Source organism: Fundulus heteroclitus, chromosome 7, assembly GCF_011125445.2.
Source record: "Fundulus heteroclitus isolate FHET01 chromosome 7, MU-UCD_Fhet_4.1, whole genome shotgun sequence".
Taxonomy (NCBI): Eukaryota; Metazoa; Chordata; class Actinopteri; order Cyprinodontiformes; family Fundulidae; genus Fundulus; species Fundulus heteroclitus.
The window spans coordinates 30,224,167-30,351,338 of record NC_046367.1 but is presented as its reverse complement, the minus strand read 5'-3'; the positions used below and the strand labels follow the sequence as shown (position 1 = coordinate 30,351,338).

General features: G+C 40.8%; 3 protein-coding genes across 7 annotated transcripts in view; all 3 read left to right on the top strand.

Annotated features, from left to right (window-relative positions):
- The first annotated feature begins 6,030 nt into the window (after positions 1-6,030).
- Positions 6,031-69,104, top strand: LOC105937182 (protein FAM126B). 4 transcript variants are annotated; one of them, XM_012878367.3, is made up of 13 exons: positions 6,031-6,217; positions 30,266-30,350; positions 37,709-37,787; positions 43,140-43,241; positions 45,039-45,218; positions 49,155-49,235; positions 51,969-52,084; positions 53,781-53,876; positions 55,215-55,331; positions 59,083-59,170; positions 60,839-60,995; positions 62,141-62,344; positions 67,107-69,104. In XM_012878367.3, the coding sequence occupies exons 3-13, from the start codon at positions 37,737-37,739 to the stop codon at positions 67,802-67,804; spliced, it is 1,890 nt and encodes a 629-aa protein (XP_012733821.2). In that variant the 5' UTR covers positions 6,031-6,217; positions 30,266-30,350; positions 37,709-37,736; the 3' UTR covers positions 67,805-69,104. The 4 variants fall into 4 exon arrangements, with proteins under 4 accessions (XP_012733821.2, XP_012733822.2, XP_035995352.1 ...); XM_036139459.1 differs by lacking the exon at positions 6,031-6,217 and adding an exon at positions 6,290-6,559; XM_036139458.1 differs by lacking the exon at positions 6,031-6,217 and adding an exon at positions 16,360-16,418.
- Positions 69,105-78,326: 9,222 nt separating this feature from the next.
- Positions 78,327-104,321, top strand: trpm2 (transient receptor potential cation channel, subfamily M, member 2). Of its 2 annotated transcripts, XM_021324441.2 has the most exons (34): positions 78,327-78,599; positions 79,103-79,274; positions 81,641-81,821; positions 81,901-82,064; positions 82,144-82,324; positions 82,419-82,480; positions 82,586-82,789; positions 85,375-85,477; positions 87,524-87,645; positions 88,663-88,689; positions 89,081-89,302; positions 89,852-89,998; positions 90,868-91,005; positions 91,091-91,220; positions 91,589-91,734; positions 92,156-92,268; positions 92,379-92,477; positions 92,630-92,843; positions 95,734-95,852; positions 95,958-96,090; positions 96,304-96,475; positions 96,586-96,766; positions 96,843-97,024; positions 98,924-99,056; positions 99,536-99,623; positions 99,749-99,833; positions 99,927-100,072; positions 100,805-100,869; positions 100,955-100,984; positions 101,070-101,156; positions 101,235-101,313; positions 101,409-101,510; positions 103,626-103,742; positions 103,827-104,321. In XM_021324441.2, the coding sequence occupies exons 1-34, from the start codon at positions 78,442-78,444 to the stop codon at positions 103,941-103,943; spliced, it is 4,419 nt and encodes a 1,472-aa protein (XP_021180116.2). In that variant the 5' UTR covers positions 78,327-78,441; the 3' UTR covers positions 103,944-104,321. The 2 variants fall into 2 exon arrangements, with proteins under 2 accessions (XP_021180116.2, XP_012733813.2); XM_012878359.3 differs by lacking the exon at positions 88,663-88,689.
- Positions 104,322-108,214: 3,893 nt separating this feature from the next.
- The window catches only part of LOC105937157 (transient receptor potential cation channel subfamily M member 2), a 111,970-nt gene continuing 93,012 nt past the window's right edge, over positions 108,215-127,172 (top strand). The window contains exons 1-10 of the mRNA XM_036139759.1: positions 108,215-108,368; positions 113,812-113,867; positions 117,537-117,672; positions 118,766-118,946; positions 119,026-119,189; positions 119,269-119,449; positions 119,547-119,608; positions 119,703-119,906; positions 123,322-123,424; positions 126,412-126,533. Coding sequence (XP_035995652.1) covers positions 108,351-108,368; positions 113,812-113,867; positions 117,537-117,672; positions 118,766-118,946; positions 119,026-119,189; positions 119,269-119,449; positions 119,547-119,608; positions 119,703-119,906; positions 123,322-123,424; positions 126,412-126,533 — 1,227 coding nt within the window. The 5' untranslated portion in view covers positions 108,215-108,350. The remainder of the gene's footprint in view (positions 108,369-113,811; positions 113,868-117,536; positions 117,673-118,765; positions 118,947-119,025; positions 119,190-119,268; positions 119,450-119,546; positions 119,609-119,702; positions 119,907-123,321; positions 123,425-126,411; positions 126,534-127,172) is intronic.

Below are 127,172 nucleotides of genomic sequence, written 5' to 3'. Positions count from 1 at the left end.
ATATACAATAAGCTTTTTTTAAGCGCAGCACCATGTTTGGCTTGAATATCGGGTTCTCTGCAGATCTGAGCATAATACAGAGCCAGATTATTGAAAGCCTTAGCAAGAATGTTTCCAGCGTTTCTTCATGTCTGGTTGCCTTGGCTCACAATAACATTTTACAGATTTTCCTACTTTGCCAAGCCCCTGTCGGACACCTACGCTGCCTTTTGTTTTCTGGACTATGAGTCTTGCCAAGCCACTCGATCTGTCTGCCGTTCTCTTTCCTGATTACCCGTGTACGACCCAAGCCTGTCTCCTGGACTTGTCTGACACCTTTGCTGTGGGTAGCCAGCCGTATCTGGCTTGAATATTGAGTTATCTGCCTGTTAGTTCCTGTAGCGACAGGATGGCAGAAACTTGATCCGAGTCCATAAAACAAGCAGAGGGATTCAAAGGGCAAGGCTAGTAGTCGAGGTAACGATCCAAGTTGAGGTCCAGAAATCGGTGCCTGTATTCACAAAGAATCAGAAGACTAAAAGCAGCAATTAGTGACGTCATTTTAGGAAAAATGGTAGAATTTCCATATTTCAAGGATTTTTCTTTGAATTGTACCTTGGTAAGATAAAAGTTATTTACAAAGCATCTTAGGTCTTAAGAGAGCTCCTAAAGTTAAAAAAAGTTAGTAGCCAGGAGAACTTTTTGCTAGCCTAGAAGTGTCTTAAGCAGGGAAGATGGTGAAAACAGAGAGAGCCGTTCGGCTGATCTACCACCTAAACAGTGGAGGAAATAAGCACATAAATTTCTTTAACAATCACACAATTATAATATTTAGATAAGATAAACTATCGTTCCCATAGGGGGAAACTAATTTGTTTCAGCGGCCCAATGGGTTAAATGCACAGCTCCACGTAACTTTATGGAGGATAAATGATAGGAAAGATGTTGGATATTCATGAATAAAAAGTGGAGAAAATTAAAAAGAATATAAATAAAAGAAGCGAGAAAGTATTTTTTTTATTGCATTATAATATCAGTTGGCTAAATGGTCATCTAGAAGTTTACTTATGTGAGGCCATCTCCTCGCTTTGATTGCTGTACGGAGCACTTCTTCTAATTTTTCAGGCTGGTGCATAAAAGCGCCAAGACTTGCAGAGAAAAAAAGCGCATTGATCTGCAGCAATGTGCTTTAAACTCTGTGTGTTGATGCCGTGATCCGGTTACCGATTTACCTAAGAGCTAACCAGACAGATGTGCTGCTGTTCGGTTTTTCATTTTTTCCTTTACAAGCAGGGAATCCTAGTAAAATGCTGACAGGTGAGTGTGCATAATATCACATAGATAAAGTAGTAAAAATGACTGGTGAGGCATAACAATGATGATCTAAATAATGTGGTTTAAAACATTTTGATGCTGTGAGACAAAAAATACATTTAGCTAGTTTTCCTCATCATGATACATCTTTTAATCCAGTCTAATTTCTCCTCACTAGAAGCACATTTGTGTTATTTTTCTTCCTGTACTATGAACCAATCACAGATCACAGCTTCACACCTAGCTAAGGGGTAAACCACACCTCCTCACTGGGATAAAAATGTCTGTCATTTCAGGAATGTAGCTGCAAACCAAAAATACATTTTATATGTGCATAAAAGTTATGTGGACCACAATATGAGTAGTGCACACGTATGTAGCAGCAGGATGTATTTCAAGAATGCACAGACAAGAATGCAGAAAGTTCACAGAAAGCAATAGAGTTCACAGCGGACACCTGCAGGAGTTATTGTTACAGAAACTGTCTCGATCCCCAGGTATTTGACTATTTTTAGATTCCTGGGGATTGTGCAACCTGTCAGTTTTTCACCTTTTTAGCATTGTTGATCATGTTCCTTCCTTCCGTCTTGTTTCCTGTCATTATTTAGTATTCTGCTCATTATGCATTTAGTTTATTCTTGTTTCTCTCAGATCTTTGTTTTACTGCCTGTCTTCAGTTCAGTTAGTGAATTTATTTTGTCTGTTTATTCATTGTGATGTTTATATATTTGTTAGGCTCTGTTTTCCTCCCTGTCTCCTGCCATCTTCTTCAGCTCATTACCGTCGTCACATTCACCTGTGGAAATCACTCATCTACCTTCTCCTCTATTTCCTATATAACCTGTCGGTTTCCTCCCTCTGCTGGTCGGCTCCTCCGTTGTGCTACCCCTTGTGATTATTCTGTGTCCGCTGTAAGTCTAGTTCTTTTCACTAAAATCGTCATTTATGCATTGCATCATGTGGCTACATGGCTCTTGTCTTCACTTTGGTTCATCAACAACAACTAAACAAGTCATGACAGTAACATTTTTAAATAGTAACAAATTAAGATTTAAAACACAGTCATCATTTGAAGAAATCCAGGTGTTGGTTTTAAGAGATACTCCAGCAAAAGGTCATGTTAGTTTGATTTTAAACCTTTATACTTTGTCAATAGTTGTTAAAATTGGAAGCTAATTTACATGAGGTCTTGATGGCAAGGTTTTGTAATACAATGTACAGCCACAGGACACAGGATGAAGACAATTTTATTCTACCTGTTCCTTCTAAAAGTTGCTCCAAATATCCAGGTTCACAGCTTGTAACACAAAATTTAGAATGTAGCAATCCCTGTTTATCATAAAACCTGCAGAATTGTTTCTACTGCACAAAGACTCACAAATCTGACCTTTAAAACTCAGACCATAGGTTAATAACATGACAAACTACACACAAAAAAGTCCTGACTGATTGTACATACAAATATGCAATACAGAACTCCTTTACCTTTGTAACTGATTTAGTAGTATTGTAATGGATGATGCTGGTAAACCCAATATTCAGCCAAACACAGAGTTGCATTTTAAAATCTTTATTGAAAAGGATGAATAGTGGCCAGTGAGGCAGGCAAGCAGAACCAGACTAGACAGATGAATTATGGCTGAAGGAGCAGGGGACCAGAAGATGCAGGTAGTGACGGACCAGAACAGACAATGTGGACCAGGGAACCACCAGAACGGGAAGCGAAAGCAGCTGGAACTCAAGGGAAACTGCAGAACTGCAGCATGCAGACACAGGCAACTTTTATCAGAAGTGTCCAGTTGGTTGAGCACACAGGATGTGATAGAGGCAGATCACACGAGACGAGATAAAATGAGATGAGACTTCTGGCAGAGATGAGTTGGCTGAGCCGGTGTGTGTAGACAGGTAAACAGAGTTTACTAATTAGTGCAGCAGGTGGAACTGATTAAGAGCAAGGTGTTGGCTGGAAGGAGACTGAGCTGATTGGATAGTGGCTGAGAGGTGAAGGCTGATCCAAGAAAAGTCCAGAATAAACAAACAAAAACCTAAATCATGACAAGTATACTTGAAATTAATGTGCATTTTAAAAAACCATTTGCTTTAACTGCATGGCTGATGTCTTGGGGAGTTATTTTATTTGACATTGATGCCATCTGTTTTGTGAAGGGCATCAGCCTCTTCTGCAGCAGAACATCCCTCACAACATGATGCTGCCACCCCCATACTTCCCATGAATGGTATTTGCCGAATTGCAACGCAATGGAATGGCTCCTCCAATACATCAACGACCTCCAGATTTATTCTCCGTCACGTGGTCTGAGGGCCATCTTCAGCTAATAGTGCCTAAGAGACGGCTTAAAACCAGAGAGGACAGAGCCTTTTCTGTAGTTGGCCCCAGACTTTGGAATACTTTGCCCCTCCATATACGAACAGCATCCACAGTGGAGTGTTTTAAGTCTCGTCTTAAGACCCACTTTTATTCTTTAACTTTTAACACCGCGTAGTTGTGTGGTCCTCTGTGTCCTTTTTATTTATTTTTTTGTTATGTACAGGACATTGGAAACTTTTTATGTTGTTAAATGTGCTATATAAATAGAGTGGATTTGATTGGATTGAACATTAGGTTAAAAGATCAGCCATAGTCATTATGGCTGATCTTTTGACCTAACGTAATGACTATTGTTACACAATAACACAGAAATGCACACACAAAAACAGTAAACATGTGGCACTCTTTTGTCTGTACAACTCATAAGAGTTGTTCCACATTTAAGTTTAATAACAAAACAAATGTAGATGAATGGGAACATATAAAAATCAAGACATACCGTAACATTTTGATGAGTTTGAAAAAGGGCTGGCATTGAAAAAAAATAAACCAAAGCTGGTTGTGCCTTGACCAAAAACATTTGACCTAAAACAACACTTATTGTGGTTTCCTTTAAGCAATCACTTTCAACTTGTTGCTCTTTAATAAGGGCTACATCTGTGGAAGCCACAACAAATAGGATTTATCATTTATCAACAGATTCTCCCACCTGAGCTGTGGATCTCTGCAGCTCCTCCCAGAGCTAAAATGGGGGGTTGGCGCAGGGGCAGAAAAATGCGACCCATGTACAGAGGCCTCACTTTACTCACCACGGTTGTGTGGCCCGATCTGGAGACCTTTGCCACATGTCATTACCCTTCTGTCTTCACCCAGTTCCTGTTTAGCCAGTAACTGTTGAATGAAGGCCACTAGAGGCACAAACATGGAAACAAAAACCCTTTGGGACTTTAGCTGAACAGCTGGACTCTGTTTACTAATCAGGTGACTTGCAGAGGCACTTAGTTTCACTGGATTGTATTTTTTTGATAAAGTAGTTTAGGCATAATATTCAGGTTTAATATTTCAGTGTCTAATTCTTCTTGTATTTAACAGCTATGTAGGCTTTTTTGTTGGCTTATTCTAACATTTGCGCCGCTCAGGGTGGCAACACGTTGGACTGAACAGACCGTACTTCTTGAGGAAGCTATAGGTCCTTCAAGGTTTGCAGCAAGATGCTGCATGTCTTCTATAAGTCTTGTTGAGAGTGTCATCTCTTCTGCCGTCATCTGTTGGGGCAGATGGCTCAATAACCTGATAAAGATGGTTCTGTTCTGGGGATGACTGTGGATCCTCTGGAGATGATGATGCAAAGAAAGATTCTTTATAAAACTAATGAGACTGTCTTGGGAAAACAGAATGTCTTCAGTCAGAGGCTTCCTCAAATTTGCTGCAATACAGACCACTACAAGAGATCTTTCATGCCAACAGCCATCACTATCTACAGTAACTCTTTGAAGAATTTGGCTCAGTGGGAGTTACAACAACATTAAATTGCCCTTTGGGATCAATAAAGTATATTTGATTTACCTCACAGCATTGCAGAATCAAAAATCAGCTGTGTCTGCCAGGTATATGTACACATGAGGAATTTGACTCAGGATTGTACAATGCTCACAGTGTGCTCACTTATGCAGTAATAAAAAAATAGTCTGCAGTGTAGAAAACACATAGCACATTATAATAAGCGGACAAACTGAGACGATAATGCAACGGTGCAACGAGCAGTGCCGTTATTATTACGTACTTGTCGAGGCCGGAGGTGGAAGTGGTGCACACATGCAAACATACATGTCCACCATGTGATGAGTGCAGAGAATGCTGTAACATATATGTTGGATTTGATATGGAGTACATGCAATATGACACAATGAACTGTAAAAATGAACAGCACTGAAATGGAGAATAATCGAAAAAATCTGGTAAATAAGTGGTAAATGAAGCAGAGTTACTGGGTCAGTGCACAGAAGTTTTTGTTCTTTTTAAAGGGGAAGTCCGGTCAACAAGGAAAAATCAGGGTATCATTAGCTATAACGAAAACTAATACGTTTGTGGTTATTTAATGAACATATCTTTAATCAATAAGAAAATAAAAACAAAAATTGTCGGTGTCAAGAGTTACAACAAGTAGGTACATTGAATAGAAATTAGGCTACTTTTACCATCCCTCAGCTGGGAAATTTGCGATTCAGGTTTTGTTGTAAAGTGTAAGTAAATCAGTGGCTCCGACTCTTTTGCACAACATTGTAATTCATTAGCGTTTCGCACGCTGCTGTTTTAGTCTTGAAATCCACCGATCGTGGGTTTTCCTACCGCCTTGAATGCATCACGGCTACTCCCCTCCCCTGCAGGTCGCTCGAGTTCCGCTCAGTCCAGCCAATCGCGTTGCAGTGTCTAGCAGCGCCGTTGCAGTGTGGGGAGCTCATTTGAAGCTCCGAGACACAGGGATCATTTGGGAGGAAAAGTACCCGAGCCGAGTGACCGCCCTGGGCAAACACCTCCTCTGCCTCCTTTCCCTGTTATGCGGTCTACGTGTTACGGCTCCTTTCTGCAGTCCAAGTGAGTATCATTCACACTCGAGCTGTGTGGGGGGGAAGAGAGACAGAGACTAGTCCAGGTAGTCAGTCCGTCAGTAAGGAGGTTGCTGGTGACTGGGATCATCATCAGCAGCAGCAGCAGCACTGTTGTGGATGTTAAGCAGCAGCCAGCCAGGAGGCTTCCTCCTCGGCAGGTTGTGTAAGGAGGACGGGTAGCGGGGGACCACACACACACACACACATACACACACAGCAGCAGCAGCAGCAGAGGCTCCCGGGGTTGGAGCAGCGAGCCTCGGCCTGGTCACGACTGATGAGAAGCCAGGATGCCCACCAGCTGCTGACATGAAGAGACATGCTAGCGGTATGCGAAGCCGAGCTGCGGCAGCTAACCCTGGCGTGTGTGAGCTCAGGTTGTCGTGGCACTTAAAAAAAAAAAAAACAGCAGAAGAAGAAGAAGAAGCCAAAACGTTAGCTAACAGTTAACTAACTGGCTAACTGCCTCTCTCTGTACCCTCGTCGGTATAACTGGTTAGTTAGCTTCAGTGTTTTAGGTAAAACACAGTTTGTGTTGATGCTTAATTCTGACCACTACACGTGTCGTTTTCAGTGTTTACTGTGCATATAATGATTATTGTGCTCGGGGTATTTGTTTTTTATTTATTTATTTTTGGGGGGGGGGGGGGGGGGGCGACTTTATAAAACGCACAGCTAGCTGCTGCTTTATTTAGAAAATAAGAAGCTTGAGTGTCCTCTCATTTCGCCTGATAGCTGAGCTGTTTTATGTATTCAGGTGTGGGATTATGCTAGTTGCGTTAACAAAGTTGCTGCTTTAATGCCTCTGTGCACAATGGCCAGTCACAGCAGTGTGACCACAGACCTCTAAAGTTAGTACCCCTCCTCATTTTGTTACAGTGCCGGCTTCCGTAGAGAAGACATGCTTCCCCTGTATGATTATGGATTGGCCTATTGCCACCTAACTAAGACAAAATGTAGAATTTAGTTGTTTTCCAGTGATGTTTATGCATAAAAGGAAAATATGTACCTCCAATTTTTTTTTTTTTACATATCCTAAAAGTTATTTTTATCCACCTATCCATCCCTTCATACCTGTGTTTGTCCGTTAGCCATAATTTCATTCATCTATCTGAGCGTTCATCCTCCCTTTTGAATCATTTATCTGTCCCTTTATCTCTTTATCCATCCCTTTATCCATCTCTTAATCCATCCATTCATCCGACGGTCCATCAATCGATCCGGCTATCTGCCTACCTACCCGGCCAACTTAAAATCCCTCAAAAATCCCTCCACCATCCATCCGCCAGTTTGTTTGTCTCGTCAATTTTTTTTTGATCAGTTTGTCCATCCAGCTTTCATTCATCCATCTGCTTTTCCTTGCATCCATCCCTTTCTCCAACTGGTCATCTGTCCAACCAGCTGTTTCTCTACCCGTAGTCTTTCCAGCTGTGTATCATCCATCCTTCTGTCCTCTGTTTGACATCTACCTGATCACCCCTCTGTCTACCCCATCAATCCATTATTTGTCATTTAATTCATTCATCAATCTATCATCCATCTATAGTATTCATCCTTATTTTTGTCCTTCACTCCTTTCCTCCTTCATACTTCTTCTTAATTTTGTTCCCTTTGCGTCGTCCGCCTTTGAAGCCTGACCAATGTGGACATATCATGAAATAAATTCATGAGGTGAGACTAAAAAAAATATAAAGAGCTCTGGAAAATATGGAAATGTGATATTTTGGAGAATATACAGGAACCCTGGGCTAATCACAGCTCCCCGGTGAATGCGGTTCCCTGTTGCAGAAGCAGCCACATCCCCCATCAGGGTGCCAGTGGGCTGGAAGTCTCTTAAAACCGTTCAAAGAAGCCTTGTTTATGTCACCGAGCGATAGCCAGGGTCAGAATCCATCTGTTGTTGTGATACTTGTTGGATGGGAGATTAAATATTTGAGAAAGCATTGCTTTAAAGAAAAGCGACTAAGCTTAACCCTCGTTGGCCAAGCCTCCAAACCTTTCTACTCACCACCTCAGAATCTACTTTGGATCCAGCACCAGCCTTCCTATACTGGACACTTTAAGCCATAGAAGTATTCGTAACTCTTTTAATTTCACAGTTCAGCGGGGTTTTTTTTGGTTTTTTTTGGTCAAATGGAGTCAAAATTAAAGCGTATTCCTGTGTTACATTGGTCTAGTCAAAGCCTACACCTAAATCTAATTAAAGATCCGACACATGATTTTAAAATTGATGTTCATAGATGCCCTGCGCCTGACCTGACTGAGTTTGAGACATTTTTTGGACGAGGAGTGAGAGAAAATGCCAGCCTCTACCCTCCAGATGCACAGAGCCGGAACAGGCCTGCAACAAAAAAGCCCCGATGCCGAATTTGCAGGTTTGCGAAAGTAGCATGAACAAATGCAAGCTGCACTTTTCAGATTTGTATTTGATTTTAAATAAATAATTGAAATCAATTCATTGACCTTCATATTTATTCACTTGCGTTGGTCTGGCTCCTAAACTCCCACAGGGACCTTATCAAAGCCTGTGGTCTAAACATGGCAAACTGTGGAAAAACATTCAAAGGGTGTGAATACTTTAGCACAACACTAGTTGTTCTGCTGTAAAACGTCTTACTAATGTAAAATGTAGCTAATAAATCGCCTGGGGACGTTGAAAGTTCTCGTTAGCCTCTAGACAGAGGTGGCCTTTGGTGCTCTGTGGACATTAGATCGTCTCCTTTCAGCAGGAATTCATCACGTTTGTTCATATTGGTTGTGTTTGTTGTCTAGAGGTGCCATGCTGCCCTTTTTAAAAATAAATTTATCTCTCTTTTCTCACCATTAAATCAATCAAATGTGACTTGAAGTGACGTCGCTGCGCATCGATAAGCTGCCATTAAAAATAATTATGTAATAGGCAAAAGATGTAGAGCTGAAGATCTAGATAATTCCCGGCCATCTGCTGCTCATCCTCAGCCGCCTTCCTCCTCCTCTTCCTCCTCCTCCTCCTCCTCCTCCCTGGCTGCATCTCTGCTACCATGTGTTTTGGGACTGGGCTATCATCAGAGCCGCGGTCTATTTTAGACAGAAACTCCATATACCCACTTAATCTGTGTCCCCGTCCGCAGGAGTTGAGTTTCGTGCTTGTCGCTGTGATCTATTCGACCCGACGTCTTTTAACGGGGGGGGTACGCCAGGCCTGCGGTGTTCATCGGACCGGAAGCTGCAGCAACAGGAGCTCGCGGCGCACGGGGCAGTCCGTCGGTGAAAGGTGTTTCATGTTTGATCTGACTGATCGGAGCACGTCCAGGCTAAAACATCTCTATTGATCCCTCACAGTTTGTCTGCTCCCTCCCACCACTGGCGACACGCACACACACACACACACACACACACACACACACACACACACACACACACACACACACACACACACACACACACACACACACACACACAGAGAGAGGATCAAAGCTGTAATTAGCCTGCCATGGATTAGCAGTGGGGACTATTTTTCCACTGTACAGTGCTCCCTCCCACAGAGTCACCCAGGCAGACACAGCCCACCCTCCTTTCCTCTCCTTCAAAACGGAAAAATGACGGATCACCGTGTTGCACACCGCGAGGCTGAACGTGTGAGAAACCCCACAGTTGTTCTCTTCAGGTTTGAAGACGAAGCGTTTTGTTTTTCCTCGGCGGACTCCATGCGGGCGTCCATGTTGGTTGCTTAGATTTCCTTCAGAAGTCATCTAAGGCAGAAGGGTTTTGTTGTTGCGTTCCAGTCAGCTGGATATGAGGTTGGCATGCAGGCAGAGCCACGCCGCTGCTGACTCATTGCACTGCCAGATATGAGGCGTGTGCGTGTGTGTGTGTGTGTGTGTGTGTGTGTGTGTGTGTGTGTGTGTGTGTTGGCCGTCTAACGTGATGTGCACGCTTCCCTGTGAGTCGAGCAGCGGCTCACAGGAGGAGGAACGGCATGACGCGTGTCGTCTCCTGCAGCAAGGACTTCCACTACAAGCTGCTGTTTAACCTTCGGGTTCTTTAGGTTGTCTTTGGCGTGCGGGGCCGTCCACGTCAGAACGTCAGCTGCTCACACAGGCCGCGCGGCGAGAGCAGACGTAAAAGTATTTGTTTAATCCTCCAGTTGCGGGCAGGGGCATAACGAGAGCCGACGATTATTAAAAAGCCGCGATATTCCTCTCCAGCGACTTTGGCAAAGTCCTCCCCTGTTGCGGGTTTTGGTTTCGTCTGTCGTTATGAGCTCTGGAAATGAAGGGGTGTGTGTTTGTTTATTGGGATGAAGCAAGGAGGAAAATAAATAAACATTTTTTATTTATTTATTGTAATTAGCTTTATACCATCATTGTTTTGTTTTTGTGTTTTTCACTTGCAAGTCCCATTACAGTTATTTGTTGGTTTAGATTTTTTTTTTTCTTTTAATGGAAATGGTCTTTTTGGTTGTGGTTCAAACAATAATAATGACGATAGTTTTGAATAAAGGCACATACAATAATAAAATAAAAACGTCCTGATTTAGGTGCACATTCCTGCTCTGCAGTCTAGGTGTGGGCTTGTATTGTATTTATTTTCCCACTTTTATTTTGATGTAGAAAAGGAGGTGGTTTTATGGTAGCATTGACCAATCAGGTCTGCTTTTAATTATTTTTTTAAATTCTTTTTAGTACCTAGGCCCCACCTTTAATTGAGACGAGTTTAAAACCCACAAAATGAAGATCAACCAAACCGGGTCTGAAAGGTTGTTCTCACTGATTACAGGTTCTTTAAAACACAATCAATGAAACCTTTTTTATTTATGTCTGCAAAAATGTTTAAAGATTGTTAAAATCTACTTGTTCCCATGAATATAGCAAAAAAAAAGAGAAAAGTTTGTACTGTTCATGCTTCATCTGTTTTTATCTCTACTTTTGGGGACATGAAACGCGTCTTATGCTGAAGACCACGCTTCAGTTTTTACCCACAAGATGGACAGTTCTGATGAATTACAGCAAATTTCATTTTTCTCCTGTAAAGAGATGTAGCTGTGTGACACAGGTGAATAATTATTGGTGAAGCAGGACTTGCTTTGACTTGATTTGGGGACATTTTGTATTGTTCATGGGAATCTGATGATCCAACAGGGATCAGAACCCACAATTTCCATGTTATGTTTGAGCATCTCCGGGCTTATTTCTCTGTATAATTCATCAAAAACAACCTACTGCCAATTAGGGGTGGGCAATATATCGAGATTTAAAGAATATCGAGATTATTTAAAAAATGGCATAAGATGAGACTGTCATCTATATGGTCTATTCTGCGTTAGAATTATACCTTTATGTATTCCAGTGGGTTATTTATCAGCTCATTTCTCATATTCGTCTACAGCTGTTTGTTTAAAAAATTTACCTGTGAGACATTTGGGATAAAGCTTTGATTCAGACATGCCTTTTTATAATTGGATTATGAAAAGAAAAACATACCGAGGTAAATATTGTATATCGGCATTCAGCCTAAAAACATCAAGATATGATTTTTGGCGAAGGGACTGAATTCGGCGAAGAGACTGAATCTGGAAGCCAGGCGCCTATTTACAGGTTCCTGTGGAGGCGGATCAATATCTGTGTTATTGTTCCGCTGTGGTACAAGGGCTTGATCGGGCCACGGGCTTTTTCACCCGCCGCAGTTCATTCCGGTCTGAGCTGCGCTTGATTCTCCATTATTGATGCGGCCCTGTGTTTGTTGGACCAAGTGGTTAAACTTTAATCCGCTTCTCTGCCCGTTCACAGTGGACAGACGACTCTGAACAGGCGATTTTCTGTCATGTGCAAAGTTGTTCGGTAAACTATTGATGGTGAAAGGGGAAATATAAAGGTCTTTATTTGTATTTTGTTTTAACTTTATCTTTATAAAGTTGCAGATACCAAAAAAAAAATACAAAAGGCTTTATCTGTATGTCTTGGTATTAATATTAATCTTGATTTGTCTTTAAACTTTTAAATTTTTAGTCTCTTTGACCCATATCATCAGCAGACATGGAGCACAAACGTTTATGTGCTAATTTAGCTGTTTTTTTTTTTTTTTGGTTGTTTCTTCTCTTTATGCACTCAGCTGACATTTTACATGATAAGTACTCCGTCTCCAAACGTTTTACCGCCACGTCGGTGCATAGAGGCATCTTTGTGGAGCCGCGCGCTGCTCCCCGCCGGTGATAAAGTCAGACCAAAGAGAGGAAACTCTGCGTCACGTCGATGGCTGCTCACTGAAAGCAGACTGGCGTCATGGAATCAGCTGAGGGCCAACGAGCATAACTGGTCAGAGGGGCAGTTTCCACTATTCGTGTCCTCTCCTGCACACACACAGAGTTGCAGTTCAGTCATTTAAACCGTGCATGAGACGCTGTTTTAACATTTAAACGGGGATTATTATAGCAAAGTGTTGATGTTTCTCTTTGAGGCTCACCGGATTGACTTTAGTATTATTAATCGACCGTTCCTGTGTGGTCCTCTTCACAAACTGCTTCCAGGAATTTTTATTGCACTTATTGTTTTAATTTAACTTGTAAAGCAAAGTCTGGATAATAACTTCAGTGTAACTCTGCTGCTGCAGGAATGATAGAAAGGAAGCTTACATAAAAAAACAACAATCTTACTCTGGTTTTCAGCTCAGTTTTAGGAATTCACATTATTTATGCCTAATTCAGCTTGCGGTTTAACTATAGATGTAGTTTTATTGCACTTTTACTTTGGCTTTATTTTGATCTTAATGTAATAATTTGAATTACCTTACAGCTGCTTTCTGTTTTTGATTTCAGTGATTTCCAAATCCATTGTTTACATGAATAACAGAGAACTAAAATCTAAATTCAGTTAATTTCTTTAGTAGTCATATATTTCTTCATTTGCTTATTATTTGTGATTTTTAGTTTTACATTTTTTTTTTTTTGTACGTTTTATTTATTTACCAGTACATCGTTTCCTCCGACCTTCTAACCAGCATCTCTGCGGCACATTTTCGTTTTTTCCTTCCCAACCTTTGTTGGTCTTCTGTTTTGCTTCTCAATGTCTGCCGTTTCCCTACTTTAAAGTTCTGTCGCTGTGCATGAAAAGCAGGTAAAGCTGAAGCTGAGCGATTGTAGCGTAAAATGAGCGAATGATTCAGCTCTAAGTTGTGGAAAAACATCTGAGTGAGATATGAGGCAGCTTTGTGATAAAACCCCGACTTTATCGTTGTTTAAAAAAAAAAAAAAAAGAGCAAATTTTCTACTTAGAAGTAAAAGCAACATTTAAGTCATTATACAACTAGTCTTCCTGTTAAAAAGTTGCATGGAATACTTGCATAGAAACACTTTTTTTAAAGCTGTGATTCATGCGCAAAGGAAAGCTAAGCCTCTTACTGTCGAACCAATCCTACGTTAAAACGATGAAACGGAAAAAATCGCGCGACTGTCGCCTCCCACGCCTCCACCTTTTGTCACCAGATACCCGACACCGCGTGTATGTGGAGGGGGAACAGGGGCTCTGTACGCGTGGCTGTGACAGAAAGCCGAGTCCAATAAGGCCACTATAATGGGATCATCTTCCTCTGAGTCTCTGGGCCGTACCGTCCCGTCGGTCAGCGGTCTGTTTCCCCTGCTCGGCTTGCCGGTCACGACTCGGCCTCCCTCTGAAGTTGAGCCGACGCCAACGCCGGGTTGGTTCCAGAGAGCCTTTGAGTTACTGCCAGCTATTTGTTTTTGTGATATGATTGCAAAGAAGGGGAAGGAAGGTGGAGGCGGTCGCTGGAGAGACGCCCGCAGGAGTTTGTGACCTCGTCGCTCAGATATGCAAGAGAGACCCGGGAAGTTAAAGATGGTTTCTGTAATTCCATAATTTCATAATAACTTTTTTTTTTTTTTTTCGTTTTATTTATTTTTTTTTTTTTTGGTGTCTGGCATTCTGATGCCTGCAGTGATTGAGTGTTTCATTAAGGGAGAAAACGTCGGGCCAAGCCCTGCCGGCTAATGCACATTAGCTTGGCTTACAGTTGCCCCGCAAAACTCTGTCATCGTCCTGCTAATGTGATTTCTGTGCCTTATTCCAGCAGAATGACTGGAGCCAAATGTCGCTCGCTCCCTCGTTCTTTTTCCACATAACTTTAATTGCCGTCGTTTGTATGCGATGCAGAAATTCAGCGAAAAGAAACTTTCTGTTCTCCGGCTGGATCGGAGGCCTCTCAGCATCCAGGGTGTTACAGCTCCCCCCCCTCCCCCGGCTGTGATCCTGGCCCGTGTTAAATGTCTCTGCATGCCTCAGAACCTCAAGGTGGCCCATTGTTAGCCGAGTTGAGCAGCTTATGGAGCAGTTCTCTCCTCATTTCTTCTCCACAGTATAAGACGTCATGCACGCTTAGTCAGCAGCCAGGCTAAACACTGTGGGATTAGCCGTCATGTGCCTGGTATTACTATTTCTATCAGCTATTAAATAAAGATCCTTCACCAGCATTTTTTTTTTAAATATGGAGTGTGGCAGCTTTAATTCAAAACCATTTTTTTTTAATTCAAAGAAAACTAATCTGTAAAAATCCCCCCTCTTGGGCTTTCAGTGCTTGGGCGGTTAGCTCTTGTGCTTTGTATGCGAATACTGTATGTTTTGGCTCCAAAAAGCCTTGTTGGTAACATCATATCCACATGCAAATACTTTCAATGAGGACACTACCCCAAAAGTGGATAATTGGCTCATGACCAGGCCTCTGCGGAGCTGAATGGCGCGCTGACGCCGGGTGTGCCGGAGAAGGGCTGCGTCTGGAAGCGGCAGGATAGCGGCTGTAGTAGATTGGGCTTAGGCGTCCCTGCTTTAGCAGGTTTTTCTTCTAGCTCTGCTTCCCATTTACCTCCATTAATCCTCTCATCAGCTCTGGGCAAGTTTCTTTGTCCCCGGTGGCAAACAAATAAATCAAATCCTTGCAGGATAATGCTTCCACCACCATGTTTAACGACTGAGATGTGATGTGCGGCGTCGGTTTTTGGTGTCATCTGACTAAAGCACCGTCTTCCACACGTGTGCCGTCATCTAGATAATTAGTGGGAAACTGCAAACAGGGCTCCTTATGGATTTATTTAAAAATAATATCTTCTCGCCGCTCCTCCACAAAGGCCAGAACGTATTCTCCCACCTGAGCCGTGGATCTTTGTAACTCCTCCAGAGTTCCCATGAGCCCCTTGGCTGCTTCTCTGACAGCTATTCAATTAAATTCCACACAGCTGTCCTTTTTATTTAACAATCCAGTGTCCTTTGATGGAATTGCTGCACTGAACTTTGTTTAGGTAGCTTTCAGAGAAAAGGGGCAACAGGCACGCCACACCTCTGTTTGCTCTTTTTTGTAGGAAAAACCAGTGGAAACCATAAACAAATTTTCTTTCCACGTCATGATTAAAGCACTGCCGCGTTGAAGTTTGTTGTTTTTGTAATATTGGGGGGGGAAAAAATAGTTGAAAGGGGTTTGAATACTTTTGTAAGGCGCTGCTCTGGGGACTGGGTGTGGATGCACGCAGCATTTGCATTAGAATCATTTGTATGCCCCAGTTTGCAGAGCGGCGGAGGCAAGGGGAACAGGATGTTGTTAGCAGTCACCTGTGCTGTTTCTGACCCAGTCTAGTGTGTGTGTGTGTGTGTGTGTGTGTGTGTGTGTGTGTTTGTGTGTGTGTGTGTGTGTGTGTGTGTGTGAGTGAGACTGTAGCCGGCTGCAACACAGCCCATCCCAACACTTCTGGCCCTCCAGCTGCAGCAGAGCTAATTTTAGCTCTGCATGTGCGTACGCCTCGGTTCCCAGAGCCTGGCCTATGAGGGATGAGGATAGGATGAAGGAGGCACAGCAGCCAACTTCATTCTGTGCATCTACCTCCGTAATCGGCTTTAGAAAAGACCGTAGCCCCGTTTATGATTCTGACATGTATGTTTGCCAGAGAAGTGGTCCTCCATGTGTCCGTTGGATAACAGTATTGATTTGCTCAGGGACGTATTGACTTCAGTCACAGTGGCCTCTCAGTTGTTGACCTTTACTCTCAAAGTCTTTTAACCCAGTTAGTGTTTCACAGAGGCGTTTGAATACCTGTCTGCCCTTCTGTCTTTCTAGCTGTTTGTCGCCGTTTTTCCTTTAGGAAGGTTTTGCTTTTTTGCTATTTATACACGCCGTTCTATTTCAGTGCAGGACGCCTACCTACGCTGCAGGTGAGTGACGGTTGTTGTTACTATCGAGAGTCGCTCAGCCGATTACACCAGACTGAGTCACCGTGGTCGGGGTGTTAGAGTTAATCCCTCTGCCTAGGAAAGGCGTCTGGCTGATGTGTGCCTGACGGGGCGCACCGAAACGGTGACGATAAGTTTCCTTTTGACTTTACAAAGAGATGAAACAAGGAAACGAGACGACTGCATGCTTGGTTTTCATTTAGATTTACTCTTGCTGGTTATCTTTGCTACGAATTTAAACGCAAACCCGATAAAGACACTGCCGTATAACGGCAATTAGTGCAAGACCTGAACGTCGCTTTGTGTCGGTGCTGAAAAAGGAGTCAGGCACGACAGTTAATCAATGTGGCCCGTGTAGTGGTGTCAGTATCCTACAACAGAACCCCAGAGGAAAAGAATGACACAGAAACTATTCTAGTGTAAGAACGTGTAGTGTTGGCATTAAACTAAGCATACCTCTGTGCAATCACCCTAGAGATGCACCGATCCAGCTTTTTCCAATCCGATACCGATACCTGGGCTGAGCGTATCGTATCGGTCAGTACCAGATACCGATCCGATACTACTGTTGAATGAATGAACCGTATAATTTGCCATGTGAGGGAAGGCATCAGGCTAGACATAAACAAAAAAGGTCCGCATGTTCTTTAATATGCCGTTTTTTGGAAGTGCTGATTTAAGTTTGTCGGATTGAATTAACCAACTTCATCACCACCCCTCGCATTTTTCACATTGCACATAATGAATGTTGCAGTCGGACTTCTTGCCGTATCAAGTTTGAAATTTTTCCATGTAGCAGACTTGACTCGGTCCGGCGCTTGCTCATCACTAGCTGCTGTGCGTGACGCTGTAACCGGTGCTGCAAACATAGAATAGAAGTGGTCAAATTGCTGTAACTGCATCATTGGTATGATATTAATTAAAAAAAGAAGTCATTGGATTGGAATGGTGGATCAGCATCATTCATCCGATAGCCGATCCAGCTAATTGGTCAATACCAGAGCCGATATCTGATCCGGGTATCGGATCGGGGCAACTCTAAATCATTCTATCGTAACTTGGATTCCTCTGAGACGTAGTTCAACGTGAATATTACATACAATACTGTACAAAAGTGTCAACGCCCTTTTTAACTTGTTGACTTGAGGACAACAAATTTGAGCTAAATCAACCAGAAAAAAAGTGTATAATAGGTGGATTAAAATAGATTTTTTTTTACTCACTACAACCTGGGAGTGGTGGCTTCCATTCGTATTTAGCCCATTTAAGACAATACTTTGTAGAAGCACCTTTCACCTCAACCTTTTTTGCTATGCCAGTACCAGATTTACACACTTTCTTTGTGCTTTTTCTCATCTTGCCACAGAATAATAACTTTGATGTAAGTCTTGAGTTTATGTGCGCCTTTCTATCACATGGATGTGCTTTGATTTGAACCATTTTATGAAGTGCATGTTTAAGGTCTTCCTCCTGCTGGAAAGTAAAGCTCCACCCTGCTTCAAATCTTTTGTAGATTCTTAAGGATTGATGCATTCAGCACCATCCGTCTCCACATTAACACTGACCAGGTTCTCCACAGCACGATACTGCCACCACCAAGCTTTACGGTGGGCCTATGTAATTTTGTTTTCTGATACATATAGCCTCATCCATATAAGCCGAAATGGGCCATCTGGCCAAATCCCCCTCTTCAGTGTGTCCGCTCCATCCCAGCAAGGTCATAGAAATCGTCTGTGGCTATTAATTTCCAAGGTTCTATTCCCGGTCGACATTTAGTTTTTGATCATGCCTCCAGGAGAATAAACTAAGATGAAGCCAAAGAAATGCAGGACTTGGCTAAAGTCAAATTCTTTGATGGTGCGATGAAGATGAGTCTGATTCTGTGGAGGTGGCCCTAAGAGAGCATCTACAGAGCTCACACACAGGTTTAATAATTTATGGCACTGAGCTAAGATGACCTTGAAAGCTCCCTGGCTGTGTCACTAACCTGGCTCTGCTCATTCCCAAGCCAAGAACAGATGGTGAGGCATACTGATGCAAACTCAAACGTGTAGCGCATTCAAAAACCTTCTTCTTGTTGTGGCATCTCTCTGCTAACAGGTTTCAAAACTGAAAGTGCTTCCTGTATCAGAAATATGTTCCTTTTACAAGTGCTATCCATATACTAAGTAAGAACATTGCCTTTAAAATAAATTCCAGACCATATTAGCTACATAAATGATGAGTTGCAGGTCAATGCACAGCATAGGTTGTTGTTTAGACATATTTTTTACTGGATTTGCCAAATAAAACTTAAAAAGCATGATGCACAGACATATTTTATTTCTCGAACAGCGTCTCGCGATCATATTTTCTTTTCACTGGCACATCATTCTCGTTATTTTGTCATATGTTTTAATCCAACAGCAAAGGATGTGAGTGTCTCATAGTTCACATGCAGTTTAAAATAAGTCGGTACTGAAAGTAGTTTTAGCTGTGGTAATGGTGAAAGGAACAGCAGGTGTGACCACAGCCAGTTTGGACATCTGTCGGTTAAATTTTTTTTTTTTTTTTTTTTGCATCCTCCATCGCAGACTATTGCATCACATTGACAGACGGCTCTCAAATTTTGCTAGCATGTTCGCATCAGTCATTATATTTTACGTGTGTAGTACACGCTGTTGAATTTTGAGATACCTTTTGACCCATTCACATAGATGACTGATTTTTTTTTTTCAGAAATTCTGACTTACACAGCCCTTATTTAAGGTGAAACCTAGCCTGTTTCTTGCTAATCAGCAGTGACTCATTTAACAGCAAAAACATCGAAGCTGCCATTAAAGGATAGGAAAATATGGAGTCCTGAACACGCCACAGACCCGAGAACTGATACAAACTCAGATTGAATTGATTGGTTTATCTTTGTTTGTACAAATCAGACACAGTCTGTTTAGACTGTAGCTCAGGATTACCTCATCGACCCTGCTCTTAGTGCAGCAGAGGTAAAGACTGAAGGTACTTTGCTGGGCTCTAACCTTGTGCTTGTTTACTCTGGCTTAATGAGTCCATTAGCCACGGATGTGATTCATCTCTAATGAATCAGTATTGTGAGGCCTACAAGGAAAGCCTGTGTTCAGCACTTACTTGGGTTCTCTGAATCCTTTCTGTCAATTGTCGCTTATATGCCACCTGCTTTTTATTCTGCATTTACCTCCAAGTTGACCTGTTTTGTCCCTGCTGGCACGAAACCCAAACACCAAGGAGGAGGAGGAGACATCTGTTTCGGCATTGCGCTCACGTCGTTTGTGAAAACTGCGTTTCTATGCTTCGTGTACACCACAACGGCACACGTTTTCTCTGAAAACGGCACGATTTTAAAAGCAGGTTCCGAAGTGAAACGTTTTGAAAACATGCCGGTCTCTGTCGTCGTGCCTGGGGAAGCCCTGGCACTAGGGCTGGGCGATATTGGTTAAAAAATAAATCTCCGATTTTATTATACCAAATCTGATTAATCGATTTTTTTTTTCCTCCATTTTGTTTCATAAAAAGAAATTAAAGAAATTACTTTAAAACCTTGCTTTTTATGTCAAGCATTTCGTCAGGGAGTTGACCTGAATTCAAAGTGCAACTAAAAACAAGCTGTGAAACATGCTTGTAAAACAAGATGGTAGACGTGCCATTATAAACAATGAAAATATAACAAAACATTTGCTGCTAGTGGTATTACACATCGAGCTAAGAACAGGCTTCACTGCACTTGTGAACTTCAAACTAAGTTAAAAAAAAAAAGTAAATAAGTAAATGAAGTACCTCATATTATGGTTAAAAAAAAGTTTCCACTTAACAATATTTTGACAATAATTTTGCCTAAACATATATTCAGCATCACATGCTGTTCTCTTCATGAAACCCAATGTATTGGCAAAATAAAATCCAGATTTTCCAAAGATGAAATCTTAAAGAATTGTAAATTCGAATTAATCAATTAAATCGATTTATCGCCCAGCCCTACCTGGCACTTAGTGGTGTTGTCTTTTTAAGCAGGTAGTGTTTGTACAAATGTGCGCGTTGTTGCGTTTCAAAGAACATGCTGCCTACTAGTGGTGTGGCAGGGAAATGACACGTTTTTAATTTAAACGTCATGGGGATGTGTAAAGAGGAAGTTAAAAATACAATACTGTTTTTGATGGGTCGTTTTCGTGTAAACAGAGCTTTAGTCAAGAGGTTTAACATGATTCTGTCATCCCATTTATTAGTTGTCGGAAAAGTTTGCATGGTGCCGTTATCATGCAGCAGCTGTCGCGGCACTGTTTTTTTTTTTTTTTTTTTTTTTTTACAATGTGTGCAGGTGGCCAGCACACAAGAGGACACTGTGTGGGTGAGCGTGAAAATGTGGCACTCCCACATACAGCAGCCTGCGCACAACATGTTGTCCTTTTGTGTTGAATTTGTCGTGATTTCTTAATCAAGAAAATGCGTTACTTATAAAGTCATGGGGCTGCTAAGGAACGATTCAGTGTAAAGAGGTTATTGAACTGTCTGCTGAATGTTGCGTACCAGTCAACTATTTGTCTTGTTTTTACGATAAGTGGTGTGAATATTTTCTTTCCAGCATGAAGCGTAGCTTATGTAACCTTATTAACACACAATATTTAATATTTTCATGAAAATATGGCAACACAAAGCGCCCTTTACACTTCTAATGCTAGTATAATGTGTCTTTTACTGTAGTTGCATAATCTCTCATTAAAACCTACAGAAACATCCAAGCTTTAACTGTATTAATTACATTTGTTCAGTGGGGGGGACATCCTATTTTAATAAATGGTTTTAAACAAAAGTCTTATGTGCCATCACTGACATAAATGTAATTGAGTTATTTTAATGACATTGTTTTACAATAAATGTAATTTCTACTTTACTTTTAAAGTTCCATGGAGTGTCTGAGCCTCTAAAAGGAAATCCATGCCTTCTTTTTTCACAGTGATATAAATATGACACGACACAGATAGGGCTCCACAATGTTGGAAAATCTTACGATGGCCATATCAGTGGTGATATATGTATATTTCCCCGTGCTCCATTTCTCATATGTGCATCCAAACCTCTGTGACCTTCAGCATCTTGGACAATGTAATCCGTGTCAAATGTGACAATCTACTCCTGTGAGACTTCATCCAACTGGCTAAACATTACACTGGCATGCAAAATGTAAACTCATGTCACTTGACATGTATTGGCTAACAATTACTCCACTCCAAACAGTCCTTTGCACTATTAATATTGCTCACAGATATTGCAGTGACCATATATTTGCAGTATATTATGCATCCGTAGACCTAGAGGCTCAATGCAAGTATCTTGATTCCACGCACCGTCAGCTTTTATCTACCTTCCAACTAGTTGTTTGGGAGGTATGCTAGGAAAATAAGCATTGTCTTTCCTGCCATGTAATCATGTAAGGTTTGTGAATGCTTACTGCCACTGCTGGGACTTTGCTCTTGGTGAGATTAGACTAATGCCGGGTTCACGAGGCGACATAATTAGCCCGATTTTTGCCCCGATCTTCCCCTTTCTTACAATCTTAAGGACACCCTGATTATTGGGATGTCTCTTAAGACAATCTTACGCGATATTCCCGCAGTGTGTGGTGTGTTAAGAATGATCTTGTCTGCTTGGAAGTTATGTCGACTTCTTGTAAATCATAACTTCTATTTATTTATTTTTTCTCTAGACAGACCATATTTAACTTAGTTTGAAACCAAAATCTAGAATTTTATATGTGGAATTGTTTAGATTAATGTGATAATTTAAGAAATTATTTAAGAAGAAGTTAAGAAAACAAGATAGGGCGTGGTTGGGATGTTTTTTTGTTTGTCAAATGTCCGGTGTGACGACGGGAGGTAGTACAATTATTACTATTATTTTTTTACCACTTTTTGGTAATGTTTTAGAAGTTGTAACATCTGATCAAGTTAACTTTTGTTTGTATCTAAGTTGTAAGATATTTTTTTTGTTATTTTGTTCATATTTTTGTTGGACGTTAAACACGCTTTTTTTTTTTTTTTTTTTTCTTCAAACAATCAAGTCAGAAGTGCTTTCAAGAAACCAACCACCTGTTGCCTAGCCTCGTGAGACCATCCTGATCTCGAGAGCTTTCAAGGTTTCACTCGCAGATCAGTCTGGCTACTCTCCGTTAAAGAAAATTTGGAGCCGTTCACCAAACGAACGTCCAATCAGCGTTGGCTTTGAGGCGGGTTGAGGTGTGACGCAACGGGAAGCGCGACAGTTCAGTCTAAACAACATGGCGGCTTCAGCCGATGAAACTAGCGTTAGCGCGGCTATCGAGCAAGTTTTATCGGAATTACAGAGTATTTCTCTGCTGAGCTAACGAGCCTTTACCTGCAGCAGCAAGGGTAGCTTGGCTTGTGGTTGTGTTTTCGTCGTCGCTCGTAACAGAGCGACGAGGAATCTGATTGGTTTATTTGGCCCGTCTATCACCAACATAGGCCAATCAGCTAACCAGTATTTTCGCCCCTTCCCAAAATTACTTCAACGGAAGGTTTCCAGATGGATATGCGGAGCAAATCTATCTGGCGGAGTCAGGTAACCTGTTGCCACCCAAGTCCTTTCTTTGGAAATCTTAGGTTTTTGGAACTTGAAAGGCCGCGACACCTTGTGTTTAGTGTTCCCTGAGGACAAACAAGCACGTGCCTGTTTGATTGTGACGTGCAGCTAATCAGAAAGCGAGGTGCCGGAAACCCAGAGAAAAATAAACCCCATAACTCACTTCCATATCGTAGTGTAGCAAATGTAGAGCCCCAGTTTGTGACGTCTCAGGGGCCTTGTTGCAAGATTCCAAGTAAAAAGTGAAGACAAAGGAGAAACATTGTAAATGTAAGTATTTGTCAGGAATGTAACAGCAAACCAAAAAGGACATTTTATAAAAACAGAAAACATGTTAGACCATATGAATAGTGCAAGTAGCAGGATGTAACGGGCCATATAATGATGCAGATAGTACAGTTACTCACAGTGATCATGTAAAAGTGACTAGATTTGTATGCATGGGGTGTGTGTGTGTGTGGGGGGGGTATTATTAGGAGTTTAGCAGTCTTTAACATGTGGAATGCAGCTGCTGAACCTCTTGCCAGTAGGGCAGCAGGGTAAACCGTCTGTGATGGGGGTCTTTTATGGTTGTCTGAGCCCTGGTCATGCAGTGTCTGCGAGGAGTGTCATGGATGGAGGGAAGCGCTGTCCCGACTATTCTCTCCACTCTCTCTACACATTTCCAGTCTGAGGCATCGCAGGCCCCAGACTAGACAGGGGTGCACAATTGGTCAGTACGCTCTCCATTAAGAAGAGGAGGGAGCTTAAGAAAGGATTTAGAACTATGGATGATCTAGAAAGACTGTGCTAAGAATAATGGTCAGAGATCCCTCTCTCCAATGCTTCAACCTTGTGAAATGTTAAGGGAGCACACTAAGTAGTCTTCAATACTTTTTTGAAGGAGGCGATCAATTATAAGAAGGGGGGGGGGTACAGATTTAGCTTTTCTTAGGCTTGAATGAATCACAATGGAGCCCATTGTTAACCGCTGTAAACTATGTTCACACAAAGTACACAAATTGCTCTTTCTCGCTTTGCTTTTTAACCTCGTGCGCTCAGTCAATGGTGTGTTGAGCAGAGTAATTGTGATCTGGGATTTGAAGCGCCGTAAACAGGATGGGCTGGCACTCTCCGATTCCCTCGCGAAATCCGCCACAGGACAATGAGCAGGTCCTGCGTAGAGGAAGAGCAGCCCCTCGGAGGAAAGTTTGCTTATTGTCATTCACCGAGCCTCATTAGCCGTCGGACATATTCAGCAAACAGTGATGACAGGCTGGCTGGCGGTTTTGACACCTAGATACTGAGATGAGATGGCTGCAGCGAGGGGAGGACTGAACTTTCAATCTCAAGTAACTTACAGCTAATTATGGTTGGTTGTTTCTTGATGGAAGGTCAGAATTATCCCCCTCTTGTGTTTCTACATGTAGCTGTTGGGGGGGATTTGTTTTATTCTGACAAGCTTTATCATGGCTCCACATCTCTTACTACTTCTAGTTTTATTTGCTAACAATCTGAGGGCTCTGTTTTTGAAAGGCTTGCTCTAAATATCTACAGGCCTTTTTCTATACCACTTAATATTAATGCTACTACCACTGTTTGTTTTAGTCAAGCTCTAGAAACTCTTTTCTAAAAAACAACAACAAAAAAAAAAAACAACACCATCTAAATGTTTTCCTGTTTTAGTGATACTTTAGCTCTGCTTCAATCCGGCTTCTGGAAAACAAAATCAGAAAGATATCGGCAGCCTTAAAAATAATTAATTACATCACTAAACCTTTTGGTGTTTAGCACAGTTATTTTTTTTTTTACTTACAAACAGCATTGTTGAAACGGACACAAAAATGGATCTCTGTTTTAAAACCCTAATTCAACTAAATTCAGTTTCCTTATACTTTGCTAGTTGATTTTATGGTGCCAGTTGGTCAGATGTTGTCTTTATAAGGATTTGGTTTCGTATTGTTGCTTTGATTATTATCATTTTCTCAGAAAATGGTGTATACAGGCAGATGGTTTTCTTTTAATTCACTTACTTTAGCTAATGCTGTCCCTCAGGGGCTGGTCTATGGAAAGCTAATTGAACATTTAATAACCAGGGAGTATCTATTATCCGAATATCAGATATCTAGAATGGTCCCTTTCCTATCCACACATCTTTGTCGAGTTTTTTATTCCTGTGTTTTAGGTTTGTAGATAAACCTATCCTATGGCTGTGCAATACTAGGAAGACACAATATACAATAATATTGGTTAATGTCATGATAACTATATGACTTGTGACAAATACAGCTAATAATTAAACAGTGTTGATGTCTTTCTGATTTGTGTTCATTGGAAACAGACCCCAGATATTAAGTCCCAGATGTTGTTTTCAACTAAAACGCTTTACTGAAAAAAAATGTATATCTTTGACTGGGGTCTGCTGTCATGGCATTGAAACAACTTACTTGTGGTTTGCTAATCACTTGACCACCTTATAAAACATCCTATGGTGCATTAAACTACAACCGTCACTAAATATATTACACACAGCGAGGTTCTCGGTGCATAGCAGTTAAATAATTAGCAAACATTTAATGCAGTCCAGGCAGTTCTTCACGATTTACACACCGCATGCAGTTATATTATTGATAAATCAACGATGAATCGTGGAGCCCTAGCCTGTCAACAAATGCATTTCTTTTCTCTGTCAAATGAACATTGTGGAAAGCTGAAACTGGATTCTTGACTCTCTTCTCAGATATCTGTAATTGTAGTTGTGCTAGTGTTGTGTGAAGTTGCTTGGGGCTCATACTGGACAGCTTCTCATGGCGGCCTGAAAAAGCAGCTGTTGTAACTGCATGATGGTTGTCACAGCTGTTTGGTCCACTTTGAATAGTGCAGCGTGTGGTTGAACCGGACCAAAAGGTGTGAAACGTTTTAGCCCAAGGCGGCCCGGACTATCCTGATGTGAGGGAAAACCTGAGTCACTTAACCTGACACCAATTTGAAGGATTTCCCTGATTGAGTGTCCTTACTACAAATATTTAGGCTTTCTTATTGACAGTTCTCTTGTTTTTTTTTTCTTCATATAATTTCACATATACTGTGTTTTCTTTAATTTATTTTCAAATCGGTTCCTGTTGGGCTTTATGAGACCAAAAGCAGCTTGTTGCTCCTGCATTTGGTGAGTCTGTAGGGGATTATGGAGACACCTCCTGCAATATTATGTCCAGATCGCCAACTTTCATCAGGAAACTTAAGGTCGTTTAGTGTTCAGACCCAGGATGTCCTCTTGTTGTCAGTACCAAAGATCCATGCAGAAAAAAAGGCCTGTCTCATGGAAATGCTTGAAAAATAAACTAGAGTTTAGTAAAATGTTAACACCTTAATGTGCTTTGAGTTCAGTCCATTTAACATTTAATGTATTGGGGGCAAAGAAACTTTGACTTTGTGATTCAGCCCGTTTTGAGTTGTAGATCCTGGTCGTGTTGTGTTCACAGGTTGTCCCTTTTTCTTCTGTGTTTTTACTGAGCCTAAAGCCCCTGTTACACTCTTCTTTGGTGAGTCATACAGAGTGATAAATGAATCTGGCAAAAGAAAATAAACACATACTTGACAGCCTTCAGCAGATAGAGAGGAGCCACACATCATTTCAAACACATTTGTCCTCTGCCGGGTGCGTCCTTGATGTTTTTGATGGATCGCCGCTGTCAGATTTGGTCAAATAAACACATGGCCATGTTCAAAATGCTTCACTGTTGTGACGGGACTCTGTGAAAAGACAATTTGCACATAAGGCATTTTTTAAAATCATGCACGGTGTGTATTGTGTGTGTCTGTCAAGCCTTGGTTTTATTTATTTATTTTATTCTGTCTAGTACTGTACATCGTGTGGGCGGGGATCCTAAAGATGCATTTCCAGCCAGCCAGGACACAAGTTGGTCAGCCGACTGTTGCTACGCAACAATGGGGAACTTGAAAATTGACTCCCTCCACTGTGACACAAAATAACCTCCTAAACAGTTTCCTGGAAAAATTTGGGCTTTTTCTCATGACTTGTTGCATAGAAAACAAAAACATTTTTCTGCACATAAATAATTATATACTTAGGAACAGGGAGCCATTGCAGCAGGAGTTGGGGACTTTTTCTCACTCTGAGGCCATTTCAGTTTTTAGAATTTCCTTTTGAGGTCCAAACTTAATTTGGTGCAACAGTTCAAAACTAATAAAACCACATTGATCAGGTTGTTTCTTGACACATTTATTTTTGCAAACCTCTTTACATTTGTTAAACTTTTTTTTTTAAAACTTCTCAAAAAGGGAACCTTTTCATTTTGAATATGGGCAGAGGAGGTATTTTGAGTGCTAGATCTATGCAATCAGGGTGATGGAAAGGTAAAATGGACAACATGCACATTCATGAAACTCATCTGGTGTGATGGTGGGAACGGCAATTCCTTCGCCAGGCGTCTGACTTTTTGCCAGTCAGAGATATACTGACCTGCAGTCAGACGTCCGTCGAGCCGGGGGGTTGGTGTATTTACCCTTTGAAGCTCAATGATGTCGAGCTGGAGGTTGTCCGGCACATTGGATGGTTCCACATTAAACGGGATTATAGCCTAGTTGACTTGCTTCTTGATTAATTTTCACGTCATGAAACGGTTCAATTGCCTGGATAAGTTTAGATCCACCTGGTACAGCAGAAAACGCAAAGAGTTGCCACTTTATCCCCACCCTTAACGTCAGATGTCTTCACATGTGAGGACCGAGAACTGAAAATCTGGTTGGGACCTTGACAGTAGACTCCCTCAAGCATGTTAGCCGGACTCTGCTAGGGTTTTTCTCAATGGTAGACCTGATCTTGATACTCTGACTCCAGTTTGCTGAGCAGCTGTCTGACCTGACCGCTCTTAAGCCCTCGACTTTTGATGAAGTTTACCGTGGAAAAGTAACAGATATGTTGGTTTTCTTCTGGGATTTAGCTCGCATGTTCCCTTGATGCACAAAGCAGTGACGTTATGACTAAATAACAAAGATGGAGACCAAGGAGGCCTTTGCACACCAACCAGAGCTAGTGCCCCAGCTGTAGCAAGGCCACTGAGCTTCTCCTATGGCAGTTTAAACAGAAATTTCCCTTCAGTTGTTCCATACATGGCGTCTATGGTTCGTCACAGGCATAAGGAAAATACTCCAGATCTGGTGCATTTTTATCAGTAATCCAGACTGAAAGTTTTCTTATTTTGAAAATCATGGTTTCGAATGGTCTAATTAGCTTCATCAGGACCTTGCAGCTCTCCAGCAGCAGCAGCGATGCATCCCTTCACATACATTCCCTTTGCATGAGGCTTCATCTTCATAGCTATTAATTTGCTCACCACAGAACTTACTCTAAGCATGTTGTCTCTGCTGTTTTGTGGTCTTATGGTCTGATTGTTGTGTGTCCAAACTCCGAGGAAGCACGATAACTTTGTCTGCTACATCCATCCATTCAGCTCCTCCAGTTTCATACTTCAGTAAATGCTGCTCCAGATTGGCTGTGTTCATCACTGCTAGCCCCTTCTCACAAACTGAACGCACCTTTTTTTACTTTTTATTTCGATTAAAGAATTCACTCATTTTTGTCCTGAAAACAGCTGCGTTCAGAGTCTCAGTCTCACAGTCGCCATGATCCACAGGTGCTGATCTCTTTTGCCCTCATGTTGTGTTCACTGACCTTGATCCTGGCTCGGATCTATGCGTTAACGATTTGATCACAGGAAAAAAGGTCTCCGTTATCAATTCACATATCATTCTTGTGTTTATAACGGTGCTCTGTTCATAAATATTCAGTGCAAAGCAGACAAACGTAGAAAATACTACCCAGAACTTTTTTGAACCACTTTTAAAGATGCGTTACAATAGCCTTTAAATAAATGAATCTCATTCTTACAAAAACGGAGACGTCCAACTTTTAATTCCCGTCTTATTTTGGTCATGTGTTTAAGATTTTCCTCATGAAAGATCCAATAAAATGTCACTTTTTTTGCCGCAGGGCCACAGACTTAAAATGTTCTGGTATTTCATAGAGTTCATTGTTCCGTGCATCCTAACAAGGTTTGCATCCAGGGTCCTTGGAAGAGAAACGGGTCCTCAGCGTCACACATCCTACACTACACTTAATTGTGCGTATGAGATGATCTTCCGCATCTTCCTCCTTTCCTTAGTAAAGGCCAGATACACCTGGGCATTTATGGTTGAAAAGTGCAGCTTTATCTCTCATCTGGCCAGTGGAGCTGAGCAGACTCCACAACGTTATTTTTGTGATAGTGGGATGGAAACGGCGTGTCCTGACAAGCTTCTCAAACAGCTGGCATGTGGACGTGCCTAATGTTGTTATGGAAACCTGTTGACACCAGGAAGCCTCCTTTTGCTGCAGTTCTGCAGCAGTGAGCTTTGGATGCGTAACGAGCTGCTGCAGTTATATAAATAAAATGTAAAAGGCACAGCTTGTGAAGTTTTGAGTCTTGCTTATTTTTGTTGTGGTACATAACTGTACGCTGAGGTTTTGGACTGTTTGTTTTATGATAAATAAAGCCTTCAATTGTAATTCCTTTGCATTGTGGATTACTGTTTTTAACAATTACTTGCATATAAAAAAAAAATCACACTACAGTATATTTGAGATGTTTTAGCTGATTAGAAGCTGCTTGTTGTGGAACATTTTGTTCCAACAAACTGATCTACTGTGTATATTTTAAAAATATACATTTTAACAACTACCAGAATAAGTTGTTCATGATGGATCCAGGAGAGAAATGTGTCCTCCTTTGCTGCCTTTTTGTTTAAAGTTTAACTGTTGTGTGGGTGAATACTATTTGTTAATGCATACGGTTTATTTAAGCCCTGTTTTTGTTTTCGTAGGGCTGACTGTTGCTCATTTCTCATCTGAACTGCATTTTGGTCTTTAGTTATCTGCTTTAGAATAATAGATTTAGACTCTGAACCGATCCGGAGCTGTTAGACTTTGTGACTGCAGGGTTTAACAGATGTAAAAACGATTGTTAACATACTCAAAGTTTAAAATTGATTACCTTTCATTATGCTTGCCTATAGAGCTACCCCACCAAAGCAACTTCCCCACCTGCTCAGGTAGACGCGTGTCTGGTCTGCAGAACCTTTTACCTGATCCTAAATGTCAGATTTTAAATCATTTTAGCTTTTTTTTGGACGTGCAGGTGACCATTGTCCTCTGATCGCATTGTTTTTCTGCCTCGTTGTCGCAGGTGACCCTTAGAGAGTGACAGATGTGTGCCACTGTGGAGAACCATTTGCATCTCCCTGCGGAGATTTGAGTTCCAGGACGCTCAGGTAAGCACACCGAAGTTTTTAGCCATTGTACGTTGTGACTTTTCTTTTACTTTGTGGCGCTCGAATATTTTTTTTCAGCTTTTTCTGTATTGCACTTGAAAGTACATCTCAATAAATTAGTAATCCAATTTAAACTTATTCTATATAGATCAACTAAACACCATATCTTTGCACAGAGTGGTTTTTAATGATGCGACGTTAATGTAAATGTTACAGTATGGAGCATTTTCCTGTAGACTGTTATTGTGACGCCTCTGTCAGTAGGATGAGTGACAAAAGGTCATTGCTAAAGAAGCTGGCTGACTGCACAGCGCTGTCTTCAAACGTACTGTTAGAAAGTTGAGTGGAAGGAAAAAGTATTACAATCCACTCAAAACTGTGTTGCTAGTTCTCAAACGTCTAACAGTCTGTTGACTGTAGCTGGATTCAGAGATTCAAGACGCAGCGATGTATAAAGCAGGGGACCGACCACACGTCTTTTCTCAGCCTTCGTAGATTTAAAGCTCAAACCAACAGACTGGTTTCTGCAGATTCTTGTTTTATGATTAAATTGTTTGGGCATCATTATTAACTGACTACAGGATTTGTCAAACCATCTAAAGTGAACTAAACACATCAAGCTCTCTGGATATACTTGTTTAAAGGGTAAACATACCAGTTCGTATGGTAATAGGAACTGGTATAATAAATGAAAGAAATGTGATTTAATATACTTAATAGAATCTAAACCCATAATAAAATTTGTCAAATACAAATTTGATTTGTGTGGTGGTGACTTTGAGTATTCCTTATGTTTTAAGTTTGCGACCTTTATTTTCTTAATGTGAGGTTCTAGATTGACTTTGATCTTAAGTTTATTCAAAGTTTTTATTTTGAGCTAATAGACAGAACTATAATGTTTGGACTGGATTGGCCAACCAAAGAGTTCAAGTTTAATGATAAATAGCCTAATTCTAATTAGAAAATATTTTGTCCAAAGATGCTGACTCTTTAAAACTAAGCCTCTACTAAACCTCTAAAACTTTAACTTAGAGTATTTTTACCTTTTGTGTTCTAAGTTTGAAACGTTGGGTTTATTTAAAAACGTTTCTTTTAATCTAGGCTAGTGTCTCGCTGCTTGTTTATCACAGTGTTCTGCTAAATGTGAGTGTTCAGTCAGTCGACTGTTCGGTGTTAATCCATGGTTCACGTTTATGGTCTTGATGCTGTATTTAGTTTTATTTCATTTGGTTTGCAGCTGATGTTGTTTCCCAGCCTCTATTTTTCATTGGCTGTTTGTAATCAGTTCATACTACCCGACTCGGTCCAGATTCGTCTCAAAAAAGTCAAGCATGTCTGACTGCTACTGAAACCGGGTCAGGTCTGTTACCGAATACCTACAAACATTTGCAGACTCGAACCCGTACACCAAGAGAGTTTGGAGCCACTGGACTGTCCCCAACACGGTATCCTGGGTAAAATTTGGCCAAAAATTCTGTAATGTGTCTCCAGGTGGTGGACAAAAAGGACCGGATAGTCCTCGTTTCCAATTAAAGCACATCTTTTCAAAATGTGCAAAAATATATGCTTGATATTTTTGTAATAAATGAGTATGATATTTAAACTTCACATTTTGAATTGAATTAATCACTGAATTAAGATTAATAAAATGTTTTTTTTCAGTATGTTGTTTATATATTGCAATGTGTCTGTATATGTTTTATTAGGTAGTATGGGGTAAAAGGCCAGTAGTGAAATATCATGACTACTTCATGCAGTGGATGGCTGTCATCCGTCTGTATGTGAAACTGTTAAAATTTGTAGTTCTGCTATCAATATTTTTCCAGTAAAGAAAACTACTAAACAGCAGATGGCTCACAGAGATGCCATGATCTGCCTGTCTTAATCTCTGGGTTCTTCGTCTAAGAGCGATCTTTAATCTAAATTGTTTGAACAACAATGAACATTCGGCGGTGCTGAACGCGTCTCTGCTGTGGAGTCACTCGACCGCTGTTCTCAGGGTGACTGATAAGCCGGCACCGCCGTCGACACATTTTCATCTCGGTGCGTCTCTGACAGCTTGACAGTCCAGAGGAAATGAATGAGTCAGCCTTTCACGAAGGCCTGAACACGCTGACTAAATGGAGCCTCTCACTTCACAGAATCCATGTTTTAGGAGGTGCAGTCGGACACGAAAGATTCAACTCGTTCTTCATATCATTGTCGTCTTTTATGCTTCGCCACATTTTCATGCTCATCTCCGCCCGCGTCGAGTTTTACATAATTTATGATGTTGCGTTTAAGCTTTAACTTCTACTGTAAATGCTCATGGGAAAGATCTATATGCCTCTTTCAGGGCATGTTGGGTATTTACTTTTGGATAAGGATGTAAATTTGCATCAGTCCACCCACTGTTTATTTAAGGACAAAGATAGCTAGTTCAAGACTTTGGGCTTTAAGAGTCACCATACACAGATGTATCAAGGCTACAGTTATAGTAATAGTAGTAGTAATATCATCTTTATTTTCATTGAAACATAACCTGACCCTAGCCAGATGTATTTCGCTCCGCCTAGCTCCACTCACATACATCTGGGACACCGCCATAGGAATTGCCTTTATTGAAGGCTGGGGCTTATCAAAAATTCTTGCATATGATTGGATAAGCCACTTGTCTGTCATCTTTATTGACGTGCTATTTCAACCACTCACACCGAAGCTAACCCGTGACGCTGTGAGAGCGACGCAGGAAAAAACAAAACTTTTTTTTATATTTAAATGTGTTTGCGGCTCTAGTGGCACGCGTTTTATTGACAGTGAGCTGACAGGAAGACGGGGGAAGACAGGCAGCAAAGCGCCGCGGGTCGGAGTCGATCCCGGGCCGACCGCGTCGAGGACTAAAGGCCTCCTAATATGGTTTGCGCTAACCGCTCCGCTGCGGACGTGCCCCGGAAAACAAAACTTGCCAAATCCGGTCGGGAGAAGGGCGAAAACATCGTTTCCACCAACAAAAGCCTTCAGAGCCGTTCTCTGATGTTCTTTTAATGAAACAATATTAGGTAGATTGGGCAACACAGAAGAAATAGCAGCATCAATGCTAACGCTTGCTTCCTCGATGCGAGCCGCCATTGTTGTCTGAATCAAAACAGTCTCACGTCACGGTCGCTTCTCCACTACGTCACATCTATGAAACTCCAGCCCTGCGTCCTGATTGGCTGGACAATAAAATGGGTTGGAGAAATCACTCTCTATGGGAGAGGTTCCAGATGGATGTGAGTGGAGCTAGGCGGAGCGATATCAATCTGGCTAGGGTCAGGTTAATTGAAACATACATTACAACGAAATTTGTTCTCTGCTTTTAACTCATCACCTTTGGGGAGCAATCTGGGGTTAAGGGTCTTGCTCAGGGACCCAGAGTGCAGGCACTGGGGATGAAACTGGGTACTTGCATCCTTCTCTGAGTGCAAGCGCGCTGCTCTAACCACTTGGCCAACACTCCCCAAATGTTCTGTGTCCAGCTGCTGCTGAGTCTGAGACGGCATCTGATTTGTCTTCTTGGACTGAGGGAAGAGTGGAGAGGCGCACAGCTCCAAGTTCCTTGGAGTCCAGTGTGAAGTTTCCAGAGTCATTGGTGATTTAGGGAGCTATGTCGCCTGCTGGAGGTTGATGAAATCCTGAGTCAGCGCACCCGTCTGTCGGGAGGTTTTAGAGCACTCCATCTGTCGCTTGGTAGACAGCTTTACTTTCCAGCAGACGTTGGCGCCTTTCCACACCGCCAAAAGTACCAACACCTGGTTTAATGAGCATAGTGTTTCTGAGCTTGATTGGCCCAACCACCTATTGATCTTACGTAACGCTCAGATCTTCTGAGAATTAATGTTGGGTTTTCATTAGCTGTAAGCCGTGAGCATTAAAGAGAAATAGATGGTTGATGTAGATCATTTTTGAATTTATATAATTGCCACTCTGTAAATTGCATTGCTAAAAATAAATATTTTCATGGTTTTCTATTTAGCCGAGATGCTGTTGTGCATGTTGAAGAGAAGTCATCAGTAGTTTTAATATAGTTGATTCATGTGGTTTTCTCCTAGTTGTCACTTCTACCATAGGAAGTTGGGGGCTTTACATGTCACACATTGGGTTCATTTCATCGTGCACACGGAAAGTTTTATGCATTTCCTCCTCTTTTAGTTTTGTTTTTCTTATCAAAATGAGTTATAAAACAAACGAGGTCAACGTAAAGCTATCTCAGCTTCTTTCGATGCAGGGCCAGACGTTAGCTGAGTCATTTTCTGTGCTTTCACAAACTGTTCCTGTAGCCACTTGTTTGTTTTCTGGGTGGTATGCGCTCATGTTGAAATAGAAACCTTCACCCCTGAGATCCTGTGGCGCTCTGTAAAAAAGGAAAACCATCTTTTCCTCTGTCCTGACTCATCCCACAGCCCACGCAGGCTCATGAAATTATAAAGCTTCCACGGTTTTCGTATATGATGAAGCTTCTTAACCACAGATTACCCAGATTGGCCAGGCAGGCAGATATGGCGTGCCTGTTTGTGTCGGCTCTGCGCGTACGGTAGAAAACGTTAAGTCCACTGACGTATGAGCACCGCAGAGCCCCCTCAGAGATTTAGTACATTTCCTGGGATGTGGAGATTTGGCTTTAACAAACGAGGTTTAACAGGCGTGTTTTATGTCGTAGCTTAAAGTGGGATTTGGCACTTGGAGCGTATTTGAAGTTTTACAATGTTTGAGGCTGGAAGGTGCATCTTAACTGGGTCGAAATGATCCATTTGCTAGAAATGTAGCAATCTAAAACGGCAAGAGTCCATTATTAAAACTCCTCTGCTGCAAATTATGAGACAGTTTGTTTTTGTTTTCTAGTTTGTGTGTACTGTTTTCATAAATAAAATGGAGTGGTAGAGAACACAAAGCCAAAAAAATAGTCTTATCAACTTGGGACACTCAGTAAATGTTCTGGTTTCCATTGTGCTTTATGGCACATTCCCCAATGATGGCAGGAGATTGGGTGGATTGATTGATTTGATTAATTGATTGATCGGTCTTTTTCTACGTATTACCCTGTTCCACATCTGAATTGAGGACACAAGACATTCAACAAATTCAGAACTGAGAACCATAAATTCTTTTTGACTGAAACAGCTGTTTCTGTTGATATTTCCCCGATTTTAAGAAATTATAACTAAATTTAGGTGTTAAACCATTGTTTTCAGACTCCAGAGAGACAGACTTGCGACACAAGTTATAATTATCATTTGCTTGTGGCTTTTCTTATAATACTTAGTTGAGGTGTAATTTTTTTTGACTAATGCTAACTAAATCTTAATTGGAGAAATTTGCAGGTCTTCTTGCGTCTTTGAGAAATCATCCTGTAAAAACATATGTTGGTAAAGTTCAAAGCATATTTTTCCATGCTCCACAGGTAACCAACCCATGTCTAATTCTTCTGTCATATCCCAATAGTAAGGGATAGTTTAAAAATTAGAAACCCTCTAAATGTTGATACAGAGACTGTGTTACGTTGTTCTATTAACAGAGTCTATACCCTGGATTTACAGCCTACCAGAGAGTCTGAAATCTCAAATGGGATCTTTACGTCTGGAAATTAAAGTGGATGGCTTAGGGCCTAATCATTAATCCGATCAAATCAAACTCACTGCATTTTTTTTTTTTTTCGTGGGAAACCATTGTTTGTAAAAAATTAATCAACTCTTCTTACCTCAAGCTTAACCCTTAAGTAGTGCTGAAATGTTTGGGACTTTTTGCAACTTAAAATGATGGGGCTTTATATATGTTAATTACTGACTTCTATTTAAAAAAAAAAAAAAAGACTTTCTGAGTACCGTATTTTTCAGACTACAAGACACACTTAAAATCCTTAAATATTCGTCTTCAGGAAGAGTGAATGCTGCTTGTCAAGACTTGATGCAATCAACTGGGTTCCCTTAGATAGGAAATTCATTTTGACCAATCTGTATAATCTGACCCAATCTGTATAATCTGATTGAATTTGATTTTGGAAAGTGCCTTGAGGTGACATGTATCATGATTTGCCGCTAAATAAATAAAATTTAATTGAATTCTCAAAAATGCATGATGCGTCTTACCATCCGGTGTGTCTTATATGTGGACAAAGACACACATAGACATGTAATTTCACGGAGCGCCTTATAATCCGGCCCATTTTATAGTCCAGAACATGCGGTACAAGTGCTTTGTCTTATTTGAAATTATTATTTTTCTGCTATATGTCATTTCAGGTTAATACGCCAGTTCATTTTTATTTGTAGCTAGTTTGTATGAGGACTCTGACCTAGCCAAAGAATTTCCCCTACATGCTTTTTTTGCTTTGGGGCGAGTTGCTGTCGTTAGGCTGTCGATTGCATGTTTCAATCACCTGCCATCACATAATCCATTGTTTTGTGTCTATTGTTGGGCTCATCGGATCATCACATTTAGTCATGTAATCCTGGGAAGGATCAGGGTCAGCGTTCACCACCTCAGTCCAGCAGTCTACACAGACACCCAGACACTAGTTTTTTTTCCACCCAGGGATACATGATTAGTTTTTCATTGGATTTATCAAATTAACTGCTTGACTTCACTTGATAAGACAAGTTGTGAACAGCGGAAACAGTCCCAAGCTCGTCCAGCAAGACTTGAATCTGCCATTTCCTGTCAGCTTACTGTCAAATAAATACCACTTGTGGCACAAAACAAGTCTCTGCCTCCCGTCTTCATCCATCGTGGCACGTTTTGTGTGCTGAAGTGACCCGTTATGTAACGGTGTGTTGAGCATCAACAGTCTCAGACAACCGAGCGGCTACCATCATGACCGCTGCTATTGTTTCTTTCCTTCTAAGCTATTGCTCTCTGGATTTGTTTGAACTGTTTCACAATTTAAAACTCTGTTTTGTCGATGGTTAACATTTATTCCCTGTAATTAACTCCACTGTCGTCCACTGTGGCAGGTTAATTATAATCACAGTCAGAAAGATTTGCTGTAGTGGTGCACTCGGATCTTGAAAGGCAGTCGGATTATGCGCCGCTAACGGGTACCTGCACGTCTTAATTGCAATCCTGGATAATATTTCTCCTTTATGAATCGGGTCTCCTTCAGAGCCCTTTGATTCTCTTCCAAATTAAACTCTTTGTGCTGCATCAAAGCTAACTGTGTAAATCAAAACAGCCACCTGAGTAGTCACTTGGATTGCACCTTCCTCGGCAGGGAAATAAGAGACTAAAAACGCGACTACAGCTCCGACGTTCTTTAGAACATGGCGTGCAGTATTACCTCTCTTGTCACCTTCACTCCTGTCCTGCGACTTCATTTCCAACCACTGCCTCTCTCTTTCCACCAGGCATCCAGGAGGGGGGTCTCTGAGAAAGATGCTGGGTTCAGAGCGAGGTGTTGTTGAAGAATGGCTCTCCGAATTCAAGGTAAAACCCTCCTCTTCCCTGCCCTTATCTCCTAAGTCATGACGAAATGTGTCCTTCAGGCTGTTTCCAGTACAAACAGTGAGATGTAAATGTAATACCTGAGGTTTTAGTGTAAAGGGAATATATTTGTTACAGCTTAAATACACTAGTGCCTGTAATTAGTTAAATTGTCTTTATATTTACTGAATGTAATTGAGAATTGAGGTCCTCTAGAACAGGAGATCCCAAAATAACAGTGCCAGGGACTGGTGACCCCATTTTTGAGTGTTTTTTTTTATTATTTGTGTGTGGAAATTATGAAAATAAAGTTGTAAAATTACATGAATAAAGTTGTATATTTGTAAGAATTCCTATAAAAAAAGTGCAGCCTTCCCCCTGCATTAAAATGAGGAATGTGAAGCATCTTATAAGGTTAGTGATTCACAAGTAAAGAAGTGGTAAGTCTTTTGAGGACATCAGCACCACATGAGCTCATCGCGCCATCATGTTGGATTTAACTCCAAAACTATATGAAGTCGATTTAGTCTAAAAATTGTGAACGTTTTGCTAAAACTGCAGTTTAGACACCTGAATCGCATATTTGGGTTATTAGCAGGAGTCCTTACAATTTGAATGCATGAGGAGGTATATCAGTGATGGATTTGCAACACATCAAAAAGTTGCAAGTCAACGGCCCTCGAGGACTGGAGCTTGACAGCTCTGCTCTAATATCTTATGTTACCCCTTTTGGTTAAAGTAACCTTAGTGAGATGCTTCTTGTAGCCGTCTCCCAGGCTCCAGTGTCATGCCTGAGGAAGGTTTGCTCCAGTTCTCACGTTCAGCTGAGTGACGTTTGAGGAGTTTCTCTGCATGTACAGACTCTGTCAAGACACCCCACAGGACCTTAGTGAGAGCAGGATCAGGGCTTTAACCTGGCCTGCCCAGGACTTTCCATTTCTTAGATTTCGGCCGTCCCTTAGAGGATTTACTGGTATGTTTAGGGTCCAGTTCTGCTTCAGTTAAACTTTGTTACAGATGGTCTCACATTTTACTTAAGCACCCTGTGATGCAGAGTTGCATTCTGTGATGGTGAACTAACCAGAGCTGGAGCGAAGTATCCCCAAACGATGCCTCACAGTTGGTATGAGCTTCTTTTCATGGAATGCTATTCTTGGTTTATGCCAAATATGTCCTCTGTTCTGGTGTTGAAATAATTAGTTTTGCCTTCACTGTCCTGAAAACATTATTCCAGAAGTCCAGGTCTCTGTCCACATTCCTTCTTGGTAACATGAAAGAGATTATGACATTTTGGAGGTTTAGGATACTTCTTTTGGCATCTTGTGGGCTGGTCTGATCATTTAAGCAAGCTTACCCCAAGACCAGAATATGTTCACTCATTATATTTATCTAAATATTTTGTCTAGGAGTGATGCTGAAAAACTAGTGCATGTACTTGTTACTTCAAGGTTGGACTATTGTAATTCTTTATAATCAGGAAGTCCACAAAATGTAGTTTGAAGCCTTCAGCTGATCCAATACGCTGCAGCAAGAGTTCTGATGAAAATTAATAAGAGGGTTCATATTTTTCCAATTTTAGCCTCCTTTCATTGGCTTTCGGTTAAATCAATAATTAAATTTTAAGTTCTCCTCACGTATAAAGCCCTTAATAATCAAGCTGCATCATATATCAGAGATGTGATTAATTCAATTTCAATTCAATTCAATTTTATTTATATAGCGCCAAATCATGAAACATGTCATCTCAAGGCACAAGTTCAATTACCCCGTATGTTCCTAACAGAGCACTTCGCTCTCAGACTGCAGGTCTGCTGGTGGTTCCTAGAGTCTCTAAAAGTAGAATGGGAGGCAGATCCTTTAGCTATCAGGCTCCTCTCCTGTGGAACCAACTCCCAGTTTTGGTCTCTGAGGCAGACACCCTGTCTACTTTTAAGACTAGGCTTAAAACTTTTTTCTTCATAGTAGGTACACGTGGTCTGGCTTTCTGTTAACTGTGACATCATCCAGGAGAGACAGATAATCCGCTATTACCATATAACATAGAAAGGATTCCCTGATCAATGTGTGCTTCTGTGTCTCTACTCTGTCTTCTCTAAACCCCAGTGGGTCGAGGCAGATGACCGTTCACACTGAGCCTGGTTCTGCTGGAGGTTTTCCTCTCCACTGTCGCTTCATGCATGTTCAGTATGAGGGATTGCTGCAGACCCATTGACAATGCAGACGACTATCCTCTGTGGCTCTACGCTCCTTCATGAGGAGTGAATGCTGTTTGTCAAGACTAGATGTAAAATGTAAAATTACTTGAGATGACGTGTTGTCAATTGGTGTTGTATTAATAAAATTTAATTGAATTATATTTAACTGAATTTCCTTTAAATGTTTTTCTTTAATAATTTCAACAATATGAGCTGCTGTATGACTGAATTTTACTTTAAGCAGTTTTGATTGTTTTCTAGGACTGTGGTAAAATGTTGTCATTAGATACTTATCAAGTAAAAGCTGTTCTAATTTACTCTAATTTAGATACCCGCACCTTTGGGTTTATATATTCTGCAATAATGTTTTGACATAAGACACTGTAACATATCGCTAATATACAGTATGTCTTCCGTGTTTTAATGAATAAAGACAAAGATCAGCCTTTGACTTGGATAAAGTTTTCCCCCCATTAATTTGGGTTTGACGATCTGGGGCATCAAAATAAAATGTTATGTTTATTTGTAGATTTCTAACATGCAGTAACCTCACAAACACTAAAAGCTGCTAATATAATCTAAAATGTAGTAGATATACTGTAGAATTTAACTGTCTGCAGGTAAAACACTAATAAAATTTTTCCCAAGTTATAAAGTTATCTTTGCAAAGATTAGCAATGCCTTCATGAAGGTAAGCGTTGTGAAAGAGTGAAGCTCAAAATGATACAGCATGGATTGATGGGACTCCTGGGGAGAGTGGTCATCATGAGGACAGAGCACAACATGACATGTCTGCACCAAAGTGCCACGCTGGGAGGCTATCTATGCGCCCTTCATCTGCAGAAAACGCTCCGTCTCGACTGTTTGGCGTTTGCCACCCCAGGATATTCTGTCCCTGACAGACGGCATCGCCATGTTGAAATCTGGAACTTTTGGAGGGATTTCTGTCAAAAGCTCTGTTAGTCCACATCCAGATCTATTTAGACTTCAACAGCCGTTACTGGCTCTGCCTGTCAGTTTTTTTTTATGCCACCTAAAAGACTTTTACACTTCACAGCCTTAATGACGCGTCTAAAAGCGTAGAGTCACGAGATGATGTTGCAGCTTTGGCTTGATGCTTCCAGTATATTCCGGCTTTCTCTGGTTCATTGCTAGGACTTTAGGATTCATAATGCCCTCATTGAAACTCATGCAAGGCCTTGCAGGACTTTGTGTACCTTGAATTCTTTTTAATTCTTTTTTATATAACATCCATTTTAATGTGTATTAGTGGGATTTTATGTAATAGACCAACACAAATTGTCTGATTTGGAAGGAAAGCTATATATAGTTTTAAAGCTGGACAATATATAGAATTACAATTGTCATCAATATCAATGTTTGCAATATAAACACCTAAATGGATTGTTTAGACTTGGAGGTTTTGACAGGATATTGTATTTCAGGTACGATGCATTTAAACTCCAGTCAGTAAAATATCTGGTCAGTAGAAGGAACTCTTACTGACCCCGATACTGGTGCCAGATGCATATTTTAGTAGCGGAGGTGCTTATGCTCACAAAAAACTGTGGGGACATTAAGAAGAAAGAGAAAAGAGTCGTTAAGTTGTTTCTTCTTTTTCTTTGTAAGTTTAAAACTGCTGCTACAAGTCTTTTTGGGTATATCTCTACCAGCACTGCCCAATAGAGAGTGAAGGTTTTGCCTATTCTTTGCAAAATAAGTCAAACTCAGAGAACAGCTGTGAACATCAATTTCAAACTGTCGCCACAGATTTTCAATTGATTACAGTCTGGACGTTGACTGAATCCTGCTAAATCGCAGCTGTGATGCAATCGTACCGTTGTTGCTCTGGTTGTATTTTTAGCTCGGTTGTCCTCCTGGAAAATTAACCTCCTCTCCAAATTCTGGTCCTTTGATGCTGCTGGATTCCTCCCAGAACTGCCTGGAGCTTAGCTCAGTCCAGCGTCTCACCAACTCTGACCCGATTCCCTGTACCCCATGAAGAAAAGCATCCCCATAGGCAGGACTGGGCCAAAACTCCAATTTTATTATACCAAATCCGATGAATAGCTTTTTTTATGCCTCCTTTTTGTTTCACAAGAAGAAATTAAAGAAATACTTTTAAAAACTTTCTTCTGGCAGTTGATCCGCATTCAAAGTGCAACTAATTACAAGCAGTGAAAAATGCTTGTGAAACAAGATGGCTGCCCTGCCATTGTAAACAATGATAACAAAACGAGTTGAGAACAGGCTTCACTTAAAAAAATAAGCCAATTAAAATGCCTCATATTATGGTAAAAAGTTTCCTCTTTGTGATATTCTGAAAGCATGTTTTCCAAAATATATATTCAGCATTGCATGCTATTATCTTCATAGGAGCCCAGTGAGTACATTGGCAAAATAAAATCCAGATTTTCCAAAAATCTTGTCTTAAAATATTGTAAATTCGAATTAATCGACTAAAACAATGTATCGCCCAGCCCTACCCATAGTGTGATGCTGCCTCCTACGTTTCATGATGGAGATGATGTGTTCGGGGTGAACTGCAGTGTTAGTTTTTCTCAACACACGGTGAGCACCTTCTTCTACATGTGTTCTCTGCACTGCAGCTCCTCCAGAGTTACTATGGTCCTCTTGGTTTGAAGCTGTGCCATATACTGTTCTTTTTGCAAAGATGCTCATCTCTATGAGATGTTCAAAACTTGGCATATTATCATATAACCTAATCCTGCTTTAAACAATCTCCACAACCTGATCTCTGACCTGTCCACTGTGCTCCTTGGTCCTCATGATGCTGTCAGTTCCCTGTTCTTCTCTAACAAACCTCTGAGACCTTCACAGAACAGCAAGATTCATTCAGAGATGAGATTGCAGACAGGTGGGCTCTGTTGGAATCGGCTGTGCTGGATTTTAGAGTATAGGGGCCTAAAAATAAATGCATGCAGCACACTTTGCAGATCTTTATTTATAGAAAATGTTAGTCATGTGTCGTTTTCCTTCCACTTCACAATCATGTACTTTTGAGTTGGTAAGTCCCTAAGAAAAAATCCCATTAAAATACATAAAATAAATCGTTATAGTGGGACAAAATATGAAAAATGCTTTAGTTGATTTACATCTAATTATTTTCGATGAAATGTCTCTTTTTTGTTTGTCTCAGTCCTTACCAGACACCCACATCCCCAGGTATGCCGGCAGCCTGCATCTGAAGAAGTCTCTGGTACCGGCGCTCTACAGAGTCATCCAAGACCCCAACAATGAGGTGAAACCCCCCCCCCCCCACACACACACACACACACACCCTGTTTTTATCTCTCTGTGCGACTTGTGACTCACATCCTGATGTCCTGGTTGGCACTGAGAAACAGACTGGGGGGAAAAAAAAAAAACATTTTCTGCAGAATAAACATAGATACTGAAGCACCAGTATGTGCTGTTGTTGTTGTTGTTGTGTGAGAGTATGATTTTTTAAAGGGCACATCGGCGATGGCTGCAGCTTCACCTGCGAGATGGTACACGGTGTTCCCGGTATACTGCGCACACACACACTCAGCGACACGGTAGTACAGAAACACAGTGGGCTGTGTAAAAAAACAAGCTCCAACATCTGCTGCCCGCACCAGAGAGGCGGCATCCTCAGTGACACTGCTGCATGTCAGTGTTTTCGTACAGCGTCACAAACCTGCGTATTAAAAATAGCTTCTCCCCCCCCCCCCCCCCCCTACCCCCCGCCCCAGTTAAAGACCTCATAGGCGAGTTTTAAAGCAGAGGTCAGAGATATTCAGTGCGGCTGGACTTCTCTTCTGTCTCTGCTGCCATTTCCCCTTATTTCACGGTCAAATTTAAGAGTCAAGCGTCCAGGGATCTGAATTCCATTAGTGCTGTCAGTCTCGCTGCACAATCCCATTAATGATGAAACGCCTGATCCGGGGCAGTGTGTGTGTGTGTGTGTGTGTGTGTGTGTGTGTGTGTGTGTGTGTGATAGAAATGGAGGGAAAGATTGCATCGTGTTTTCTGCTGATGCCAGGGAGAGCCCAACTGTTGCCAAGTTCATTAATGAGTTGCTGCTTATTTCTCTGTCACACAAAGGGTAACACACACACACACACACACACACACACACACACACACACAGGCCACGCTCACGCACAGCTCTGCACTGCATGGGCTCTTACTACATTGACCCTGGGACAGTCCAAACACAAAGCTTCAGTGGACTCCCCTGAGAATACTTGTTTCCAGTGTTTGGTTGCAGGGATTCACCCCCCACCCCCCCCACCCCCCGCTCCCATAATGCCCCTAAAGGTTCCCTCTGCAGATCTATTCATGGTTTTAGTATCAGAGCTGATGATGTGCTGCAGCGTGCTTTTCCAAATAACAGCTTCAAAAGACAAGCACCCCCCCCTTCCCTGTGATTGCTTTTGTTTTTGTACTTATGTGCTTCATTGATATTCAATTAGTAAGGGATGCACGATAAATCGGCATTAAGATCGGTATCGGTCATTTTTTTAACATATCAGTATCAGTCCGATAAGTCAGACTGGACCGACAGTAACAACCAGTGTTTATTTACATCTAGTTGCCCTGTGTGCCTGTGTTTCTAGAGGGTAAATGTGTTTCATTTAATATCGGTTATCAGACAACTGCAATATTATTAATTGGATATCGATATCAGGCCAAAATTTCATATGGGTGCATCCCGACAATAAATTAAATAAATACTCACAGATTTCTTACGATCCCCATAAATAATTACTACGTTTCTATGTGAACATAAGTTAACCGGGTTCCTGTGTTGTCTGGAAAATTTGATTTGGGCATTTTGTTCTGTTCATAATCTATTTGGTTTATGCAGATCTCATGTTAAAACTTGGCCACTTTAGACATTTATTACATAAATTCATTGTGAACTTCGGGGTTAAATTGAACGAGGAGTCTGACATTTCAGTGTGAAGAAACATTGTGCCCCCCACAGAACGAACGTATGAAGCTGATCCATGTTAGAGGATGTAAAGACTTCTTAATGAAGGTGTTTTTTTCCCCCCTGCCTGCTGTCTAGCTGCTGGAACCTGTGTGCCACCAGCTGTTTGAGCTGTACCGGAGCTCTGAAGACCGCCTGAGACGTTTCACCCTGCAGTTCCTGCCTGAGCTCGTGTGGGTTTATCTGCGAATCACTGCCAGCAGGGATCGTCAGAGCAATGGCTGCATCGAGGCCCTCCTCTTGGGTATCTATAACCTGGTGGGTGTCGGTCCTTCTGTGGTTATAGGCCATAAGTAATTTGGCATATGTAATATCTTTTGTGGCTTTGGATTTATTTGAAAATTCCCCAACACGGACATCTTTACTGTTCTGGTCACAGGTTCTAGTCTATATGCTCTCAGACTTGCCGTTTACCAAATAATGTTCGGCTGCAGATGCATCTTTCAATAGATTTCGGATGCAAACTGTTAAATCAACTGTAGACTTTCTTTGGGTCGCTTCAAATATTTTGAACACACTCTTACTAATACTTGGCTTAATGTCCCTTAACTAGTTGCAGTGCGGTGTAGTTCTGGCTGAACATCTCATCACTCCTCCTTGGTTGAACTCTTTTTGGTGTCTCAGTTTGGTCTAACAGATTTTTTATTTTTTTATTTTTTTATTTATCCTCTATTTAACCAGGTAATACCCATTGAGATTAAAAATCTCTTTTGCAAGGGAGACCTGGCCAAGATAGGCATCAAAATTACATCACATCATTACATATGTACAAAGACACATATGAAAGCCAAATATGCACTTACAATGAAATCTCAATTAAAACATTGACATGTGAGGGAGTCCAACTCAAAGCATCTCATTCTCAGCTTAAAAATACTCAAAGGAACCAATTTACTAAGTTTCAAGTTATTTTGCAGAAAATTCCATGTAAAGGGAGCAGAGTAAGCAAAGGCCTTTTTACCCAGCTCAGTACTGACATGTGGGACAGAAAACAAGACAACAGCTTGAGAACGGAGAGAGTAATGACCAGTACTTTTTTTCATAAGAAGTAAACATGATTTCTTTAAAGTTTCGGCCTCGGTCGTTCCACAATCGCCAAAAAGAATTTGAATGTCTTTCTTCAGTTTTCAGCCGTCTCTGTGTAATGCAACAGTAGTGAAACAACCCCGGAGCATGATGCTGCCATCATCTGGGATCACTGACACCGGTTACAGTGTCTTAAGTTTGTCCCACTTTGACCTCTCCAAATATACTTTGGAGCAGCCAAGTAGCTCAATCAATGTCTTGTCTGAAAGCAAAACGTTTCTCAAGAAGGCGTCAGACTTGGCCTTTGGGGGGAAGCTCAAATTCCAATCGAACCTGAAGGTTTTTGACTTTAGAGCGGGCGCTTCTCTTCTCTCCTCTGTCCACGTTGATGTTAAACTTCCTTCACTATGGGGAAAGAAGAAAGAGACTAACTTTTTTCACCTTTAGGTTGGAGTAAATGGCACTACATTGCATAAAAATACTTTATAGTGACATTGTGGAGACTAAGGTGAAATATTTTTTGTAGCTGTGTTTTGGCAGAAAGCGGCAGATTTATTGTGAATCATCAGCTACTTTTAAAAGCTAAACAAAGGTAAAGGTATTTGTCAGGTTTTTATGTCGGTTCGCTTCCAAGGTGACCTGCAAGGAAAACTCTGGTTAATGGATCGTCCTGAAGGGGATTGCATCACCAGGAAACACCCTTGAGGAAATGTGCTAAGAGCAAGAGATACCGAAAGACACTGCTCCATGTCAGCCGGCTCTGCTAAGGGGCATATTCATGAATATTTTATTTCTCTGTGTCTGTACCTCTCAACACACACACACACACACACACACACACACACACACACACACACACACACACACACCGCTCACAGATGTGTCTCCATAGTCGGGAGTCCTGATAAATATCAGTTCCTTGCTCTCATCAGTTCTGTGAGATATTCAGAGATAAACGGTTAGTCGACGAAGGACAGAACAAGTAACCTACAGTCCAGTCAAGGAGAACTGCGGGAAATGTTAAAGTGATAAAGAAAACCTCATTCCACAACTTTATCAAGGAGGAACATGAATAGAAAGTTCTTCACTTGTGAAGTGGTTAGAAACTGCTGCTGAAATAAAACTTAAATAACACTTGTGTAATACAGACACTTCATCTTAACCCTGGGATACATTTGTGATAAACGCGTTTGCAGAGGAAGGTAAGCATGCATACAGGCATATATCTATTTCTAAAAGGTTCAATATGAATAAACTTTTTTTTTTTTGGGGTTGGATTGTGTTAGGAGTAGATAATGAAGCATAACTGTTCAAAATTATGTAATTTTGAGGACTACATTAGTTTTTGCAACACATTTAGCAGTGTGAAATCAGACCACTGCAGACAAAATGCTGACAGATATTCGATTTGCTGAATTTCATAGCATCAAGCATTAGGATGATACCTGGATGTGGTCATGTAGGAGGTGTTAACTGTGTGTTCGGGTGGCCATTAACAAAGATTTTATTTAAATAATCACCCAACTTTTTTGAAAATACCTAAATTCTACCGTTGTCCTCGGGACCCACTATCCTGCGTGTTTTAGGTGTTTCCCTGACTCCACACACCCGACCTTGAAGGTAGAGGCGGCGATTTTCCCAGAAGTTTCCCCAAGTCCCTTTTTGAATAACTGCGCATGCACAAGACCATCTTACCAGCTTTTCTGCTTCTCAGAGGGATTGCGTAGAAAAAATCTCCCAAAGCCATGCTGGTCTTATTTTTTTCTACTGAGGCCTTTCTCTTCTTCTCATAAACTTGTACACGGTTTACTTCTTGTGACTCTCGGCCATATTCAAAGTATACGGTGAGAACAGTGGCGCTACAATGAACAGCTAACACCGAAGCTAACCGCTAAGCTTACCAGTTACACTAGAAGTGCGCCTGCGCAGCCAGCAAGCGGAAACTAACAAAGAACGAGCACGCACACTGGTGTTACTTTAGCGCATCAGAATGATTGGCATGTGGAATGTGGCATGTGGAACATTCATAAAATCATGAAAAAGCATCTCTGAATCAAAGCTTTATCCCAAAAGTCTCACAGGCACATTTTGTTAACAAGCAGTATAGCTAAATATGAGAATGGCTGAAAAATAACCTACTGGAATACATAAAAGTATAATTCTAACACAACACAGATCATCTTTGTATAAACAATATAGTGTCATCTTATATCTCTTTTTAAAAAAATCTCTCGATATTTTAAAATTGTCAATATATTGCCCAGCCCCAGGCAGAGTTATTAAAACTAGCATACTTAAGAAATTAAACAAGTATGTGCAAAACGTCTTTGTTTACATAGGAAAAACACCAACAAACTATGTGCAAGAATGGAAAAGACTGCGAAAAACATCATGGATGTAAACACCTATTGAGTTTATTGGGAGCAGTGATGGTTATAAAGTCTAACAGCTGCAGGGAGGACGGATCTGTGATGCTGCTCCTTTAATCACATATCTGTAGTAGTGATAATGGACACTGTAACTTTTAAATTGTGCTCAACTGTGGTTTATTAATGATTATTTCTGCTTTAAGTTGGATTTATCGTTATAGTAACATCCGCTTCTCATGTAAATGTGATTTAAAATGGTTAAAAAGTATAATAGATTTGGTCGGCCGCATAAAGTCTGCACCTGAACACATGCAGGTACAGAGATAGCCAAGCAGATGAGGACCTAAACATTTCCATATGCTCTTTTATTCAGGGCGAACTATAGCAGATAGTCAAACTTTACAGATTTCATTCACATGCGGTTTGTTTTATTTTCTTAGTGTCACCTCTAGAGATGCTCTGCAGGCATGATGATCACCTTGATCACCTACAAATCCTACAAGTGCTTCTATACTTTAGACCACTTCAGGATTTGAAAATGTGTCAAACTTTAGTAACTTGAATAATTCGATAGCGAAGAAGATGCGTTTGTTTTGAAGCTGTAAGTCAGTTTGAGGTGAACTTGACTGAAGTGTGTTTCCTGCAGACAGGATGCAGACAGACAGATAATGGTGAGCGGGAACACGGCGGTAAATCCTGTTTGAAGGATTTAGGAAAAAGATTGATGTTGACGTCGTTTATTTTAAGGAAGCTATTATGCCAACTCAAGCTTTCTCTTTTTCTTTTTTTTTTTCCACAGGAAATTGTTGACAAAGACGGCAACAGCAAACTCCTCTCCTTCACAATCCCATCTCTGTCGAAACCGTCAGTATATCATGAGGTAGGACTCTGCTCTTTTTTACCCTGGTACTTAAATCATTTCCTATCACTTTCTTTTTATTATTAGTTAATTACTTTCATAAACAATGAAGATAAATACAAAGAAATTGATTTAATTGTGTCCTATTTGAATTGGTTTTGTCGCTGCTTCCCATTTGGGTCACTTGACACTCGGGAAATATAATAGAATATGACCCTTGATTAAACCAGAATGACGCTTCCTGCTGGTAAATATAATTTACAGGTGTTGAACAGCATAACATAATTTCCCTACAGGAGGTTGAGAATGGAAAGTAGAAAATTACTTTGAATTGTCGATTGTCAAATTGGATGCAAAGTGTTCTAGGCGGGGATGAATAAAGGCGTGGTTGGTGCCTTGCAGAAGACTAGGCTCCAGTTTCTTAAACTAACGAGTTAGAAAACGGCCAAGGTGTGAAATGATAAGCCTGTCGCTGCATCTTTTTCCATCTCTGCCCCTACTCATTATTTCTGAGGTTTAGCAAAGCGGTGGATTTGTAAGATGGCACCCTCTGAGTGTCCCAGTGCTTTTAATAACCTGACCTTGAGAGCTCTAGTTCCTGTAATATATATTTCTTCTTGTTTTTCAAAAGTGTAGTTATGAATAAAATATAAAGCTTGTTTGTTAATTAATGAATCAGAAAAGGGATTCCTTTGTAGATTTAGTGACTGAATGATTCTGCATTTAGGCCATTTTTTCTTTTTTACTCAATCTGCCAGCTGATTGTTTCAGCTGACAGGTCAGAGAAATTCACTAAGAGAAAAGTTTAACAGAACATGTTGACCCAGGATCATTCAGGGTTAATGCCCAAGCTTTCTGTCCTTTTAGTTGTCCTAAGGACACAGGGAATGTTTTGTACACAGTGTGTGTGTGTGATTGTGTGTGTTTGGTGCACCAAATGCATTATTGCTCTAATTACAAGCTTCGGAGGCTCCTCCTTCCATGCCATTAGAATAAAGAAACAATCGAGGAATTTGGAATCGGATAAAACGTCCGCATGAATCACAACAAGCCTCCCTGATTATAGTGCTGGTCTGAACGTCACGTGCCCTGATCCCCGGGACTCCATTAGCATGTTACTCATCTGTCCTCTCTTGCTCTTCTTGTGCAGAATCATAAGATATTCACTCAGTGTAACTTCTGCTCTCAAGACCTCCTGTATCGAGTGGTTTATTCCACATTTTTCGTCGGATATACTTTAAGATTCCACACAGGCATCGCTTCCTCTTTCTTTTTCACTCAAGAAGCAGGCGTTTAAGACAGGCAGATTTTTCTCCCCTCAGTACAATATGTAGAATTTGTGGAGTTCAAGGGGCTGAAGATAAAGGTCAGATCTATACATGCAGGTCTCGTAACTGAGGACAGTAAGAGGAAATGAGCCGCCCAGAGATGGTAAGCCATCAAAATGTAGCATCCTGCCACCACCTCTATAATTTACTAATGACTCCAAAAGCTATCCTAAATATTTAATTCAAAGTATCTTAGCCTCATTACAGCACTGCCTTGCGTCAGTAAAGGCATCAGCAAATCTGGATGGACGCAGGAGGATGAGTTCAATTTTTCATTAAAGGATCTGTAGAGGGAACAAAGATGATTGTAGACAGTTTCTGGTCTAACAGCTGCACAATCGCCTCTCTTAAGGAAAGTCACCAAAATCAAGACCTGTAGATAAATTAACGACACTTAATGATGCGGTGAAAATGTATACCTGGCAGATTTTTTTCCAAGCAGTAGGATTTAAATGAATATAGCCACATTATATGCCTATAAAAAAAAAGACCAAAAAACGTTTGATCATGATAAAATAAGGTTATAAACACCAAGCGTCCAGCCTGATAGTGTTTTGCTAGTTGTTTTTGAGCCGGTTGATCAGATATGAACAGAGGTGGCGCCATCTACCGGCAGTACCGCAGAACTATCAGAATGCATAATGTTAAATAAAATAAAAAGTAATAAATCACTATTAATAATAAACTGAGCCAAATAAATCGACCTATTTATGATGTTGTTTTTACTTCAGGCTGTAAAGGCTAAGAAGAGCATTGCTATTACTATTATCACAGTATAAATCAGAAAATTTACTCATGTTAATCAACTCTGCGCTCATATCCTGGCAGCTTAGCTTTAGCTTCTGCTTCAGTGAACACCAACGCTCATACTGCATTCCCAGCGACATTCCAGTCTTTTCCCTCTCGGAATCATACTTTTTTTTTGCATTTTTTCCCCCCCACTGGATCTTGGATAATTGTTTCCATTACTTCACTGGGAGATGCTAATAGCCATTAGCTGCTTCCTGGTTTATCCCCTCCTGTGCAGTGTTGTGCTTCTGTTGCTTTATTTGCTAATAAATTGAGCAAAAACAAAGCGTACAACTGCAAAATAATAACTAATACGCCAGCAAGATGTGATAACCTTTCATAAAAACTGTATGCAACCAGAGTGAGTTACTGATGTATAAATACATAAAAAAGTCAGATAACGTGGCTATGCACCTTTTTAAAGGAAACTCTAAATAACAATTTCCAATCTAAACACTATAAACATTTATATAAACTTCACATTTTAATTTTTTCAGTCCTTGTTTAACACTGTCATAAAAGGAAACAATGGATAGACATAAACTATTAAATCATCATTATTATGAACAAAGGGTCGATGCACTATTACCAGTAGCCTCTAATCAAGCTGACATGACGTTTTTTTTTGCCTGTTTAGCCTTCCAGCCTGGGGTCCATGGCTCTGACTGAGGGGGCGCTCTGTCAGCATGACCTGATCAGAGTGGTTTACAGCGGCCTCCATCCCCAGAGAGAAACCTTCACTGCACAGAACAGGTTGGTTAGACACTAAACCAGCTTCTTAGACCAGAAGAACTACATCTGGTGAATGATGAGTTAGCTGTTTAGCTGTGTGAATGTTTTTTTTTTTTTTAAACCAGTTAACCAAGATATTCCTGTAGAGATTAAAAATCTTTAAAAACTGTTGAGCAGAATTTAGCTCAGAATGTCATTTAATACTGTCTTAGTAAAACAGATCTAATACAATTAGGATTTTCCATGACTATTAGTTATTCAGTAATGATGATAATATTTTGAAATAGTATTTTTATTTATACATGATTAACTTTGCTTATTTTCTTATCTAATTTTAGGTTAGTTTAGTTTATTTTAGCTTGTTTAATGTCCTTTTTCGCAGTTTAGCTTACATAGTTTAGCTAATTTTAGCTTATTAAGCTTATCTTATTTTCTTGTTTCTTATTTTAGGTTATCTTAGTTTAGCTTTGCTTAGTTTATCTTATTTTCTTGTTTATCTTATTTTAGGCTGTCTTAGTTCAGTTTAGCTTTGTTTAGGTTAGTTTAGCTAATCTTGGTTTAGCTTGTTTAGTTTTGTTTTCCTTAATTTACCTAGCTTTTTTTTTTAGCTCAGTTTAGCTTATTTTTCTTGGTTATGTTTAGCTTAGCTTAGCTTACCATAGCTTAACTTTTTGTAGTTTAGTTTATTTCCTTACAATATAAAAAATTCGGGTTCTGTCCATTTTCAGATGTAAATATTAATATTTTGTGTTTGTGTACTTTATTTAATCAAATGTTGTTCCACAATAAAGCCCCTTTTAAGATGATCAGATCATAACTCTTACAGCTGCACTCTGTCAATCTAAGAGCTTTTTTGGCCGTCACACACTTTCTGCTGCTATGGATGAATAATAATCTGAATGAAATAGACCAGTAATCCTGCCAAAAAAAAAATAAAAAAAGGGTTCTCTGTTGCACTCCACAGAGCAAAGATACATTTGTGACTATATGCTAAGTGACACACAGGCATATGTGTCCGTGTGAGAACAACACAAATAAGACTGGCTGGCCAGAGCGGCGTGACTATAACGAACATGCTGTGATAAGTAGATATTGCTCATGTGAAGAAGCGACACAGCTCTCCTTGCTTAGCCATTCTCATTCCTTTATTTAGAAGCCAATAATTAGAAGTTGATGGTTTTAATTCTAAGGCTTCATGCATTTTATTATAACATCTCAGTAATATGGTTCTCACCTCATAACCCTTCAAAGCTCTTTGCAGCCTCTGCAAGTACGAGAGTTGCAGGACTTCTAAATCCTTTACAAGTGTTGTGCAGATTTAATGTCAAGCTGTTTAATAAAGCAGCATCCTTGTTTGCACACTTATTTGACCTTTACAGCACCACAGCACTACAGATGCTTGTTTTATAATCTTTATTGTGTAATATTGCAAAAATTAACTTACAAAATACATTTTTGGTTGCGAATGTGCTTCTCTCTTATGGTGTGTGTTGACAGTTAAAGAGAGATAAGCGTCGTTTTTAAAACCCTGTTTGTGGAAACGGTACACTGGCTGATGATTAAACTGCTAAAGTATTAGTTTGTGTAGTGTATAATTTAACGGCTCATTAAGTTCATAGATTGCTGTTGCAACTCAGCATACTGAAATAACTTCATTGCTGTAGTAAAAAGAGTTAATGTTTTGAAACTTGTGTCTCTCTGTCTGTCACTGTTGCAGGTTTGAGGTCTTGTGTTTCCTTATGCTCTGCTACAACTCTGCTGTGGTCTACATGCCCCTTTCCTCGTATCAGGCCGTCTGCAGGATGAGCTCCAGGTGAGAAAACCATCTGGACCCGCTGTTGTTCTTTCTGTACCCAATTAATAACCATCTTCCTTCCTCTATAGTTTTAATAACGTTGAAGTTAGGACTCATTCTTCTCCCTTTCTTTGCCGTCATTTGCTTTCCCCTATTTCTGGCTGTGCTGAAAGATTTAATAAGAACAGCTGCGTTTGAGCTGAGTTGATCAGTCACATGAAAACCAGACTGCAGGATTCCTGCCACAGTCTATCTCCTTAGTAGACATGAAGATGCCTTAAAGCAGGGGTGTCAAACATACGGCCCGCGGGCCGGATCCGGCCCGCCGAACAATTTAGTCCGGCCCTGTGGCTAAATGCATTATCATTATAAAAAAAAACAGTGTCCGGTCTGGCAATGTGGCAATAAGATGCCACAAAGAGCTCATCAGATTTGACTTTCACAAGTGGACAAGATAAAAGGAAGAGAATGATAAAACAATTATTGAAAAAAACATGTACTTCATTTAATTGAAAATATGCAGTTCCTATATTGTCCACGAGGGGCGCTGTGTTTTAATTAGCAGATTAAGCTTCAGGTGTGGAAAAATTCAAATCATTTCTTAATTTTTATCTGTTTGATGTATTTTGTCATGCGGGACAGTGTTTTTAAGTTCCAAAAAATGTGAATAAATGTTTTTCAACATTGTATAATCACTGTGATCAGTTCTTATGCATAATGCAAAAGTAAATGTTTAACTGAGTAAAAGTATTGTTGAAATTGCACATACTTTTCTTAAAAACGCTGAGGTTATTCATAATATATTGTGTAAAAGTGAAATTAACTTAATATAAAAATCAACAACAAGTCCACTTTTATTAGTTCTATTTAATCTTGCAATGAGTTTACTGGTGTGGCCCTCTTGAGATCAGATTAAGCTGTATGCGGCCCCTCAACCAAAATGAGTTTGACACCCCTGCCTTAAAGGAAAGAGATATATATATATATTAGTATAATATGTCGTGGTGCCACTGCTAGGGGATCGTTTTGCCGCGGCGTCCGAACATTCAGGGTATGAATCCCGGCCTGCTGTGAGTGAGCAGACAGCGCCTTAAGCAAGCTCAGTCTAGACAGATGGCAAACTGTGACTGTGAAGATTTTGGAGCACAATGCTCTCAGTCTTTGAGTCCTTACAGTGCAGACTCTGTAGTCAGCTTTCTCCAACCTCCACACATAGATGGTTGTTAAAATTAGCTGATTTCTTCTTAATGTCTGTAAGATCCATTTTTCCATGTCTGATTCTAGCCTCCTGCAGAACTTAGAGCAATTTTATGAGGTCAGTAGAAAACTCTTATTTATTTACTCCCCCCTCTCCAGGGTGTGTGTTTGTGGTTTCCCCCGGCAACAACAGAAGCTGTGGAGAGAACCTTGCAACCGCGTCCTGCTGGACCCGGAGTTCATGGTCCAGATGCTCACTGCCGTTTACCACGCTATGTAAGTATCTTTACCACTTTTTGCATTTTTTTTTTTTAACATTTCAGTAAAGATTGCGAGCAGTTACACTTGTTTCGTTATAATTATGCCTCATAGCAGCTAAATAGATACTGGTTAAACTTTTGCATTAATTGAAAATGTGTTTTTGGTCACCTGGAAAACTGAAAGTAAGTTTTCTTGCTCTTTGGTGCATAATGTTAAATCAACAGAGTCTATATTTAAGTACATGTTTTTTGAATAGTAGATTTGGGAGCAGATTCTGCAGCATATCCACATTTATCTCTTTGGTGTTTGGAGATGAACAAGTAAAGTATAGTAGCTGTTTTAGACATTTTCCTTCTCTAACAAACCAGATCCGACAACTAGTCGTCACATTCTGCAGAGTTTATTTTTTTTATTTTTTTATGACAATCAAGTTAATTCTGGATTATTGAAGCAACTGAACATAAAACTTGGGAATTTAGTGCGCATCAAAGACTTAGGCTGGGAAATCCTAGGCTACTGATCTTGTTTGTAAGAGTTTGTTTGACATAAATATAGGGGTGTAACCGTACATGTGTACCGAACGAATACAATACAGCGTTGTTTTAGAGACGAGCTCAGGCAGATTGTTTATGGCCAGAACTAACAGAACAAAGCGAAGGTCTATTGTGCAACTTTACAATGCAGCACCAAAAAAAAAAAAAAAAAGACTCTCAACCGTCACTAAGGTCTCTTATTTGAGGAGAGTTGAGGTTCCTGATTCAGCTACAGTGATGATTGAGGATAAATAGAAGTGCCGAACCAAAGGTTTGTCAGCATTTTCAACACTTATGCCTCACTTAAAACAACTTCAGCCCAAAATAAACACCACTGGTACCTGAGAACAATACAGCTGAGGTCCAAATCCTGCTGCCTGTAGTAGCATTCAACCCGCCTTAAAGACGTATCTCCAGGATTCCCTCTGAGGAGATAGGATCTCCCGGCAGCTGAACTTTTAGGCTTTGTTCACTGACAACTTGAACACTAGATTTTCTATATATTCAAAACAGTTCCAAAGTGATTTAAACATTTTTTATTTTCAAACATCAGAATCAACATTATAGGTAAAGATTGTGTGGACAAGCCAGAAATTTGACTTTGGTTTTAAAGTGCTTACATTGTACGGACACTAGGTATAAATATATAAATTAATTTTGTTTCACAGCAGAGTGGCTGACTACCCAGATTTTTCATTTTGTTCATCAGAGCGACAGCCTGGGGGGTTGAAACTGTCTCTGCGGCAGCTTTTCTTTTGTAAACGGCGCTCTGTGGTGCTGACTTCAGGGTAGACGTTTGTGTCCAGGATGTGTGGGTTCTGCAGAGATGTTAGCCGCCCTTTTCCTGACTCTAGACTAGTCCCGAATTGAGGGAAGATCCGCCCCGGTGATCCTCTGTGCAGACCTGATTGTTTGTTGCAGTTTGGACCAGTCTTGTTCTGTAGGGTTAGCCAAACCACACAATGATGGAGGATCACAGGACAGACTGAACAATGGCGGTGTAGGAAATGACCAGCAGCTCCTGTGGAAGATTGTACTTCTAGAGCTGAGCTGACAATGTCAGTGCAGTCTTTTTAAAAAAATCATGCCTAAAAAAATCCTAAATAATAACTTTGACTGTTTTTATTGATCTAAAATATCTCCAGGATTGGGCTCTATGCGATTATCAATTAATTTAAAATTATCCAACCGAATCTCATGGTCACTCTTTGAAGTTCTGTAACATAACATCAAATTTTCACAGATTTTAAAAAAAAATCTATTGTTCCCTTCTGAATAACTTAAAACGTAACAGAAAATGTGCTTTATCTAGTGAAAACATAATGAAGGGTAGGTTTAGGACATTTGACCTGTGTCCCACTTTAGCAGTAACAGCTAATGTGTTAACAATGAAAACCTTACAGCAAATTACATTTGATTAAAATAAAAGAAATCATGATATAGAATTTTTCCTTTCTTTGACATTTTTTTACTTTTACACTTAAAAGTATATTTGACCTCCAGAGAAAAATATTTTGTCGTTCCTCTTGGCAAATATGCAGGGTTGCTTATGTGAAAAAGTCGTATTTTTATTTTATTGTTTTCATTACCACTCCTAAAACTTAGAAGTATAAAAACACTATTTTGATCAGGTTATTATACAGATTTAGTCTATTTTGCAGAATGAATACTAAAGCAGAATTATGACTGAGAACGGCAGTTTTACAAATGCGAATATAACTATTACTATACTCCTACTACTTTAGGAGCTGTGCATCAAACCAACGGTGCTTTTTTAACCACTAGTCTCTGAGGCACCACTATTCACAGCAGTCCTGATTTCTGTCAGCTGTAGTCCAGTTAGCAGAAGCTTCGTTCTGTGTAAAAAGATTACACTGGCTATCAATTCACAGAGCAGGTGAGCTTTTCCCCTACTTTTCCCCCACGGCCACAACTGTTTAAAAGCTGATTACGGCTCCTCGGTTAGATGGCAGGTGGTCTTCGGATGTGATTTGGACCGGGTCTTTGGCAACTCGGGGGAGGAACGTGTGCGTGCACTGCAAAAACGGAACTAAAAATAAGTTAAAATGTTCTTAAAATTAGTGTATTTGTTGGTAAATAAGATGATCTGCTAATAGAACAAGATATTTGCACTTAAAATAGGAACAATTCATCTCCATCTTATTTCAAGTACAGTATATCTAATTATCTTATTTTAGGGGTCAAAATCCTCATTCCATTGACAGATAATATCATTTCTAGGACAAAAACACATATTTTAAGAACATTTTACTGAGTTTTAGATCCGTTTTTGCAGTGTGTTTTCCGACAGATCACAATCAAAAGAGCAGAGTCGTCAGTCCTGCTAAAAGCTGAGCTAACAGGGTTTTATGTATGCATGTGTAAACGAGTGGCTCTCTGTGCTGTGACCCACCTCTGTGCCACGCAGAGCTCAGCCGCACATGGAAGGCAGATCAACCCGAAATCTATTGCTGCACACATGCAGAGAGACCTTGGCACACACTGAGGACACTGCAGGATTTAGGTTAATATGTTTGCTAATGCTTTGCAACTGTAATACCACACGAGAAGAGAATGACGGGGTCTGCAGGGATACCAGATCATCTGCAGTTAAAATAAAAGGAACAAGTTTTTTTTTTTTTTTTTACTTACCAGATTTAATTTATATTCTGGCGCCTTTTCAGCCGCGATCTACATCAGACGGTGTGTTCCTACCTGCCCATTCATGCCCATCCCTTTGATCGCCGTTGTTCCTCCCATTGTGATTGTTGCTCATACAGGACCCGATCAAAGGGTTCAGCTGCTACTGGCTCTTTAGATTCATTTATTTATTTTTTTACATGTGTTTTGTAAAATAATTACATCAGCATTTTTGGTTTATTGTGGATTTTCCTCTAATTTTTCGGCCCAATTTGAAAAATTATTGTATTCTCCATAGCAGTTGACTGCTTATATTTTTAGAAAAAACAAACAGTGCTTCTTTGATTAAGCCTATCGAGAAGCAATAGCTTTTCAGCTTTTATTTACAAACCTGTGTTCCTCAGTTCTTCTACTAAGGGCCACTGACTGTAGCCCTGCTCACGTGTTGAATCCACAGGAATCAGTAAATGGCTAATAATAGTTCAAGGGATGTGAGACAGACATCAAGGCGAGCATGTGAGCCTCTCCTGCTTCCTCTGATAAATGTACAGCGAGCTGTTAAACGACTGGATGTTGGCGCTTTTGATGTGCAGATACAATGGAGAGTGGGAGATGGGGCGAGAAGCTCTGGAGGACATTGTCTACAGGGCCCAGCTGGAGCTTTATTCCCAGCCTCTACTGGTAAGTCTATCACAGTACAGATTAATTTCATATCCAATTCTGTCATATTTATTTAGGTCCACATTTAACCAAAGGAGTCACATTTATTCCACTACAAATGTCAGATTTGTATCATTATTGCAAACAGTCCACTTCAGTACAGATTTCAATACACTGGATGTTATACTCTGCTAAAAAAACACTAAAAGAGCACTTCTTAACCAGTCAGTGAAACCTCTGGTTAAGTTTGTTAATCAATGTCATCTGTTCTGGCCTTAATGAAATTAAAAACAGGGGCACTAAAGGGGCAGCAATGAGACGACCCCACAAACAGGAATGGTTTTGCAGCTGCACTGCAGTTAAACTTTTCTTGAAATGAGTGTATTTGTACTTTATTTGAGCAGGTAAATAACATTATCTGCCAATGGAATAAGTGATTTTAACCCTAAAATAAGATATTTAGATATAATGCACTTGAAATAAGTTGATGCAGATAAGTTCTTCCTATTTTAAGAGTGCAAAAATCTTATTCCATTGGCAGATTATCTTATTTACCTGCTCAAATTAGTACAAATGCATTCATTTCAAGAAAATTTTAACTTATTTTTAGTTCTGTTTTTGCAGTTGGAGGCCGCGGACATGTTTGTTTCCTGGCTTTTTGACTGCTTTTCAGTAGTTTTCCATTGGACCAGGATCAGCGTCACTACTAGTCGCAGGAGGTGATGCCTGGAAACTACACAGGTTGCAACTGGCAGTCCAACTCCATAAGGATGACACGTCAATCGTGCCATTGCCAGAAAGTTTTGCTGTGCCTCCCAGCATAGTCTCAGGCGCACGGATGAGATTTAGAGAGAAAGGCAGGTGCCCTAGGAGAGGTGGACAGGGCTATCGGAGGTCCTTAACTTGTCAGCAGGACCCAATTGTTCAGTTGAGCAACCAGCTAGAGATCTAGAGGATGGTCATATAGATAAAACACAGATTATTGGGTCAGAAGTACTTTCGAGGGAGAACCTGGAGAGAAAGTGCAAAGTTAATGGCAGCAATAAGTTCTTGAATGGCTTTTTCCGTAAAGGAAACAGAGAATCACTGACCCAAGGGTACCTTCTATGTAAAAACATTAAAAAATAACAAGGTTAATGGAAGCAATAAGTTCTTGAATGGCTTTTTCCATAAAGGAAACAGAGATTAACTGACCCAAGGGTACCTTCTATGTAAAAACATTAAAAAATAACAAGGTTAATGGAAGCAAAAAGTTCTTGAATGGCTTTTTCCATAAAGGAAACAGAGAATCACTGACCCAAGGGTACCTTCTATGTAAAAACATTAAAAAATAACAAGGTTAATGGCAGCAATAAGTTCTTGAATGGCTTTTTCCGTAAAGGAAACAGAGATTAACTGACCCAAGGGTACCTTCTATGTAAAAACATTAAAAAATAACAAGGTTAATGGAAGCAATAGGTCAATCAATGGCTTTGTCTGTGAAAGTAAAACAGATTCACACAGTGTACCAGGACTACTTTATATGGGAAAAAGAAACAAATAGTACCCATAGTTACAGCCAGGATATAAACAGACACTGTGGGCCAGGAACACTTTCTATGAAAAGAAAAAAAACAATTTCCTGCTGTTCAACTGGGACTGGTATGTTGCACGTTTCAGTGATGCCCTCTGTTTGTGCGTCCACCTCAGCTGGGGAACGCCATGAAGAACTCTCTGCCAGAGAGCGCTCCCGAAGCGCAGCGGGGACGCAAAGTGCTTCAGGTGGAGGTGACCCCCACCATCAGCCGTATATCCATCTCAGCAATCACCACGGCCTCCATACGCCGCCACCGCTGGAAGAGAGAGGGTAAGACTAAAGCCTCGGGGAGCCAAACACTGGGGAAGGGAGCTGCCGTGCAGGAGGAACCGCAGCACTCGGCAGGGGAGAGCGTTTCTAGCTTTAAAGGAAGCAGATTCAGTCCCGATGACGCTGTTGAGCATACAGTTTGTCCCTCCCCTCCGTTTTAACAGAAGGCCGCAAGCATTTGGTGAGAAATGATTTTTCTGGCGTTTGTCCTCATCAGAGGAGAAAATCTGTTCGCTTTGTAAACTGGTCGCACCATTAGAATAATTTTAATGGCGTTTTGTGTAGTCATTGTTGGTAGTTGTGCTCATATAAGGGCCCATTCATACCTCACGTAAAAGACGGATACGTGTGGAGTGTTTCATACGTTCTAACCATGGATTTCGTCCATATTTTGACACGAAAATTGGGAGCTTACGATTACAGACGAAACGGATCAATACGGAGCAATACTACCGGAAACGGTGGGGGCGCTATTGAGTTTGTAGTACAAAATGTCAACAAAATCACGAAGAAGGTTATAATTCTGGGCTTTAAACAATGGCGGGATTCGAGGAACGACTTGCGGAGCTTTTCCGCAACTACCCACACATATATGATGTGTCGTGTCCGGGGCACAGGGACAAATAAAAAGTTTACTTACGGAGCAAATACAACAATATCACGTCTTGGACCATCGCCATGGTTGATCAGTGACGAATCATTGGCGCCCAGCACTGCCACCTAGAGGAAATATTGGTTATTGCGCACCTCAACGGACGGAGGTATGAAGGAGTCAACGGATAGAACGTACGGACAGAAATACGGACGTGTAGGCCAAACGTAGGGTATGAATGGGCCTTAAGTCTGTGTTCAAGTGCTTGTTTCACTCATTGCTCCCTAGTGCTTTTTTTTTTTTCTGTGTTTATTTTTCTTTGCTTATTTTGTCTCGTCAGTCAAGAGCGTTTTGTTCTTTATATCACCCGTGCGTATTAGAGTTTAAAGTCAACAAAATGGCGGCTGTATATTCAGGCGACTGGTGGGCTAGTTAACTGTGAGGACGTTTCAGAAAACTATTACTTCGTATGTGCCCAGGATGGGACCCGGCTGAGCTGAAGGGTCGCTGCTAACAAAGACACGCATCTCCTCATCTGTGTTGTTGATCCCAGATTGTTTTGACTACTCAACCGATGCAGAGTTGACCCTCACCATCAGTCCTCCTAGCCTCGTCCAGCACCACCACCAGCACCAGCACCGCCGCCACGACCCTCCCAGGGAACCTGCAGCTAAAGCGGATAGAGGAGGGCGGCATCACAGCCACCACAGCAACAGCAGCAGCAGCAGCAGCGTCATTCCCCCCATCACATTCGAGGGTAGGGGACAGGGGCGGCCACTCTTAGGATCGAGGGTCTCCCGAAGAGGTGGCCCCTGTGATCTTCATCCTCCTGCTCCTCCTCCTCCTCCTCCTCCTGCTACCCCTCCTCAACTCGAGGCGGTTAACTCTGCCGTTGCTGCCTCCTCACTTCCCCAGAGTATACTAACTCATCCCGCCTATAAAGACCCCCAGTCAACCGACCTTCTGCTTCCAGACCAGTACTACTTTCTGCTGCATTTTACTCGTGGAAGAGTTGCCTATTCTGGGGTTGAAGGAAGTGTTTGCTAGAGGCCGTTCTGCATGGGGCCCGTCATCATATTGCTCTTTTATTCCTCATCATTCCTTCAACTTCAGACCGCTCCCCTTGTCACTCACTGAGCCCGCAGCTGGACCCTCTTCTCGGGGCTCTCTCAGCTCTCTGTGTCTGATAATTGGTGTTTTTTTTTTTTTTTCAAATGACAACATGTCAGGTTTTTATTTTATTTCTTAACGGGCACAGAGGCCTCGACATCTTGCTTCAGTACCGCCCCTGACGCGTTGGCTTTCGGGCCAGCAGCAGCAGCAGCCATCTGCTGCAGGAAGAGGAATCTGCAGCGGCACTCTGGGCTCATCTTAACATGTCGTTTCTCTGCTCCTCAGCTCAGTGAGTGAGAAAGAGCTCTGCATGCACTCGCCTCAGCAAGCTTCGGTGATTTCAGCTCAGACATTACACCTTTGCATCTCTGACTTGGCCGAATGAATTAATTGAGTCTGAAATTTGAAAAAAGCAAAGACGACTCCGCTGCCCATTTTGTCTCATCGTGTGTGTGTGTGTGTGTGTGTGTGTGTGTGTGTGTGTGTGTGTCCATCGTCCTCCCCGAACCTCAGTCAGACCAAGGATCGGCTCATTTCCTTCGTCATGGTCAGTGTTTGTCTGAGCGCCATCTAGTGTCCTTCCAGTGATTTCTCACTGAACTCAGTGCGGCTGTGGGGAAATAAAAAAAAGATCCTTTAACATATTTGATTGTTTGGAAATCTGATCAGCCGCCGGCTGTCTGTGATCACTGGACGTTTGCTTGCAAAACGAAAAAAAAAAAAAAACATCCACCTAAATCTGCCGTATTTACTTTTGGGCTGCGTTGCTTCCACGTTGGAATCAGTTTGCGATTTTGCACGTTTGCATTAATTTTGCACCGCATTGTGTCATTTGTGTTTTGATTGTCAGAAATTAGATTCGTTTGTCTTCAAAGCACAAAAGCTCACAGCATGTTTTGGGTTAATTCATCTGTTGTCGAAAGGGTAAAACTCTTAAAAGAAGGCGGGCTTTGAGTTTTTTTTTGGTTTTTTTCTAGTCTATAATCACATTTTAATTAGAACTCAAACCATTTCTACTTGCAGTTGTCTGTAAAAGTATTCACACCCTTTGACTTTTTCCATATTATAACCCCCAAAAATGTATTATATTAGGATTTAATGTGATGGACCAAGACAAACATACATTAGTTATTGCATAGAGGTTTGGGGTAATACGTACAAAAGTAATCTAGATTCACTTATCAAACTTCAGAAAAAAGCCTTACGAATCATTCATAATGTTGGATTCAGAGATCATACTAATGCACTTTTCTTAAAATCTCACATAATGAAAATCGAAGACTTAATCAAATTTAAAACTCTTGCTGTAGTGTACAAAGCAAGCCGTGATCTACTTCCTGTCAATATACAAAAAATGTTCAACAGTAGAGAAGAGAATTACAATTTGAGAGGAGAATTTGTGTTGAGAAGATGTGGCGTTCACACCACACTTAAAAGTCTGGGGCTCAGCCAAGCAGGAGTTGTGTTGTGGAATGGCTTAGATATAGAAATAAAAAGGGGTACCACGCTAAGACAATTTAAAAGCAGGTATAAATATGTCATCTTTAAAAAAATATGCATGTAACCCAAACATTTAAATGTGATAATTTGTAACATTTTCAATAAGTACTGCTAGATATCTTCTTCTGTACAGTTGCTTTAAAATAAGACACCGTATTAATGTAAGTGTGCTTTGATTTGTAATGCCATTTATCAAAAGACTGCATATGTTACATGACATGAATATTGTAATTGGGGGTAGGTTCTTATAAGTTCTCTGAACTTCTACCTACTCCTTTTGAGCACTACTAAAATGTCTTAACATTTCAATGTAAATCTTACTTGTAAGTAGTGCATAACTGTGAAGTGGATAGAAAGGGATTTATGATTTGGAGAAGGTTTCACAAAAAAAAAAAAATCTAATAGGTGTAGTTTTCATATGTAATCCCTCCGTTTCCCAATGACGGCCGTAAATATAGTCCAGTTTTCTTTAGACGTCACCTAATTAGATAATGTAGACCACATGCGGCCAGAGCTTCAATGACATGCTTCAGAGCAAAGCATGGCCTAGTCAAAGTCCAGACCCTATGGTCTGTGGCAAGACTTGAACATTGTTGTTTATAGATATTTCTCCATCCAGTCTGAATGAGTTTTAACTATCCTGCGGAGAAGAATGAGCCAAAAATGTCTCCAGTTTCTAGACGTACAAAAACGCCTGCCCCCTAAAGGACCGCAGCTGTAATTGCAGCATGAGCTGAATATATAAACTATTGACTAAGAGGGACTGACACCAAATCCACTCCATAAAATTAAATATTTATGTTTGTGAAAAAAACAACAACAATGATTCATTTTACAGTTATATCTATTTCTTCCTGTGTTGGTCAATCACATGCAATCCTAATAAAAAATCCGTTCATGTTTTTGTTTGTAATGTGATTAAATGTGAAAAGGTTTGTGGGGTATGAACTCTTTTGCAGGTAACAAACTTAAAAACGATCGTCATAGAGAACTAGGGAGCAATATCCTTTCTGCGCTCCATGTTTCATGACTGATTCAGTCCAAAAATAAACACTTTGGATTATGAGTTGAACCATGAAATCCAACCATCTGGATCTGTAGTTACAGAAAACTGCTGTCAGAGGGTGAACGTAGTCTAGATGATGTTTGTGATGATGATGATGATGATGATGATGCAGCTTAGACTCCAGAACCTTTTAGTTTGGCTTTAGGGCGTCCTGCAGAGGGCCTTCTGTAAGCCTCGTGGGCCGTCGGCTCTGACTGGAGGCCTCGTAGACTCCGGCTCACCTCAGGGTGTCCAAGTGTCAACGCTGTGCTGCGGAAGAACCGAGGGACGGGGCAGGAGAGCATGCGTCTTCTCCTCATGTTATCTGCATGCCAATCCAGACCTTTTTCTTCTCGGCTTTGCAATTAATTTTTGGTGCCGTCTGTGGTCCCCCCTCCCCCCCAGTTCTCCAGTTCTGCTTGTCCCAGCGATGCATGACGGAGAGAGATGGAGACTGCCAGTTTCTTCTGTTTGGCAGCCTTTACCCTGCACACTGTACTGCTAATGATGTGCTTGGTTTTTCTAACATGTTTTTTGGTTTTGGTTTTTTTTCTTTTCAGCTTTCATTGGTGTGCCGTAATGAATATTTTTTTGCTTAACCTTTTAAATGTCATGTCAATAATGTGTGTGTTTTTTAAAGAGGTTTTTATCAGAAGAAATTTTCTGGGGATACAAACCGATCAGATCTGAGGTCAAACATACAAACAACAGAGTTAGTCCTGCAACACCGGCACCAACTGGGGGTTTGCATATTTGGAGTAATTAACAAGACTTGATTTAGTTAAAGGCAAAAAATCAGTAGTTAGGAGCGGGGCCATGTGTTGCTAAATAAATCTGTTAGTGTTTGTTTTTTTAACCTGAGGACATCGTCTCAAAAAGAATTAGAATTAGAATTAGCATCGGGACTTTTTTATTCCACCTTTGTCGACCACAGCGATATGCAGTCTTGGGTTCACTGTTTTATCTTTTCATATCTTAGAAGATCCCCCCCTCATTCAGAATAAACGTTTAAGCACTTGAAAAAGAGCATAAACATAAAGTGAGATTAATCTAAAGTTTTAGTTTTCCCCCTTTGGACACAAAATACATTAGAACAAGAAAAGCAGTCAATTTTAGAACTGTTACTGACCCCGTGTGGCAATTTTCATAACAAATTTGGGTTGCGGTGCATTTTTTTTTTTCAGTGCAGAACACAGTTTAGTAACTGAATCTTCCAATAGCATGCAAAACTATTTTGCAAAATAGTCCTCTATAGATTAGATTTGTGGCCCCTTTTTTTTTTTTTTTTTTTTGTAAAGCTTCAGCCCGCCAATACCGATTTCAGATGATTGGGATTTTTCTTTTTCTCTAGAAGATGTTTTTTAAGCATCTAATTGAAAATACTTTCGATGTCCTTCTTGTGTTGAACCACAATTTTTTTTATATTAGAGGTAAATGTCACACTGTGTGCATTGGAGAGCAATTGGTGTAAAACAAGATTAAAATATTTTGAACCGACGACAAAATAGCATCTTACATTGGCGACCAGCGCGGCTAAAAGCTGAAAAAAACCATGTTATCCTTCTTTTTCCTTGGAGGATTTTGTTCCCAGAACTGTGTTTAGCCTTCCTGTTAGCTGTCGGAAGTGTCGCTCTCTCTTGCGGGCTCGTTCAACCACAAGCCCTCGTTTTGGTGTAAAAGCGACTGTGGTAGCAGTACAATGTTGTTAAGGTTGTGAATTTCTTATCTTATAGGCTATTCAGCGGAAAATACATTCCCCAAAACTTACAGCGTTCTAGGAAGTTTCGTTAAAACATTCGTCTCCCGTTTGTTTCATCTGCGCCTTGCTCACTTCTGCTGTGCCTTGGCTTTTTGTCCTCAGATGCTGACGGCTTAAGCGTCGGGGAGGATTCCTTCAACATCAACGATCCGGATGAAGGGTTCTCCTCGGGGGCCTCCAACAGCAGCCAGCCCAGCGGCACCAAGGCCGGTGGCAGCGTGGGGCAGAGGGGGGGCAGCCTGAACAGCAGCAGCAGCAGCATCAAGAAAGCCATCACAGCTCGGCTGTCCAGGGACAGGGAGAAGGAGCGGGAGAAGGAGAAGGAGAGGGAGAAGGAGCGGGAGAAGGAGAGAGAAAAGGAGAAGGAGAGGGAGGCAGAGAAGCAGGCGGAGCTGTGCGTGGATCTGCCGGCTGCAGGAACGAGGCCTCGCCAGAGGCAGCAGTCCCCCCCAGGGAGCATCAAGCTGGACGCCATCCACCTGAGCCCCATAAAGAAGCACCTGAGCTTCCCTGCAGGCCACCCACTGGTCCGGACTGGCAGCACCTCCTCCAGCAAGTCCTTCGACTGCATGAACCTGAACCTGAACGGAGGCGAGGACGAGCGAGACGAGGGGGCGGGAGGCTCCGACAAGGAAACGGGGCCCCTACTGGGGGGCTCCCACCGCCACTCCACTGTCAGCCTGCAGGAGGAGCACCTAAACAGGCCGGAGGAGTCCCAGGCCCTCCTGTCTCCTGGGGCCCCTCTGACTAAGCAGTCGCGCTCCCCCAGCTTCAACATGCAGATCATATCACAGGTGTGATGTGCGGCGCAGGGAGCAACAGAAACACACATATTTATTCAGTTTCCTCCACAACCGCTCTACTACGCCAACCTGGTCAGTCTCTGTGTTTATGAGGTGGTGGGGGGGGGGGTCTCCAGATCTCCAGATCTCTGAAGCTTTGTCTCTATCCTTCCAACATCTATTAAAGTTTGACCTGCAGTCACAGCTGGTTAGTTTCTGAGAAGAAGAAGTTGTCGTCCTCCCCCACCGCTGTAACTACAGTCCCTCCAAACAAGCTGAGCATTCCACACACAAAAAACCTTCCTGATAGGGAGGTAATGACAAGAAAAAAAAAAGGATTTCACGTGTAAAGTCTCATAGCATTTCAGATTATTTGAGTTTCTGACTGAATCAGTCGAACCAATCAGCAATAACGCGTCGCTCGTGTGTAGAAAAGCGGGAATCGTCCCCGTCAGGTTGCCACAAAACCAGTGGTGCGGTGAGCTCGTCCGTATTCTATGTTATTCACAGATTAATAGATAAATTGGACATTAAAAATACTAAGAAAAACGGATAACATAAAAGCTCAGTAGCTGTGATTTGGTTGATCGTTTTCTTTTTGCGAAAGGCTCAAGCACTTATGTACCGAACGAATGAAATAAAGTAAGAATGATTGTTTTTCATACTGTAGTCGTGTTAGACAGGCTGAAAAGAAGAGGTATGTTTTGAACGTGTTCAGTGAAGGCTGTGGGGCAGTCATGGGTTTGACCAGTAAAAGTTGAAAGAAGGGTGGAGGATGACTTGAAAAGGAAGAAACCTGCAGTTTGTTCACGAAGCGGCCAGAAAAGGAGGAAACGGCCTGTTTGTCACAAATCAGGCCGATAAAGGGGAAGTTTTTCATCTGAGCAACTCCTTCACCCAGAAATCAGAGACACTTTTGGTATGTCATCTGCGGTGTGGGTCAGCCTGCTCCCCTAAATTCATAAGCCTCCCCTGAACATGTTAGTAATCAGTCTTAGATAAGAGTTAGGAAGTTTGTTCAATTCCCCTTTCATTCCCGGGCTCCTGTGCAATCATTCATACTGATTTCAGTCATAGATGGTTTGATAAATCTTATTTCTGTTCATTTAAAAAAAAAAAATCGGTTTAAACAAACAAACAAACGGTCGTGGTTTAAAAAGGTTTAGATTGTCTTGAGCTTTTACCCGGACAAATCGCACAGAATCGTTCCTGTGCAGCTACACAAGCAGAGTCTTTAGTCTTGCACTGCAAAAAGGGAACTACAAATAAGTGCAATTTTCTTGAAATGTTTGCATTTTTCCTTGATTTGAGCAGGTGAATATGATTCACTATTTGCCAATGGAATAAGAATTTTGCACTTAAAATAAGAACAATTCATCTACATCGTCTTTTTTCAAGTGCAGAGTATCTAATCTTATTTTAGGGATAAAAATACTCATTCCATTGGCAAATAGTGTTAGTCAGCTGTTCAAATAAAGGAAAATGTACTAATTTCAAGAATGTTTTACTTTTAGTTCCCTTTTTGCAGTGTGTGACTTAAATTTTAAATCTGAAGCTGAATCTTGCAGGTTTGTGTGCGACACTAAAGGCAATGACTGTATCTGTCAGGCTGGCTTCACAGTTTCATCTGAGCGGCGCTTGGTTTTTTGGGTATGTCGGAAGCTGTGGCCTAAGTGCTAGTTATGTGCTGCCCTCTGGAGGCTTGTAGCAGTCACTGCGTGTCACTGTCATTAGCGCCGTCTCGTTTTTGTTCTACCTCATTGTGTGCAGAAATACACGTCTGCCAGTCAGATGCGGGATTTGTCCACTGACCAAAATGGTTTCCCATTTCAGCTCCAAATGTAATGCATCCATGAGGATTTGTGACTGAATATCTCGTCTTTCTGTCCGGTTCTGCTGCAATACAGGCGACAGTTGGACTTCAGGTGTTTCTTTGGATTAGTTTGTTTTAATTTCCTTTAATTTTTTTTTCTTGGGTCCTTTTTTTATGTAGTTATTTTAAGTGCACTTGTTTTTTCTGATCCTTGTGCATGGAGTTCTTCTCTGCTGTGAAATGCCTGCATCTGCACACAGTGCTTCTCTAGCCTTGTGTAGTGCTTCCTGCCCAAGCGGAGTGAGTTTTTATTTCTTTTTTTTTTTTTCTTTTAACCTGGCGATCTCGCCTCTGCATGTTTAGCGCCCTGCAAAGCACCGGGGTTTTCAGATGCACGAAGCAGCCCAGCCAGCCAAACCCAAATCCTGTCCTTGTCTTAGCCAGATGTGCCATTACGCATCCTTTCCTAAGGGATATATATATATATATATATATATATATATATATATATATATATATATATATATATATATATATATATATATATATATATATATATATATATATATATATATATATATATAGTTGTTTGCCCAGGTGTCTTATTTAAATGCCTGATTGTTTTTCTGTTTACTGGTCTTATTGTAAAGTCGGGGTCCAGAGACTTGGCTCGGTGTGCCCTTAGGTGCAGCTTAATCTTTTCTTGTTAGTTTTTGTGTACCTACAGAGCCTTGCAAAGTTTTTTTTTTTTTTTTTTTTTTTTTTTTTTTTTTTTTTTTTTTTTTTTGCCCCTTGAACCTTTTCACATTTTGTGTCGTTCCACCTCAAACATCATCTTTAGATTTGATTTAATTTGATAAAACACAAAAGCAGTGTGTAATCGTGAAATGGAAGGAAAATGATACAAAGTTTCCAACAATCTTTACTATTAAATTCTGAAACAAGTGGCGCGCGTTTGTATTGAGCCCCTACATGGGTTTGTTACTCTTTAGAGCCATCTTTTTGCTGCGGAAACAAATATGCAAATATTATGGACCTGCAGGCTTTGTGCCTCTATAGACTGAAAGTTTTTCCATCAGTTTTTTTTATATTTATTTTTTTATACATCTCTCCTCAGATTCTTAATTGGTTTTAGATCTAGACTTTGACTAGACCAGGGCTCTGCTACCATACACTTCAAAGAGCCATTTCTGCCCTCAGTCTAGCTAAATAAAGCATGTCTGGAGCATCAAAGGTTACATGACCTTTAAAAAACAACACAAAAAAAAACTAGGTTTTGATTAGTATCTCCCGTAGGAAACTTCTATTGTTTTTATAAAACCACATTTTTTTTTGTTTTTAAATAAAGAAAAACAAATCTTTTGCAAAAATAGGTTGATACACTCTTTTTTTCTATGGGATTGAGATATGAGGGTTAAAAGAGGGTTAAAAGCATGTGGTTACCTATAGTTTCTAATTAGATCTATAAATGTTTTCTTGGTACTTTTTAGAGACATTTCATTGTAGAAATCCAAGGCAATCATTACACTCATAAAAAAAACAAGACAGAAAAACTGCTGAAACCTGCTTTGGTGGTTTTAAATCATTGGTTGGTTCTTTATGATTTTTAACCGGTTATTAAGAGCTGTTGGAGAAGATCCAAAGAGCTCCGGAGCTGCGGACGTGACAGGATCTCCCACCTGAGCCGTGGATCCCTGCAGCTCCTCCAGATTTCCCATGGAGCTCTTGGCTGCCTCTTTAGTTAATAGTCTCCTAACAAACCTCTAAAGGACTTCAGAGAGCAGCTGCATTTATGCTGATGTTAAATCACACACAGATGGACATTTTTTTTTCTTTATTGGCATCAAAATTAATAAGAAAAAAAAAACAGATTTCCTTTTCCTTCCACTTCTCAATGGTGCACTACGTTGTGTTGGTCTGTCACATGAGAACCCACTAAAATACTTGAAGTTTTGTGGTGTTGAAATGTGGAAAAAAAAAAAAAAAAAGCTTGAGGCGTGTGAACGCTCCCGCATGGAGCTGTGTCTTATCTGCTGTCCTGTATCCGTTCGCTGTAGACGTAAGCTGTTGCGCAGCTCCAGGATTGACTGGTTACTGTATATAAATCTCTTGACATTGATGCTCCTGGTGTGCTTGAAGCCCTCACAGCTGCTGGTCCCCGCGTGTGCTCCCCCCCCCCCCCCCCCCCCCCCCCGCCTGAGTAAGCCGTAGTGCCCCCGTGACGTGTGACCCCCGGGTTCCCATTATCGCTGTATTTTCGACGTGAGTCCAGTGGCACCTTTTTTTTTTTTTTTTTTTTTGTTTGTTGCTGTTTTTTAAAACCGGTGATGTGTTGACGTCTCCGAGGTTACCCGTCGACGTACAGTAACAGATATCCCTCAGTGTGTGGTGTTATTTGCATGTGATCAGGGTGGAAAATGAACACCAGCGCGGGGACTGTCAATAAGGTCCATAAGCTTCAATATGTCCAGGTGCATTTCCAATAAAACCTCCTTTCTGTGTCTACAAAAAAAATATATATACTCTTTAGTTTATTGATCAGTCGCTGTTGCTGGGTGAAAAAAGTTCATTTTCCCTCCTGCATGTGGTAACTGTGGGCTTTTGTGTTCATACGGTTTAATGCACTTTAACCCATCCACCTCTCTAAAGATAGTTATTGAGAAGACGTATATAGATGTGCGAAACGTGTATACACTCAGTGCAGGGTTCTAGTCTCTTGAAAGTAGTACTTTGGATGGGATTCCTCATCTAACACAAGGCTATTTTTGTTGAAGTCTAAGGGTACATATATTTATTATATATTTTCTTTCAAAACCAAATAAAAAAAGTTATATATATATATATCTCAAAAATAAAAGTTGTGGGGTTTGGAAAGTCTCAGGAGTTTCTAGAAAAAAAAAAAAAAAAATGAAAGAAGCCACAATCTTAAAAGAACAGCAGCACCAAAATTTCTGTTCTTGACGTCAGAATTGATTCTATGCAACATTTTTATTTTCCCCCTTTTCCTCATTTTTCAGTTATATTTTCATTGTACAGGCTCTCACTGATCTGTAGCTTGTGAGAGAAGAAGCTCTCGAGGACCATCCCTGCAGAGAGAAAGCCACAGCCGGACGGTTTTTGGGCCTTCCTGTCAGCCTGCTGCTCTGTGGCTCGGGTCGGTTTATAAAACGATAAGCGATGATGATTGGTATCCGCACGCTTCTGTGGAAGCTGCTGGATAACGCTCTAGTAATTACGATGTACAAATGGAGAGAGAGAGAGGGAAAAAAAAAGACTTATTTTAAAAATCTTGTAAATAAAAAAATGTACAAAGGTGAAAGGAAGATAAATATAAAGATAAGTCTGACTTGTAGACAGAGATAAATCTGTATATTGTTGAATAAATATTGTGCCGTAAAACGAAACGTGTCTCTGGTTTTTGTGTCTCGGCAGTAAAATGTTATGTCTTGTGTCAAGTCCAATGTTCCTGAATCAACATCTCTAGTTTAGTTTCACTCTGCTGCTCCACTTCATATAAAAAAAACAACAAAACAGCGTTTTCTTTAATGCTTTCACTTAAGGCAATATGAACGCATTCCTAGAAATGTGCCTGTTTCAGAATATTGTATTTACCCAACACCCATTTATGTCAGCTATGGCAAAGTTTCTAAAAGTAGAAAAAAAACCTTATTCTACCTAATATGTGGTATCACTGTCTATTATAGACGTGTGTGAGAATCGCTTCAGGTCTGGTTTGTTCTAAATCTGACAAAACTCCCAGTCCTAAAGCCCGCAGGAGAAAGAAACACTTTAATACATGCGCTCACCAGTTCAAATGTGCTTTAATAACTTCTCCAGACGTTATCTACTAAATTATACAATTTATCAGCGCTGTTTTAGCTGTATGAAAACAGCTGTAAGGCCATTAATAATTTGCATAAAGACATCATTATGGTGCATGGATGTCGTAACCCTAAACTGAGAATCTGAAAGGCTCCACTCCATCTGCTAGAGAACTGTTTGTAGATTTCACATCTGCCGTTAATCCTATAAAAATATGTAGGCTGTTTTGTTCTATGTGGGCAAGAAATGTTCTCTCTGACCGACCTTTAAAAGGTAGTACTGAGTTTATTATGTGTTGAATGCTGGAGCACCACAGGGTACCTCTGCTCCTCTCTTTGATGACGATTACTTCAAATTATCTACAGTCTTAATCAATAAATTAGAATGTGCATTTCTGAGAGGCTTGTCTGTCAGATTAGTAAATAAACGTTATTTATGTAGCGCCTTTTTACAAGATAAAAGAACCTTTTTGAAAAAACAACCTTTAAGCCAGTATTAAACATACTTTTGATTAAGCCCTTCATTTCTGCATTCCATTGTAAGCTTTCATTTTTATTGATCTGATGCAATATTCTATTTTTAAATGCTGTGTTTTTATTTGCTGCAGGTGGGAACATTTAATAATAAAAATAAAGGTTTTTAAAACATCAAAAAAATAAATAAAATGGTGTCCTCCATATTTATTGGCCCTTATGTGTAAGAATCCTTAAAATACAGAATAATAAATTATAATACCACCAACCTTAATGTGATAAAAGGTCAGTGGTTAAACTTGTTAGATTCATCACACACAGAGATTTGTGGTATTCTGTAACTTATGGTGATTCATAACATGTAACTGCTGAAGAAATTTAATTATTAATAATCCTAATGGATTATTAATTATGCAAAAGTGACAGGGAAATCTGCAACCTTGAGAAGAGTGTTTCACTCTTAAGAGCCGCAGAGCACAGCCGGATTCAGGACATTGGCTTCCAACGTTGCATCCTTCCAGGGACTCCTCAACCAGAGACCAGAAGTCCTCTATTCAGATGAGATGGCATGGCTGAGCTTGATTGCTCCACAGACCGGCCTTACCTGCACCAAATAAGAATCAGTGGAGCGTAGTGAAAAGGAGCCGACCATTCAGGTGAGGCGAGTGCCACTACTAGAGCAGCCTGGTTTTCTGACCAGCTCACCACTGCAGCCTGGTCGCCTCCATGCCACGCTGCATTGATGCAATAATCATGCAAATCAACCCTGAACAGTTACTGAAGAGGCTGAGCAGGGAGACAGGTACTCGGCTTACAGTTGGGGAAGTTGTGGGTTCTATTCTAACTTCGTCCCCAACACATCTCAGTCTGGCCCTTGAGCAACACATTGACTCTCATGTTGTTCACTGAGCAGCTTATTGGTGTGTGAATGCAGCTCAAGCTTGACGCGTTTCAAGTAAATTCAATTATTGTACAGCAGATACACAGACGGCGACATATTTCTGTAACAAAGTCCACTTTTTACAAGTCATGTAACCCATTTCTTTTAGCTGTAAACCATAACCTTAAAAATTAAGAGAGTTAAATGTTGCGTCTATAAAACACTTTGAATGCTGGGGGGAAAAAAATGCCATTTGATAATATTGCAATTTATTGACGTCCACCTTTTCATTACAGTAGCTTGATGTCACTCTGAAAATGTTAAACTCCAACATTTACTAGGATTACATTTATGAAGAAACTCGTACTTTAAGAAATTGTTTCATTTAAATGTAATCAAGGTTAACTAGAGACAAACCCTCACTCGTAAAATACATGTAACAAACATTCTTTTTCATTTATTTATTTGTTTAAGTTGTTTTCAGTAATTTAGGTCCTTGACTGACCATCTCTGGCTTCCCGTTTACCTAGAATTTGATGTAGTAATTTCCTCAAAATAAGAAAGTGAATTCAGGGAAGGCTGAACGTTTGGAGTGGAGGATGTGAAGGACCTACAAAGGTTAATTTGGACCAAAACTCCAGTTCATATGAATCCGGTTTTCCAGGCAAATATATTCGCTAATGCTTAGACGCGCTGCTATTTTAATCATTGAAAGGTAGTTTAAGTCAAACCTCTGTAGACGTGGACTGTTTTATTATTACCATTAAGTGGCTTCTTGATGTCACGTTGATTTGGAGACTGAACATTTGAACTCATACTTGCCTATGTTAAATCTTTAATAGAAATTAATTTAAATTTATCCTGGTATCCTTTTTTTTCAAAGTTTTTCTTTACTGCCATAAGGTCAATAATAAATGTGTTTTTTGTTTTTTCTTTTACAGAAAAAACTCATTAACCAACCAGAACAAGTGGCTTGCACCTTGATTTTGTATTTTTATTCTTTTTTTTATCTTCTTTTTTTGATCCACTGTATAAACGAGGACACACTGTATATAACTGATGCACCTTGTCCTACTTTGGCACCTTCTTCTGATTATTGACTACTGAGCCGATGTGACATGTGAATTTCTCCAATGTGAGATCAATAAAGCCTATCTTGTCTTATCTTATCTTATCATTATGCTGGCGGCTGCTGATATACTGACCCCTAGTGTTGAGATTACAGAACAACCCTTTACAGTCAATACTTTTTGCTTGGTCATTATAGGTGACTCCAAAATAACTGGATATTGGTTTTGCAAAACATTTATCTGATATATAAATAATATAGCTTTGAAGTGCTTTGTTGTTCTTTTTTTTTCAATAGTTGACTTTTTTACCTTATTCAGATCTCATTTTGTTTGAAAATGGTCTCATAACGCTTCATATGTGGATGAGTAGAAACAGTCGATTCTGTAAGGTTGTTGCTGATATTTTGTCACCTCTGCATTGTGTTAAAACAGTTTTATTCTCCACCAGAAACCGGCCGGTAGGAAATGAACAATTCTCCAGCTGAAGTTGCTGAAATACTGTGTAGTGATTATTAGTTGGTTTTTAGATCTATGCTCGTGGCCAAAAATCTTACATTTCGTGATTTTGACAAATACTTGGAGAACTCAACTAAACATTTTGTACGTATTTCCTTCATCGGTTGTATGTTTGGTGTGTTCTTAGACGCAGCTGGGATTAAAAAGCAAGAGCACATCTGGGCATTCAGGTGTGCAAAGTACTTTCATTTATATGTTGTTTTGGAGTCCAATGAATAACGTTTCACAAGTATACAAGCACAGACAAGTGTGCATCCCACAGAACAACCATTAACTGAGTGGGCAGAAGCAATTCTGAGGAAACGAATCAAGACTGTAAAAACCCGCAGAATAAAAACACTAATGGAAAAAGCAGCTGGACTGGTTTCAGAAAGCCAACTTGTTGGGACTGATCTTGGAACAAAGGAAAAAACATTTTATCACGGAAAACATCTCAACCTCAATAATGTAGACGGTAAAATGTGGTGTATCCGTATCAAGGCTGTGATCAATCAGCTACCGAAAAAGAAAATCCACCAGACCGAAGAAGAAACTTAAAATTTAAGCAAGATGGTGGGAAACATTTTTTTTTCCTCGCAGTTTGATTAATTTGGTTTTAATTTGGGTTGTCATCCCGCTAGAAGCCAGACCTCTGTTCCAGTCACACGTCTCTTTCAGCCTCTAACACATTTTCATCCATATATGTAGCTCCATCCATTCCTCCCATTAATTTTGAATGACTTCCCTGAGTTTGCTGAAGAAGATTCTCAGCATTACCACAGCATGATGCTACCACCACCTTGTTTTTATTTTATTCTGTTTTTTCTGGGGGGGTTTTCCCCTGTGTTTTAATCATGTAAAGCATTTTGCATTGTCTCTGCACTGAAATGTGCTATACAAATAAATTTGCCTTGCCTTGTTTTGCAGTTGGGACAGTGTGTCCAGGACGATATAAAGTATGTCTTCATTTTCTATTTCACATAGCATTTGGCATTGAGACCTAAAAGCTCCTTTTTGGTCTCATCTGACTGGACCGCCTTCTTGCACATGTTTGCTGTGTCTCCTACATGATTTTTGGGAAAACAGCACATTGGACTTCCTCTGACTTCATGTCAACGATGGCTTTCATCTTGCCACAGTTCCATACAGGTCAGACTCATGCAGTGCACAATAGTTTTCCTGTTAACAACTTCTCCCACCTGAGCTGTAGATCTCTGCAGCTCCTCTAGAGTTACTTTACGCCTCATCCCTGACCTAGCAGATTTTTTCTCTTAGATAGATAGATAGATAGATTGTCTTGGACTACAATAAAACTGCCACCATAAAATACAATAGATAAACATCAAATACATGTATTGCACATGATACTACAATAAGTGCAGAAACAAAAACTTAAAAAGATCTTTATGATTCTGGTTGTTGTTGATGGTATCTTCTCTGACAAGCATCTGAGGCTTTCTCAGATATATTTATGCCAACTTTACACAGAACACAGGAGCACTATTAACCAACTAGGTTACTTCAGACGTTATTTGGGTGCGCTGAGTTATATTTAGAGGTTTTAGAGTGAAGGGAGCTGAATGCATATACACCCCAACATTTTCAGATTTTCTTTTGTGTGAAAATTGAAAACTATATGAATTCTTTCCCTTCCACTTCAGTTAGTCATTACTTTGTCTTTTCACATAAAATCCTGATAAACGCGTTGAAGCTCGTAGATGTAATACAGCAAAATGGATGTAATGGAGGCTTTACCAAGGCACTGTAGTATAATGAATGATTTAAATGCATTAGCTGATTAAAAAAAATATCAAATACCTTTATATTAATTACTATTCACAATTTACAATTTGTTTTCTTTTTAAAATAGGATTTTTTTTTTGTCAGTATCAGCAGTGATCCATGCATCCCCAGTCTGCCCTGTGCAGAGAGCTCAGGTTCAGCTCAGCTTCCTGCTCAGCAGTATCTCCGCCCTGCAGAGAGGCAATGCAGAGCTGACTGCCTGCCAGCAGTGAGGCTGCAGGAATTTCTCTCTCCTGCCATGCCGTCGCCCTGCATGTCCATTACGTTCTGATCAGCGCCGATCCTTGTGCGGTTCCAGCATGAAGGGAGCTGAGATTGAGTCATGGTCCGTTCATACATTGGCAATCCAATCCACATCCAAACAGCTGTCCCCTTCTTTCCAGCGCTGTCTCTTCACCTATTGGATCAAAGAAAACATCTCAAAGAAGGAATGTTGCTTTTTCCTGAGGGATCCCAGGTAGGTAGTTTTTGTGAAATGTTTCTCTAATAATGAGAGGAAACTGCTCTGGCTGCAGTTAAATCTTATTTTGAGTCTTTACTGTGTTTCCAATACAAGTGCTGTGAAATACAAATAGCTATTACCAGAACTGTATTTCTCTGTATTGTCAACTGAAACTTTGCTTTATGTTTAAATTATTTAATGAATTCTTACAATGTCCATTTCTGACAGTCTTCTGATTTTAGAGCTCCTAACTTCATTAACTTTTAAGATATGTATTTGCTTGCTGGGACATACAGAGGTGAAAAAAGTGGCTGGGTGCAAGAGATATATCAGGGCAGTTTAGTTAACTTTTCTTCCAAATTATTTTGTCAGTAAGCCAAAATGTATTGATTAATGAGGGTAAGAAAGGGCTCCAGGATTCGGTACGATAACATTGTCATCATAGGGCATAAGCTACATATCTGAACCTCTGTTACACACATAAACATGTGAAATCATGTAACTTTGTGTTTCTCTAGAAAAGAGCAAATATGTTACTGTGGCTACCCAAAGACTGAGCACACTGATGAAGCCATTAAGCCAGAGGACTTCACCGGGGACAAGTGGGACATGCATAGTCATGTCCGCGAGGCGCCAACGGATGCTTTTGGAAACATCAGCTTTAGTGGTTTCGGGCAAAATACTGGAAAGGTAAAATAATCCTATCTCAGTTTAAATTTTATAGTATTATATCGCAAGACGCCGCTTTAATGATAACGCCACTGCAATATTCGGCCAGGTCTTTTAACCGCCATCCAGTCTGCCTTCAGCTTCTGCTGATAACCTTGTAGATAATCTGAATATTATGAAACTGAAAGTATGTGGAGAAATTAAAAAATTGCAAGCTTACTATCACGTTTATAAAGTCATCCTGACTGTAATCAGGATTTAAAGAGACAACAACTGTTGTATTCATCTGATTTTATCAATAAAAACACCAATAATGTTTATTTACTGCTGCTGACAGGCTGAGAATCCCATCATCCCCTGTCCTTCCCAAACTCTTGTTTAACAAGTCCTTTAATGACCGCAGATTTTTTTCAAGGAGCAAATTCTGAGAAAAAGAAAAGCAGAGGGCGGCCGTACCTCTGGTTATGTCTCCTGTGGCTCCAGAATCATTACCAAATCTAAATGAGTTTAACAAATTGAGTAATGTATATTGATAGAAACACTTCATAACCTGAAATCTACTACTTGATGCCTTGATTTGTTGCTGAGTTGCCAGTGAAATACTGCAGATGGTAAATACTTGCCTTTAATCAGGTCATTCTCCACAAGCCCCTGCAAACTGCAAGTTATCAAACCTACAGAAACCTTCAAAATAAAAGGTGTGGTCTCAGTAATAAGTAATTACAGCCCTATATCCAATCTAACATTTTTGGTAAAGTTGTTTGCAAAAAACTGATCATAAACAAATTTACCTCTTTATAATCAAATCCACACGACAGCACCAAGACTGGATTGATGAAGACTTTGAACGATATACATCTCAAGAGTGATGGGTCTAGTCGGGTATTACTAGATTTCAGGGCTGCTGTTGACACAGTTGGTTATAAGATACTGAGGCTGCAAAAAATGGTTGGGATTGTCTGGTGCTGTGCTAAACTGATTCAGACAGGGACTACTTGGTGTTATTTGGTAATTATTTGATCGGGGTTAACGAAAATCAGTTGTGGGGTTCCTCAAGGGTCTATTCTGTCGCAGTGGTCACAGGTCCCCGCAGAGAAACCCAGACATCCCAGTGACATCCTCCAGCTCATTCTGGAGAACCCCATGGCGTTCCCAGGCCAGATGGGATAAATACACTCTCCAGATAGTTATGGGTCTTCCCGGGCTCTCCTTCCAGTGGGACACTCCTGGAAAAACCCCAAATGGAGGCAACCAGGAGGCATTCTGATCAGATGCCCAAACCACCTCAACTGGCTCCTTCTGATGAGGAGAAGCAGCGACTCTCTGGAGGAAGGTGTTTCAGCCACTGTATCTGGGGTTTTCATTCTTTCGGTCTGGACCCATGCTGCATAATCACAGGTGAGGGTAGGAATGTTGATGGACCAGTAAATGGAGAGCTTTGCTTGTTGGTTCAGCTCTTATAACAGCCAGAGCAGTACTTTACTGCACATGCAGCCCCAATCCGTCTGTCCATCAACCCAAGCTGTGTGTTAAGGCAAGTCCAATCATTTCTAGGTGGTACCCGCCCTCGCCTGCCACTCAACTCACGTTGCTCACGATCACGATGTTCCTCTCTGCAGGTGGTGGGTCCATTTAAAGGGGGCCTCCTGTAGCTTCTTCGGGCAGAGCATGGTCAAGCCCCAGGAGCCAAGGCTCCACCACTAGGCACTCACCAAACAAGTTCTTTCGAAGGCATGGCTCCCGGAGGGTGCCCCCGTCTCCCGAATCTAGGCGTGGTTCACCTTCTATTGTGGTCTGCCATGTCATATAGATTCAAATATTCAAATTGCTTTTAGTCTGACCCCTTTCCCAAGGCCAATTTGCCATGTGAACCTACCAGAAGCTGAAGCGCTGGACAGCATAGACATTGGGGTCACTGGGGTATACAAACCCTCCACCCTCAATTGAGATGAGAATGCCTTTAATACATTAGTTTTCAACTCTTAATGCCATGCATCCTTCCACCTTGTTATCAACTCTGACTAGCTTTGCACAGGATGATGCTGCCATACCATTCTTCATAGAGGTGTAGGTTCAAAAACACCAGTTATGCCAGTTCCATCAAATGCCCTTCAGAGGCACTGAATGTCTTATTCTGGTTCTATTTGAAAGATTTTTTTTTCTGTTTTTTGCTCCCGCTGTCTCAATATTTTCCTTCCACTTCCCAACTATAAACTGCTTTTTCTTGGTCAAACACATGAAATCCATATAATCCATAATAATAGCTACACAAAGTTTGCAATTGTGGCATGGAACAACTTTTTTGAAAAAAGTGCACATGTTCCCATAAGACACTGTAATGTCATACTTGCACAATCTCACGCTGCTCCTTGTATGTTCATTGCCAGTATGCACGAGTGTCTGCAGACACACCATCCGAGACGCTCTACCAGTTACTGACTGAACAGTGGAAACTTTCGCCTCCCAATCTGCTCATCTCAGTGACTGGAGGAGCCAAGAACTTCGACTTGAAGTCCCACCTGAAGAAGGTTTTCCACAGGGGACTTATCAGAGTGGTCCAGACTACAGGTCAGACAGACATAAAAACAAACACAGGTTTGATGGTTGTGAGCCAGAAACAGTTGCAGTGATACTTCATCCTCTATAGGTGCATGGATCATCACCGGCGGTACGCACACAGGTGTAATGAAGCATGTGGGGCAGGCTGTGAGAGACTATGGCCTGAGTAACTCCATGCAGGGTAAAATAGTGGCTATTGGAGTGGCAACATGGGGAGTAATTCATAACAGACATGACTTGGTGAATGAAGAAGTAAGAACACTTTCCTCATATATTGCTTATGACGAGATGTTTGTGATGCCTTCATACTTTGCAGTGCGTTTGTCTGCAGGGTCATTTCCCAGCTCATTATGTAATTGACACACAAAGTCAGAGTAACCTGGCCTGTCTTGATAACAATCATACACACTTCCTGCTGGTTGATGATGGGACCAATGGAGTCTATGGCAGGGAGATTGAGCTGCGTGCCAGACTAGAGAAATACATCTCAGGAAAACATATTGGAAACAAAGGTTAAAAGGAGATGAATCACCAATATTTAAATCAAAAACTCAAAAATAATGATGTTAGGATGTTTAAATAATTGTCTTCCTTTTTACCATCCAGTGAGTGGTACAACCATCCCAGTGGTTTGTGTGGTATTGGACGGCGGATCGGGGACACTTGATGTGAGTCAGCACTCTCTTCAATCTCTCTCTTTTTCTTTTTTTTCTTTCTTTTTTTGCATCTTTGAGTTTCTGGTAATCTGACCTCCTATCTGTGTCTCCTCTAAGACAATCTACAGCGCCATGCTGAACGACACACCGTGTGTGATCCTGGAGGGATCTGGGAGGATAGCAGATATTATCGCTCATGCATCTAAAGAGCTGCTCAGCAAGGTCAACATTGCTCTCATTCAACAGCTTATGAAGAAGTTTTTCACTCAAGAAGAGTATGGAAAATTCAAAGAAGGCGAGATAATAGAGTGGACAAAAAAGGTTTGTAAATACATTGATGTTTTTATATATATATATATATATATATATATATATATATATATATATATATATATATATATATATATATACTGAATCCCTGGAAACGTGTTTAATATGGGATTTAAATGTCTTGGTCAAATATAACACCAAGGTTTTTTACTTTATTACCAGAGGCCAAGTTAATGCCATCCAGATTAGGTGATTGATTAAGAAGTTTATTTTTTGAGGAATCAAGTAATAGTATAGTAATAGTAATAGTAATAGTAATGTCATCTTTATTGTCATTGAAACATACATTACATTGATTTAGAAATTTGTTCTCTGCTTTTAACCCATCACCCTTGGGGAGCAATGGGCTGCCATGTGTGGCGCCCGGGGAGCAATCTGGGGTTAAGGGTCTTGCTCAGGGACCCAGAGTGCAGGCACTGGGGATCAAACCGGGTACTTGCATCCTTCTCTGAGTGCAAACGAGCTGCTCTAACCACTTGGCCAACACTCCCCCAAAAATGGTTCAAAAATGACAACTTCTGTCTTGTAAGAATTTAAAAGCAGGAAGTTTAAAGTCATTCAGGTTTTGATGTCATTAAGACATGCCTGCAGTCTAAGTAATTGATTGGATTCGTCAGGATTTATGGATAAATACAGTTGAGTGTCATCAGCATAACAGTGGAAATTAATCCCATGCTGTCTGATAATTTTACCAATCGGAATCATATGTAGTAAAGAGAATTGACCCAAGGACTGAACCCTGTGGTACTCCACAAGTGACCCTAGAGTTTGAAGAAGATTGATGTTAACACGAACAAACTGGAATCTGTCCGACAGATAAGATTTAAACAAGCCTAATGCTTTCCCCTTATTCCCTACAGTATGCTCTTTCTAGGAGAACATTGTGATCAACTTTATCAAATGCAGCACTGAGATGGATTATGTTTAAAATGAGGGCATTGATCAAAGGGAATACTTCCCTAAATAATTTGGTTGGGATTGGGTCAAACATACAAGTTGAAGGTTTAGATGAAGCTAAAGTTTTATATAATTTTGGACAGCTCTACTGCGTCTAAACAGTTCAAACACGATCAGGCTCTAAAGATTCCTCCAACGCTGCCTCACTTACTGAGGATGAGGTTATCATTTTTGGGAGGATGCCAATGATTTTATTTTTAATAGAATCAATTTTATTTATGAAGAATCCCATAAAGTCATTACTGCTAAGAGCTAAGGGAATTGATGGATCAACAGAGCTGTGACTCTGAGTAAGTTTGGCAACTGTACTGAAGAGAAAGCTGGGATTATTTGTGTTCTCCTCTATTAATGATGATTTATGCTGCTCTAACTCTGTGACAGGTCATTTTTATACAACAGTTGACTGTTTTTCCAGATTAGGTAGGATTTCTCTTGATGTGAGGAGAAATATTTTTCTCTCCAATTTCCTAACATTGTGCTCCAAAGAACAAAGCTGTAAATTAAACCAGGGAGGTTCCTGTGAATAATTACCTTCTTTTTCAATGGTGTTACATTGTCTAATGCAAAACGCAACGAGGAAGTGACACCATCAACAAAAGCGTAAATTTGCAAAGTGGAAGGAACAACATTGCTGCCATCTTCTGGCCATTTCTGTGATACTGAGGAAACGAAAAGGGGGACAAGCTCTTTAAAGTTTAATACAGCATTATTTGATAAAGATCTACTATAATGGAACCTTTTGGGGGTGGAGAATTAAATATAGCTCAAAGGTTATTGGAAAATGCTCAGATGGGACAGGGTTTTGAGGAAATACTGACAATTCTTCTCAATCAATGCCATATGTCAGCACAAGGTCCAAAGCATGAAGGCCAGATTGTTTCGGTTTATGCACATCCATAAGTTTGTCTCCATTTAACTCAAATAATGTTAATCAATTGCTTAAAACCTCATAAAGCCATTGCAGCATGAACTGGCTTTTCATAATTGTTTAAAGGCACAGTAACCTTGCAATATATAAACCTGTGAATTTGAAGGAAATAATCAAAATCTCTGAAAAACATTGTCCTTCTGATTATGGCATTTAACAAGTAGAGTTAAATAACAGTATAGAGTACTGTTACTATTGCTACCTGACCTGAAACAGGAACGATCCAATCGATTCAATGTCAAGCAATGAGACAAAAAGTTTTTTTTTGTTTGTTTGTTTTTTTTTTTGTTTAATGTATGTAAACATCTGGTTTTAAATGGATACACAGAGAGTCTTACCCAAGAGAGGTGGTAATTGTGATGTGGGCCTATCATCCACTGGTGCTGAGGAGCTTGATGATGATAATATCGTGGAGAAGGGACACTTCCAATTTTAAAAGCCTCTGATTGGCAAAAGCATCACGTGTCTGCATGACATATATTTCAGTAAATGCACAGCTAGTCCTTTTTTATGAAACTAAAAACTCTCAAAATATAATTTGGAGCTGGCCTCATTAAATAATTGTTGTGTGATACATTTTAATGTATTTCTTCCTCCAATCTGAAAGTAAACCTAAAAGCAAAAAAAAAAAAAGGACAAAACAGAGGCAACAACACTGTGGATCTAGTCATATGTCTTGCTCTGTTTCCAGATACAGGACATACTCAGGATGTCTCATTTGCTGACAATATTCAGAGCAAGCGAGGAAGATCACGGGGATATGGACGTGGCCATCCTTCAGGCTCTTCTCAAAGGTAACTGCAGTGCCTTGTAAAAGTATTGATAATCCTCCAAATTTTCCCTTTTTGCCATGTTACAAATGCAAACACCAATGTATGTATTCTATGAGATGGGCCAACGTGGAGTATCTTGAAATTGTGAGATGGAAAAAGTCTATATATGGTTTGAAAAACCATATATGAAAAAATAGTACAAATGAAAATCTGCAAAGTGTGCAGAGTATTCATGTGAACGCTGTTTGCTCTAATACCTCTTGATAGAATCCACTCTCATAAATCACCTAATTTGAAGGTCTACTTGATTTTTAAATCCAGTTGTTCTGTGAAGGCCTTAAATATTTGTAAGATAATATCAGAGAACACTTTGAACCCAGTTTTAATGTACAAAGATATGGCAGCCAAGCTAAACGGAAAAGGCTTCGCAAGGACATCTTGCGAAGAATGAGCCCGTAGAAACTCCAGAGGAGCTGCAGAGGTCCACAGCTTAAGTGAGATATTTATTAGCTGATTGGATAGACTGGGGCAGAGGTTCTCCTTCCTGTGGGGCTACAACCCTTAAACCACAGCCAGAGCTTCAACGGGAGGGTTTAAATGCATGTTTAGGTATTACAGTGCCACAGTCTTGGTCCAATTGAGAATATGTAGCAATGTTTTCAGATGCGCTCCATCCATTCTGACTAAGCCTGTGCTATTTTGCAAAGAAGAAGGGCAAGAACGTCAATCTCTAGACGTGCACAGCTAATAAAACCCCTTTTCATTGACGGTTTCAGCTATGCATGGCCCTACTCCGGTCAACCTAAATGTAATCTACTCAAAACCTGTTGTTTTCCATTGACCTAGTAATGGCTGGAGGAGGGGGAACTCCTCCTAGAGCTGGGGACTTTAAGGTGCCAGGGTGCTGGCATGACTTGGCTCTGACGAGGAAGGACCAGATGGGTCGTCTTATACTCCGTAGAAAGGGGTTTATATAATGCCGGTTGTGTTTCCAGTGCAGCACTGCTGAACAGCAGTCTGTTCATGTCACATGAAGTAGCTGACTCAGCTCCGATCGTATAATGTAGGTCCCGGTATGAAAAAAAAAACAAACAGTAATGGAAAAGCTTTTAAAGTGGGCTGTGCGAAGTTGAGCTAGCCTAAGTGGAGCCTATGTAGAAGGGGCAATAGAGACATGCGCCAACAGACCTCCAGTTGTGAAAGGTGCAAAGTGTTGACTTCAGTGGGGCTGAAAACGAAACGTACAACCCACTTTTCAGTTATCTGTTTATAAAAACAAAATTCTGCTTCCCCTTCACAATTATGCAGTTGTTTTTGTCGGCTACATGAAATCAGATTAATCTTGATACTCTGAAGTTTCTAGTTATAGTGTGACAAAACGTGGAACATTTTCAGGCGTATGAATACTTTTGAGGGGTCTGTGTAAATGTCTGAATGGACTGAGTGCAGCACAGAAGCAAGCTTGAAGTCGAGAAAGCTTAATGCAATAAACACCGCTCACAGACATGATTATGTTGCTTCTCAGAGCACTCAGTATCAGATATAAAGTGAGTGGAAACCAACAAGAATTTCTCTCCCATTAATGGACATTGGTTGACTATAACAGTATTGATGTATTTAGATACATGCGATGCTTCCTCCTGCACCTCATCAACATCCCTTCAGAGCAGGCTAAATGCATTTTGTGAAAAGAAGCTCCAAGCGCTAAGAGTGTGAGTCCACACAGATCATTCCCTTAATGCTCATGTTATGATGATTCACCTAACTGTCTGAAATGTTTTCCCTCGAGTGTCCATTGATGAGTTTTCCTTGGTATTCATAAATCATCATTGGGTAATAAGACTGCTTAATGTGCTACATTTGGACATATCTACTGTCTTCTTATCTCCCATAAACGTTTGTTCGGGAATTGTCTCCTTTTCTTTTCCAAAACTACTTCACCACACCACTGCATGTTTGTGTAGTGCGTTTCTTACAAGTGTTGTTTGCCTTAAATAAAAGTGGATGAGTGAGCGAGCATTAGCTATCCTAAAGACATTTAGCTGTCTGTGTAAATCCTCCCATCAGCTTCGAAAACAGGTGAATCACGGGGAGCCCAGTCGTTGAGGAGGCAGCTGGAGCTGGCTATAGCCTGGAACCGAGTGGACTTAGCTGAGACTGAGATTTTCACTGAGGAAAGCCAGTGGAAGGTGGGTTTGATTTAGATCACTGTGCACGTGGAAAAGAGCAGGATTTGAATTGACATTGCAACTTTTTTTAAAGGATTGCAATGACAGCATAATTAAAATTCCCAGGCAATGTATCTGCATTTATAAAATGGATGCCTGTGTGGTGTCAGAACAAATGCATCAACGGCAATGGGGTTTTTAATACCATGGATCAAATTCAAGAATTTGATAAAGTAGATCTTTATCAAATTCTTACTTAAAGAGTTAACATACATATGGCATTAAAGTAGTAGAACATACCTGATTTAGAAATTATTATGATGAAAAATTACAGTACATTTGACTAACAATTGAAAAATTAGATATGCCTGATATCACGTGTGGGGTGCCACAAGGTTCCCTTCTTGGGCCAAAGTTGTTTTTATATTTAATCCTTTAAAGTTGTACCGTTTTTTGTTTCTTTCTTTTATGGACACTGTAAGAGCTTAAAAATGTTGCAAAAATACATATTGATTAATTGAAGGAATTTATAAACATAACATTTATTTTGATCACAAATTGTGTTACTACAAAAATTGTTGTTTATCGCAATATTAAATTAAATATCTGTTAAAAATCTATTAAAATAATGTCAAATAATGATCAAGCTACAAAAAAAGAAGCATGTGTCTGTTTCAATGTATATTTTAATTAAAATAATTTTATGTCAAGAATTATTTATACCGTTTCTAAAACATCCCACCACATACTCCCTCGCTGGCTAGGCTATTGAAAACAAAATATTAGTCTGTCAAAAGAAACATGTTGAATAAATTAAAACATTACTTTAAAGTGAAATGCCCTAGGGCTATGAAAATTTTTGAAAAATAATAAAACAAATATTGACAATTTTCATAATGTAGAAATAGTGCAAAAATACTTTAAGTGGAAAATACTACTTCAATGGAGTACTTCTGTACTAATGCTAAGTCCTACAGAAAATAAATCTTCCATCCTAAAGCAACATATTCATTTGTCTGATCAATATGTGGTGTATAGGATCCGTGTGAAGAAGATAAACTAAGGGTGAGTAAAATGAGTGCTGCTTCAACCTACATCTTTTGTGACGCTTTGGGCTGGGTTTAACTTTTTCTTCTTTTTTGGCAAATGACTGAAATAACTGCAAAGAAATTCAAAACTATGAACTCTTTAGTCTGTGGTGCTGTGTGAAGGTCTTTAACCCTCTACTACTCCAGCTTTTGCTTGCAAGGAGCCAAATGTTCTTGATAATGAATGGAAATGGTGCTTTTAGACACATAACGGGGTTACTAATTGCAACATCAACACCACGTGGAGTTTAATTGACATGGTAGTTGAAGAGTTATCACATCAGATTGCCAATGAGATTCACGTCCTTCAAACTGGTGGCTTTAACTGTACCATTAACATCAGAAGGTTTTTCCATTTCTCTCTGTAGTCCAGCGACCTCCACTGGGCCATGAATCTGGCCCTGGCTGGCAACAAGCCTCAGTTTGTGAGTTTGCTGCTGGAGAACGGCGTGTGTCTGAGGGATTTCCTGCAGGACGAAAACACCCTGTGTGGGCTCTACAAGCAGCTGCCCCCCTGCTTCTTTTTGTACAAGCTGGCCAAGAGGGTGAAGAGCACCCGCTACAGCAGGAGGCAGGCGCTGGCCAGGAGGGTTAGTACGGAGCCCTAGAGGGGTCATCGCAAAATGTTTTGCATGTTGAGAGAATGTGCGCTCGTTTTACTACATTGTGCACTCGTTTTACTAAATTGTACGCTCGTTTTACTAAATCGTGTGCACAATTTACTATATTGTGCTCTCGTTTTACTATAGTGTGAGCTCATTTTACTAAATTGAGCTCTCATTTTAAGCATAGTAAAACGAGGGCACAATTTATTAAACGAGGGCACAATTTATTAAAACGAGAGCACAATTTAGTGTACATGGTTATAGAACATTGTGTGCACGATCTACTGAAACGTGGCCACAATATGTAAAACGTGCACTCAATATTGTCTTGACACATGTAATCATGAGCACGTTATAGTATATTCGAGATCTCGATCTACCAAAACGCACCCACAAATAATTAAAACTTGTGCTTGAATAAATTGTGTGCACGTTTTCATTAATTCGAGGACTCAATTAAAGGAAACGTGCTCACAAATTATCACGACCTGAAAGAAAAAAATCACTTAAAGTGAGCTCTCCCTGGCTCCGTAGGTTAGCGTTCACACAGGACAAAAGATCTCACTGACTCACGTCTCCGAGGAAGTGCGCCACCTGCTGGGGAAATTCACAAAGCATATCTATCCTTCCTCCACAACGACGTACCACCTTGACATGTCCATGGAAGAAACCTCAGCGCCTGTAAGTATCTATCTATCTATCTATCTATCTATCTATCTATCTATCTATCTATCTATCTATCTATCTATCTATCTATCTATCTATCTATCTATCTATCTATCTATCTATCTATCTATCTATCTTTAAATATTCTAATTTATTAGCTGGATGTGGGGGAAAGAAATCATAACAGAACTAAAGGCTTTCAAACATCCTCCGTCTGTGCTAATCTATATATAATGTGTTTTCTTCAGTGAGTTGTGTTGCTGAAATTATTTTTCAATGATATTCTCCTTTCTAATCTAAATGACCGTGTTTTATTCTGTGGGTAAAGGACATTCCACAATTAGAAACAGTTGTTTATCATAAAATGTCCAGTCTCAAATCTACAGGCGCCTCTTCTTTTAATACAAATGATCAAACTTTCTGCCAGAAAGACAACACCAAGTCTTCTCCTGTAATATTTCAGGGGGTAATACCCTACAGAGAAGGGGATCTCTGGTCATTAATGTTTGCTTGATTTCTTTAGATCCTCCAGAATCCTGGGTTGTTTCTCTTTTCTCTCCAGCTCACAGTTTTTCTTTAAGATCCAGGCCTAGGGACTGAGATGGCCATGGGTTAAGGTTATTTTTCTTCTTTTCTTTTTTGTTAGATGAAGCATTTTTTTGTTGATTTTACCATTATGTTTTGGACCACAGCCCCAAAATTATATCCTGGGGATATCATTAAATCAGAAAACTGCCTTAGTCACAATTACAAAATAAAGTAATTTTTATTTCCAAGCTTTTCATAAGATCAGTGACTCCCCGATCTGTCTCAGAAAGTGTTATGGAGAGTATACCTGACCAGTTAACCTAAAAAAAATTTTAAATCCCTGACTTTTCTTTCAGACATCTAAAGATCAGACATCCTACCAGGGTCCATTCAGGGATGATGGAGCTGAAGCTCACAGGGATGCAGGCAGTGACCTTTTCCTTTGGGCTATCGTCCAAAACAACAAGGAGCTGTCTGAAATCGCCTGGGAGCAGGTGATTCAAAAACTGCACATTTAAAGAAAAAAGGGTCTGTACAGTGATTTTTGTAAATAATTCTGCGTTTTCTGTGTGCGCACAGTGTAGAGACTGCATGGCTGCCGCTCTGGCCGCCAGTAAGATCCTGAAGAAAATGGCAACGGAGGGAAGCAACGCAGACGAGGCTGAGGACATGCTGGCGCTCGCCAGTCATTATGAAGACCGTGCAATTGGTACGAGACAAGAGAGGTAAAGAGAACACTGTAAAAATGGAACAAAAAGTAAGTGAACTTTTCTTGAAATCAATGTATTTTTCCTTGATCAGAGCAGGTAAATAAGACTATTTGCCAATGGAATAAGATTTTTGCACTAAAAATAGGAACAATTCATCTGCATCATTTTATTTCAAGTGCAGGATATCTAATTATCTTATTTTAGGGGTAATAATACTCATTCCATTGGCAAATAGTCTTATTTAGCTCCTTAAATCAAGGAAAAATACACTAATTTCAAGAATTTCTTCACTTACATTTAGTTCCCTTTTTGCAGTGAACCTTAGCAGAACATGCCGAGATTTAATGGCCTACATTTGTGTCTTCAGGTGTGTTTGGCAAATGCTGCGACAGTGATGAGGAGCGCGCCCAGAAGCTGCTGGTCCGAATGTCCCGCTTTTGGGGAGGGACGACGTGCCTGAGGCTGGCGCTGGAGGCCGACGACAAGAACTTTGTGGCTCAGTCAGGCGTTCAGGTTGGGGCAGGTTTCAGTTTGTTATTGTAGAAATCAGACACGCAACATCTCAAACCATTTGGAGTACAGCCAGGAAATAAACGGTGAGGTCTCTTCATACCTCTCTCTAATGTTTGACATTTAACGACTTTGTTGTGTTGTGTTGTGTTGGGATTTTATGGGAGAGACCAACACAAAGAGCATGACTCTGATGTGAAACGATAAATGGTCTTTTTTTTTTTTTTTTAAAAGTAAGAATCTAAAAAGAATATGTATTAAAATCCACCCCCTGTATTCTGATACCCTTAAATTAAGTCCAGTACACAATGCCGTTTATTTCGTTCCAGTCTTTAGGATCACTTTTCTTTAAAGTCTGTCTTTTTATAACTAAAATATTGCGACAGAATCCAGCCATAACTTTGATAAGGTGCTTGTGTTTTAGGCTCTTCTCACTCAGATCTGGTGTGGGAAGCTGTCAGCCGACAATCCTGTGTGGAAGGTGCTGATCTGCATGGTCTTCTTCCCACTGATTTGCACCAACTTTCTGGTTTTCAGGTGAATTGTTACTGGGAGTAACTTTATGAATGAACTCTAAAGTTCCCTGAGGTTCCACGTTTATTTTTTACACATTTGTTCACATGTGTTTGTCCTGTGGTTCTTTGTAGACACGATGAACTCATCCAGAGAGAGACTGAGAAGAACGAGGACTTGAAGGCTGCGGAGAAAGTGACGGGGAGCACTTTCAGGACAAGTCAACATCACGGGTGAGTGCACAATCTCTGATTACCCATAAAACCTTTGGTGTCAGCTCAGTCTACAACATTGTTAGTGGTCCTCACAATTTTATTTTATATTTCTTTATAAGCAACAATTTCTGATCAGATGAGAGTTACAGGACGGATGTTTCTGTCCACAGTCAGCGGAGTGAGAAGCGTCTGAGCTGCTGGTCCAAACTGGAGGGACTGTACTGCGCTCCTCAGGTCAAGTTTTACGGAAACATCGTCTCGTACTTCGCCTTCCTGTTCCTGTTTGCTGTGGTGCTGATGATCGACTTCCAAAGCACGCCATCTCCAAGAGAGCTGCTGCTCTACATCTGGCTGCTCTCTCTGGTGTGTGAGGAGGTCAGACAGGTGAGACGCTGAAAATATCATGAGCACTCGTTGGTGGTGAAGATGTGTAAGAAGCCTAAAAATCAAGCACTCATTTTCACTGTGAAAGGAAGAAGAACTAAACATATAATCTGAATACTTTTATTTAGCAGGTAAGATCCTTTAAAACGGGATGCAAACAAGCCCAATATAAAAACAGAACCTAGTTATCCTTCAATTGTGCCCTGAACTGGTTTTCTATTGTTTTTTGGATGTGCAGTCATTGAGAGTTATAGGCCCCTGTGCACTGAGATGGTGCACAGGGGCTGAAAACTGGAAGATCTGGCTCTGGTTGCGCTCAGTCACACAGTTTCCTAGTGTTGATATCATAAGTCAGGAAATGGCTACAATAAAATATCTACTCGCCTAAACTTGCCCACATCTACATTCAGAGGAATAGATAAGATGTTAAAACAACTGGAACTGTAAAAACGAAAGTAGGACAACGTCCTAAGACTGACATTAGAGTTATTGTGCAAGATAGTAAGATAGCTAAAAAAAGATCTCAAAAGTTCCTAGTCAGAGAACCGCTGTCACCAAGTCTTCCTAACTATGAGAAGTAATATAGATGCTAAAAAAAAGCATTTTCTGAACTACAATCACGGACATAAACATTTGGAGTTTGTTAAACAATACTTAGTTTTATCAGGAACATTGTGCTTTGGTCACATTTAACGAAGATTGAACTTTTTTGGAACAAACACTCTAGCTGGGTTCCTCTTATGAAGAAATCCTCACAGATTCAACGTGTTTTTAAATAACTATATTTAGGAGGAGTTTATTTTCAAACTTTTTCTACATCTTTTGGTTTGTGTGTTATTGTTGAGGGCCCTAAGTTTTCTTGTCTCATCTAATAATTTTTATATCAACAAATTAGCGATGAGTAGCTTTCTTATATCTATTATTTTTACCATACCATGCCATACCATGCCATACCATACCATACCATACCATGCCATACCATGCCATACCATACCATACCATACCATACCATACCATACCATACCATGCCATACCATGCCATACCATACCATACCATACCATGACATACCATACCATACCATACCATGCCATACCATACCATACCATGCCATACCATACCATGCCATGCCATACCATGCCATGCCATACCATGCCACACCATGCCATACCATGACATACCATACCATGCCATGCCACACCATGCCATGCCATGCCATACCATGCCACATCATGCCATGCCATACCATACCATGACATACCATACGATACCATACCATACCATACCATGCCATACCATGCCATGCCATGCCATACCATGACATACCATACCATGCCATGCCACACCATGCCATACCATGCCACACCATGCCATGCCATGCCATACCATGACATACCATACCATGCCATGCCACACCATACCATGCCATGCCACGCCATGCCATGCCATGCCATACCATGACATACCACACCATGCCATGCCATGCCATACCATGCCATACCATACCATGACATACCATACCATACCATGCCATACCATACCATGGCATACCATACCATGCCATACCATACCATGCCATACCATACCATGGCATACCATACCATGCCATACCATACCATGCCATGCCATACCATGCCATGCCATACCATGCCACACCATGCCATGCCACACCATGCCATGTCATACCATGCCACACCATGCCATGCCATGCCATACCATGACATACCATACCATGCCATGCCACACCATACCATGCCATGCCACGCCATGCCATACCATGACATACCACACCATGCCATGCCATGCCATACCATGCCACATCATGCCATGCCATACCATACCATACCATGACATACCATACCATACCATGCCATACCATACCATGGCATACCATACCATGACATACCATACCATACCATACCATACCATACCATACCATACCATGCCCTACCATACCATGCCATACCATGCCATACCATGACATACCATACCATACCATACCATACCATGCCCTACCATACCATGCCATACCATGCCATATCATACCGTGCCATGCCATGCCATACCATGCCATACCATGCCATACCATGCCATACCATACCATACCATGCCACACCATGCCATGCCATACCATACCATGACATACCATACCATACCATACCATACCATACCATGCCATGCCATGCCATACCATACCATGCCATGCCATGCCATACCATGCCATGCCATGCCATACCATGCCATGCCATGCCATACCATGCCATGCCATACCTATTCCTAAAGCACTTGAAATACAAATTAGCAGCTGACCGAAGTGCTGTACAAATATAAAAACAAAAAACAACAATAAAACAGAAAAACAAATATACAAAAGAAATCAAAAACAATGAGAAAGTGCAATATTAAGACGCAGATATTATCTCACCTTCGTTTGAGACAGAAAGAAGAGAAAAAAATTGTTTTTAAGCCAGTTTTAAACATAGAAAGAGACGGGACCGGCCTGACATCAGTGTCAGCTCATTCCACAATTTAGGAGCCAGCGCTGCATAAAGGCTCTGTCTCCTCGGGATTTATACAAAGTTTTTGGAACGGCTAAAAGCATCTGGTCGGACGAGCTAAGAGCACATGGCAGCATTTAAAGGTGCAACAGTTCAGACAAATAAGGACTAAGACCATTCAAAGACTTAAAAACAAACAAACATTTAAAATGCATTCAAAACTGAATAGGAAGCAAACGTCAAAATTGGAGTTATGTGCTCTTGTCGACCTGTTCCGGTTAAAAAGCGTGGACTTTAGCAATCGGTCAAATCTTTATCCTCATTCAAATTAAATATCTGATTACTAACAGTGACATTCTGACACATGTTTATTTGTCTTTGTTTTCTGTCTCAGCTGTTTTATGACCCTGATGGTTTTGGGATCAGTAAGAAAGCCCAGATGTACATTCATGAGCTGTGGAACATTTTAGACGTCCTTTCCATCCTGCTGTTCTCTTTAGGACTTGGATTCAGGTACCTTCTACATCATCCAGACAGACAAGATAACACTTTAAAACCAATTATAAACTCTGTGACTCACCAACTTTTTGTTTAATTTGTTAATTTATCTTACTTCAGGCTGACAACCGAGCTGTTCTACGCAGGTAAAATCCTCCTGTGCATCGACTTTGTGGTCTTTTGCCTCCGACTCATGGCGATCTTCACCATCAGTCGCACATTGGGGCCTAAAATCATCATAGTCAAGAAGATGGTGAGGGGTTTGCATAATTACTTAATGATGAACCTGACTTTGTTTATAGTAATTTGAGTAACCCTGTTTGATTAGACGTGCATTGATTGTGTTATTAAGTATGTCAGTTAGATGTCTCCTAGGTGTTTATTTATTTTAATGGCCTCAAGAACCTGCTCCATAAAATGCCTGTGCACCCTGTCTGCTTCTTACTGGTGTCATTTTGTGTTTCAGATGATGGATATGTTCTTCTTCATGTTTCTGCTGAGCATCTGGGTTGTGGCGTATGGTGTCGCCAAACAAGGCATCCTCATCCACAATGAAAGTCGGTTGGACTGGATCATGCGCGGGGCGGTTTATGAGCCGTACCTCATAATATTTGGGAATTTCCCTGAAATTATTGACAGTGAGTGGAGAATTGCACTGTGTGATTTTATTATGTGTGGGAAAAATATAATTTGCTCAGTTTGCTCAGTGATACAGCCTGTCGTAGATTCAGTGTGTTGTCTCCTCCAGATACCCAGTTCAATATAGACTCATGCAGCATAAACGGTGCAGACCCTCTGAAGCCCAAGTGTCCTGTGCTAAATGAAAACCAAATCCCGGCATTCCCTGAGTGGCTGACCATCATCATGCTATGTGTTTACTTGCTCTTTGCCAACATACTGCTGCTCAACCTGCTCATAGCAATCTTTAAGTGAGTCCTTCGCCTCACACCATCTGGCGGCGATCATTTCCAACTTAATGAATCTGTAAATCTTTCACCTTCACAGCTTCACGTTCCAGGAAGTGCAGGACAACACGGACAAGATCTGGAAGTTTCAAAGATACGAGCTGATTAAGGAATACCACAGCCGTCCCGCTGCCCCGCCTCCTTTTATCATCCTCAGTCATCTCTTCATCTTCATGAGGATGATGGTGCCGTGCTGTACCCACGTCAGAGAATCTGAGTTCAGTAAGGCCCTTGTTCCTGTTTTCTAGATGTGTGATAGTTTACAAGACTTTATCTCAGAATCAGTGATCTCCATCTACAGTATAGTGCAAGTTAATTATCCGTCTCAATCCTTAGATCTTTGTTTATTTAGTTATGCATTATGTTCTTGTTTCTATTTATTTTTTCTCCCTGGCTCGTTCTGAGTACCCTTATAGAGTAAGGGTTCTTTAGCCAAAATCGAAGTGCATCAGCGGTCGCCTTGACAAGCGATGTCCGAATAATGCAGTCAGTAGGGAAGGAGGTAGGAAAAGGAGCCTGTAAGCTTCCTCTCGCAGCTAGTTTTGCCCAGGGATCCCGCAATGTCCCTTACCGGCGCTAAGAAGGCTTAAGAGATCCCACAATCCTTTTTTTGACATGACATATCAGCACAGCCCGAATCACGTAAATAAACAAAAATGTCTGGAGAAAAGAGATCGCAGACACTGTAGTTAATTTTTTTTTTTTGGAAAGCTGGAGGCCTTGATTTGACTCGCATCATCCATGTGCGTTACCATCACATAATGACGTCGGAGTTAAAGGCTGTCTGAAATCGGCACAGCAGTCCAAAGCTCCTTTCCTCCACACGATAGAGTTCTTATTGTTGACCCTGTCAAAGGTCAAGGAGCAGGAACTAGGAGCTATAATTAAGGCTATTCGGATGGAGCCCCTGTGTTTTTCATCTTTGTCTGCCTTCTTATAATCCTACTCATTCAGTTCCCTGTTGTCAGCTCATGATCCCTCATGCCACTCACCCGTTTCCCACAGTTATTCCTTGGTTCTTTGCTGGGTTCTCTGTTTGTCACCCCGTTGCTGCCTCCTGCCTTTGTAAAGTTTCAGTTTCTTATCAAAGAAGCATATTTGTTTTGGCTCTGTGTTGCTCCTGTTTGCACTTTGGTCTTGGCAACAACCCTTCAGCCTTGACAGAAGGAATCCAGCCAGTTGGACCACGCAGGCAGGAAACTTTCTCGTTGGGTCCAGCAGTAGTAGAGCAACAGAAATATATAAAGGGATGATACTGAGGTTCTACCTTCTCTGCTGCTGCTGGAGAAAAATGGAGCAGGTCTTCTCGCACCACCAGGCAGCAGCCCACGTTGGAACGGCCCCTTTACGCCTCCATCATCTCCTGCCTCAGCACTTCCTGCGGCTTCCTCCTTGGCTTGACGCAGACGGCAACGTAAACTGGTCAGCCTGCTCGCGCCTCTGCAGCTCAACTCGACACATCGGCTCCGGTCTCCGAGTCTCAGTTCTGCCAAACCCAGAACTTTCGGGTGCCTCCCGTCGTTCCTTCAGCGCCCCCCAGAGGATCCAGTTGAGATTGAGGCAGGGTAAACAGGAGTTTTAGGAAGTTTAACATAATAACCAACATCTATGAACAGCTGATCAAGAACCCCGGTGCTCTGAGGAGGAGTCTAGAGGTGGCTAACCATCTAAAAAGCTGGCTGGAGGAATAGGAAGATCTTCTCTTCCCCACCACAAAGAAATTCTGGCAACCACTTCAACTCCTGTTACCGAGGGTCCGGCTGAGGCTTCCTTGCCTGGCTGCAGGGGCTTTGTACACGCGTATCAAATGCTGTCACTGTTGCAAGCTCTCCATGCCCGCACCCATCTCAGTGGCGCCAAAGTGAGAGCCAGAACCTGCCCCAATATTTGGTTTATTTAACCCCTTCAGAGTCAACGCTGTCTGTTTTTACCATGAATATATTCTAACGGTATTTACACTGCGTCGGCACAGACTCTGAAGTAATGAAATCTAACTGTGCCCAAGTGTGTGTGTATGTGTTTGGAGGCTGTAGAGCCTTGTGTGACTGAGCCCAAGCAGAAACTAAATTTAAAATAAGGGTGATACAAATCACGTCACACGTTTTTGTTTTATCTCCTCAGAGAAACCACTTTCTCCGATAGAGGAAGAGGAGCTGTTGTCCTGGGAGGCCTTGATGAAGGACAGATACCTGCTGTCAGCCCGCCAGGAGCAGAGCCAGAGCATTGAGAGCCGCATCCTGGATACATCCCACAAGTAAAATCCTGGAGAAAGTCATTCTCGTCTGTTGTTTGCCTGTCAAATCCAGGCTATTAGATGGCTAAAGGTTTCCATATGAGGTTTTGAACTAAAGCTACACAGAATTTGTAGTGAAATACTACAGGTAGCTTCACATACTGCAGCAAATGGTGATTTCTGAGTTGTTTTTATATATATATATAGAATTTGTGCCACCTTTTATGCTCCTCTAGCCCAGACTTTAAAATACACGGTTATTTGAGTTAAACTCACTTTGAAGATTAAACCCAGTATGTTTGTGTTCACAATAAATACAATCATCTGTTAGGGAAAAATGTTTTCAACTCATCATTTTGGCTTTAAGTGAATAATGTGTTTCGTGACAAACTGTGAGTAAACGACATATTTTGTTTCATTTAAAACTTGGGGGGGAAAAAGGTGCTTTTAGTCAAATGCTGCTAATGTGAATTTCATGTTGCTTTTGTTTGTTTCCTGAGGGTTACCGTCTTAACCGAACGCATGGAGAGGGAACAGGAAACAAACTCCAACGCAGTGCTGAGGAGACTGGAGAAACTAGAAGAGCAGGTTACGGTTGTTTATTCCCTTAATGTTGTAAAGATGTGTAATAAGGACTTTTTTTTTATTACTACAGTCCTTCTTTATCATTTTCTGTCCAGCTGGTTTAATTATTGGCTCCCTTGTGTCGTCAGGTCACCCAGTCAACCAAAGCACTGAAGAGGATAGAGGACAGTCTGAAATCTCTGGGTGTTCCTGCAAATGAAACTCAGCCACAGAGTATAAACCATTAACCCCTCATCAGCCACCCTGTTGCATTCACATTAACGCTTCTGTAGAGTTCTGTTTTATGTTGTCGACTCTTTCCTTTAGCCTCGAATGCACCAGACGAATCCTCTGACTCTTCGACGAATGCAGCAGCGCAAGAGGATAGGTTTCACGTGAAGGCCCGTCAGCTCCATTATCCGAACAGCAAAATCACACGCTTCCCCGTGCCGGAAGAGAAAGTACCATGGAACGTATGTCACAAACAGTGCCTCACATACCCTCTTCAACGTTTCTGTATTTGTTGCGTCACAAAGTTGGGCATAACGGTGAAGAGGAAGGACGATTATACATCATTTCCAAAAAAAAAAAAAAAAAATATTAATAAAGAAATTGTAAAAAGTTTACATTTATTATATCAAATGTGTTTGCAGCTGTATTTGTTTGTGGAGGATCAAGTTACAGGCAGGCAGGCTCATGACAAGGTTGCGTTTTAAACTATGAAAGTAAAGAACTCACAGATACACAAGTGTGCAGCGAGAGAAACACGAAAACCAGCAGGGTAACAAACAGGTATAAGTCCATGCGAGAACAGAGCTATCTGATACACTATGACTAAAACTGAGAGGCGTTGATACTTGGAAAACTGAATACCACAAAGAAAACAGGTGGGTTGAATTTGTGGATGGGAACCGGCTTAGTGAGACCAGGAAGCTGAGCAAAAACAAAAACACACAACATACTTCTGATTTTTGTTTGGGAAAAAAAAAAATAGTTTAAATCATGTATCATTTTCCTTTCAGTTCACAGTTATGCAAGCCCTGGTGTGGGTCTATTGCATAAAATCTTGATAAAATGGTTAATATTGGCTGAAATTCGCACAATGTGAAACAGTTCAAGGGTGTGCATACTTTTACAAGGAGGTATAAATGAGCTGCTCATGAAATGTGCTCAGGGTTTATGGATTTGGATGTTTATGTCTTCAGGTCAGCTTCAGCTCATACATGCCGACCTACTACAGTCCTGAAGACGGTGGCGACCATGTAGATGGGTACTTTTTGAGAATTAGACCAATCTTACCTTTTTGTTTTGCTCTGCATAAAGCTTATAATCTGTACTCTTTCCTTTAATCACAGATCTGAACCAGAAGACTTAGACAAGTACAGGTAGATTAAAACATGAGGTGAACACCGATTTCCACTAACCTTAGCAGGACATCTTGATGTCTGACATGGATCTTGTGATCATCAGAAACCCAGAAGGGAGGACGGGCATCAGGGGAAGAGGTGCACTCAGTCGCCTCGGGCCAAACTTGAATTTAGACCTTGTGGTCACACGGTAGGTCATCTTGTGTCCTTGCATGGCTTTAAAAAGTTTGTCGCTTAGATCTAACGAGTTTGAAATTGGATTTTTCAGGTGGCGAGACAGTAGCAGGTCTGTGCTGGAGTACTTGGCAGTTTTGAACCCGAACTTCAAATCTTTAGCCTTGCCTGGGGTGAGTGCTTGTTGGCTCACTTTTTGTTTTGTTTCAAGTCTTGCCAAGATACATTTGATTTATTTCTTCTTCTTCTGTGTTTTCTAAACCTTCAGGGCCCCGTGGAGTCTGTGGATCACCTGCCAGGATGTCTAAAGGGTATTCTGGGAAAGAAATTGTTTGAAGCCCTAAACGCAAAAGTATCAGAGGGAACAAAGGTCTGCTTTGTTTTTGGACATTTTAGCCCCACTTTCACTGTGAAATGTTGCTCAAAATGAATGGAGTGGTGAGAGTATGTCAGCATACAATGTGTGTTTTAGTGGGAATGTGTTTGCTATGTGCAAATTTAGGATTTTTGTGTGATCTGTGACTAGAGAATGGAATATCCATTTTATGTTCATCTATTGGATAGTAACTTATCTCATCTTTCACTGCTAGATCTCAAGTAGAAACATTTTTAAACCCTCAGTCATTATCAAATTGCTGCACAACTGTTGCTACAAATGAGGAAAACTCCTGAAATTGTTTCTGTATTAGAACTTCATGACAAAAGGACTGTTTCCCACTTACACTGCCATGCAAAAGCATTCATACCTTATAGACTCTTTCCACATTTTCTCACAACTACAAACTTCAATGTATTGTATTTGGCATTTTATGTCATTGACCTAAGCTATACATGATTAAGAATATTTTCAATTAGGTTTGGAATGGTTCCTACCTCCACTGGTCAATGGTCAAGAGGAGGGTTACTTCCTGAGAGGGATCCTCTGCTCATCTAAGGGCAACAGAAAAGACAAACATGGCAATACATGGACAGACCTTAGACCTAAAAGCAATTGAAGAGACCTGTTAGACTAATTGGGATGATTTGGACAACGGGAGGAAGCTGGAGTACTCAGAATGCATTTGTGGACCCAGACTTACATTCATGGAGAGGACAAACACAATCCAGGCTGACATGGAGATTAAGAAAGCTAATATGAGGTACTTACAGAGATAACAACCTTGTTATCAGGGCCTCATCAAGCCACCAAACATCCAGGGCCTCGTCAAGATGCCAAGCATCCAAGACCTCATTGAGCTTCTGGTCACACCTGACGTCAAGCTTCAAGATATGACAGAACCCAACTTCAGGACTGATGCCAAGCTCCAGGTCTTGTCTGACATGAAGCCTGTCATCCAGCTCCTGGCCAGTTGCAAGTCTCTCATCCAATGTTCTTATTTGAGTTGTCGACACCCATCAAGAGCCCTGCTCGATTGCTGATGGCCTCCAAGAGCCGTGCTCCAATGCTGATATTAAATTAGACATAGGTAGACTACTAGACAATGGCCAACTAGAGCTCTGTTCCCCTAGGAGGGTCCTCTTAGCCACCCGACTGAGACTGCTATGCCAAGGAAGGCCTTCGGGCTGACCACCAGAAACCCTCCCCCGCCAAGGTCTGCCTCTGAGCAGTCCGCCAGAGACCCTGCCATGCCATGGTCTACTTCCAGGTCGTCCATCTGAGTTGTTAGTTCACCCTTTCTGGGTTAATTTCATTTTTGGACTCTTACCTTCCTCCCGAGGTGCCCTCTGCCAGCCCTATTGACTATTTCTTCTGTTAATGCCATACTGCTTAATAGCAGCAGGGAGCAAAATGGAGGTGGGGCTTAAAGCTACTGCATTACTGGGTCTCTGTTGAAAACTGGAATAGAATAGCGCTGGCAAGACAAAGGCCAAGGAAAAGTGCCATAAGTGTTTAAATCGTTGTGCTTGCACCGTTGTCAGACATAGGCATTTTCCGTCATGTCCCATGCAGACAGCATCATTCTTAAACCTTGTCGGACCATCTCCCTGGTATCGTCTGGAAATGCCATCACGAGCACTCTGGTGTGCAGTTTTACGTTTGTCATGGATGTAATGTACAGTCAGACTAATATACAAGTACCTTGTGGGACTGGACCAAATTTGATGTGGCTGCAATGTACTTAACAGCTGCTCCTCTTCCTTATCGAGCAGCTCTACTGCAGCTCCTGCTCTAACATCTGAAATGCTTATCAGGAATTACATTATCATAATTACATTAGCTGTGTTATTTTTAGGTTTCCTGTCTCTTTAGCATCTTGTGTCAGACTGGATGGGGTGGAGTCACGTGACTACAGACTTAGCACGGCATCTTAAAGGAACACCATTAGTCTACCTTTACCTATAATGCAACTTTTCTTTGTTTTGTTTTTTTAAATACTGAAAATACCGACATGGACAAAATTATGTTGGTTACTGTGGTAAATTTCAGTCTCTGTATATTTTCCGTTTATTGGCCAGGCCTAATTTGTTCTGGACTGTGTTGCAGGTATCTGAGGGCTACGTGGACGACTGCAGGAACACAGACAACGCCTGGGTGGAAACAACTGTGCTAAATATTCACCTGGACAGAACAAGCCAAGTGATAGCGGACATTAACAACTTGGTGGGATGTTTTTACTTTAGATTTTGTCAAGTAGAGTTAATTTTTTAGAGGTTTAGAAGAAACTTGACCTATTTTCATCCTCAGGTTATAAGCAGCCAAGGCTCTGTCAAGTGGGAGGAGGTGAGCAGAAGAAGCAGACTCAGCTCGAACCAAAGAGTCTCGCTTCAGAAGGTGGCGGTGCTGCACAACATGAAGTTCTGATCATTCAGGCTCCTTTCAACACTGTTATTTTCAAGAGGTGCCAAGAAAACCCATCTTGAAACTTCTCTAATAGAAGACAATCAGTTGATCCTCTTGTGCCTTTCAGTTTCAAATTTGATTTTATTTCTTGTTAATGCATCACACAAGCAGACAGTGTGATGAAAAATACCCAACATTCACCAAAATATGCAGCAAATCATGACCTGAATTGCTGGACTTTGTCTTCGCTTCAGCTCCATGAATGACTATTTAAAATCAGGACATACAAATTCAAATGATCAGAACTACACTGAAGTTTGCAAAGAAGTCAAGCTGTACAGCAGCAATACTAAAGATACAAATCACTGTATTATACAAGACAATGTATTCATATAGTAATAAAAAAAACTAGGGCTGGGCAACGATTAAAATATTTAATCGCGATTAATCGCCCTGATTAATCGCGATTAATCGCGATTAATCGCATTGTATTTACAAACTCCAAGAATGAATTCAAAAGTAGTGTAAAGAGCACTTTTATTTTAATGTTCTGCTGCCATATGAACAAAAGTGTTGTAACATTTGTAGCACTTATTTTATACTGGATATTTTCAACCCATCTATTGAATTTAGTGCAGTAGTTGATCTTTTCTTCATAAGAGAACAGCAAGCACTGCAGCCAAAATATGGCCTTTTTTGACCTGCTGTATATTAGCCAGTCCCTAAGCTTGATGTATCATGAAACTGTTGACCTTTTGGGTTTTGTGGCTTTTATTTTATTATTACAATTAAATAATAATAATAATAATAATAATAATAATGCTCAGTGTTTTTTCGCTAATCCACCTCTTATATATTTCAATCCTTATGTAATTTTGTCTGTGTTGTGTGCACCTGCCTGTTGCTTTAATGCTATAAATTTCCCCGTTGTGGGATAAAAAAAGATTAGCTAATTAGCTAATTATCTTAAATAACACTTTTTAATATATGTACTGGGTTCTTTCAAGGTCTTAATTACATGTTATGTGTGGGCTCCAGTAACATCCATCCATCCATCCATCCATCCATCCACTGATCTACCTGGATGTTCCATGGAGGACTGAAACGCCTCAGTCAGAGACGTCTGTGGGTCTGTCAGGGCAATGACAGAAGTTTCGTCTCCTCTCTCCGTTTCTGGGGCTCGACGTTTTCATGTTTTTTCACGTGCTTAGATAAATTTGTTGTGTTTCCACTGAAATGAACCGGCTTTTTACAAAACATACAGCTTGATTTCATTTACGGTATTAAAATAAAGCCAAACGGTGCTACTGTTCATGTTTTTTCGCTGCTGCGGTCTCTCTCAGCTTTTTTCAAGTTTGTGTGAGAGCTGAGTGGGCGGGCCAGGCTGAGCCTGCGTGCTGATTGGCTGGCGCCGCTGAGCCATGTACGAGAGGGGAGGGGGAGCGGGAGAGTGCTGCCGTGCAGCTCGCTGCAGTCAGCGCGCCTGCTGACTGACACTGACTGAAAGCATGTGAGCAACATGCGTTAATGCGCGATAAAATAAATATCGCCGTTAATAGTCTAATGAATTAACGCGAAATTAACGCGTTAACGTGCCCAGCCCTAAAAAAAACATAATGCATGGTCTAAAAAATACTTTCTATTGTCTAAAAAAATACTTTCTGTGTATTGTCAAAAGTATTCACTTGTGTTCCTTCAAACCTTACTTACATTTATTTCTTAATTCATGAGCCCCAATTTTAAGTCGGTTCACCCATAACAATCTGTAACAGCTCCAGCTCTTCTGTGAAGGATTTCCACAAGATTTCTGAGTGTTTTCCATTGGACAGGTCTTCCAGGAGCATATTTATGACTCTTAAAGGGTAAATCACCCCCAAATAAACTTTTTTGCTGATAAACTGTTAACATGGTTGCCTATTAGTGGTGTCCACATATCCTGATGATTATTTTAATGATTTACTGCATATTTGTTAAAATCCTACTTTTGTGTCTAAAACCATCATGTGATGCCCTCCTAAGGTTCAAAGGTTGTCTTACATTTAATTTTGAATCAGTATTGCTATTGTTTCAAAAGTTTTTGTGACCCCACTTGTGGAAACTGACGTGTCGGTAGCTCTGTCATTTATAAGTACCTGAACCCCATCACCTGTAAGTGTTTGTGAGAGTGCACTTGTGTATGTAAGGCTTATTCATAAGTAAAAGTGTGTTCAGAAATTCTGGTGACCTCCTGGCACATGATGACGATTGGCCCTTTAAGGCCCATTCATACCCTACGTTTGGCCTGCACGTCCGTATTTCTGTCCGTGCGTTCTATCCGTTGAGTCCTTCATACCTCCGTCCGTTGAGGCGCGCAATAACCAATATTTCCTCTAGGTGGCAGTGCTGGGCGTCAATGATTCGTCACTGATCAAACACGGCGACGGTCCAATACGTGATTTTGTTGTATTTGCTCCGTAAGTAAACTTTTTGTTTGTCCCTGTGCCCCGGACACGACACATCATATGTGTGGGTAGTTGCGGACAAGCTCCGCAAGTCGTTCCTCGAATCCCGCCATTGTTTAAAGCCCAGAATTACAACCTTCTTCGTGATTTTGTTGACATTTTGTACTACAAACTCAATAGCGCCCCCACCGTTTCCGGTAGTATTGCTCCGTATTGATCCGTTTCGTCCGTAAGCGTAAGCTCCCAATTTTCGTGTCAAAGTACGGACGAAATCGACGGTTAGAACGTATGAAACACTCCACACGTATCCGTATCCGTCTTTTACGTGAGGTATGAATGGGCCTTTAGCCGGTTCAGATTGCCCTAGGCCGTTTTTGTTGAACTGGCACCCATGTTACAGAGAGAAACTAGGAGGAACAATGTGTTGCCAATGTTCTAGCTGATGCGATCTTTGCAACTGGGTCACTTCATCATCATCCCCAAGACATCCCAAGTCAGCCCCCTGGGATGATCTCATCCATATGTTGAGCAGATACATAACATTCTCTTAAACAGTGGCTCTCATTTGCAGCAAGGAGCTAATTTATAAATGTAATCAGAGCTAAGATTACCCTCATATAGCTAGAATCATGCTCAACGTAGAATTCTGCCATGCTATCATAATAATTGTAAGTATTCTCATTATATTGTCTCTATAACAAAATAAGAGCAGGCGCGATTGCTGACTCAGTGACTTTTTATGTAACCTAATAACTTGTTTTTAATATTTAAAGGACTCCACAAAGTATGTTTGGCAAAAAACTTCCTCATCATAGTATTGGAGGCATATTCACCACGTTACAATAATTCGGTTTAAATTACAACTAGTGTTGCCATTTTTTTTAGCCCCGATACCCGATACCTGGCTGTGCAGTATTGGCCGATACCGATACCATACCATACCGATACCATCTGTTTGAAATTGATGTGTGTGTGTCTATATGAAGAACTGCATACTACTTAGGGTAGTAGAACTTTTTATTGCCCACCTGGAATGGGTGACAATAGTTGAATAAACTTAAGGCCAAAATAGTGCAACATTTGTGAAAGTATAATATGTGTAATAGTAGTGCAACAGTAAGACAGTAAAGTTACATTAATAATTGAATAATCTCTTTTAAACCCCGAGTTTTCGCTCTCAAATGCCAAAATAGTGCAACTTTTATGAACTTATATAACACGTATAATACTAGTCGGGAGAGAGAAGGCTGCGTTCAAGTGACATACAAACATCAAAATGGTATCGGTGCCTTATTTGTTGGTACTCACCGATACCAATACCACCATTTTAGTGCTGGATCGGGGCCCCGTCTGATACTGGTATTGGTATCAGTGCAACACTAGTTACAACCAGGCTAATTTCGTGTTGTCCTTTCAGGCATTAGAGACAATGTAAAATACTTAATTATACAAGTAGAGACATGCTACCTGAACCACTTGGAAGTTAAAACATTTTTTCAGTGTATTTATTATGTTTTAATATCCACATAAATGGTTTTCTGATCAAAGATTTATATCATGCATTTTAGTTTTTTTTTTTTTTTTTTACTTTTTGACAATAGTATTTGACAGCTGAAAGGAATTGGTCTGAGAGAAAAGGGAAGACATGCGGAAAATGTCAAAATAAAAAGTAGATGCTGGTCTGACAGGTAAATTGTTTCATCAGGGTGCTTGGCAGCTAATTGAAAAGTAGAAGAATGCTGGTCTGACAGGTATGTTAAGAAAGCTTTTGTAGCGTACAGCCTACAGTATAAAGCACAAAGCTTATGCTTCTCTGACAGTGTTGACAGTGTGTGCTGCACATATGCCAATCTGACAATATATGACGAATGAACAGAACACCAGCAAAATAACTTAAAGTAAAGACAGAAAAGAAGAGAAAAACTTTTGTGCATTTTACACCATATGTCAGAGTGGTGTTAGAGAAACGTGGGAAAAGAACGCGCAGATGGATGAAGATGAAGAGGTAAGTGCAACAGAATCATTTGGCTTTTCAGACCCTGCTGAATGGCCTGGAAGGATCAGAACATTTGAGAGGTTTGAGATTTGGTTTCTCTAAATGAACAAGAGTATCAGTTTAATTTATTTTTGTCCAAAACGGAAGATAATGCTGATGTAGGCTTCTAGCTATTTTACAATTTGTTGGAGGATGACAAAAGCATAGCTTAAAGCAGTATTTGAATAGCTTTATGTTGAAAAATAGTGTGATTTTGGACAAGATTTCAACAAGACAGTGAGAGAGCAGAAATTTTCTTAGCAGCTGTCCCTCAAAAATGAGGGACAGATTTTTAGTTGGAATAAATGACAAAAACCTTCTCGGACAACTGTATATGGACTCTAAGTTAAAGGTAGAGTCTGCGATTTTTCAGGAAATTTTGCCAAGACCATTTTTGAATAACTGCACATGTGCAAGACCATCCTACCTGTTCTTAGCTCCTAAGGGGGATAGTGTCAAAAAATCTCCTAAATCCACTCTGATCGTATTTCTTTCTACCCAGTCCTTCCTCTTCTCATAAACTTGTAATCCTGAATTCAAGTCCCAACCCTTTTCCACGTATCATTCCCCTTTTCACCCATTTATTTTTCAGCAACTGTCAAATAAATGCCAATATAAATAAATAAATAAATAAATAAATAAATAAAAGTAGCCCTGTGATGGACTGGCAACCTGTCCAGGGTTTACCCTGCCTATCGCCCATTAACAGCAAGTGATAGGCACTAAAAACCCTGGCGACCCAGGGTTTCTGGTGGGTCGTCAGGGATAAGCTTTTTGGAAACTGGATGGTTAAATACATGTATGTGAATGCTGGTCAGTCAACAAAAAATAGAGGTATGCTGGTCTGTTACACACGTAGGTTGTTTAGTCTGGGTGTTCCACAGCCAAAAAAAGGCAAGTGAATCTTGGTAACACAGGATCTCAGCTCCTAAGCTGATATCAGGACAATTTTGAAAGGGAGGATTCGAGCACTGGCAATCTTTTAACAGCAAACTCTGCACACAGATAGAATAAATGAGTGACAACTTCTTTTCAAGTTCAAGAATGTAATAACAAAAATAAAATTAACATCCAGAGAACATCACTATATGATGCTGTTTATCTGAACGAACAGTATATTTCAATCAACAAATCCTCTCTGCTAGGCTAGTGAAACTTAACTAAAACTAAGCAAAATGAAGAAGCTAAGCTAAGGAGCTATGTACATGCAAAATAACACAAAAGACAAAATAAAGTGAATGATGATCATCAGAATAATTCAGTGAATCCTGGTTCACTGCAGATCTGACTTAAAGAACATGGAATGGGGTTAAATTAGCTTGACTAATTTAGAACAACATTTGGCATGTTTTTCAATCCATTCACAATGCAAACCCTGAGTTACACAGAACATTATTTGAGACAATAACATTTTAAAGGATGATTTGCTCTGTAAAATCATTTACAGGGGCTCAATTTTATTAATGCGATTATATCTCCAGGAGGCTAGGGGTTGCTGTTATGATCGGTCGCTAAAACTGGCTAATCCTTAAGTAAAACAAAACATCTTTAAATCAACATTAATATTCCATATTAATGCGGTATTAACGCTCATAGCACTATCGAATATTAGCGGAGCAAAACAAACAAACTTTAAGCTTGAAACTAACCTTTCGTGCCTATCCCGGAACCAGAAGTTACCAAAAGATATATAGCATTTTGGCTAGAGGATTTCCAGCACTATCTTTAAAAACATCGGCTTTATTTAGCCATAATGAGTCAGCCGGATAACATAAACATTAATAGCACATCAATGTATGAAACCCTTGTGAAGATAACGTTTGTTATAACCATAAAAACACACTCGAATCACATCGGCAATGACATTGTATCAGAGTGCTAGCATGAGCTACGGCTGTTAGCTCTTTGTGTTTAAAAACACCATGTTCGCATTACACAAACATTTCCAAATGTTTCCCTGTGGTTTCTCTGCTGTACCTGTCGGTGCCTCGTGTGAGTTCAGTCCACTCTGGCCAGCCAATGAAAAGCAGTTATAACAGGGGATATGTTGATCCTTTCAGCAGCGGGCTTAGCTCCTAGCAGCAGCTGACACGTGGCTCTGCGGCCTAGCAGACACGTAGTCAGGTTAGGCAGCGCCGATGTCCTGCATGCAGTCTCTGACCCGGTTGCAGTCGATTTCTGCTCTCTTTTTCTCTCAGCTTGGGAAGTAGGTAAAGGAGGCTGATCTGCTCCATATCAAGTCAGCTTTCCTGTAACAGCTGAGGAGAGATAAACAAAGCTGTTTTTGGCATGGAGGGATTATTTCCTCCGGCGTCTGACATTGAAGTTAAGACGGCAGACTAAAATCTGATTTACCTGGTCAGGTCCTCCGAGCGAAGAGAGATTTCTCCCCGGTGCTGGCATGTGGGTCTTTAGAGGCCTATATGGCCCCATGCATGGCTGGCCGGTATGGACTCTCTCCTTTAGATGTCCCAGGGAGAAGTTATGAAGCCTGAGTCCCATGTAGCTTGCAGGGGTGGCTGGCGAGCCAATGTTTCCTTGGGAGCCCCAGGAAAAGAAGTGAACAAAGAAAGAGGTGTAGTCTAAAGGGATCGTCTGTGGGGAGTGGTCTGGCTTAACACGGGGGCACCCCTGCTTTGATGGGTGAAGTTCCTTTTGGTTCCTCATCCATGGTACATGTTGTCAATTCAATCTGCTTTTATTTTCTCACCATGTCTTTAATTGCACTACATTGCATGTCATTCCCCTTCTCTTTTTAACTATCTTGTCTTCCAATATCACAAAAAGGCTACTACAGCCACAACATAAAAAAGAAAAAAGTAAGTAAATCCTGGTCTTACAGGTCTGAAAACTATAAAAGACACTTCCCTTTTCTGTAATGTACTGTTCATCTGGCTGCCCTCTGAAAAGAGATCCAGCAGCTTAAAATGCAGAACAACCAGATTCCACAAAAACTTCATTCTACATGCCATAAGACTGCCAAATTCCTATTTACAACCCCTCCCTTGCATACTTTAGATTGTCACTGTGAAATCTATTGCACCGAGTAACTGTACTTTCTGTTTTATTTCTTTCTACGTGGGCCTTCCTCTTCTCATAAACTACGCAATTTGCTTCTTGTGACTCTCAGCCGTGTTCAAAGTATACGGTAAGAGCACACCTAGATTTTGGCAGCAGTTGACCATCAATTTCCTTACTCCCTTTCTGGAAAGACCAAGCTGGTCGAAAGTGACACACATTTTTGCAATAGACCAATAACTTTAAAGGAAAAAGGTACCTGTGTTACACAGTCAGAATGTCTCAGCGCAGCTTTTTGTTAAAGATTTTTACAATTTCAACTCTGGCCTTTTCTAAAACAACCCATTTTTGAGCAAAGATGCCTTGCAGTGGTCTGTATATATTCCAATACATTTTCCTCCTTTTTTAAACATTCCTTGAAATTGACACTAAAGATGAAATAAGTTGGTACCAGCAAGTCTTTGGTCACAATAATATAGGAGATTTGACATTAGTTTTGTGACAGTAGTCATGTAGTCATTAATTAATGCTCATCAGATCCTCTTGCTCCACCTGCTATTTAACCAGCCCCAGACCAGACACTAGTGCCAGATTATTACGAGCCTCTGGTGAGTCTAAAGATTCTGTTGGTCCTGAACCACAATGTCTTCCGGAACTGATCCTTTCTTCTCCAACTGCTACTTCCTCATCATCCCCAGCGGGATCACTTCTTGTTGCCAGTTCATCAGACACTCCTTCCGTCATCATCAGAAATGCCGACACCGATCTGCCTCTGGTTGTCGTTCCTGAGTCCTGAGAGAGGGGGGGGGGGGGGGGGGGGGTCCATGTGGATTTGCCTCCAGTCTGCATACAAGGGCCTTGTCGAGACGGCAAGCATCCAGGGCATCGTCGAGACACCAAACACCCAGGGCCCCATGATTAATTTGAGATCCCCAGGTCACTTCAGAAGTTCCTACCTCCACACCTTCTGCTGGATAGCCACCTTTCTGACTGGTTGATTAGGCTATCATTATCAAAGGAGCTGCAAGGGCTGCTTCTGAGATTCCTGGTCTCAAAATGTATGGGTGCATCCGAGACCAAGCTCCAGGTACATGCCGAGGCCAAGCTCCAGCCTCCGTACAAGGCCGTTTGCCAGGCACCGTCTGACACCAAGTTCCAGGTCCGATGCATAATAATAATAATAATAATAATAATAATAATAATAATAATAATAATAATTGATGGTCGACCGTCTGCACGGTTGACCATCTGCACCGTCGTCGACCGTCTGCACGGTCGACGACCCCTTAAATATCCTTTTTTAGCTGTCCTTAGAAAAGCAATTAATCTTCAATCCAGTTATTTCATGTTACATTTATTTATTATTTTACTAAAACGTCTTTTATTAGTGATTGAATACTAATAATAAAGATACTTGAACTCAGTTTCATAAACACCTGAATTCAAACATGTATTGAAAAACATGCCTTTATTTATTATTTCTAACAAACTCTATTCAATTTGGCCCAGACATTTAATGTGAAATGCCAAACTCCATGTTATTAATGTCTCTCTCTTTTCCTTCTTTCAAACTTTTAGTTAAATATTTAATGCCTATTTGACGTCCCCTTAAAACCCCCTTAAAAACATTAATTCTTTCCAATCCAAGTGTCAGAGTCAATTTATCTGTAATTTCCATGATAATCAATTTTGCAGTCCAGTCTCTGTAATTTCATAATCTCTAACAGATCTGATTGCCTGCCGGTTAATGGACCTTTTTTCTGTGCCCTGACTCTGCTCTGGACAGTCTCTGCACTTCTCATCACCTGGCTTGACTTTGGACTGGTTTTTGGACTATGGACTCTGATTATCCTTTTTGCCATTCTGCCTGTCATTCTGATTTCAGCCTATTGCCTTACCGGTTTAATAAACTGCCTTTAAATGTTCTCTGCTTTGTCTGGCTGAATTCTTGGTCCTCCATTTCTGTTCTTGACAAAAAGAAGCCATCTTGGTCAAAATAGAAAAGTAATCCTGCTCCCCTGGGATGGGGGAGGCAGCTATCCCTGTGTCGGTCCCACTTGGACACCTTTTCTTTAGGGGTCCTGGAGTTCTGGTTTGCCTGGTGCCTGCCTTGGTGCTCTGGGGGCATCTCTTTGAACATGAAATAGTCCCAGCATAAAATCTGATACATCTTTTTTTTACATATATAAATAAGACCAAGCACTATAGTGAAAGCAGTAATGCTCCACTTGTGAAAGTAAAATCTTTTGGGCTCTTTTTGTCATTAAGCCAGCAGTTCTTAATGCTACATTACCAGACAGGACACATGAAAAAAAGGGTGGGGGGGGGGAAACTTGAACATGCTCTGACAATCAAAGCTATATCTAAACATCTGTCTATCACCCCTTTATTTCAGCACCGTGCCCTCACTTTGTGGATCAAGAATAACATCCAAAAGTACGAAAGGTGCAGGTAAGCAGATTTGACAGTTTATAGTTTCTGAGCAACATTTTACTAACTTGAAAGACTCTATAAGAAAACTGGTCTCACTATACACAAAGAAATGTACAATAACCACATCTTTCACTATAAGGACTCCATTGTAAGCACTAAAACACACTACTACTCCAGCTTAACCACTGCCAATCAAGGTAGCTCTAAGTCGCTTTTCTCTCTACTCAACAATACCATCAAAGCCCAGGACTCTTTCCTGAAAATCCAAACACCCAAACATCCACCTGTTAATTGGTCCCCCTCCAAATGCAACTTGTCAAAACTTGCCTCCCCTCTCTGGTCCCGCTCATTTCCGCTATCATCCGCACCTCCATCACCATTGAAACTGTCCCTACACCTCTCTAAACTGCTACCATTACCCCAGTTGTGAAAAAAACCTGGTGCCGACCCCATCAACTTCAACAATCTCTGTCCTACAGTATCTCCAACTTACTCTCTATTTCCAAAATCCTTGAAAAATGAGTTGCCTCTCAGCTCCATTCTCACCTATCTGATAACTATCTGTATGAAAAGTTTCAGTCTGGTTTCTGTCCACTACATAGCACTGAAACAGCACTAATCAAAATCACCAGTGACCTGATCATGGCACCATCCTTATCTTCCTCGATCTGAGTACAGCTTTTGATGCCATCTGTCAAACCACCGTCCTCAGTAGACTTTTTTTCATTGGCATCACCAACACTCTGTTGGACTGCTTTACTTCCTACTTCTCTGGCTGCACTCAGTTCATTCAACTAAAGACCCTCAAATTCACCCCCTCCCCCGTCACCTCAGGTGTGCCCCCAGGGCTCTGTCCTGGGGCCCCTCCTCTTCATCATCTACCCCCTTCCCCAAATTTAACATCCAGCCTGCTATGCCGATGATACCAAGTTCTACCTCACCACGAAACCATTGTCATCTCTTTCGCCCACCTCCCTCACAGATTGCATCTCTAAAATAAAAGCCTGGTTCACTAAAAACTTCCTTCAATTAAACAGTAGTAAAACTGAGGTTCTTCTCATTGGCACTAAATCAACTCTTTCCAAAACCGACAGTTTCCCACTTATTATTGACAGCTCCTCCATCTTACCCTCCCCCCAGGTTAAGAGTCTAGGTTTCATCCTTGATAGCACCCTATGCTTTCAGTCCCATATCAATAACATTACCCGGTCAACCTACTTCAACCTAAGAAGCATCAACCGCCTCCCCTACCCCACTCACTACCACTATACTTGTCCACAGCCTCATCACCTCCCGACTGGACTATTGCAACTGTCTCCTTTTGGCCTTACTCAAAAGTTACTCCATAAACTTCAACTGGTCTAAAAATCAGCTGCCCATATCATAACAAGAACCCCCTTTACTCACCACATCACCCCGGTCTTCCAACAGCTCCACTGGCTCCCCATGAAGTTCTGCATTCAATAGGGTAGTTCATTGTTATTGTTTTGAGGCGGGTTTTTCGCGCATGCGCGCCGGACTGGTAGGCAAAAGGCGAACACAATGGCGGACGCAAACAGAGAAACCGACGAGTTCTCCACATATTTTTCTTCTTTAGATAACGTACTACAAGATCGTTTTAAGAGTAAGTTGATGGTTGATGGTATCAGATTGCCAGATCCACACAGCAAAAGCCTTAAGGGACGGAGCGAGTCTGTGAAATGCTGGCCAAGCGCTCCGTACCATGACATATACAGCTGCCTTATAAACATGGCAGGCCAGTACAGACAGAGAGCACGAAAGCCATGAAACCACTGGACGGCTACAATTATTTTAAATCGGGAAAAAGGCTCCAGCAACGCCCGCGACGCCATGAGGGATTAATCGGTCAGAAAATGGATGGATGGATGGATGTTGTTCACACATGTTTGTGCAACAGCACAAAGCGGCGTCGGACACAGGCCGCGTCTCAGCAGAGGCCCGGTAGGTTAAAAAAAAAAAAATTTCACTACGGATTATTTAGGTGTTTTTGTCTTGTTAAAATGGGTGGCGGTGTCGGCGACATTGCAGCGTAAACACATAAATACTAGCGCCCGTGAACCGGGGCGTAATAGCAGCAGCAGCGGCTGTTGCCCCTGCTGCTAGCTGCTGCTAGCCGCCCCGGCCCGTGTAGCCGGCGCCCCGGCCCGGCCCGTGTAGCCGGCGCCCCGGCCCGGCCCGTGTAGCCGGACCGGGGCGCCGGACCGGGGCGCCGGCCCGTGTAGTGTTTACGCAGCAGCCGCTGGCTGCTGCCGCAGCCCGTGAACTGGCAGAGCAGCCGCTGCCTGCTCCGCCGCTGCTGCTTGGCTGCTGCTGCTAGCGCTTCTCCGGCCCGTGTAGCGATCTGTGTACCCTCCGCCGCTATTTAAGTAGAACAATGACTAGAGCAGAATTAAGTTGTATTTACCGGAGATGAAGTGTAGACTGCAAATTCTCTCGTAGAATGATCGCTCCCCCAGTCCATTGGGAGTGTCTGCCTGCGCTCTTTTCATTGAAAATATCCAATTCTTTCTTCGTCCTTCCTCCTTTGGAAAACGACAGAAACGTACATCCAACGATTTGGAATGCCTCTGTGTGCAACCGGGAGCACAACAAGTCGTAGGCATTGCTTAGATTACAAAAATAAACGAACTAAAAGTACGCTCTAAATCACCCGTTTTGTCATGTAGTAGACGAGAACAGTACTGTTTTCTGCCTACCAGCGGTACCCGGATGTAGCGCTGACGTCACTCGGGACGTCACACGTGAACTACCCTATACAAAATTCTTCAGGTAACATTCAAAGCCCTTCACCACCTCTCTCCTCCATATCTGTCAAACCTCCTGCGTGTTCCCACCCCCTCCCTTGCTCTCAGATCTTCATCTGCTTTACACTTGTCTGTCCCTTCCACCCGTCTCACTACCATGGGGAGCAGAGCATTCAGCCGCTCTTCCCCGCGCCTCTGGAACTCTACCACTCCTTATTAGAAACAAAAACTCACTTCTCCATTTCAAATCACAACTCATTTGTTTAAGATTGCCTATTCTCTTTGAAATCAATCTCCCTGTCCCAGCCTTTGTATCTTTTAAAATGTTCCTTATTCTATGTTTTCTTTTGTTATTGACATTGATGTGTTTTTATCTATTTTTTGCATGGTGACATTGAATGTCCAGAATGGCGCTTTTAAAATAAAACAGATAATAATATTATTAATTTTTTTTTAATAAAAGGAATCTGCTCTGACTGCAGTTAAATATTATTTTGAGTCTTTACTGTATACCAGTTAAAGAGCTGTTAAATATAAACAGCCATTTACAGAACCATTTTGCTTTGTATGATCAATCGAAACTTAGTTTAAGTCATTTGATGAATTCTAACAATGTTCAGATTTTACAGCTTCTGACTTCATTAACTTTTTAGATCTTAATTTACTTGCTGGGACATACAGAGGTGGAAAAAAGTGGCTGGGTGCCAGAGATATCAGATCAGTTTAGTTAACTTTTTTCCAGCTTATTTTGTCAACAAGCCAAAATGCATTGATAGACAAGGATAAGAAAGGGTGCCAAGATACGGTACGATAACATTGTTTTTAAAGTGTATAACCTACAAGTCTAAACCATTTCCACTAACGCAGACATGTGGAATCATGTAACTTTGTGTTTCTCTAAACATCTAATATGTTACTGCAGCAACTCGAAGACAGACTACCCTGATCAAGCCATTCAGCCAGAGGATGTCACCAGGCACACACAGGGACCTGTCTCCAAGATGCCAACTGATGCTTTTGGAGACATCTTTAGAAGTTTGGGGAAAAAGACTGGCAAGGTGACATAATCCTATCTAAGATTAAAAGTAATAATATCATTTCACAAAAATGCTACATTAATAACACCTCTAAAAACTTCCCCCATCTTTTTTTTTTTTACCTTTATTCACTCTGCCTTCAGGGAGTGAATAAAGAGAATACGTGGTTAGAGTGTTGCACTTTTGTCCTGGAGGTTCTGGGTTTAACTCCCACAGACACTGGATCCTTGAGCAAGACCCTTATCCCCAGAATACTCCCCGGGCACAGCACAGTGGCAGTTCACTGCTCTATAAGGGATAGGTTGCAGAAGTCAAGTTTCATTTGAATGTATGTTACAATGACAAATAAAGATTAATGAAAAGATTTGAACAAATTAAGCGAAGAATGTTTGACATAAACACTTAATAACCTAAAATCCAATACTTGCTGCTCTGATTTGCTGCCCACTAAGTTTTAAAAAGTATTTTTTGAGTTGCCAATGAAATATCGCAGGTAGTAAATACTTCCCTTTAATCAAGTCATTTTCCACAGTCACCTGCAAAGTGCAGTCATCAAACCTCTTAAGGAAATCAAATATAGATACATCAACAATAACTACAGGCCCATCTTCAATCTAGCATTTTTGGCTAAGATGATTGAAAAAACAACTTTACAACAAATTTACCCCTTTATAATAAAACAATCTCTTCAGTGCTTTCCCCTCAGGCTTTAGACCATAGCACAGAGACTGCATCAGTAAACAATTGAATGACAATTGTTTATAACACACTGGGGCTGAAAAAAATAGTTGGGATTTTTCGTTTCTGGTGCTAAAGTTCAGACAGAGAAGGCTTAGTGTCATTTTATCTTTAAAATTTAATCTGGATCATCAAAAGTCAGTTTTGGGGTTCCTAGGAGGTCTATTATTGGCTCTCTAATTATTTAACATCTGTATGATTTCCCCTAGTTCAAACTATGGAGTACTACAACATCTCCTGCTAAAACACACAAAGTTTGTGATTGTGGCATTACGCAATTGTTTTGAACAAGTTCATAGGTTGTGAATGTTTTTGTAAGAAACTGTAATGCCATGTCAACACAATCTCATGCTGCTCCTTGTATGTTCATTGCCAGTATGCAAGAGTGTCTGCAGACACACCATCTGAGACACTCTACCAGTTACTGACTGAACAGTGGAAACTTTCGCCTCCCAATCTGCTCATCTCAGTGACTGGTGGAAACAAGAACTTCGACGTGAAGCCCCACCTGAAGAATGTTTTCCACAGGGGACTTATTAAAGTGGTCCAGACTACAGGTCAGACAGACATAAAAACAGACACAGGTTTGATGGTTGTGAGCCAGAAACACTTGCAGTGATACTTCATCCTCTATAGGTGCGTGGATCATCACTGGCGGTACGCACACAGGTGTAATGAAGCATGTGGGGCAGGCTGTGAGAGACTATGGCCTGAGTAACTCCATGCAGGGTAAAATAGTGGCTATTGGAGTGGCAACATGGGGAGTAATTCATAACAGAGATGACTTGGTGAACGAAGATGTACGAACACCTTCCTCATATATTGCTTATGAATAGATGTTTGTGATGCTTTCATACTTTTCAGTGTGTTTGTCTGCAGGGTTGTTTCCCAGCTGATTATGTAATTAACACACAAACTGAGGGTGACCTGGCCTGTCTTGATAACAATCATACACACTTCCTGCTGGTTGATGATGGGACCAATGGAGTCTATGGCAGGGAGATTGAGCTGCGTGCCAGACTAGAGAAATACATCTCAGGAAAACATCTTGGAAATGAAGGTTAAAAGAAGATGAAATATCAATATTTAAATCAAAAGCTCAAAAAAAATGATTTTTAGATGTTAAATTTTTTTTTTTTTTACTTTTTACCATCCAGAGAGTGATACAACCATCCCAGTGGTTTGTGTGGTATTGGACGGCGGTTTGGCGGCACTTCATGTGAGTCAGCAGTTTCCTAAAGCTCTTTTTTTATTTATTTTTTTGCATCTTTGAGTTTCTGGTGATCTGACCTCCTATCTGTGTCTCCTCTAAGACAATCTACAGTGCCATGCTGAACGACACACCGTGTGTGATCCTGGAGGGATCTGGGAGGATAGCAGATGTTATCGCTCAGGCATCTAGAGAGCCGCTTAGCAAGGTCAACATTGCTTTCATTCAACAGCTGATTAAGAAGTTTTTCAGTCAAGAAGAGTATGAAAAATTCAAAGAAGTCGAGAAAATACAGTCGACATTAAAGGTTTGTAAACACATTGATGTTTCAATCCATCATATATTTTAGTATATGGGGTGGTTTTTGATGTCAGTCATTTGGACGGTTGCCCAGGGTGGCTATGGGGGGGGGGGGGAGAAGAGATGTGGAAGATGTGGAACCATCAGGTCTCTGGAAATTGTGCCCAAGAACAAACTAGACTTGTGGAGATCCACAGTCATGTTCCTAAAAGATCGCTTATTTTATTTATTACTTTCCAATGACGTCACTGAAGGAAGAGGTGTGCTTGAGGTGTTTCCTTAAAATACATTCATAAGTGTGTCACTATTCAACCCAAATATTGTTAATCAACCTCTTAAAACCTCATAAAGCCATTGCAAAATATACTGGGCTTTTCTCAATTGTTTAAATGCATAGTAACCATACTTTATGTAACCTTTTGAATTTGAAAAAAATAATCAAAATTTGTAAAAGAAGGAAAAAAATATATAACAGACTGCTCTCTCACCCACCCCTCATACTCATCAGCAGGGTGGGTGGCTCTCCATTTCTCCAGCTCAGGTCTTCTACCAGAGGCCTGGGAGCTTGAGGGTTCTTTTTAGGATTGTTTAAACTATTGACCTGTTCACGGCCTCCCCTGGTTATTTTATCTGATAATGCGGTGTTTATATTGTAGACTTCGGTAGTAATAAAAAGACTCTTCAAACCGTAACTATATTTTTCCATATTTAATCTAAAAGGCAGAGGAATGTTTACAGACAGTACGCAACCGGCATCTGAGCGCTTCGCTTTAGTTCTCACAAACAGACATTAAATACCAAACATGTGTCCACCCATTCATGGCGTTCCCAGTATGATATCAGCGTTGCATTGGTGGAGAAGATCTGTAATGCAGACGTCCTTGCTGACACTTATCACCCATAACAGCCAATCTGTCCAGTCTGAATATGTCAGACACTTTACCTTCAGAGTCAGTTTATCTGTAATTTCCATGGCAACCAACTTTGCAGTCCAGTCTCATAATCTCTTACAGAATCTTAGCTGTTCCTAAGATTGCACTCCTCTGGACTGAGATGTCTGTTTCTCCAGGTATCTGTTGAAGCCACTTCCCCAGAGTGGGGGTTACTGCCCCGAGAGCTCAGATGACCCCTAGATCTACTGCTGTTTTCATCTTCCAGGCTCTTTCTAGTTCTCCCCTAAGCCCTTGGTATTTCTCCAGTTTCTTGTACTCTTTTTTTCTTGATGTTTCGATCACTTGGGATGTCCTCTGCTGCTTATTAATGATCACAATGTCCGGTTGGTTGGCCATTATTATTTTGTCTGTTTGTATCTGGAAGTACCACAGGATCTTAGCTTTGTCATTCTCCTCCACCTTGGGAGGATACTTCCGTTTTGACCTGGGGGTCTCCATGTGGTATTCTGAACAGATGTTTCTGTACACTATGGCAGCGACTTGGTTATGGTGTTCTTTGTATTCCTTCCCTGCTACTATCTTACACCCTGCCGGGAGATGCTGCATGAATTCTGGGGCCTCTTTGCATAGCCTGACCCTGGGGTCTTGCCTCTATTGCTCTGGTGCTCAAGGTCTGCACCTGTGCTGCCATGATCAGTGCTTCAGTACGCTCCTTCAGTCCATCCCTCTCTAGCCATTAATAGGATTTGGTCATATCAGCCACTTCAGCTATCTGTCGGTGCTGAAGTGATCCTTTCATTCACAGAGCGCTTCATCCATTGGGACCATTTTCCTGATATATTCTAGGGGCTTAGATGTTTCATGTTCAATGGTGGCCCCCCAATAGTGGCCCCATTTCTGAGTCGGTACCCATTGCCAGACTTGTTGATTACTTGGCTGATAGGTTTCAGGCCTATGCAGAACAGCAGAGGGGACAGAGCATCTCCTTGGTATATTCCACCTTTGATGGAGATGTATGCAATTGGCTTGAAGTTGGTTGTTTTCCACAGCCTCAAGGAGTTTGCAATGAAGGCTATCAGAGAGCTGTTGACCTTGTACAGCTTCAGGCATTCCAGGATCCAAGTGTGAGGTATTTAATCATAGGCTTTCTTGTAATTAATTAAGGCATTGCACATGTTTGTTTATCTGCTTTTGCAGTCTAGGGTGACTGTTCTATCAACCAGCAGCTGGTGTTTGACTCTTCTGGTGTTTTTACCTATGCCTTTCTGAGCCTCTGTCATGTGTTGTTACATGTGGCCACTTATCGTGGTCACTATGATGCCTGACAGGAGCTTTCATGTTGTGGAGAGATGGGTTATCAGCCGATAGTTGGTAGGCCTTATCCCCTTCTAGGGAGCTTTCCTTATCAAGACTGTTCTGCCCTCTGTCAGCCATTCAGGGTGGGTCCCATTCGTCAGCAGTTAGTTCATTTGTGCTGTTAAGCATTCATGGAGAGAAGTTAGTTTCTTCAGCCAGTAGGCATGGATTGTATCCGGGCCTGGTGCTGTCCAGTTCTACATACCTGAGAGTCTTTGTTGGATGTCTGCCATTGTGATGCTCACTGGACTTTGTTCAGGGAAATTATTGTGGTCTGCTCTTAAAGTTCTTGGCCACTGTGCATCATTGTTATGTGATGCTTTTTCCTCCAATCTACCATTCCAGTGTTACACACACACACACACACACACACACACACACACACACACACACACACACACACACACACACACACACACACACACACACACACACACACACACACCACATCATCTGTCCAGAGTGTAACCCATGTCTCGCCCATTGACGTTGAGCTAGGCACCAGCTGCCTCATGTTCCTGCATGGGGAATGGTTGTACAGAAAATGAATGGATTATGGCACAATTTAATTTGATTTAATGTTAGATAATGAGACAAAAAGGTTTTGTGTCATCATATAGAATTTAAATATCTATTTAAACATCTGGTTTTAAATTGATATATATAACCCAAGAGAGGCTGTATTATGATGTGGGCCTATCCCATTTGATGATGCTAAAATCATGGAAAGTGCACTTTCAAGTGTAAAATTTCTAATTGGCAACAGCTTTACCTTTCAGTACTACATTTATCCCACTGAAGACAGTGAATAAAGTAGAGGCTCTGTTATGCCTTTGAAAAAACATGCGGATTCCACTACCTTTACCTGAAAATATATTTGTTTTATTAAACCAGAAACTGTCACACTAATATAAGTTTTTTTTCATCAGTTTTACCACCTTAGTGAAATGGGAACCCTGCATTTGAATAAGTTAATATAAAGAAAAACAAAACAAAACAAGACAAGACAAGACAACATATTTTGATGCAAGCCTCAGTAAATCTTGATGTGACAGATTTAAGTATATTTCTTCCCAAAAATGTTGTGGTCTGAAAGTAAACCTAAAAGCAAAAGCAGGCAAAACAGAGGCAACAACACTGTGGGTATAGCCATAAGTCTTGTTCTGTTTCCAGATTCAGGAGATCATCAACAGACGTCATTTGCTGACAATATTCAATGCAAGTGAGGAAGATCACAGGGATATGGACATGGTCATACTTCAGGCTCTTCTCAATGGTAACTTCATCGACTTGCAAAACTATTGATTATGTCATGTCTGAGTTTCTCTCGTTATTTTGCGTTCTTTCTTGTTTGTTTTGTTTTATTTGTGTTCTGTCTTAGTCCTGGTTTGAGTTCTGTCAGGATCTTGGCACTGATGCCGGGTCTGATTATAATAATAATTGTCTTTATTGTCATTGCAACATACATTACAACGAAATTTGTTTCCCGCTTTTAACCTATCACCCTTAGGGAGCAATCTGGAGTTAATGGTCTAGCTTAGGGACCCAGAGTGGCAGTATGTGGAACCATGGAACCCAGAACCTCCAGGACACAAGCACATTGCACTAACCACTATGCCATCACTCCCCCTGATCACTCACTCCACACACCTGCCCAGCTCCACCCATTCTGTAATCAGCTCTCACCGGTTCCACCTGTTTCCACCACTATTTAAACTTATGACTGATAACTTCAGACCAGTCATCAGTGCCAGATCAATTTGAGCCTATTAGTGAGTCTTATCCAGCGCATTCTGTTCAGTTGCTCTGTTGATACCGATCCGATTTGCCTTTTGACATCTGAGCCAGCCTGACCACTGAACCTGTTTGTCCTGCCTGTTCCTGCTTTTTAACCTGTGTACCAGACCTAGCCTGTTTTTGGACTATCTAAACTTGCCTGATCCCTGCCTGTGTAATCTGCCAGCCTGTGTGCCGACCTGGACTGTTACTTGATCTCCGAGCTTGCCTGTCCTTCTTCAGCCTGTCAGTCTGTTTTTGTTCCGACCTTGTCTAGCCGGTCTGCTTACCCGTCTACCTGTTTCCATCCCACAACCGTTCCTTTAAATAAACCTACTTAATCTTAACCACTGTCTGGTTCGAATACTGGGTCCTCTGTCCTGTGTTCATGACAAAAAATCCTCAAACATTTCCAGTTTTTATGTTACAACTACAAACCACGATGTATTGTTATTTTATGAGCTAGACCAATACAAAGAAGTTTATAATGGCGGAGGAATGGAAGAAAATTGATATATGATTTTCAAATTTTGCTTTACAAATGAAAAAATGAAAAGTGTGCAGAGTATTCATGTAAATGCTTTTTGCTCCAGTACCCCAAGATAACACCCACTACAATCAACCAATCTTATGTCAAGCATACAAGCATTACCTTAATGCTTGTATCTATGCATCTATTGTTCTCCATGAATATTTCTGCTACAAGATTGTAAAAATCATCCCTATTTGAATTCATTTTCATTTTCTCTCAGTGGAGAGAATCAGCAAAGAGGAGTGTCTGTTTGGATCGATCTTTTTAGTATGGAGAAAATAAATGGAAATAATATCAAACTATATAGCAAATCTAAATAAGAAAATACAAGGCGTTGAAAGGTTAGCTTTTGGTTGCTGAGTGTTTTTGGTTGTACCACTCCAGTTGAAAAAAGTTTCTACAACTTGTTTGAAGCAGACCTCTGAACTCTGAAGTTGGTCGTCCTCTATCTAATAACTCCTGTTTCAACTGAAAATCCAGTTTAGAAAGATCCTGTAGGATTCAATTTTGTCTAGGCAAAATAAAACAAAGAAGAAAAACACACAGTGATGTGTATCTGTTACTCATTTTTCCTTTGGGGCTCAGCATGTCGGCCCCTTAATGCGCCACCTTATTTTTTGGCTCACTCTGCAAATATTAATTTATTAAAGAGACTAAATATGTCATACACAATAATTATTTACTCTAGACCAGTGGTCTCAAAATCCAATCCTCAATAGCCAGTTTCGTGCAACCTTTACATTCATCTCTACTTCAACACAACTGACTCCAATATGAGCTCAATAGCAGAGCTTAACAGAGCTTAACTGCATGCTAGAGAGGTAGTTTAGCCGTTTGATTCAGGTAGTAGAGGGCAAGGGACACAAAGCTGCAGGACACTGCCCTCGAGGATTTGAATTTTAGACCACTGCTCTAGGCAGACTGTGAAACATCAGCATATGTATTACATGTGTATTGAAGACTGACTCTGACATATTAAAAAATAAATATATTTATATATACAGAAAGAAATACATGCTCAATAAATATATAAGTATGAAATAAATACACAAAAATACAGCAAATAAATAAATGTAAGCAATTAAATTATACAATGAGACAAATGTAAATATCTCTTATGATTTGCTATTTATTTATTCCTCTTTTTTAATAATAAACTCATTTATTTATTTTTCATTAGAATTGTCAACTTTATTTATTAATTACTTAGTTTTTATATGTATTTATTTCTGTGTATGTGTTAATATTTCTGTCTGTTTCTATATGTTTACGCCAACTATTTCTTCCACCCTATTTATTTCTGCCTGTCCTTTTTCTATTTTTTATCCATTTCTGGCTCATAATGGAAACGAGGAGGGGACAGTCTTAAGGCGGACAAAGGTCTCCTATTGGCATAAGCCTTCAATAGCTGGAAACATCATGCTCGAAAGTAATACAAGATTTTATTATCTGTTGTGTGGATGTTGTCATTGAACATGTTTTTCATTAAGTCGCTTACACTGAACCAGATGTCGGCAGGTGTTGTGCAAACTAGTTGACCCGACAGAAACTGCAGCCCCTGTGTGCTCAAAGTTCGCTTTGGGCTGGAGGCAGCTAAGGATCCATTCGGCTCTGTCTTGTTTCCAGCCATCTAGTCTCTCTGGTGCATATTTTGTTAAAATAAGTCTGTTTTTTATTCAATGAATTTACTAACTGTGGGTAGAGTAGTCAGAAACTTTACTACAGTAAAAGTAGTGATACTTCTTAAAATATTACTCTAGTAAAAGTAAATAGTGCAGTAAAACTCACTCTTAAAAAGCACATTTCGATCAAGACGTTACTCAAGGAAATGTAACTGGGTAAATGTAACGAGTTACTACCCACCTCTGCAAGGATGCCTTAAATATGAGTGAATGAATGTTTGTGCTGTAGCTATCCTAAAAAAATTCACTTATCAGTGTAAATCCTCCCATCAGTGCCGAAGACTGGCGAATCACAGGAAGCTGAGTCCCGGAGGAGGAAGCTGGAGCTCGCTATAGCCTGGAACCGAGTGGACTTAGCCAAGACTGAGATTTTCACTGAGGAAAGTCAATGGAAGGTGGGTTTGATTTAGAGCACTGTGCAGGTTGAAAATAGCATGATTTAGATTTGCATGGCAACCACATTTAAAATGATTGTAATGAAGGAATAATAAAATATTTGAAGCAATGTATCTAAATAAGATCATATAAGAAATATTTTATTGTTCAGCAAATGAGAAATTCCACTGTGACAGTGGCAAACACACAGGCAGTTCCACACAATTATTAGCAATGTAAAGAAGAAGAAAAATAAAAAAAACAAATCAATCAAATCTAAAATTAGCTATAACGAAACACCAAAAGCAGAAGATAACAGTAAATACCAGAGTAAATATTGCACAGTGGAAAATATTTAACAGTGGAAAAATCTCCAGCCTATTTACATAACACACCATAATAGAATATGCTATGCATGACATTGTGGCAGAATCCCTAGCTAAGGCGGTGCAAGTTACCTTAGCATCTAAGAGCAGTGTAAACAAGTAATGGTCAGATCAGAACCAGTGCAACCATTGGCATGATGTGAACAGTTATTGAGTCTGTTGTGAGAGGCTGAGATTATAAAGTCTGACTGCATCCGGGATGAACAACCTGTGTAAGCGCTTCTTAAAGCATCTTGGATGCAGCAGTCTGTAACTGAAAGAGCTCTCCTCCTG

Coding starts and splice junctions, on each gene's coding strand:
- LOC105937182 (XM_012878367.3), top strand. CDS start 37,737: ATGCTGGGTTCAGAGCGAGGTGTTGTTGAAGAATGGCTCTCCGAATTC. Junction 43,242..45,038: donor TCCAAGACCCCAACAATGAG/GTGAAACCCCCC, acceptor CCTGCTGTCTAG/CTGCTGGAACCTGTGTGCCA. Junction 62,345..67,106: donor TCCCCCCATCACATTCGAGG/GTAGGGGACAGG, acceptor TTTTGTCCTCAG/ATGCTGACGGCTTAAGCGTC.
- trpm2 (XM_021324441.2), top strand. CDS start 78,442: ATGAAGGGAGCTGAGATTGAGTCATGGTCCGTTCATACATTGGCAATC. Junction 89,999..90,867: donor TGGAAGAAACCTCAGCGCCT/GTAAGTATCTAT, acceptor CTTTTCTTTCAG/ACATCTAAAGATCAGACATC. Junction 101,157..101,234: donor TTAGACCTTGTGGTCACACG/GTAGGTCATCTT, acceptor TGGATTTTTCAG/GTGGCGAGACAGTAGCAGGT.